Raw genomic sequence first — 144179 nt, forward strand, 5'->3', positions numbered from 1 at the left:
ATTTTTAAACGTAAGGGTTTTTACAATTTTGAGCATGTAAGTCACAATATCGAACACATGAATTCTGTGGAAAAATATAAAATACTGCAAAACGAAGGCATGGACAAAGAATTTGTCCAATGACATCAGTTTTATATATAGGATGTTCCAAACTTACCGCATCACCTGATAGTAACAGACTTGTGAAGTTATTTAAAAACAAAAATCTTAATATTTAAACGATTAGCTCAGTAATTATTAATCATAGATTTTAATTAAATCACGACTTCAATTGAGATAATGTAGAAATATTAGATATCAAAATGTTTTATAATAAAAAATTATTATCGGAAATGGTTTACATTAATAGACAAAGAATAGTCTTAATTTGCAGACAGATACTGATTCTTTAGACGCTACTTATAAAGACATGATAAACAATCTATCAAAAATTTGATAGATTTATTGTTATATTAAGGTTGGTCTTTTGTCCCGACGGTTGATCACTAAACATCACATTAGAAGTGATTGTAAACGTCAAGTATTGGCTACTGACAGCCTTGGATATTAAGGTATTAACAATTTTATTTGTTTGACATATTACCTATCAGACTCAATTTATAATTCCATTATATATATATTTAATACACATCACCCCTCCTGGCTTTTCACCCAGAGAGAGGCGTTTATTCGGTTTTTAATTTTCACCTTCATGGCTGTTAGTGTCTAATCAATATGATAATATAATTGGATTAATTTTAATTGCACTGTATCAAGTATGTTGCGTTTTTATTTTTAGTTATATATAATTTGCGCTGAAGCTGGTCAAAAAATTGACCGAAACATTTGCATCTGTAGTTAGATGGCTAGAATAGCAAATATTTAATAATAAAAATAAATAAACTTGTACGCTCAATAATAACTGACCTTGGGCCCTCATTGGCCAATTTGTAAATTGTTTGTATTTGACCATAGTGGACGGCCTTAATTTAGTTATTGTCTTAATATTTAAAGTTTGCGACTTTAGTAGTTGACGTTTCAAACTGACCAATTGGATCGTTAAACATATTAAAATTATTATTGAAATTGTTATAAATTCTCTCAACGTAGCATGTTTATAAAATGTTTTGATATATCGCGCGAGTTTTGAACAATTCAATTAGTTCAAACATTTCTCATTCAAAAATGACTGTAGTATCTGCTATTAATAAGTGCAACAAGTTAAGAACACCCTGTATATTTGCCCTTGTTAAGTTTATCCCATTTTTTCGAGGCATTGATTTAACAAATCTAATTTGATACATGTAACATAATGCAAATATATGTATATTTTATGTATTTTGCGTTTGTCGTTTTTTTTAAATTTTAATTTGAAAATGATTAAGCAAAATTTCATCTAAATTTAAAATGTTTCGCACCATAAACATTTTTACAGAAAACAAGACAATTTTTTTAATGTTAATGATACAAGGCGTTTAATATTAGATAATTTGATATTTATCAGGATAAAAATTTTAATTGTATTTATAATAAAACTCTACAAAATATCTATGTAAACCTTGTACAAATGTAAATTTAAAATAAGGAAATTTATGAGGAGAAACAGAATCTGGTTTTGAAATAAAATGTAGACGACTACGTTCGATAAAAGTTTTCATATTGTGTGCGTGTGCGTCACCGAGATGTTACGAAAATTCGGTTGATCGATTTACTCTCGATTTCTTACATGAGTTTTTTGATGACGGCATTTTGATTCTGGATTTCTTTTTGTCGCAAGTTTTTGCAAAACTATCTGATGATTAACCGAAATTAATTGTCGCTCGTTTTTTAAGTATCTGTATCTATGAAAATAATTATTATTGCGCATGCAATTACCAAATTATCATTCCGTTTTATGTCTGCATCTTTCGCCTATAATTGATTAGTTTTATACACGAGACATATTACATGCGATTATTTACTTTACTTCTGATTGTTTGTTTTTAATTTTTTTTTAGTTTTTGACATTGATGAACGTCTAGAAAAAGATGAAAACATTTGTTATTTGTACTTTTTTTATAATATTTGTACAATCTTTTATTGTTCTTTACTTTACTTCTAACTATCTATTATTTTTAAGTAAAGTATTTAATGTACATGTTGACGAATTATCAGATGTGGAAAATAAATCAGATAAATCAAAGAAATTTAATATCAATGATTTGTAATTACAAGTATTTTCAAATCAAAAAATCGTAAAATGAAAGATTGTTAACAAACATAATTATAAATAGCAAACTTGTATTGTAAATATATTTTTTGAGATTCGCAAATACCTAAACTTATAAATCATATTTTCACAGAAAGATAAGATCTATCATTGTATGATTCTATAGGTTTAACTTACCACACTGAGCGAATTCCACACTTTTTGTTCGCTGTAATCAGTGCGAAACAGTGACTGTTACTGCATAGTTCCACATGAGTTTTCAACTTTTTATGCGAAGTAAGATCACAATTATTAACATACTTAAAACATATAGGTGTTTTGCAGATAGAAAATTGCAAGAAAGTTTATAGTATCGTGGGGTAATAAAAAAAAATGTAAATTTAATATTAATAAATAATTTGAATACATTTAAAACACAGTTCTTGTACAAGGCTAACTAAACGCCGTCGCTTGTCACAATTATTTCTCTACCGTCCGCACATATCGTCCAACGTTTTCTGTCTGTTCAACCGGTATCTTTTTGTCTCGTGATTAATCTCTCTCTCTCGTCAACAATAATATAGGTAAAGAAAAGAAAGGAAAGAAAACAATAACATGCAAATTTGAAACATAACCGAAGCTAACATAACGTAGATTATTATTAAATTGTTATTAGTCTTTATTAATATTATTAGATCCCTACAGTATTGTATATATATATATATTGTATATATTGTTAATTTTTTTATAATTTAATAAAATTTTAATTTATTAATATATTATTTCCCTTTTAATTAATGAATTCAGCAATATAAAAGTTATATAATTTTTATTTTGGAAAAAGAAAATTTAATAGAAATCTTTAACAAAACCTCTTTAACAAAAAAAGTGTAGGAGAACGTAAGGTAGAACGGCCAACGTAAGCATTGAGCAAGTTTTCAACATATTAAAAAAAATAAATCAATATTTTTTTTACTAAAAATATTCTTTGGAATATCCACTATAAGTAAAAACAAGTTTATTATAAAATAATAGTTTAAATAGACGAGATTATTGATTTAGTAAAAGCCTAGATTTTCGTGATATGCTTTTCATGCGGGGTATAATGGACTACCTCTAAAACTTGTTTATTTCATTAGCATTTATGTCTAAAACTTTTTAAAAGTTGTATATTATGATATAATATATAGAACATAAGAATATAGATTTGTATCTTTAAATGATAACTATAAATTAATAAATAAAAACAATTCTCTTGTTATAATATATATTTTTCTCTTTAAAACATGGAAAAATATTGCGACTAATGATAACAGCACGCAGAAAGAGACACCTAATAACAATAATTGCAACATATTTTATGATATGGTAACATTTCTGTAAAAAGATATCGACTCTGCATCATTGTACCCCGCGGTGCCGTTCTACCCCATGTTCTCCTATATGTTTCAGTTTAGAAAAATGCACCATGAGCTAAAATTATAGTTTAAAAAAATCTTCATTATTTACCTGTAGTTCATAAAGATTTTACATAATATTTTCAAAAATGTAATAAATCATAATTAACATATTAACTTTTTAAACATTTTTTACGATATCGCCAAATTGATTCGCCCAGTATTTGTAGAAACTTATCAATAAGATTTTTTAAACATTTTTTGAGTTCTTACAGTTGTTAGTAGGTAATTTGCTACTTTACCATCATTGATAATTTGTCGACCATGGCAGTCTCTTTCCATTCATCGCGCGACATGTGTATTTTTCGCTAATTTTTCTCGCCATACGTTTGGGAACATTGATTTCGTTGTTTCTTAAAAAAAGACCATTGTTGTCGCAATCAAACCATTACAAATAAAGTCAAAATGAATATTTACGTGTATTAATACTTTTATTATGGTTAGCATGAAAATTACTTTCATTGAAATTTTTTCCTAAAAAGGTACAATTTTAGAATATATACAGGAATATATACAGGATGCTTAAAAAATACTTTATTAATTTCAACAAAAAGAAAACGCATTTATTCAGCGATATGCAAAAAGACAATTTGTTACCAATATTATACATTGCATGTAAGAACATTTTCACGAAGCAAGTAAATGACGAATTTTTTTTATCTGTTTTAAGCATATGATACAATTGAAGTATTTTATTAGCTCGAAACATAATTAAAAAGTCAAATATTGAATAAAAAGTTTTAATTTTTTTTTATTATCTCTTACATCAAATAATGTGTCAGTTAAGATAGATGTTGAGAATGAAATATTATGCAAAACATCCGGTTTGTAGTCATTTACATAGCGCGCATCAAACTTCATGAAAGATAATGATATTCAAATGACGTCGATATATTTGTTCTCAGTTCATAATCTTAATTTTATTTTTAGAAAGAAAAAACGTACAAATCCAAGTTATGAATATGTGAAAAACAAAGATATGCTAAATGAGTGATTGAAATTCGCAGTTGATTTTATTACGTACATCGTTTGATAATTACAGATATAAGGAAACACTGTCTCATTAATCGTCAATTATATTATCAAAGTTTTAATTAACAATTGTTATAGTTTGAAAAGTTATTAATAAAAAAAATATAATAAATAGTGTGTAATTCTGTGATACTGTATCTAAATTATACGTTTTTCAATATTTTATTGTAAAATCAATATTCGATTTTGTAAAATAAAATCCATATAAAATGGGTATTCATAGAAAACATGTGGACGTGGAAGAAAGAGCTCCTTATTAGGGTAAACTTGGGTAAGATGGCCATAGTTTTTTAAAATGCAAAAAACATACTTTTATTTTTGTTATTTTTTAATAGTGTTTGACATATTATCCTCACTGTAGCTTAAATTACCTAATAATATTGAAATTAAAAAGAAAATATTTAATAGAAATTTTATATTAGCAAAATGGCACAACATAAACATTGACCATCTTACCCAATATTCAAGAAAAAGATGACCATAGTGGCGGAAAGATGGCCATAATATTTATAAAAAGATAGTGAAAACGAAAATAAAAATTATAGGTCATATAACAATTTACACATCTTTTTAATATGTCTAACGTCGATTACGATAGCTTAACTGTCATTTATTCGACGTTATAAGTTTTTAGTGGACAAATGAAAAACTTTGCAGGTAATCAAAAATAAAAATATGATATAAGATTCACAATATCGTTATTTCGAACAATGTATGTACATAAACTACTGTAAATATCGATTATCTTTGATAATCACTAAAAGAGCGCACTATGTAGCGATTATTGAAAAAATTACAGCCATCTTTTCCGTACGGCCATCATACCCTAGTGTATGACACAATTGATTATTAATATCATACTTATAAACATTCTGAGTAATAATACTCCATGAAAATAAATAATTCGAAAATTATAATTGTGTTACATTTTTTTATATATACACTTAAAATCAATATAATAAATACTATTAATTTAATTACATGAAAATAAGATAATTAAAGAAATTTTAAGCTTAAGAGAAGAAAGAGAAACAAAGAGAAAAAAAGTTGTATCTTTTTTGAAAAAAATATTTCTAAAAAAGATAGGTTTATGCTAACAAAATTAATAGACATAAATACCATCTTAATTTTATTTTTATAGTTTATCATTAATTTTCGAAAATATCAGATACTGTTGAAAAAATATGCACTGGATTGAACAGCGGTGATATGTTTTTAAAAAAATCTCATAAATGTGAAACACACATTGTCCCAAGTAGAAGAATTCAAAAATGTTCAAGCCTCTCTTGCATTAATAAATGTAAAAAATGATCATAAACGATTAATTTTGCAATTCACAAATAAATACGGTGGTATATATTTTATTAACAAAATAACAAGACTGTATATCAATAGGATTGTTTATGTAGCAATTATTTGTTATTTTTTATTTGATAAGCATGATAATTTCTGCTAAAATAGACTACTCTACTATTTTTACTATTTTAGTTTATTTCAAGACATTACCATAAAAAAAATTTTAATACTTTTTAATTCTTAAACAATTTTAATTTAAATTAATAAATTAAACTAAAGAAAATTTACATTTTAATTTATACATTAATTTCTTTTTTTGATATTTTAATTGTTTTTATATTCCAAACATATTTATTTGATTTTTTTTAAACAATATAATAAGAAATTTATTAATTTTTTTTTATTTTGATAAAAATTTTTTATTTCTATTGTATAGCCCAAATCCTTAAAATAAGATTACGTTAATAATAATATATAGGTACTCACAATGAATCAAACACAATGCCAAATGACGGATTTCGGCACGCTGACAAATTCTATGATGATACGGATAATAGTGAGAATAAAAATACTTTTCCAAGCAAAGATGAAATACATAACTTTTTTTTTTGTTGATGTTTAACATTTTTTTTGAGCAATTGTAAGCGAAAATCTTTGCAAAACGCAATTTACATTTAGATATTAACAAATAAAAAGTTGGGATATAAATGTATATAAAAAAAAATACGATTTAAAAAAAAGTCCTTAAAACATTATATAACTCTGTAAATTTATTTAATTACATAATTAAATAAAATAATTTACGTTACGTTTACAATTGATAAAATAAACTATTACATATTTACATATAATATTGATATTTAATCTGATCATCAATTTTGATTTAGCAAAGCATTTGATTGAGAAATTAAACTTTTACTACTGTATGAAAGAGAAAGAAAAATTAATATAATACTGGTTTAAACATTTATAAAATCGAGAAAAAGAAAATTAAGAAAGTTTATAGTATTATATATTGTTAATTATTACATAATATAATAAAATTTTATTAATAATTTAAAATACATTTTAATAATACATTATTTTACTTTTAGTTATTAAATATAGATAAGTAAATAATAAAGAGGCAATAGGAGCGAGAAGATGTGAATATAAAATTATAAGTTTTTTATATGTAGATGATATGTCGCAATTGTATTGACATTAAGTACATTGGTAACATTCTATAAAATGACGGAAATTATAATAAAAATTTGAACGTTTCGATTCATGTTTTGAATCCTCTTCAGCATAATATATAAATTAAATAAATGAATTATAAATAAAAACGAAATTAATGATAAAACATCGCATAATAAAGATGTAAGGCATGTGTGAACATAACAACCGTGATCGTATTCGCATGATTAAAAGGATCACTGCCTCAGAACCGCTGTACATATTTATCGCATGTTAGTTTTATAAATTACATATATATAAAACGATCCAACTTGTTCGGCTCTTTTATTGTACGGCTTGCATAATAATCCCGCGAGGCAATTCTCCGAAGTTTCCAGACCGAGGGAGGTATGCAGTTAGATTGAGGGGTTAAGTCTGTATTAATAAAATGAGTATAATAAATACCTGTTTGTAATAAAGTAATTTACCGTTAGTTTGTGTATAATGGTGGTGACTCAAGAAAAGCTTACAGGATTAATTAATAACCATCTAATATTTGACTGGTACCATAAGAACACATTCTCGGGTAGATATCTCAATTTCTATTCCCAACATCCTAACAACCAAAAAAGAGGCACTGTAATAGGCTTAGTTGATAGAGTATTCTTATTATCACATCCCACGTTCCATGAAAAGAATATTCAATTTATAATAAAGATTTTACTGGACAACTTCTATCCAACCGATTTCATATTCAGAACAATTAACAACCGCATAAAATTTTTAATTAACAATAGACCATCCGACAGAAAATTACAAATACCCAATAATAACTCATATTTCACAATTCCATATTTGCATACAGTAACTGATAAAATAAAGAATGCTCTAAAAGATGTCGACATTAGATTAGCCTACTATAGTATAAACAAAAACAACAAATTTATTAAGACACACAAAGATCCTATCCCTAGTCCCATGAAAACCAAAGTGGTATACAAAATTAATTGTCTAAATTGCGACGCTTTTTATGTTGGTCAAACGGGCAGAAAGCTGAATACTAGGATAAAAGAACATAAGACCAACATAATGAAGCCCAATAACAACAAATCAGTGATCACTGACCACCGCCTAACATACAATCATGGCTTTGATTGGGACAATGCACAAATACTAGACAACGAGGCCTATTACACAAAAAGACTGATATCTGAAATGTTATACATTAAACGACAAATAAATAGCATAAATCTACAAACAGATATAGAATGTTTGCCAGCTATTTACGATGATATAATAAACAAACTGTCTAAGATCTAATGTCACCTATCTAACTCTTTCCATCTTAAATGTATTTTTCGCCCTTGAGCTCATTACCATCTGTACCATCGACATAACCACACGTTAAACATCAGTTATCGCGATATATATACCATAGATTCAACAACACACAAACGGAGTGCATATCTTGAAAGCTTTTCCTGAGTCACCACCATTATACACAAACTAACGGTAAATTACTTTATTACAAACAGGTATTTATTATACTCATTTTATTAATATAGACTTAACCCCTCAATCTAACTGCATACCTCCCTCGGTCTGGAAACCTCGGAGAATTGCCTCGCGGGATTATTATGCAAGCCGTACAATAAAAGAACCGAACAAATTGGATCGTTTTATATATATGTAATTTATAAAACTAACATGCGATAAATATGTACAGCGGTTCTGAGGCAGTGATCCTTTTAATCATGCGAATACGATCACGGTTGTTATGTTCACACATGCCTTATACCTTTATTATGCGATGTTTTATCATTAATTTCGTTTTTATTTATAATTCATTTATTTAACTTATATATTATGCTGAAGAGGATTCAAAACATGAATCGAAACGTTCAAATCTTTATTATAATTTCCGTCATTCTATAGAATGTTACCAATGTACTTAATGTCAATACAATTGCGACATATCATCTACATATAAAAAACTTATAATTTTATATTCACATCTCCTCGCTCCTATTGCCTCTTTATTATTTACTTACTTATTAATCGGAGCTCTTTATATAATTTTATTAAATATAGAATTATAAAAATTATAAAATAAAAAAAATTTTTTTGTTTTAAAAAATGAATCTAAACGCATATGTTTAGATTCTTCAGACAACAATATATATATATATATATATATATATATATATATATATATATATATAAGTAAGATATACTACTACAATATTTTACATTTATACAAAAAATATTTTATCGTGTGTGTGTGTGTGTGTGTGTGTGTGTGTGTGCACTTGGTGATTGATAATATAAAAATAACTACTGTGTTTATACATATATCACAGACGAATATATTAATGTAGATTTTGTATATATAATATAAATCATAATTTTATATGTCAAACTTAATTTACATTATAAATAATGTATACTATAAAAAACTTGTAAATTTACCTATGATTGAAGAATTTCGAAACTAAAATCAAATAGAAATGTAAAAAAATTTTATAGAATATTTTTATATAAAATCAACTAAAAGCTTCAAATCTCTTACTTAACAATTTTATTCTTCACATATTTATACTTTGTAATTTTATTTGCATCTATTACGAGTAAATTGAAATTAGAAGATAAGAGAATATCGATAATTTGAATTTATATCCTTGATGAGTGAATTTATATCCTTGAAAGGTTTCTTAAAAGCAATTCTTAATGTTGCTTCCTTGATGTATGATGTAAACTACAAACAGGTATTTTTGCATAATATTTCATTGTCGATTTCTATCCTAACAGATATATTATGAATTTAAATAAAGGAAAAAGTATATTTTTTTATTTATATTTGAGTTCAATTGTTTTTAATAATGAATAAATTCTAGATTTATCGTAGATAAATTCTGAAAATAAACTCTTTGACCGTATCATATCTTTAACATTTACGAAACACACATTCCACAACACACAATACACACGGGGTCGTTTGTGACTCCAATCGGTTTTTTTACTACAACTTTACTTAATTTTTTGACATTAATTATACATAAATTAAAAATTTAGACCTTAACTAGTGTGCTCATAAAAAGTTTATTGATGTAAAAGTTATAGTTTTCATGTAAGGAAGCCTAGAAGTAAGCATTCGGAATAACGAAAAAATGTTATTTATTACATTAATTTTATATTCTATATAGGGTATTGTAACAGGAAAAAAATCGAATATAATTCTAAGATGTTTTATACTACATGAAAAAAATTAGTATAACTTCGTTTATTGCAAAAAGTTGAATTAATCAAAACAATCAAAGTGACATATTTTTGTTACTTCTTTTCTTGCAAATTATTTATAAATAATTTTAAATATTTGAAATTTTTCTTTTTATAATAAAATGTATATATTTTTATAAAAAAACGATAAATGTTTGAAAAAACTTTAAAAACTCATAAATTTTATTAAAAAAGTTAGAATAATTTTAGAAGTCTTTAAAAATCTATAAATATTGACAAAAAAACTTAAAAAAAATCAATAAACTACTAATATTTCGAAACAATTAATACGCATAAAATATATACCGACCCAACAACATACGTTTAAACACGTTTTACACATTGTCAGTAGTTACTATGGGACAGATGCACTGCAGACTCTTGTAGGCACGTCACTTAAGTATATTTCTGCTAGATAGCGCGAAATCTAAATTCAATTTTTTTTTAAGTACAGCATAAAAAAGTAAAAAATAAAATCGGAATCTCTCCCTGTATACCATAAGTATTAATGCAGATCAAGTAATCATCATTATTTACCCGTTGTCTTGCGCCATAAAAATTTTATATAATATTTTTCAAAGTTTAATATAAATATTAATTGAAACATTAGCTTCTAAACAGTTTTTACGATATCGCTAAATTGATTCGTCTACTTTCTGTAGAAGTATATTAACAAAATTTCTTTAAACATCCTCTTACATGACTTATTAGTAGGTAAATTGCTTCTTTATTATAATCGACAAGGCATCAATCACGGCAGTCTTCTCCTATTTATAGCGCGAATATGTACGTTTAACGCCAGTTCTTCTCGTCGTACATTCGCGAGCATTGATTTCGTTGTTTCTCGGGAAAAGGACATCGTTGTCGTAATTAAAACATCACAGACAAACAACATACGTATTCTCGTGTTCGCAATTTATTATTGCAGCCGTTAGATATTAAATTAAAAATTACTGTCAAAAAATCAAATTAATATCACAAATTATTGACGATGTACGGTAAAAGTTTTGAATTTTGGTGTTGTGCACTTTTGTTCTTCGTTTCATCTACAAAACCTCTGCAGAATTTTACAATTGACATTAAGCAGGATAACAATTCGATGGTGAGATACGAACTTCACGTGAATTCCACTGAGAAAAATGGCAACGAGACAGTTTTCAATCGATATAATTTGCGTAAAAATTTCATCATGGATTACGAAGATGCTCAGGATGTGTTCCGTATTAATTCCAGAAGTAACAGTCGTAAAGATGTTGATTGGTTTCAGAATGAATTTCTCATGCATTATGTGAAATATCCTGAGAAACGTAATCGATTGCCGAGGGAGATTCGAGCAAACTTTACAAAGGTCGGCAACAAAAATCATATCAATAATGAAAATGACAATGAAGATTACATTGTTCCATACGAGACATGCGACAATAAAACTTGTATTCGCCTATGTTGTCCTCTCGGCGATCGGTATAACTTATCACTTCGCAATTGCACTGAAGAAAGACCTAAATATGTTTTTTTAGATGTATATAAATTCTGGAACGAAACAAATATGCAAACTGAATATAAGAAAATAGACGAAATGTTTCAATTGATTGTTCAGAATCCGTGCCCAAAACCTATGAAATTTGTACGCATCAATCTTAATGACGATAGTTGGGCATACTACAAATACGTTTTCTTCGAAAACGGCACTCTATATCTTTCTTACCTTGACCAATTCGTCGAATCAACATCCTATTGCCTAGCCTCTTTGAATCATGATGAGGTTATTGCAATTACTTGTACGGAGACTTTAACAAAAATTATAGAAGAAAGAAATAATTATATCAATACAGTTATTCGACCGCTGATGGATGATGTGTTAAACATCATCAGTTTTATTTGCATTCTAGTGAATTTGCTATGTATGCTGATGTTACTCTTGGTTTACATTATACTACCAGAGCTTCATAATATACATGGTTTCATGTTGCGTCAATACAGCAGTATAGTGTCTATCCTTTACTTGAATACCCTCTTACTAAAGATAATCAAACGGAGTAATCTGGTGTATTCTGTCTGTGTTGCAGCCGGTATAGTATAGCCTCAATGATGCAGTTAATGCAATATATACTATATACATTTGACTGATTTGTGTATACTTCTGTTATTCTTCATTAAATTTAATAAATTTTTAATTTCTTTCTAACAAACAATTGAAGTTTTTTTTTATACATGTAATTTGCCAATTATTATTCGTTTTAAAGTACCATCTCTAAATGTTGTTTATTTAAAATATTCTAAATAATTGCAGGTTTACTTAGCTATTTCAGCTCTGTAGCATGTTACTTCTGGTTATGTGTAATGAGTTTCGATATGTGGTGGACATTTAGGTAAGTAACCAAGTTTTTCATACATTATTTATAATATAAATTAAATTTCATAAAATTAGAATGTACATATACTACCCTCCATAAGTTTGGAAACATTCTATAACAATATTTAATATAAAGAAAATACATAATAGAAAACATTATTTTTGTTTGTAAATGTTTATTTACTGATTATATTAAAATTATCTTGAGTCGTGATTCATACGAAATCTGACGCGTTGGGGTCATTTTTAGTCATTGTGATTAATTTTATAAATTTTACAAAAACTTAAATTAAATTGCACTTAAAAATGACTTTTTATCACTCTGACGTGTAGTTATAATTCGTGCACTCATTACAGGCGCCACTACATCTAATAGGCTGTACTAGTTCTAATTATAACAGAGTACGTGCTATAACAGAGCAGCACGCGCAATTCAACTTCGAACTCTCTGGTATTACAAAATAATCACCGATATATTTTCGGCATGTATAAGTGTTCCAAATGTTCTGAATGGAAATATTTGTTGTCGTATAATATATTTATATCACAAACCTACATAGATCACTATCGTACAACTGCTTATCTGTTTCCTAATTTATGGAGGGCAGTGTATATAATACAATCGAGACAGAATGAAATCTTATTTGTGACATATAAACCCATTTGTTGAGATTAAATCTATGACAATATATTTATAAATATAAAAGATACTGTTATAATATTTTGCATTGCATTACGAGAAAATACTTCATCGTGTCACGTGTGTATATGTGTGCTGATTGATATTATAAAAACAATTACCCTGTTCTTTAATAAAATGATATTTTAAGTGGTAAATATGGATATTAAGGGACCCGCTTTCAATGACTGACTGTGATATATTTTGTTAAAAAAGTTTCTAGATTGTTTATTAAAAAAATTATTAAAAAAAATTTATCAAGTAGAATATGAATTTTAATACGTTTGTTTATTTACATTTAATAAACCAAATGCACTTATGGTGTAGGACTGTGATCCATCACCTGTATTCTCATCCTGAAAAAATTAAGCTAACTTAATCCATTCTGAGGAAGTTGAACTTTTAACTTTTTTCACCTCTAAAAAATAAATTGAATTTAATCAGTTGTCTTTGGGAGTGCAGAGTAAAAGGAGAAATCCCATCCACAGTCATACGTTCACTTAATAAACAATACAACTTAAATATACTTAACTGACGTAAACTTCATGCTTGAACAAACTCAGAAGATTGCATTAATTTTTTTAATTGTTAATATCTTTTTAACAAGCAACGAGCCACTAAACCATTATACGTTACTTAGAGTAGTGACATTGACAACGTACGTCAGGATCGTTGTCATTGGAAAAGGGTGCCCTATATTTATCTTTCATATACATATTTACAAAAGACAGATTTTTAAACTTCTTAATCAAAAACATATTTCTTTTAATGTGCATTTGCATCCAAACTTTTTATTTATTACCGGTTAAATGTAAAGTGTAAACTGCTCTTTGCAGAAATTTCAGCTCGTTAAAAAAGAAAGCGAACCAACAAGAAAACAACAGGAAAAAGCTTCTATATTCTATTTTTGTTTGGGGAGTTTCCTTCTTTTTCGTTATTATCTGTATCATCATGGATTTCGTTCCTAGCGTGCCGAAAAGCATGATCCGACCGAAATTTCAGGTCCACACATGTTGGTTTCAATGTAAGTGTATCTTAGCGTTAACATAATTCTATTGACAATATATTTAATTATGGATAATCCATTTGAAAATTTATTTTAAAAGTAAAGCATGTTTTATATACTTGCAATATATGATACCATTTGAAAAGCTTTATTTTATATTTCAGTTGGTGCGTCGGATCAGTTATACAATTTCACGCCCAAATTTAGTTCTACTGTTATTAGCATAATTTTATCCATTCATACAGCACTGAAGATTATGCGCTATGAGAAGGACACAGCTCATCGTCTTCAAGGTGCAGAGAGCCGATGTTATAATGAAAACAAGAAATGGTTCGTACGAAAACAACTCTATATTGATACACAGTTCCTATTTTAGTTAATAAAATATTTGTCATCGTATTCATTTGTGGACGGCATTGCAAAATTGATAGTTTTCAGTCATTTTTTACATTTTTCGACACAAGAATGAATTAAACATTTTTAGATTCTTCTGCTTGCGGCAATGTGCTTTATCATTTATAAGATTTTTTTTGTACAAATCTATTACCGCTATTTAATTGCGCGGGAATTTTCTCAGCAGTATCTGTTATTTTCGAAAATATATAATAAACAAAAAGAATAAATTTAAGATAAATATTTATATCTATTAATCCTCTGAGCATGAAAATTACTTTCATTGATATTTTTGTTCGAAAAAAATACAATTATTCCTCTTTCTATTTCTCTCTCTTCTTATAAGTTTAAAGTTTATTTTATTAACTCATTTTTATTTAATGAAATTAATAGTATTTATTATATTGTATATCATATTTAATATTTCGAATATAAGGCTCTTATTATTCACAAACAAGCAGTTATCAATTCGGTGAATAAGAGCCGTACGCAGATGTTAATGCGTAAATTTCTTAGAAATTAATATTTTACTTGGTGTATTTACCAAGAAATAGATTCTCATTTTTGAGATTTCTATACCCCCTCTTTACTCCCCTAAAGAGACGTAGGTGAGAAATATGTGCCCTGTGCACGTTTCAATTTTCGCGGAAGAAAAATAAATTCTCAGAAATTTACGCATTAACATCTGCGTACGGTTCTTATTCACCAGGTTGATAGTTGTTTGTATATTATATTGTCTCTATGTAATCTAAAAATGTAAAGTAATTACGAATTTTTGAATTATATCTTCATAAAGCATTATAATGTTCATAAGCTTGCTTTTAATAATTACTTATATTGTAATTTTAAAGTATAAAATAGAAATTTTTATATTTATTTGCAGGGCCAATCTGTATTTAAAATTGTTTATAATGTTATTTATTATAATAGCCATGGAGGCTATTATGGCGGCAGCTTTGGATTTTTGGGTGGTTAAGGATTACACTAATTTAACAATATTTTTCATTGTGTTAAGTATTTTTATACTGGAATTAATTAAAGGAGTTGGTATTTTCATATTATTTGTGTGTAAGAAAATAATTATACAAATGCTGTTAAAACATTTTCGTCAGAATCGCCGATATAGGTTCAAAATTTTTACACGTAAGGGTTTTTACAATTTTGAGCATGTACATCACAATATCCAACACATGAATTCTGTGGAAAAATATAAACTACTGCAAAACGAAAGCATAAACAAAGAATTTATCCAATGAGATCAATTTTATATATAGGATGTCCCAAACTTACCGCATCACTTGATAGTAACAGAATTGTGAAGTTATTTAAAGACAGAAATCTTAATATTTAAACGACTAGCTGAGTAATTACCAACCATATAGACTTCAATTGGAATAATGTAGAAATATTAAATATCGAAAAGTTTTATAATGAAAGATTATTATCGGAAATGATTTACATTAATAGACAAAAAATAGTCTTAATGTGCAGACAGATACTGATTGTTTAGACGCTACTTATAAGGACATGATAAACAATCTATCAAAAATTTGATGCGTTTATTGTTATATTAAGGTTAGTCTTGTCCCGACGGTTGATCACTAAACATCACATTAGAAGTAATTGTAATCGTCAAGTATTAGATACTGACAGCCTTGGATATTAAGGTATTACCAATTTTATTTGTTTGACATATTACCTACCAGACTCAATTTATAATTCCATCTTATATATATAATAATACACATCACCCCTCTTGGCTTTTCACCCAGAGAGAGGCGTTTATTCGGTTTTTAATTTTCACTTTTATGGCTGTTAGTGTCTAATCAATATGGTACTATAAATGGATTAATTTTAATTGTACTGTGTCAAGTATGTTGCGTTTTCCTTTTAGTTATATATAATTTGCGCTGAAACTAGTAAAAAAATTGACCGAAACATTCGCATCTGTAGTTAGATGGCTAGAATAGCAAATATTTAATAATAAAAATAAATAAATTTTTACGCTCACTAATGACTGACCTTGGACCCTCATTGGCCAATTTGTAAATTGTTTGTATATGACCATAGAGGACGGCCTTAATTTAGTTATTGTTTTAATATTTAAAGTTTGCGATTTTAGTAGTCGGCGTTTAAAACTGACCAATTGGATTGTTAAAATTATTAAAATTATTATTCAAATTGTTATAAATTCTCTCAACGTAACATGTTTATAAAATGTTTTGATATATCGCGCGAGTTTTGAACAATTCAATTAGTTCAAACGTTTCTCAATCACAAATGACTGTAATATCTACTATTAATAAGTGCAATAAATTAAGAAACCCTGTACTTCGGCATTTGATTACTTTTTTCGTGATATTTCGTATAATGCGCGGGAAATTCATTCTATATTGAGTAATCATTTTTGCGATTATTACTTTTGGAATTAATATGGAAGACATGTTGAGCATTATCGTTATGCAAAGTGAAATTTAAAAAAAAATTGTACCGATTGGAATCCATCTGACTGTCATTATTTTTTAGTAGAATTTGCGGGATGCTCGTATCTCGCTATCGAATTGTTATTTCGTTTGTTTTCAATTGTGAAATTTTGCAGACATTTTGAAGATGAAGCTAAGAATTAAGAGTACGTGACACCAAAGTGCAAAACTTTTATACCGCATCGTCGTTGCAGAATTAATTAGTCTCTTTTGTAGCAATTTCTTAATCTAGAATCTAATCTGTTGCAATTAATTTCGGAAATTAAAATACATATATTGCTTGTTTACGGTTTGTCGTGAAAATAAATTATTTTCCCGACAATAAATGAAATCACTGTTCGCGAATGTATGACGAAAGAAATTTGCAAGAAACACACGTATTTGTGCGATCAATAAAAAGAGACCACCCTGATTTATGAATCGCCGATAATAATAAAGAAGCAGTTGTATCTGCCAAGGATTCATATATACACGATGCTTAAAAAAATACTTTATTAATTTCAACAAAGAGGAAACGCATTTATTCAGCGATATGCAAAAAGACAATTTGTTACAAATATTATACATTGCATGTAAGAACATTTTCACGGAGCAAATAAATAACGAATTTTTTTTTATCTGTATTAAGCATATGATACAATTGAAGTATTTAGATCGAAACATAACTACAAAATCAAATATTGAATAAAAAGTTTTTATTTTTTTCTATTATCTCTTACATCAAATAATGTGTCAGTTAAGATAGATGTTGACAATGAAATATTATGCAAAACATCCGGTTTGTAGTCATTTACATAGCACGCATCAAACTTCATGAAAGATAATGATATTCAAATGACGTCGATATTTGTTCTCAGTTCATAATCTTAATTTTATTTTTAAAAAGAAAAAATGTACAAATCCAAGTTATGAATATGTGAAAAACAAAGATATGCTAAATGAGTGATGTGAAATTCGCAGTTGATTTTATTACGTAAATCGTTTAATAATTACACAGACATAAGGAAACGCTACCTCATTAATTGTCAATTATATTATCAAAGTTTTAATTAACAATCGTTATTTTTTGAAAAGTTATTAATAAAAAAGGAATAATAAATAGTGTGTAATTCTGTGATACTGTGTCTAAATTATACGTTTTTCAATATTTTATTGTAAAATCAATATTTGATTTTGTAAAATAAAATCCATGTAAAATGGGTATCCATAGAAGACATGTGGACGTGAGAAAAGAGCTCTTTATTATTTAAAATGTTTATAAATATGGTATTAATAATCAATTGTATAATATAATTGATCATTAATATTATATTTATGAACATTTTAAGTAATACTCCATGAAAATAAATAATTCGAAAAATTATAATTGTTTTATGTTTTTAGATATATATACTCATAGAAATAATATAATAAATACTATTAAATTAAATAAATAAAAATAAGATAATTATGGAAATTTTAAGCTTAAGAGAAGAAAGAGAAACAAAGAGAAAAAAAGTTGTACCTTTTTTCAAAAAATATTTTTAAAAAAGCAGTTTTTATACTAAGAGAATTAATAAACATAAATATCATCTTAATTTTATTTCTATAGTTTATCATATATTTTCGCAGATATCAGACACTGTTGAAAAAATGTGTGCGCGATTGAACAGCAATAATATGTTTTTACAAAAAATCTCATAAATGTGAAACACACATTGTCCCAAGTAGAAGAATCCAAAAATGTTCAAGCCTCTCTTGCATTAATAAATGTAAAAAATGATCAAAAACGATTAATTTTGCAATTCACAAATAAATACGGTGGTATATATTTTATTATCAAAATAACATAACTGTATATCAGTATAGGTTTGTTTAAGTAGCATTTGTTATTTTCTATTTGATAAGCATGATAATTTCTGCTAAAATAGACTACCCTACTATTTTTACTCTATTTCAGTTTATTTTAAGACATTACCATAAACACATTTTAATATTTTTTAATTCTTAAACAATTTTAATTTAAATTAAAAAATTAAACTAAAGAAAATTTACATTTTAATTTATATATTAATTTTATATTTTGATATTTTAATTGTTATTATAATCTAAACATATTTATTTGATTTTTTTTAAACAATATAATAAGAAATTTATTTATTTTTTATTATTTTGATAAAAATTTTTTATTTCTATTGTATAGCCCAAATCCTTAATAAGATTACGTTAATAATAATATATAGGTACTCACAATAAATCAAACATAATGCCAAATGACGGATTTCGGCAAGCTGACAAATTCTATGATGATACGGATAATAGTGGAAATAAAAAAACTTTCTCAAGCATAGATAAAATATATAAAATTCTTTTTTCGTTGATGTTTAACATTTTTTTGGATTAATTGTAAGCGAAAATCTTTGCAAAAAGCAATTTATATTTAAGTGGTAACAAATAAAAAAGGTTGGGATGTAAATTTATATTTAAAAAAATACGATTTTAAGAAGAATGCTTAAAACATTATACAACTCTATAAACTTGTAAATATATAATTATATAAAATTATTTACGTTATGTTTACAATCGACAAGATAAACTACTACATATTTACATATAAAATTGATATTTAATTTGATCATCAATTTTGATTTAGCAAAGCATTTGATTGAGAAATTAAACTTGTACTACTGTATGAAAAATGAAGAAAAATTAATATAATACTGATTTAAACTTTTATAAAATAAAAAAAAAATTACAAGAAAGTTTATAATATTATATATTGTTAATTATTATATAATATAATAAAAGTTTATTAATAATTTAAAATACATTTTAATAATACATTATTTCACTTTTAGTTATTATTGTAGTCCCAGAAAAGTGATGAGCGATTATTTAGAAAGAATCGATTTTTGAATCAATCTTGAATCGAAGTAACTAAGATCGATTTACTAAAAAAATCGGACCAAAAGAATCGATTTCCTAAAAATCGATCTAAAAAATCAAAATTACATAACAAGAACTAAAAAGTCATAATTTTGTAAGATGGATTATATTTGCATAACTATAGTAAATTATGGTTTACTTTAAAATAATTTGATTTATAAAATTATTTGACATTAGTTTCGGAGACACTCAAAAATATTTAAAAAAAGAATAACAATATTTGAAAACATTTTTTTTTTTTTTATATATTTATTCAATTTTTTATTCGTGCGCAGATTGAAAAGCGCCACTTTTGACACCACTAAACGTACGTATAACGAATATCAAATATCAACAGATCAAAATTCAATTTTCTACAAAAAGAATCGATTCGTATAAGAATCGAACAGAAAAAAATCAATTTTTTGAGGAGAAAGATCGATTTTCTGAAAATCGAATCGAGATCGCTCATCACTAATATATATATATATGTATATACATATATGATAATATATAAAGCGACTATAAATGATGCAGAAATGCATCGTGACCGAAGCGATAATCGCACGAGACCGGAAAGCGCTCCAGGAGACGTACCGGAAAGGTGTCACTGAATTGCAAAAAGTACAAGCGAGGAATTTTGACTTTGAACTTTCTCGCCTGCACTAGGACCCGAATCCGCGAATTCAGCAACATGACCATATTTGGTCATCTGAACGCATATGTTTATATATCTCAGACGAATATATTATTGTGGATTTTGTATATATAATATAAATCATAATTTTACATATTAAACTTAATTTACATTATAAATAATGTATTCTATGAAAGACTTATAAATTTACCTACGATTGAAAAATTTCGAAACAATCAAAATAAAATTTAAATGTAAAAATTTTATAGAATATCTTTATGTAAAATCAACTAAAACCTTCAAATCTCTTATTTAATCTTATTATTCTTCACAATCTTATTATTCTTTACAATCTTATTATTCTTTACAATCTTATTATTCTTCACATTTTTATACTTTGCAATTTTATTTGCATTTTTTATGAATAAATTGAAATAAAAGATAAGAGAATGTCGATAATTTAAATTTATATCCTCGATGAAAAGTTTTTAAAAGCAATTCTTAATGTGGCTTCCTTGATGTATGATGAAAACAACTACAAACAGGTATTTTTGCATAATATTTTATTGTCGATTCTCATCTTAACAGACGTATTATGAATTTAAAATAAAGGAAAAAGTATATTTTTAAATTTATATTTGATTTTAATGGTTTTTAATAATAAATAAATTCTAAATTTATTGTAGATAAATTCTAAAAATGAATTCTTCGACTATATCATATCTTTAACACTTGCGGTACACACATTCCACTACACACGATACACAGGGGGTCGTTTGTGACCCCGATTAATTTTTTTGCTATGACTTCACTTAGAATTAATTTTTTTGACATTAATCATCCATGAATTGAAAATTTAGACCTTAACAAGTGTGCTCATAAAAAGTTTATTGATGTAAAAGTTATAGTTTTGATGTAAGGAAGCCTAGAAGTAAGCATTCGGAATAACATCGAAAAAATGTCATTTTTTACATTAATTTTATATCCTATATAGGGTATTGTAACAGAAAAAATCGAATATAATTTTAAGGTAGAAGTCTCATACTACACGAAAGAATTATTATAACTTCGTGCCTAGCAAAAAGTTGAAATATTCAAAAGAATCAAAATGATATACTTTTGTTACCTTTTTTCATTGAATTACTTATAAATAATTTTAAGTAATTGAAATTTTTCTTTATATAATAAAATGTTTACATTTTTATAAAAAAACGATAAATGTTTGGATAAACTTTAAAAACTCATAAATTTTATAAAAAAAAGTATAAATAATTTTAGAAGCTTTAAAAAATCTGTAAAAAACAACTTAAAAAAAATCCATAAACTACTTATATTTCGAAATAGTTAATACACATGGGGTATATACCGACCCAATAACACACGTTTAAACGTTTCACTCATTGTCAGTAGTTAGAGGCAGACTAACTATGGGACAGATGCACTGCAGACTCTTATAGGCACGTCACTTAAGTATATTACTGCTAGATAGCGCGAAATCTAGACTCATTTTTTTATAAGTACAGCATGAAAAAATAAAAAATAAAATCGGCATCTATCCCTGTGTACCGTAAGTATTAATGCAGATAAAAAAACCATCATTACCCGTTGTCCTGCTCCATAAAAATTTTATAAAATATTTTCCAAAGTTTAATATAAATATTAATTGAAACATTAGCTTCTAAACAGTTTTTACGATATCGCTAAATTGATTCGTCTACTATCTGTAAAAGTATATTAATAAAATTTTTTTAAACATCCTACTACATGACTTATTAGTAGATAAATTGCATCTTTATTATAATCGTCAATGCATCAATCACGGCAGTCTTTTCCTATTTATAGCGCGAATATGTATGTTTTACGCCAGTTCTTCTCGTCGTACATTCGCGAGCATTGATTTCGTTGTCTCTCGGAAAAAGAGCATCGTTGTCGTAATTAAAACATCACAGACAAACAACATACGTACTCTCGTGTCCGCAATTTATTATTGCAGCCGTTAGATATTAAATTAAAAATTACTGTCAAAAAACCAAATTAATTTCACAAATTATTGACGATGTACGGTAAAAGTTTTGAATTTTGGTGTTGTGCACTTTTGTTCTTCGTTTCATCTACAAAACCTCTGCAGAATTTTACAACTGATAATAAGCAAGAAGACAATTCGATGGTGAGATACGAACTTCACGTAAATTCCACTGAAAGATATGGCAACGAGACGGTTTTCAATCGATATAATTTGCATAAAAATTTCATCATGGATTACGAAGATGCTCACAATGTGTTCCGTGTTAATTCCAGAAGTAACAGTCGCAAAGATGTTGATTGGATTCAGAATGAATTTCTCATGCATTATGTGAAATATCCTGAGAAATGTAATCGATTGCCGAGGGAGATTCGAGCAAACTTTACAAAGGTCAGCAACAAAAATCGTTTCAATAATGAAAATGACAATGAAGATTATATTGTTCCATACGAGACATGCGACAATAAAACTTGTATTCGCCTTTGTTGTCCTCTTGGTGATCGGTATAACTTATCACTTCGCAATTGCACTGAAGAAAGACCTAAATATGTTTTCTCAGATGTATATAAATTCTGGGACGAAACAAATATGCAAACTGAATATAAGAAAATAGACGAAATGTTTCAATTGATTGTTCAGAATCCGTGTCCAAATCCTATCGAATTTGTACTAATCAATCTTAATGACGATAGTTGGGCATACTACAAATACATTTTTTTCGAAAACGGCACTCTATATCTTCCTTATCTTGGCCAATTCGTGGAATCAACGTCCTATTGCCTAGCCTTTTTGAATCATGATCAGGTTATTGCAATTACATGTTCGGAGACTTTAACAAAAGTCATGGAAAAAAGAAATAATTATATCACTACAGTTGTTCGACCGATGAATGATGTATTAAACATCACCTATTTGATTTGCATTCTAGTGCTTTTTTTATGTATGCTGATTTTATTCTTGGTTTACACTATACTACCAGATCTTCATAATATACATGGTTTCATGTTGCGTCAATACAGCAGTATAGTGTCTGTTCTTTACTTGAATACCGTATTGCAAATGCTAATCAAAAAGCAAAATCTATCGTATTCCATCTGTATTGCAGCCGGTATAGTATAGCCTCAATAATGCAGTTAATGCAATATATACTTTTGACTGATTTGTGTATACTTCTGTTATTCTTCATAAATTTTAATAAATTCTTAATGAGAAATTGAAGTTTTTTTTTTAAAAAATCTAATTTGCCAATTATTATTCATTTTAAAGTACCCTCTCTAAATGTTATTCACTTCTAATATTCTGAATTGCAGGTTTAGTTAACTATTTCAGCTCTGAAATTCATAAGCATGTTTTTAATAATTACTTATATAGTAATTTTAAAGTATAAAATAGAAATTTTTATATTTATTTGCAGGGCCAATCTATATCTAAAATTGTTTTTAATGTTATTTATTATAATAGCCATGCAGGCTATTATGGTGACAGCTTTAAATTTTTGGGTGATTAAGGATTACACTAATTTAACACTAAGTTTTATTGTGTTAAGTATTTTTATACTGGAATTCATTAAAGGAATTAGTATTTTTATCTTATTTGTGTGTAAGAAAACAATTATACAAATGCTGTTAAAGCATTTTCGTCAGAATCGCCGACATAGGTTCAAAATTTTTACACGTAAGGGTTTTTACAATTTTGAGCATGTACGTCATAATATCGAACACATGAATTCTATGGAAAAATATAAACTACTGCAAAACAAAAGTATGAACAAAGAATTTATCCAATGAGATCAATTTTATATATAGGATGTCCCAAACTTACTGCATTACTTGATAGTAACAGATTTGTGAAGTTATTTAAAGACAGAAATCTTAATATTTAAACGATTGAGTAATTACCAACCATAGACTTGAGTTAAATCACGACTTTAATTGGAATAATGTAGAAAGATTAGATATCAAAAAGTTTTATAATAAAAGATTATTATTGGAAATGGTTTACATTAATAGACAAAAAATAGTTTTAATTTGCAGACAAATACTGATTGTTTACACACTACTTATAAGGACATGATAAACAACCTATCAAAATTTTAATGAGTTTATTTTCATATTAAGGTTGGTCTTTTGTCCCGACGGTTGATCATTAACATCACATTAGAAATAATTGTAATCGTCAAGTATTGGATACTGACAGCCTTGGATATTAAGGTATTAACAATTTTGTTTATTTGACATATTACCTACCAGACTCAATCTTTAATTCCATCTTATACAGATTTAATACACGTCACACCTCCTGGCTTTTCACCTAGAGAGAGACGTTTATTTGGTTTTTAATTTTCATCTTTATGACTGTTAGTGTCTAATCAATATGATAATATAATTGGATTAATTTTATTTGTACTGTGTCAAGTATGTTGCGTTTTTATTTTTAGTTATATATAATTTGCGCTGAATCTGGTCAAAAAATTGAACGAAACATTCGCATCTGTATTTAGATGGCTAGAATAGCATATATTTAATAAAAATAAATAAATTTGTACGCTCAATAATAACTGACATTGGGCCCTCATTGGACAATTTGTAAATTTTTTGTATTTGACCATAGAGGATGGCCTTAATTTAGTTATTGTCTTAATATTTAAAGTTTGCGACTTTAGTAGTTGACGTTTCAAACTGACCAATTGGATCGTTAAAATTATTAAAATTATTATTGAAATTGTTATAAATTCTCTCAACGTAGCATGTTTATAAAATGTTTTGATATATCGCGCGAGTTTTGAACAATTCAATTAGTTCAAACATTTCTCATTCAAAAATGACTGTAGTATCTGCTATTAATAAGTGCAACAAGTTAAGAACACCCTGTATATTTGCCCTTGTTAAGTTTATCTCATTTTTTCGAGGCATTGATTTAACAAATCTAATTTGATACATGTAACATAATGCAAATATATGTATATTTTATGTATTTTGCGTTTGTCGTTTTTTTTTAATTTTAATTTGAAAATGATTAAGCAAAATTTCATCTAAATTTAAAATGTTTCGCACCATAAACATTTTTACAGAAAACAAGACAATTTTTTTAATGTTAATGATACAAGGCGTTTAATATTAGATAAGTTGATATTTATCAGGATAAAAATTTTAATTGTATTTATAATAAAACTCTACAAAATATCTATGTAAACCTTGTACAAATGTAAACTTAAAATAAGGAAATTTATGAGGAGAAACAGAATCTGGTTTTGAAATAAAATGTAGACGACTACGTTCGATAAAAGTTTTCATATTGTGTGCGTGTGTGTCACCGAGATGTTACGAAAATTCGGTTGATCGATTTACTCTCGATTTCTTACATGAGTTTTTTGATGACGGCATTTTGATTCTGGATTTCTTTTTGTCGCAAGTTTTTGGAAAACTCTCTGATGATTAACCGAAATTAATCGTCGCTCGTTTTTTCTGTATCTACGGAAATAATTATTAATGCGCATGCAATTACCAAATTATCATCCCGTTTTATGTCTGAATCTTTCGCCTATAATTGATTAGTTTTTATACACGAGACATATTACATGCGATTATTTACTTCACTTCTGATTGTTTTTAATTTTTTTTTAGTTTTTGACATTGATGAACGTCCAGACAAAGATGAAGACATTCGTTATTTGCACTTTTTTTATAATATTTGTACAATCTTTTATTGCTCTTTACTTTGCTTTTAACTATCTATTATTTTTAAGTAAAGTATCTGATATACATGTTGACAAATTATCAGATGTGGAAAATAAATCAGATAAATCAAAGAAATTTAATATCAATGATTTGCAATTTTAAATATTTTCAAATCAAAAAATCGTAAAATGAAAGATTGTGAAATTAACAAACATAATTATAAATAGCAAACTTGTATTGTAAATATATTTTTTGAGATTCGCAAATACCTAAACTTACAATTCATATTTTTACAGAAAGATAAGATCTATCATTGTATGATTCTATAGGTTTAACTTACCACACTGAGCGAATTCCACACATTTTGTTCGCTGTAATCAGTGCGAAACAGTGACTGTTACTGCATAGTTCCACATGAGTTTTCAACTTTTTATGCGAAGTAAGATCACAATTATTAACGTACTTATAATATTTGAGTTTTTTCCAGATAGAAAATTGCAAGTAAGTTTATAGTATTGTGTATTGTTAACTCTTTTATAATTTAATAAAATTTTTTTTACAATTTCAAATTTTATTTTATTTACTTACGATTGAAAAATTTTGAAAAATAATTAAAAGCAAATGCAATTGTAGATAAATTTTATATATCAATTTAATTTTACACACACACATACATACATATATATATATATATATATGTATATATATATATATATATATATATATGTATATATATATATATATATATATATTTATACATATATTTATATATCATATATAAATATAATAATTTTATATAAAATTAAGTAAAAACTTTAAATCTCTCACTTAATACTTCAGTTCTTCATATATTTATACTTCACAATTTTATCTAAATTTTTCTACATGTAAATTTAAATTATTAATCAAGAATATCAACATTTGAATCTATATGCTTGATGAGGAATTTTCTAAAAATAATTTAATGCTGCTTTCTTGATATGTAAATAACTACACCAACCGGTTTTCTACATATTTCGACTTCTATCTTAACAGACATCTACATTATCAATAAAGTAAAATAAAGAAAAAGAATTTATTTTACACTTGTATTTGACTTTATTATTTTTTATAATAAATAAAATAAATTTTAGATCTATTTCAGATAAATTTTAGAAATAAATTCATCAATTTTATATCATATCTTTAATATAGTTAAAAAATCTTCTCATTATTTACCTGTGTTCCATAAAGATTTTACACAATATTTTCTAAAATGTAAAAAATCATAATTAACACATTAACTTTTTAAATATCTTTTACGATATCGCCAAATTGATTTGCCTACTATTTGTAGAAGCTTATTAATGAAATTTTATTAAGCATATCTTGTAAACATGATGATGAGTTCTTAATAGCTAGATTGCTACTTTATCATCATTGACAATTTGTCGACCACGGCAGTCTCTTGCTATTCATCGCGCGAACATGTGTATTTTTCGCCACTTCTTCTCGCCATGCGTTCGCGAACATTGATTTCGTTGTTTTTTAAAAAAAGAGCATTGTTGTGGCTATCAAATCATCACAGACAAATTACATGCATATTCTCATTTTTGCACTTTATTATTGCAGTTAAATATTATATTAAAAAATTGCTGTCAAAAGAATCAAATTAATTTTATAAATAATTGTCAATAATTGACAATATGATAAAAGTTTCGAATTTTTGTGTTGTGCACTTTTGTTCTTCGCTTCATGTACGAAACCTCTGCAGAATTTTACAATTGGCAACAAGCAGGACGACAATTCGATGATGAGATACGAACTTGACGTGAATTCCACTGAAAAGAATGACAAGAAGATGGTTTTCGATCGATACAATCGGAAAAATTTCACCGGGAATTATGAAAATGCTCAGGTGTGTTCCATATTAATTCCAGAAGTAACGGTCTCAAAGATGATAATTCGATTCAGAATGAATTCTCCGTGGAATATGTGAAATATCATGAGAAACGTAATCAAATGCTGAGGAAGCTTCGAGCGAACTTTACAAAGGTCGACAACAAAAATTTAGTTACTTCTGGTTAAGTGTAATGAGTTTCGATATGTTGCGGACATTTAGGTAAATATATCCATTATTATTTTCATATTATACATTATTTTTAAATTTAAATTCGATATAAGATTAAGATTTATATTATATAATCGAACTCAACAAAATAAGATATTCATCTGTGATATGTATAAACGTGTGCGTTAAATTACATTTATGACTATTTATTTATAAATGTAAAATATACTGTTATAATATTTTGAATTTATATAAATATTTTATCGTGTCGTGTGTGTGTGTGTGTGTGCGTTGCGTATTTGTTGTGTGTATGTGTGCTGATTGATATTATAAAATCAACTACTTGGTTTTTTATAAAATAATAATTTTAGTATAAATGTAACACATACCTATATTTGGCTATTACGGAATCTCTTTTAAATAACTTTGATTTTGACATATTTTGACACAAGGTCATAACCATGAGTGACTTTCAAAAAATTCTTGTTTAAAAATTATTAACAAATAAAGTTTACCAACTAAACCACGATTTTTTGATACCATACACATTCAATAAAATCAAATTTTAATACGATTATATATTTACATATGTGTAATAAATCTCAACCCGTTCTAAGAGTATTAAATTAAAAATTTTTTTCACTTTTAAAAAATAGGTTAGGATTGGTCAGTTTTTTATGAGATGAAAATGCAGGTTGGAGGGATGAAGCCCCACTCTGGGCTATACGTTCGTTTAAGTATTTAAATTACATGTATATATATATATATATATATATATATATAACTGATAGAAACTTCATGCTTTGACAATTTCAGATAATTACATTTAATAATTGTTTTTCCAATTGATAATATTTTTTTAATAAGCAACGAGCAACGGCTAAAATCTTTAGTACGCAGAATTTACTACCACAGAGTAACTTTAATAACATGTAAAAGTTAAGGATTAGAAAGAGATGCCCTAATATGCTTATTGACTTTTCATATACATAGTTACGTAAGACAGATTTTTAAGCATCTTAATAAAAAACATATTTACTTTAATGTACATTTGGATCCCTATTTTTTTTATTTGTTACTAAATAAATGTAAACTGCACTTTCCAGAGATTTTCACTTGTTACAAAAAAATGAAACGACAAAACAGGAGAAAGTATTTGTATTTTATCATTGTTTGAGGTCTCTCCATTTTTACTATCATCTGCATCATGGAAATTGCTCCTAGTGTGCCAAAAAACTTCCAACCGAGATTTGACGTCAATATATGTTGGTTTAGTTGTAAGTGTATATTGCTGTTAACATAATTCTATTAACAACATATTTAATTATAATTAGTCTATTTAAATTTATAATAAAAGCAAAAATATGTTTTGTGTACATTTCTAATACATGATATGATTGGAGAAGCTTTATCTTTTATTTCAGATGGCGGAGCAGTTGTATAATTACGGATCCAAAATGATTTGTATTATTATTAGCATTTACTTAACCTTCCATACAGTATTGAAGATCATGCGTTATGAAAAAGACACAGCTCGTCGTCTTAAAGATTCAGAAAGCCGATGTTATAATGAAAAAAAAATGGTTTGTATATAAACACTTCTATATTAATACATAGTTTGTACATAAACATCTCTATATTAATACATAGTCCCTATCATATTAACAAAATATATGCCGCAATATTCATTTGTAAACGATATTGAAAAATTAATCGTTTTTGATCAGCTTTGTCATTTATTGATGCAAGAGAGGCTTAAACATTTTCAGATTTTTCATAGAAACGTATCACTGTTCAATCGCGCGCACATGTTTTCAATAATAATATCTGTTGTTTTTGAAAATATTTGATAAACAATACGAATAAAGTCAAAATGAATATTTATGTGTATTAATACTCTTATTGAAAATTACTTTCATTGAAATTTTGTATAAAAATGTATAATTTTTTTTTCTTTCAAATTTTCTCTTTCTTTAAAATCATAGTTTACCTTATTAAGTCGTTCTCTCTTTTTTTAAAATTAAAGTTTACTTTATTAACTCGTTCTCATTAAACTAAATTAATATTCACTATATTGTCTTTATATCTTTTTTTTTAAAAGTACATGTTTTTGACTATCGAATGTTTTAAATTGTATTATTGTTTTTTCTCCACGACGCCGGGTGATTGTTGTCAAGCATTTGCGTTATGACTTCTTTCACACGTGTCATCTGCAACCGTCAAATTATCATGCAAATGTCGACAGTTTGTAATAATTAAATAAATTGAAAAGTTAAAAAAGCCAAGTTAAAAAAAGAGAAGAAAGAAAAAAAGAATAAATTAAAAATAGATATATGTATATACATACCTTACATAAATTATTAGAATATTTATAAGCAAAATATTAATAATCACCTATATCATAATTTTAAAAATACACTACGCACATAAATATAGAGAACACTTTTTATATATCAAAAATGGGCTATTTCTAAGCTGTTACAGCTTGGTGAAAAATCATCGAAAAAAAGTTTTAAGAAAAGCATTTTGAAGCTTAAAGTTTCAATTTTAACACGTTAGCGATAGTTTTTAAAAATTTTTGTATTTTCCTTATTCTATGCTTTAAAAAAGGACACATTGTTTTGTTTCTTAAAATTATGTATTTTTGAAAACTCTGCAGCTTGATAAGAAAAATTCTCTTGATGAATTCAAGTCAAGTTTCATAAAGTATAACGTTTTATCTACAAAATGCTTTTTTTATAACCTTCCTACGATTCTTTTTTTGGCTGAATTACGTGACTTTGAAACCATTCTTACGTTTTATTAAAAAAAGACGTTTCTAAACTTTCCGGCTGTCCCTCGCAACGAATTTATAATTAACGGCGTCGAAATGAACGTTGCGTTATGCCAGTATGTGGGCACATAACGGCGATTCTTGTAGGAAGTGTATATATTAGTAAGAAGACAAATTCGGCGTCGCGAGAAACAGTCGCAAAATTTAGATGAGCCGAGAGTATAGGGCTCTGGCAGTTTAAATTAATAAACCAAAAATGTTGCCAGCATAAACAGCAGAGATACTATACAGCAATTCAAGTATAAAGTTTCGAATTTATCTAATATGAGTTTTCATTATATGAAATTTTCCAGGTCTTTTACAGAGGAATCTTTTAAAGTCTCCGAGCAGATGAACGCATTAAATTCATGCTTACCATCCACGACGGCCAAACAACAATCTTTTACATCGACAAATTCGTCGAAAACAGAAAGGTACAGAGTGCCGTTTTCAAGAAAATCATATTCGAGGTATTTATAAAGCAAGAAATTTATCGTTTCGCTTGCACTGTTTTTGCACGAATCTTGAACAATCAGTTAAAACATTTTGTCCATCTTATTTTCATTTTGCATCGAATCGTTCAATATATTCAGCTCATTCAGCAATGCAATCGTGGTCAACCAAGCGATGATCGTGAAGACAACGAAGATTAATGCATGTAATATTTTCGAATGTCTTGTATGAAACGATGCGATTTTTATCGTCATTTTCATTATCGGTATTATCTTTGTTGATTTCTTTAAAATTCGCTCGAGACTTCCTCGGCATTCGATTACTTTTATCGTGATATTTTATATAATGCGCGGAAAATTCATTCTGCATTGAATAATTATTTTTGTAATTGTTATTTATGGAATTAATATGGAAGACATGCTGAGCATTATCGTTATGCAAAGTAAAATTTAAAAAAAAATTGTACCGATTGAAATCCATCTAACTGTCATTTTTTTTTTAGTGGAATTTGCTGGATACTCGCATCTCACTATCGAATTGTTATTCCGTTTGTTTTCAATTGTGAAATTCTGCAGACATTTTGAAGATAAAGCGAAGAATTAAGAGTACGTGACACCAAAGTGCAAAACTTTTATACTGCATCGTCGTTGCAGAATTAATTAGTCTCTTTTGCAGCAATTTCTTAATCTAGAATCTAATCTGTTGCAATTAATTTCGGAAATTAAAATACATATATTGCTTGTTTACGGTTTGTCGTGAAAATAAATTATTTTCCCGACAATAAATGAAATCACTGTTCGCGAATGTATGACGAAAGAAATTTGCGAAAAACACACGTATTTGCGCGATCAATAAAAAGAGACTGCCCTGATTTATGAATCGCCTATAATAATAAAGAAGCAGTTGTATCTGCCAAGGATTCATATATGCACGATGCTTAAAAAAATACTTTATTAATTTCAACAAAGAGGAAACGCATTTATTCAGTGATATGCAAAAAGACAATTTGTTACAAATATTATACATTGCATGTAAGAACATTTTCACGGAGCAAATAAATAACGAATTTTTTTTATCTGTATTAAGCATATGATACAATTGAAGTATTTAGATCGAAACATAATTAAAAAATCAAATATTGAATAAAAAGTTTTTATTTTTTTCTATTATCTCTTACATCAAATAATGTGTCAGTTAAGATAGATGTTGACAATGAAATATTATGCAAAACATCCGGTTTGTAGAGATTTACATAGCGCGCATCAAACTTTATAAAAGATAATGATATTCAAATGCCGTCGACATATTTGTTCTCAGTTCATAATCTTAATTTTATTCTTAGAAAGAAAAAACGTACAAATGCAAGTTATGAATATGTGAAAAACAAAGATATGCTAAATGAGTGATGTGAAATTCGCAGTTGATTTTATTACGTAAATCGTTTGGTAATTACACAGACATAAGGAAACACTGCCTCATTAATTTTCAGTAATGTTATCAAAGTCATCACTCTGAGTAATAAACAACGGGTTAATTAAAACGACCTGACTAGCCAAAATTATTCAATTTATTTACACGACGTTTCGACCATATGGTTGTGGTCCTTTTCAAGTGTAACTATAAAGAAAATATATAACGGATCAAAAAATTATTATATGGATACAATTTTTACCGGATTAAATACAAACAATACAATATAATGTCGTTAAAAAACTAGTCTACTCACACGTAAATTAAGAAAGAGAAGAAAGAATCCAATGAGACATGTTTAAAAGTAGAACTTAATGATGGAATAATTAAATATGTCACTTAGTTAAAAACAATGGTTATTAAATTTGAGATGAACACAAACAACGAGACACGTCATGTCAGCATGAGTTTTTAAACAAAACTGTCAATGTTTAAAAAGAAAAACAGTTCAAACGACCTTTATAATTTTGTCATAAATATTATTTAAATTTTCGGTATCTCTTGTAGGTTAATCGTGGAGTTAAATTTCTTAATGAAAAACATTTCAGCTATTTCTCTTTTCTTAATAAATTTTTCATCATGTAAAATAACCGGCTCGTCCCACTCAAAAGTATTTGTATGCTAAGAGAATTAATAGACATAAATATCATCTTAATTTTAGCTTTAAAGTTTATCATATATTTTCGAAAATATCAGACACTGTTGAGAAAATATGCGCGCGATTGAACAACGGTGATATGTTTTTCAAAAAATCTCATAAATGTGAAACACACATCGTCGCAAGTAGAGAAATCTAAAAAGGTTCAACGCTTTTTTGCGTTAATAAATGTCAAAAATGACCAAAAACGATTAATTTTGCAATTTACAAATGAATACAGTGGTATATATCTTGTTAACAAGATTGTATATCAATATAGGTTTGTTTATGTAAAAACTATTTCTTATTTTCTTTTTGATAAAAGCATGATAATTTTGTAGACTGTTTTACTATTTCTACTATTTCAGTTGATTTCCATATAATTAACCATATAAAATTTTTGATACTTTCGAATTCTTAAATAATTTTAATTTAAATTAAAAAATTAAACTAAAAAAAAATTTACTTATTTCGATATAATCTTGATATTTAATCTGATATCAATTTTGATTTATGCATTTGATTGAAAAATTAATAATCAACTTTTGTTAAAAACTTGTAACTTGTACTATTGTATGAAAGAAAGAGAAAAATTAATATAATATAATGGTTTAAACATTTATAAGATGAACAAAAAAAAACTACAAGAAAGTTTATAGTATTATACATTGTCAATTATTATATAATATAATAAAATTTTATTAATAATTAAATTTAAAATATATTTTAATAATATATTATTTCACTTTTAGTTATTGAATATAGAATTATAAAAATTATAAAATAAAAGAATGTTTTTTGTTTTGGAAAAAAAATTTAATAGAAGTATCTCTTTAACGAGAGAATATATACTTTTCAGTTTAGAAATGTAGCACATCATATTTATGAGCTAAAATTATTTTCTTTTTTTAAATTAACATAAATTGTTATTTATATATTATCGATCAGCAAGTGCACATACACACACACACACAATAAAATATTTTTTGTATAAATGCAAAATATTATAGTAGTATATCTTGTCTTTATAAATATATTGTTGTGTAATATGAATGCATATGTTTATATATCATAGACGAATATATTATTGTGGATTTTGTATATATAATATAAATCATAATTTTATTCAAATTTATTTTAATTAATTTACATTATAAATAATATGAAAGTTGTATAATATGAAAGACTTGTAAATTTACCTACGATTAAAGAATTTCGAAACAATTAAAATTAAATTTAAATGTAAAAAAATTTTATTATATACAATCAACTTGAAATTTCTTACTAAACAATTTTAATTTTTACATATTTGTATTATGCAAATTTATTTGCATCTCTTACGAGTAAACTGAATTAGAAGATAAGAGACTAATATTGATAATTTGAATTTATATTATTAATGAAAGATTTTCTAAAAACAATTTTTAATTTGGCTTCCTTGATATGTGATGTAAACAACTACAAACTAGTATTTTTTCATAATATTTTATTGTCGACTTTCATCTTAATAGACATATTATGAATACAAAATAAAGGAAAAAGCATATATTTCTAATTTGTATCTGATTTTAATTATTTTTAATAATAAGTAAATTCTAGATTTATTTTAAATAAATTCTAAAAATAAACTTTTCGATCGCATCATATCTTTAACACTTACGGTACACACCTTACATTCCACAATACTATATACAAGGAGTTGTTTGTGACCCCGATTGGTTTTTTTGCTATAACTTAGAAATAATTTTTTAGACATTAATCATATATGAATCGAATGTTTAGACTTTAAAAAGTATGCTCATAAAAAGTTCATAGGTGTGGGAGTTATAGTTTTTATATGAGGACGTCTGGAGGTAACCATTCGGAATAACGTCGAAAAAATGTCATTTTTTACATTAAAAATTTTATATCCTATACAGGGTATTGCAACAGGAAAAAATCAGAGATAATCTTAAAGTAAAAGTTTCATACTATATGAGAAATATTATTATAATTTCGTCCAATGCAAAAAATTAAATTATTCAGAAGAATCAAAGTGACATATTTTTGTTACTTTTTTGGTTGCGAATTACTTGGTTTTGCGTATGTTTTGAAGCAAATAAAAGAACAATAATTTCAGATAATTAAAATTTTCCTTCTTATTATAAAATGTATACGTTTTTATAAAAAACGATAAATTTTAGAAAAATATTTTATAAATTGTAAAAAAATTCTTAAACTTTTAGATAAAACTTTAAAAACTCTTAAATTTTATTTAAAAAATATATAAAAAACTCTATAATTATTTAAAAAAAATTTTTTTAATTCAATAAACTACTTATATTTCGAAACAGTTTAGTAAAAATCTTAATTGAAACATTAGCTTTCTAAACATTTTTACGATATCTCCAAATTGATTCGCCTACTCTCTGTAGAAGTTTATTAATACAATTCTATTAAGCATTTTATTACATGACTTAGTAGTAGGGAAATTGCTTCTTTATCATACTCGATATTGCATCAATCATGGCAGTCTTTTTCTATTTATAGCGCAAATATGTGTGTTAAACGCAGTTCTTCTAGTTGCACATTCGCGAGCACTGATTTCGTTGTCTCTCGGGAATAGAGCATTATTGTCGCAATCAAATAATCACAGACAAACGACATACGTATTTTCATTTTCGCAATTTATTATTGGAGCCGTTAGATTATTAAATTAGAAAATTACTGTCAAGAAACCGAATTAATTTCACAAATTATTGACGATGCACGGTAAAAGTTTTGAATTTTGGTGTTGTGCACTTTTGTTCTTCGCTTCATCTACAAAGCCTCTGCGGAATTTTACAATTGACAATAAGGAGGATAACAATTCAATGGTGAGATACGAACTTCCCGTGAATTCCACTGAGAGAAATGGCAACGAGACGGTTTTCAATGGATACAATTTGCGTAAAAATTTCACCTTGGATTACGAAGATGCTCAGGATGTATTCCGTATTGAAAATGACAATGAAGATTACATCGTTCCACACGAGACATGCGACAATAGAACTTGTATTCGCCTTTGTTGTCCTCTCGGCGATCGATATAACTCATCACTTCGCAATTGCACTGTTGAAAGACCTAAATATGTTTTCTCAGATGTATATAACTTCTGGGACGAAACAAACATGCAGACTGAGTATAAAAAAATAGACGAAATGTTTCAATTGATTGTTCAGAATCCGTGTCCAAAACTTATGAAATTTGTACGCATCAATCTTAATGACGATAGTTTGGCAGACTACAAATACGTTTTTTTCGAAAACGGCACTCTATATCTTCCTTATCTTGATCAATTCGTCGACTCAACATCCTATTGCTTAGCCTTTTTGAATCATGATGAGGTTATTGCATTTACTTGTTCGCAGCCTTTAACAAAAGTTGTCGATAAAAAAAAGAATTATTTTACTACATTCATTAAACCGGTAATAAATGCAACAAACATCATCTATATGATTTGCATTATAGTGTCTCTTCTATGTATGCTGATATTATTCCTGGTTTACACTATACTACCAGAGCTTCAAAATATACATGGTTTCATGTTGTGTAGATACAGCAGTATGGTGTTTATCCTTTACTTGAATACCATATTGCAAATGCTAATCAAAACGAAAAATCTAGCGTATCCCATCTGTATTGCAAGCGGTACAGTATAACCTCATATAATCATAAAATAATGCAGTTAATGGTGTATATACAGGGTGTCACATTTTAATTCCTCTAGTCGAATATCTCGAAAATCAAGCCTGGAAGAGAAAAATGTTTCAGGCAAAAGTTGTATGGTTTTGAGTGGGCCATAAGATGGTACCATTGGTTGGTACTGACCTTGAAGAGTCATTTGAAGGTCACGTGAGGTCACCTTAATTTTTTTAAATGGCACCCCCTATTTTTTGTTACATATTCTTGTAGCTGACTCCGAGAGCTTTCTAGAACACTATGATAAAATGTTTTTTCATTAAATACTTTCCGAGTTATAAGGCTTTAAAGTTGCAATATTTTAACATAAAATACAAGATATCTCGTAAAATATTCATTTCTCGATTATCTTACCCTAATACTTTTATGCACAGAATAATGAGACGAATCAATTGGTGTAAAGAAAACACATAGTTATCTTTAAGAAAAAATCTGAATTTGCAACTATAGTTACACATTTTTACTTTAATATAGTAATTATGTGTTTTAATTACGCCAATTGATTTGTCTCGTTATTCTGTGCATAAAAGTATTAGGGTAAGATAATCGAAAAATGAATATTTTACGAGATATCTGTATTTTATGTCAAAATATTGCAACTTTGAAGCCTTATAACTCGAAAAGTGTTTAATGAAAAAAACATTTTATATAGTGTTTTGGAAAGCTCTCAAGATAAGCTACAAGAATATGCAAAAATATATAGGGTGTTTTATTTAAGAAATTCAAAATGACCTTTACGTGACCTTCATGTGACTCTTCAAGGTCAAACTAATGGCACCATTTTATGTTTCTCTAGAAACCATACAATTTTTGTCTGAAACATTTTTTCGAATTTTCCATATTTTTCGAGATATTTCACTGGAGGAATTAAAATGGGACACCCTGTATGTCGTAAGCAAATGGTTATTTTAGGAAAATAGCTTTTGACTATGCAAATGCTATCTGGTTAGTGAAATGGCTTTTATTCGTTTATTTGTGTTCAAATGCTATTTTCCTAGGCAAACAGCATTTGTCTGGACACTATTTAGAAAAATAGAAATAAAAATTATTTTGTAAAGCAACAATAGTGAAAAGATTCGAGTTTTTCGAGGTTTAATAGAATTAATAAGATAATAAAACTAAATTGAAAACCAATCCAGAATTTGCAAGTTTATAGAAATATGCTATAAATATTATTGTCAATGTGAGCTTATGGGGACAAAATGATATATATGAGCTTAATCAATTTAGTGGTTAGTAAAGTATTTATTGTTGTAATTAGTTCTTAAACATAGATATTTTAAGAAATGTCAAAATTCTGTATTTTTCAAAGGCATTATTCTTTCTAATTAGTTAATTGATGAAATAAAAAATCTTAAATTAAAAAAGCGAGAAAATTTTTGCAATAAAACATGCTGTTTTCTCCAAAAAAATAGCATTTGAACACAAATAAACGAATGGAAGTCATTTAGCATTTACCTAGTCAAAAGCTATTTTCCTAAAATAACCGTTTGCCTACGACACATACATTTGACTTATTCGTGTATACTTCTATATTATTCTTCATAAATTTTAATAAATTTTTAATGAAAAATTAAAGTCTCCTTTTATACATGTAATTTGTCAATTATCATTCATTTTAAGGTACACTCTCTAAATATTGTTTATTTCAAATATTCTGAATAATTGCAGGTTTAATCAACTATTTCTGTTCCGTAGCATGTTACTTCTGGTTAAGTGTAATGAGTATCGATATGTGGTGGACCTTTAGGTAAATAATCAAGTTTTTCATACATTATTTATAATATAAAATAAATTTTATAAAATTAAAATGTACATATACAATACAATCAAGCGCGACAGAATAAAATTTCGTTTGTGACATATAAATGTATTCGTTGAGATTAAATCTATGACAATATATTTATAAATATAAAACATACTGTTATGATATATTGCATTGTATTACAAGAAAATACTTTATCGTGTCGCGTGTGTGTATGTGTGCTGATATTTATAATAACAATTATCCGGTTCTTTAATAAAATGATAATTTTAGTGTAAGTGGATAAATATGGATATTAAGGGACTCCCTTTTAATGACTAATTTTGACATATGTTGTTAAAGTTCTGATTCTAAGTAACGTTTAAAAGTTTCTAGATCGTTTATTAAAAAATTATTAACAAAAAGGTTTACCAAGTAGAAAATGATTTTTTCATACCATATACGTACAATAGAGAAACAAATTTTGATACGTTTGTTTATTTACATATAATAAATGATATACACTTGTGGGGGAGGGACTGCAATTCTTTCCCTGTACTTCTTCCTCGAAAAAGTCAAGCTAATCCAACCCATTCTGAGGAAGTTGAATTTTTAATATAGATGATTACATTTATTATTTTAATTGTTAATAATTTCTTAACAAACAACAAGCAACGGCAAAAACATTATAAGGGAACGTGGGGTAGAACGGCCAACGTAAGCATTGAGCAAGTTTTCAACATATTAAAAAAAAATAAATCAATCTCTTTTTTACTAAAAATATTCCTTGGAATATCCACTATAAGAGAAAACACAAGTTTATTATAAAATAACAGTTTAAATAGACGAGATTATTGATTTAGTAAAAGCCTAGATTTTCGTGATATGCTTTTCATGCGGGGTACAATGGACTACCTCCAAAACTTGTTTATTTCATTAACATTGATGTCTAAAATTTCTTAAAAGTTGTATATTATAATATGATACATAGAACATAAGAATATAGATTTGTATTTTTAAATGATAACTGTAAATTAATAAATAATAACAATTCTCTTGTTATAATAAATATTTTTCTCTTTAAAACATGGAAAAATATTGCGACCACTGATAACAGCACGCAGAAAGAGACACCTAATAGCAATAATTTCAACATATTTCATGACATGGTAGCATCTTTGTAAAAAGATATCGACTCTGCACCATTGTAACCCGCGGTGCCGTTCTACCACACGTTCCCCTACATAGTTACATATTACATAAGACAGATTTTTAAGCATCTTAATCAAAAACATATTCCTTTTATGTGCATTTGCACTCAAATTTTTTATTTATTACTGATTAAATGTAAAGTGTAAACTGCTCTTTGCAGAGATTTTAGCTCATTAAAAAAGAAAGCAAAACCAGAAGAAAATAACAGGAAAAAGTTTCTATATTCTATCATTGCTTGGGGAGGTTCCTTCATTCTCGTTATTATCTGTATCATCATGGAGACCGTCCCTAGCGTGCCAAGAAGCATGGTCCGACCGAGATTTCAGGTCTCTTCATGTTGGTTTCATTGTAAGTGTATATTAATGTTAACATAATTCTATTGACAATATATTTAATTATGATTAACCCATCCGAAAATTTATTTTTAAAGTAAAAGTATGTTTTGCAGTATGTGATATAATTTGAGAAGCTTTACTATTTATTTCAGTTGGTGCGGCGGATCAGTTGTACAATTACGTGCCCAAAATTATTTGTACTGTTATTAGCATTATTTTATCCATTCAAACAGCACTGAAGATCATGCGCTATGAGAAGGACACAACTCATCATCTTAAAGATGCAGAGAGTCGATGTTATAATGAAAACAAGAAATGGTTTGTACAAAAACAACTCTATATTAATACACAATCTCCATCCTAGTTAATAAAATATATGTCATCGTATTCATTTGTGGACGGCATTGCAAAATTGATAATTTTTGATCATTTTTGAAATCGAAATTCATCGATAGAAGAAAGGATTAAACTTTTTTTAGATTCTTTTACTTGCGGCAATGTGTTTTTTCATTTATTACATTATTTTGTACAAACATATGAGCATTGTTCAATAGCGCGCATATTTTCTCAGTAGTATCTGTTATTTTCTAAAATGTATGATAAACAAGAAGATTAAATTTAAGATTAATATTTATATCTATTACTCTTCTTAGAATGAAAATTACTTTCATTGATATTTATTTCCAAAAAAGATATAACTTTTCTTTTTTTTGTGTCTCTCTCTTCTTTTTTAAGTTCAATGGTTATTTTATTAACTCATTTTTATTTAACTAGATTAATAGTATTTATCGAATTGTTTCTGATTTTTTGAATTATTTATCTTCATAAACATCAGAATGTTCATAAGCATAATTTTGATAATCATCTATATCATAATTTTAAAATATATGTATAAAAGAAATTTTTATATTTATTTGCAGGGCCAATCTGTATCTAAAATTGTTTATAATGTTATTTATCATAATAGCCATGGAGTGTATTATGATGACAGTGTTGGAATTTTGGGTGGTTAAGGATTATACAAATTTAACAATAACTTACATAGTGTTTAGTATTTTTATATTGGAATTCATTAAAGGAATTGGTATTTTCATCTTATTTGTCTGTAAGAAAACAATTATACAGTTGCTGTTAAAGCATTTTCGTCAAAATTGCCGATATAGTTTCAAAATTTTTACACGTAAGGGTTTTTACAATTTTGAACATGTACATCAGCATGTCAAACACAATTATTTTATAGGAAAATATCAATAAAGCAAAAAAATGGATAAAAAATTTATTCAATGAGATCAGTTTTATATACAGGATGTTCAAACTTATCGCAACATCTGATAATAACAGATTTAGGAAATTATTTAGAAACATAAATCGTAATATTTAAAGTTCGCGACTGTAGTAGTCTTTGAATGACGTCTAAAACTGACTAATTGGATTATTAAAATTTTTTAAATTACGAATTTTTAACAATTCAATTAATAATTTTCAAACATTTTTCATTCAAAAATGATTGTAGAATATACTATTGATTGGTGATGCGATAGGAAGGAACACCCTATATTATTAGTATATTTGCCCTTGTTAAGTTTATCCCTTTTTTTCGAGACATTCAATTAACATATTTAATTTGATATATATAACATTATGCAAATATGTGTATATTTTATGTTGTGTCTGTCGTTTTTCTTAATTTTAATCGAAAAATGATTAAGCAAAATTTCATCTTAATTTGTAATGCTTTGCATCATAAACATTTTTACAGAAAACAAGACAATTTTTTTAATGTTAATGATACAATGCGTTTAATATTAGATAATTTGATATTTATCAGGATAAAAATTTTAATTGTATTTATAATAAAATTCTACAAAATATGTATGTGAACCTTGTACAAATATAAACTTAAAATAAGGGAATTTATGAGGAGAAACAGAATCTTTCGAAATAAAATGTAGACGACTACGTTCGATAAAAGTTTCACGAAATTTCAGCTGATCGATTTACTCTCGACTTTTAACATGAATCCTTTGATGACGGCATTTTGATTCTGAATTTTTTTTGTCGCAAATTTTTGAAAAACAATCTAATGATTAACCGAAATTAATCGTCGCTTGTTTTTGAAGTATCTGTATCTACGAAAATAATTATTAGTGCGCATGCAATTAACAAATTACCATCTCGTTTTATGTTTGAATGTTTTGCCTATAGTTAATTAGTTTTTATATACAAAACGTAATACATACGATTAATTATTTCACCTCTAACTGTTTATTTTTAATATTTTTCTTTAGGTTTTGACACTGATGAGCGTCCATACAAGGATAGAAAAGTTATTTGTGCTTTTTATAAATTTTGTACAATCTTTTATTGTTCTTTACTTCACTTTTTTTTATCTATTATTTTTAAATAAAGTATCTGATGTACATGTTGACGAATTATCAGATGTGGAAAATAAATCAGAGAAATTAAGGAAATTTAATATCAATGATTTGTAATTCTAAATATTTTTAAATAAAAAAATCGTAAAATAAAAAATTGTAAAATTGGCAAACATATTTATAAATAGCAAACGAGTATTGTAAATATATAGTTGAGATTCGTAAACATCTAAATTTGCAGATTATATTTTCAGAGAGAGATGAGATTTATCATTACATGATTGCACATGTGCTTAACTTTTTACACTTGTAAGTGAAGTCTACACATTTGTTCACTGTAATTAGTGCGAAACAGTGATTGTCGTTACATAGTTCCACATGAGTTTTCAATTTCTTACACAAGGCGAGATCAAAATTATTAACATATTTATAATATATCACATTATGAGTGTTTTCCAAATAAAAAATTGCAAGAAAACTTATGGTACTGTATATTGTTAATTTTTTTTATATTTTAAAAGAATTTTATTAGTTCAAAATTTTATTTTATTAATATATTACTTCTCTTTTAATTATTGAATACAATACAGAAGTTATAAAATTTCTATTTTGGAACAGAGCCATTTAATAGAAATCTTCAACAAAAACATCTTTAATATAAGGAATGTATATGTTTCAATTATAAATTATAAATTTAGTATTAATAATTTATTTCAATTATAAATTCAAAATATTATTGCTATTAGGTGTCTCTTTCTGCGTGCTGTTATCAGTGGTCGCAATATTTTTAAGTGAAAGTTGTTATAAATTATTTAATGCACTTGCTGTACTCTCCGCCACTGAGTTGTAATTCTTCCATATATTTACATAAGGTAAACAATGATAAAATTTTATTTTTTATTACCGTAAATACATTTATGTTTTAAAATAATCTTTTCTTATTAATTTCATACTATGTCTATGTAAATATTGATTAATTATAATTTTTATATGATCAAAAGTAAATAAATACGTTTTGAGGCTTAATGAAATATTAGCCCACGAAATGTTGTACTTTTTATTTTTATACTAGAGAAAGAAAGAGAGTATACATAGATGCTGTCTTTCAAAATTAATACCAAAAATTATTACATTAAGGGATATTTTTCCATGTTTTAAAGAGAAAAATATTTATTATAACAAGAGAATTGTTTTTATTTATTAATTTACAGTTATCATTTAAAAATACAAATCTATATTCTTATGTTCTATGTATCATATTATAATATACAACTTTTAAGAAATTTTAGACATCAATGTTAATGAAATAAACAAGTTTTGGAGGTAGTCCATTGTATCCCGCATGAAAAGCATATCACGAAAATCTAGGCTTTTACTAAATCAATAATCTCGTCTATTTAAACTGTTATTTTGTAATAAACTTGTGTTTTCTCTTATAGTGGGTATTCCAAAGAATATTTTTGGTAAAACAAAAATCGATTTATTTTTTTTAATATATTGAAAACTTGCTCAATGCTTACGTTGGCCGTTCTACCCCACGTTCCCCTATCATTATGAGTAATTTTGAGATTCACTAGAACAGTAATTGTAAATTTGCACCCATTTTTTACGTAATATGTTTTACAAACACACACCTGCGCACCACGCACGCACGCACACACACACACACATATATATAAGTATATAATATTTTTATATAAAATCAACTAAGAACTTTAAATCCCTTACTTCATGCTCCGGCTCCTCGTATATATAAACCTTACAATTTTATTTGCATCTTTACGTGTGAATTAAAATTATAAATCGAGAATATTATCATTGGAATCTATATCCTTGATGAGGAATTTTCTAAAAATAATTTATATGCGATTTTCTAGTTATGTAAATAACTACCAACCGGTTTACTGCATATTTCACTGTCGATTTCTACCTTAACAGACATCTATATTATCAATGTAAAATAAAGAAAAAAATTTTTTTTTACATTTGTATATGATTTCAATTATTTCTCGTAATAAATAAAATAAATTCTAAAACTATTTTAGATAAATATTAAAAATAAATTCTTTGATTGTATATCATATATTTAATATAATCTAATCTAAGTTAAAAAAATTTTCATTATTTACCTGTGCTCTATAAAAACTTTACATAACATTTTTTAAAATGTAATTAAACAAAATTGACACATTAACTTTTTAAACATCTTCTACAATATCGCCAAATTGATTCGCTACTATTTGTAAAAGCTTTATTAATAAAATTTTTTTAAACATCTTAAACATGAGTTCATAGTGGGTAGATTGCTTCTTTGTCATCATTGACATTTGGTCGGACCACGACATTTGGTTTGACCACGGCAGTCTTTTTCTACTCATCGCGCGAACGTGCGTAGTTTCTGCCATTTCTTCTCGCCATACGTTTGCGAACATTGATTTCGTTGTTTCTTGGGAAAAGTGCATCGTTGTGACAATCATCATAGTCAAACAACATGCGTATTTTTATTTTCGCAATTTATTATTACAACCATTAGACATTACATTAAAAAATTGCTGTTAAGAATCAAATTAATTTTATAAATAATTGACAATGTACGATAAAAGTTTCGAATTTTGGTGTTGTGCATTTCTGTTCTTCGCTTCATCTACAAAACCTCTGCAGAATTTTACAACTGACAACAAGCAAGACGACAATTCGATGGTGAGATACGAACTTGACGTGAATTCAACTGAAAAAAATGATAAGGAGACGGTTTTCGATCGACACAATTTGCGCGAAAATTTCACCATGGATTACGAAAATGTTCAGGATGTGTCCCGTATTAATTTCAGAAGTGACGGTCGCAACGATGATAATTTGATTCAGAATGAATTTCCCGTAGAATATGTGAAATATCATGAGAAACGTAATCAAATGCCGCGGCAGCTTCAAACAAATTTTACAAAGGTCGACAATAATAAAAATTACATAGTTCCATATGAGACGTGCAATAATATTACTTGCATTCGTCTTTGTTGCCCTCTCGGTGATCGCTATAAATTCTTTCAAAATTGCATTACTGGAGGATCTGAATATGTTTTTTCAGATTCATATAACTTCTGGAGCGATACAATGCAAACTGAATATAAGAAAATAGACGAAGTGTTTCAACTGATTGTTCAAGATCCGTGCCCAAACCATAAAGAAATTATACGTATCACACTTAATGACGATAATCTGAAGAATAACGAATACATATTTTTCGAAAACGGCACTCTATATCTTCCCTACTTTGAACAATTCGTCGAATCGACATCTTACTGTCTAGCATTTTTAAATCATGATAAGGTTGATGCGGTTATCTGCTTGAAGGCTTTAACAGAAGCTGTCAACGAAAAAAAGAATTATCTGATAAAGGTCATTGTACCGTTAATAAATGCAATAGAAATTTTGTACTGGAATTGCACTGTAGTGTCCATGCTGTGTATGCTGACAATATTTTTGACATATTACATACTGCCACTTCAGAATATACATAGTTTCATGCTGCGTAGCTATAGCAGTATGATATTTATCTATTATATTGGTAGCATAATGTCCTATTCAATTCAAGACAAAAGTCTGATGTATTCCACCTGTGTTGCAGCCGGTACAGTATAGCTGAATCATGTAATAATGTAATGTATACATTTGATTAATTTGTGTATACTCTCCTGTTATTCTGTATACCTTTTTATAAATTTTTTATGAAAAATTGAGATTTTTTTTTTTATACAGAAATGTAATTTGTTAATTATTATTTATGTCAAAGTACACTCTCTAAAATAATGTTTACTTCAAACCATTGTTGTTTATGGTTGCAGCTTTAATCAGCTATTTCAGCTCTGTAGCCAGTTACTTCTGGTTAAGTGTAATGAGTTTCGATATGTGGTGGACATTTAGGTAAATATATCCATTATTATTTTCGTATTATACATTATTTTTAAATTTAAATTTGATATAAGATTACAATTTATAATATACAATCAAACTCGACAGAATAAGATATTCATCTGTGATATGTATAAACGTATGTGTTAAGTATTCAGTTATATTTATGACCACTTATTTATAAAAATAAAATATTCTGTTATAATATTTTGAATTTACATAAAAAAATATTTTATCGTGTCATGTGTGCGTACGTATATATGTGTTTGTGTGTATGTGTGCTGATTGATATTGTACTACATAGCTTTTTATAAAACAATAACTTCAGTATATAAATATGACGCATAGCTAAATTTGGATATTAGGGAATCTCTTTCAAATAACTTTAATTTTGACATAATAATTTTGACTTTGATTTTGTTACAAGGTCATAACCTTTAGTGCTTTTCAAAAAATTTTTGTTTATTAAAAAATTATTAACAAATATAGTTTACCAACTAGGTCATGATTTTTTGACACCATACACATTCAATAAAAGCGAATTTTAATAGTTATATATTTATGTGTAATAAATCAAGCGTGTGGTGGAGGAGCTACGCACTTTCGCCTTTATTGCCATCCCGTAAAAATTAATTTAACTCAACCCATTCTGAGGAAGTTAAATTTTCAATTTTTTTCATTTCTAAAAAATGGGTTAGGTTTGATAAGTTTTTTATGAAATAGGGATGCAGGATGGAGAAATGAAGCCTCACTCTCGGCCATACGTTCCCCCTTAAGTATTTAAATTACATTTACTCATATAACTGATATAAACTTCATGCTTTGACAAATTCAGATAATCGTACTTAATAATTGTTTTTTAATTAATAATATTTTTTTAATAAGCAACGAGCAACGGCGAAAGTCTTTCGAACGTTATTCAGAGTCATGACCTTAACATCATGTGAACGTTAAAAAAAGAGTTGCCCTAATATGCTTATTAACCTTTTATACACAACACGTAAATACATAAGACAAATTTTTAAGAATCTTAATTAAAAACATATTTACTTTAATGTACATTTGCATCTCTATTTTTTTATTTGTAACTAACTAAAGGTAAAATGTATACTGCGCTTTGTAGAGATTTTCAATCGTTACAAAAAAATGTGAAACGACAAGACAGAAAAAAGTTATTATATTCTATTATTGCTTGGGGAGGTCCCTTCATTCTCACTATTATCTGCATCATCATGGAAATTGCTCCCAGCGTGCCAAAAAGCATTCAACCGAGATTTCATGTCATATGTTGGTTTTATTGTAAGTGTATATTAATGTTAACATAATTCTATTGACAATATATTTAATTATGATTAACATATTTGAAAATTTATTTTTAAAATAAAAATATGTTTTGTGTTTACTTGCAATATGTTATATAATTTGAGAAGCTTTACTATTTATTTCAGTTGGTGCGGCGGATCAGTTGTACAATTACATGCCCAAAATGATTTGTTCTGTTATTAGCATTATTTTATCCATTCATACAGCATTGAAGATCATGCGCTATGAGAAGGACACAGCTCGTCGTCTTAAAGATTCAGGAAGCCGATGTTATAACGAAAACAAAAAATGGTTCGTATGAAAACAACTCTACATTGATTCTTCTACTTGCGGCAATGTGCTTTCACATTTACTTAAGTTTTTCGTAGAAACATATCACTGTTCAATCGCGCACACAATTTTTTAATGGTATCTGTTACCTTTGAAATTATTTAATAAACAATAAGAGTAAAGTTAAAATAAATATTTATGTGCATTAATACTTTTATTGTTAGCATGAAAATACCTTTTATTGAAATTTTTTCCTAAAAAGGTCGCCTAAAATTGTTGCCTCTTTTCCGCGATACCGATTGGTTGTTGTGAAGTATTTGCGTCATGATTCGTGTCGTCTGCAACTAGCAAATTTTATAAATGTCGACAGTTTGTAATAATTAAATAAATAGAAAGTTTAAAAAAAATTAATTTAAATTGAACATGTTGATTCTTTCAAATGATTGTTAATTATGTGTTAAAAAGATTAGAAATACTATTTCATTTATAAAAGACGTACACAAAGTGTTACGTTATGAAATTGACATAAATGTAACGCATGAAAATATTATAAAAATAATAGCATATCAACTGTATGTTAATTTTACATTAAAGTTGTAATCAAAAAGTGGTAACACAACATAATTTTAACATATGGATGCACCATATTTTACTGTGTATGTATGTATATTTGCTTACATAAATCATTAGAATATCATATAAACATAATATTAATAATCACCTATATAATAATTTTAAAATATATAAAAAAAGTTCTTATATTTATTTACAGGGCCAAGCTGTATCTAAAACTGTTTATAATGTTGTTTGTCATAATAGCCATAGAGTGGAGTATAATGACAGCGTGGGAATTTTGGCTCTTTGAGGATCTTTCTTTAGCAATGGTTTGCACTGCATTTAGTATGTATTTATTGGAAACTATTAAAGATATCGGTGTTTTCATCATATTTGTGTGTAAGAAAAGAATTATGCAATCGCTGTTAAAATATTTCTGTCAAAATCGCCAAAATATTTTCAAAATTGTCACACGCAGCAGTTCTTACAATGTTGAAGAAGTACATCACCGTGTCAAACACAATAATTCTATGGAAAAATATCGACAAAGCAAAATGGCGGACAAAGAATTTATCTAATGTGATCAATTTTATATACAAGATGCCTCAAACTTACCGCATCATCTATAAATCAGATTTGTGAAAATATTTAGAAATAAAAATCTATATATTTTAATTTCATGACTAGTAGTCTCTGAATAACGTTTAAAGCTGACTATTCGGATTGTTGAAAACGTTGAACTTATTAAAATTACGTTATAAATTCTCAACACACCATGTATTTTATTTGTAAAAACCTTAATTATTTTGATAAAGCGCGTAAGTTTTCAACAATTCAATTAGTAATTTTTGAACGCTTCTCATTTAAAAATTACTATTGGATTTATTAGTAGTAGTGATGGGCGGCCTCGATTTGATTTTCAGAAAATTGATCATTTCTTTCAAAAATTGATTTTTTTTAATAGATTTTTTCTTATTTTGTATAAATCTATTTTTAATAAAAGATCGACTTTTCTTGATGTGGTTATTCATCAATGACTTTTTTATCCATTTTTTGAAAACTAAATCTGTCAATAAATATACGTAGAAAAAGATTTAGTACAAAATGGCAATAAAAAAAAGAATTAAAAAAATAGTAAAAAAACGAAAAATTAGTCGATAATTACATTTATACAAGTCACAATAACATATGACAACACATTTCCTAAACAAGAACTTACAGAATGGACTTGTAATCAGTTAACCATTTTGATTATTAATTACAAGCGGTAGCCAAAAGAACATCGAGAAAAGCAATTACTTTTTTTGTTTTCTTAAGGAAAAATTATTTTATGCCATAAACTTCGTTAAATACATAAGAGAAATTTATGTGCGACTTTTCTGCGTGAACAAAGAATGAAACATTGACAACACCTATTTTCTCTGTTAATGTCAACGTTTGGTTGGTAGCAAGCCAGAGTAAAAAGAGAATTGACTTTTTAAATTATTGCGATAAAAAAACTTTATGTTATCCTCATTTCTAAATCATCAAATTTTCATCATTATTCTTCTTAAACATACTTTATGTAGATATAATCATTTTTATATATGCGCCGTCAACTAATTTTAAATTTAGTAGATATATTTCTAAGATAAGAAGAAACTATTTGAATGCTTATTACGAGCAATTTTTCTTATTTTTAAGAAAATATTTCTTTTAGTCCGATTTTTTTAGTAAATCGATTCTAGATACTTCGATTTAAGATTGAATCAAAAATCGATTTTTTTCTAAAAAATCACTTTTATTAGCATAGATTGATAGTGCAATAGGTTTGAAACATCCTTTATATTTGCTCTTGATAAATTTATCCAATATTTTCCGAGGCAGTTAGCATATCTAATGCGATACACGTAACATATTACAAATGTATGTATGCATCTTTTATGTACTTTGCGTTCATCTTTTTTCTTAATCTACGAAAATAATTATACAAAATTTTATCTTAATTTGGAATGCGATGTCGGCTGCTTTGCACTATAAACATTTTTACAAAAAAAACATCATAATTTTTTTAACATAACTTTTTTACAATACGTTTAATAATAGAGACTTTGATATTGAGCAGAGTTGAAATTTCAATTTTATTCATAATAAAATATTATAAAATACCTCTGCAAACATTGTACAAATTCAAACTCAAAAAAGCAAATTTATGATGAAAACATGTACTGGTTTTGAAATATGTAAACGACTATCTTCGATCAGTCGAGTTTTCATATAGTGTGTCTGCGTCACCGAAATGTCACAAAAACTCGGCGCTGATCGATTTACTCTTGGTTCTTACATGAATCAATGAAGATATTGTAGTTTTAAATTTTTTGCCGAAAGTTCTTGAAAAAACTATGTTGTGATTAACCGAAATTAATTATTGTTTGTTTTTTTTAAATATCTATATGCCTACGAAAATAATTATGTTATTGCTTATGCTAATTTCTAACTCGTTTTGTATCTGAATTTTCCGTCTATAATTTATTAGTTTTTGTACACCGTGACATTTTACATGCGATTATTTATTTCACCACTGACTGCTTGTTTATTTATAATTTTAGTTTTTCACCCTGACGGGAGTTCAGACAAGGACAGAAACGTTTGTTATTTTTGCTTTTCTATAATTTTTGTACGATTTTATTGTTCTTTACTTTCAAGTGAAGTGTTTTATGTACAATGTAAAGCATTATCAAACGCAAAAAATAAATTAGATAAATCAAGTAATATCGGTGATTTGAAATTCCAAACATTTTCAAGTTAAAAAATTGTAAAAAGAAAATTTATAAAAATAGCGTACATATTTATTGTTTGTAAATATATTTGTTGAGAATTGTAAATTTCTAAACTCATAGATAATATTTTCAGAGAGAGATAAGATCTGCCATTGCATAATCTTTCTACCATAAACAAGGCCTTACATTTCGTTCACTGTACTCAGTACGAAACAATGACTATCATTGCATAGTTCCACATGACTTTCTACGCAAAATAAAATCAAAATTATTAACGTATATATAATATATTTCAGTATGTGAGAGTTTTTCAGATATAAAATTGTAAGAAAGTTTATAATATTTTTATTTTTAAATATTTTCTAATTAAATAAAATTTTATTAATTATTAGAAATATTATTTTAATAATATATTTCTCTTTTAGTTATTGAATACAACATTCAAATTTATATAATAGAAAACAATTTTAAATATAAATATATATATATATATATATCGAACAAATGTTTTATTGTAAATCTTTTTATAAAGTAAATCATAACTTTATATAAAATTTAATTTATTTTATAAATATAATATGAGAAAGACATAATTTAAATTTACCTACGATTGAAAAATTTATTTTCAAAAATAATTAAAATCAAATACAAATGTAAAAAAATTTTATATATTAATTTTGTATATATATATATAGAATATTTTTATATATATTCAACTAAAAACATAAAATCTCTTATTTATTTGTATTATTTACGAGTAAATTAAAATTAAAAGTCGAGAATATCGACATTGAATTTATATTCTTAAAGAAATATTTTCAAAGAAAAATTTTTAATGTAGTTTCTTTGATGTGTGATGTAAATAATTACAAACCGGTTTTTTTATATAATATTTTATTGTCGACTTCTATCTTAACAGACATATTATCAACATACAATAAAAAAAAAGTTAATTTTTATTTATATTTGTATGTGATTTTAATTGTTGTTGGTAATAAAAAATTCTAGATCTATTCTAGATAAATTCTAGAGAAATAAATTTTTAAATTGTATCATCGTATTTTTAATATACGTCAAAAAATCATTATTTACTTGTTGTTCTGTTCCTTTATATAATATTTTTAAAAATGTAATAAATCGTAATTAACACATTAACTTTCTAAACATCTTTCCGCTAAATTGTTTCATCTAATATTTGTAGAAGTTTATTAATAAAATTTTTTTAACATCCTATACATGATTTTTTAGTAAATAAATTATTTTTTTATTATCATCGACAATACATTAATCCCGACAATCATTTTCTATTTATCGCGTGACTATATATGCTTCACGTCAGTTCTTCTGGTCGTACATTCGCGAGCATTGATTTAGTTGTCTCTCGGGAAAAGTGCATCGTTGTTACACTCATATCATCATAGACAAACAACATCCGTATTCTTATTTTTGCAATTTATTATTGCAACCGTTAGACATTACATTAAAAAATTGCTGTTAAGAATCAAATTAATTTTATAAATAATTGACAATGTACGATAAAAATTTCAAATTTTGGTGTTGTGCACTTCTGTTCTTCGCTTTATGTACGAAATCTCTGCAGAATTTTACAATTGACAACAAGCAGGACGACAGTTTGATGGTGAGATACGAACTTGACGTGAATTCTACTGAAAAAAATGACAAGGAAACGGTTTTCGATCGACACAATTTGCGCAAAAATTTTTCCGTGGAATATGTGAAATATCATGAGAAACATAATCAAATGCCGAGGGGGCTTCAAGCAAATTTTACAAAAGTCGACAACAATAAAAATGATAATAAAAATTACATAGTTCCATATGGAAAGTGCAATAATATTACTTGCATTCGTCTTTGTTGCCCTCTCGGTGATCGCTATAAATTTTTTCGCAATTGCATTCCTGGAAGACCAGAATATGTTTTCTCAAAATCATATAACTTTTGGAGCGATGCGATGCAGATTGAATATAAGAAAATAGAAGAAGTATTTCAACTGATTGTTCAAGATCCATGCCCAAACCTTAATGAAATTATACGTATCACACTTGATAACGATATTTTGACGTATTTCGAATACATTTTCTTCGAAAACGGCACTTTATATCTTCCCTACTTTAAACAATTCGTCGAATCGACATCTTACTGTTTAGCCGTTTCAAATAATGATGTGGTTGAGGCGGTTATCTGTTCGAAAACTTTAACAGAAGCTTTCAAAGAAGAAAAAAGTTATCTGATAAAGATCATTATGCCGTTAATGGATGCAATAAAAATTTTGATCTGGAATTGCACTATAGTGTCCATGCTGTGTATGCTGACAATATTTTTGACATATTACATACTGCCACTACAGAATCTACATAGTTTCATGCTGCGTAGATACAGCAGTATGATATTTATCTATTATATTGGTAGCATAATGTCCTATTCAATCCAAGACAAAAATCTGATGTATTCCACCTGTGTTGCAGCCGGTACAGTATAGCTGAATCATGTAATAATGTAATGTATACATTTGATTAATTTGTGTATACTCTCCTGTTATTCTGTATACCTTTTTATAAATTTTTTATGAAAAATTGAGATTTTTTTTATATACAGAAATGTAATTTGTTAATTATTATTTATGTCAAAGTACACTCTCTAAAATAATGTTTACTTCAAACCATTGTTGTTTATGGTTGCAGCTTTAATCAGCTATTTCAGCTCTGTAGCCAGTTACTTTTGGTTAAGTGTAATGAGTTTCGATATGTGGTGGACATTTAGGTAAATATATCCATTATTATTTTCGTATTATACATTACTTTTAAATTTAAATTTGATATAAGATTACAATTTATAATATACAATCAAACTCGACAGAATAAGATATTCATCTTTGATATGTATAAACGTATGTGTTAAGTATTCAGTTATATTTATGACCACTTATTTATAAAAATAAAATATTCTGTTATAATATTTTGAATTTACATAAAAAAATATTTTATCGTGTCATGTGTGCGTACGTATATATGTGTTTGTGTGTATGTGTGCTGATTGATATTGTACTACATAGCTTTTTATAAAACAATAACTTCAGTATATAAATATGACGCATAGCTAAATTTGGATATTAGGGAATCTCTTTCAAATAACTTTGATTTTGACATAATAATTTTGACTTTGATTTTGTTACAAGGTCATAACCTTGAGTGCTTTTCGAAAAATTTTTGTTTATTAAAAAATTATTAATAAATATAATTTGCCAACTAGGTCATTATTTTTTGACACCATACACATTCAATAAAAGCAAATTTTAATAGTTATATATTTATGTGTAATAAATCAAGCGTGTGGCGGAGGGGCTACACGCCCTTTCTCCTTTATTCCCATTCCGTAAAAATTAATTTAATTGAACCCATTCTGAGAAAGTTAAATTTTCAATTTTTTTTATCTCTAAAAAATGGGTTAGGTTTAATCAGTTTTTTATGAAATAGGGATGCAGGGTGGAGGAATAAAGCCTCTCTTTCGGCCATACGTTCCCTTTTAGGTATTTAAATTACATTTACTCGTATAAACTGATATAAACTTCATGCTTTGACAAATTTAGATAATTGTACTTAATAATTATTTTTTAATTAATAATAGTTTTCTTAAAAGCAACGAGCAACTGCTAAAGTCTTTCGAACGTTATTCAGAGTCATGACCTTAACATCATGTAAACGTTAAAAAAAGAAATGCCCTAATATGCTTATTAACCTTTTATACACAACACATAATTACATAAAACAAATTTTTAAAAATCTTAATTAAAAACATATTTACTTTAATATACATTTGCATCTCTATTTTTTTATTTGTAACTAGCTAAATGTAAAGTGTAAACTGCGCTTTGTAGAGATTTTCAATCGTTACAAAAAAATATGAAACGACAAGACAAGAAAAAATTCCTATATTCTATCATTGCTTGGGGAGGTCCCTTCATTTTCACTACCATCTGCATCATCATGGAAATTGCTCCCAGCGTGCCAAAAAGCATCCAACCGAGATTTGACGTCAATATATGTTGGTTTCATTGTAAGTGTATATTAATGTTAATATATTTAATTACGATTAATTTATCTGAAAATTTATTTTTAAAATAAAAATATGTTTTGTGTTTACTTGCAATATGTGATATAATTTGAGAAGCTTTACTATTTATTTCAGTTGGTGTGGCGGATCAATTATATAATTATGGGCCCAAAATAATTTGTTCTATTATTAGCATTTCCTTATCCATTCGTACAGCAATAAATATCATGGACTATGAGAAGGAAACAACTCGTCGTCTTAAAGATTCAGAGAGCCGATGTTATAATGAAAACAAAAAATGGTTCGTATGAAAACATCTCTATGTTGATTTTCCAATTTGCGGCAATGTGCTTTCACATTTATCTAAATTTTTTGTAGTAACATATCGCTGTTTAATCGCGCGCACATTTTTTTAATGGTATCTGTTGGTTTTGAAATTATTTGATAAACAATCAAAATCAATATTTATATGTATTAATATTTTTAGTATTGTTAACATGAAAATTACTTTCATTGAAATTTTTTTCTAAAAAGGTTGACTAAAATTGTTTCTTCTTTTTTGCGATACTAATTGGTTATTGTCAAGCATTTGCGTTATGACTTGTTTTACTCGTGTCGTCTGCAACTGTCAAATTATACAAATGTCGACAGTTTGTAATGATTAAATAAGTAAAAAGGTTAATAATTATTATAATTATTTATGTGTAATAAATTGAAAATTTAACTTCCTCAGAATGGGTTAAGTTAAATTAATTTTTACGGGATGAGAATAGATAGGAAAAGACGTAGCCCCTCCTTCACACGTTTGATTTATTACACATAAATAATTATAATTATTACACATAAATAATTATAATTATTATTAAAAGTTTTAGAAAAAACCAAGTTAAAGAACGAGAAAAAAAGTAAAGAATAAATTAAAAAGAGATATATGTATATACGTATATCATACATGTATACACCGTAAAAAATAAAATGTTAATTTTAACATTTTTTGTACGTTCTAGAAAATCCACACTAAATTTTAAGTTAAAATAACTCATTTATTGTGCGTTACTTATTGACAAATTAGAAATGTTAAGTAATTTACGTAAAACTTTACATTTATTTCTGTTATTGTGATTTTAAGTGTAATGTAAAAATAACATACAAATTAATTAAAAACTACATAAAAAAGTAGTTACAAGAACTTGTAAGAAATGTTGATAAAACATTTAATAATTCATGATTACTCAAAGATTTATTTTACCTTTTCTTAAAATGTTAAATTGATTTTTAAACATATTGATTTCAAACGATTGTTAATGTTGTGTTAAAAAGACTCAAAATAATATTCCATTTATAAGAGATGTACACAAAGTGTTAAGTTATGAAATTGACATAAATGTAACGCATGAAAATGTTATAAAAATAATAGCATATTAACTGCATGTTAATTTTATATTGAAGTTGTAATCAAAACGTGGTAACGCAAGAAAATTTTAACATATGGCGCACAATTTTTTACTGTGTGTGTATGTAAATTTGCTTACATAAATCATTAGAATATCATATAAACGTAATATTAATAATCACCTATATCATAATTTTAAAATATATAAAAAAGGTTCTTATATTTATTTGCAGGGCCAAGCTGTATCTAAAACTGTTTATAATGTTGTTTGTCATAATAGCCATAGAGTGGAGTATATTTACAGTGTGGGAATTTTGGCTGTATAAGGATATTGATTTAGCAACGACTTGCATCGAATTTAGTCTGTTTATATTGGAAACCATTAAAGATATCGGTGTTTTCATTATATTTGTGTGTAGGAAAACAATTATGCAATCGCTGTTAAAACATTTCTGTCAAAATCGCCGAAATGTTTTCAAAAATGTCATACGCAGGAGATGTTACAATCTTGAAGATGTACATCATTGTGCCAAACACAATAATTTTATGGAAAAATATCGACAAAGCGAAATGACAGACAAAGAATTTAACTAATAAGATCAATTTTATATACAAGATGCCCCAAACTTACCGCATCATCTGATAAATCAGATTTGTGAAATTATTTAGAAATAAAAACCTATATGTTTAAATTTCTTGACTAGTAGTCTTTAAATAACGTTTAAAGCTGACCATTCGAATTGTTGAAAACATTGAATCTATTAAAATTATGTTATAAATTTTCAACATACCATGTATTTTATTTGTAAAATATTAATTATTTTGATAAAGCGCGTGAGTTTCCAACAATTGAATTAGTCATCTTTAAACGCTTCTCATTCAGAAATTACTGTACAATCTGTTATTAGTATAGAAGCTGCTGTAAGATTGGGACTTATTAAGTTTAGTCAATTTTTTTTAGGCATTCAATTCTTATATCTAATTCGATACATGTATCATAATGTAAATATATGTATATCTTACGTATTTTTTGTGTGTCTTTCTTTTTAATCTTAATCTGAAAACAATTAAACAAAATTTTATCCTAATTTGAAATGTGATGTCAGCTGTTCTATACCATAAACATTAAAAAAAACAACATAATTTTTCTGACGTTATTTAATGATGTAATATTAATATTAGAAATTTTAATATTGAGCAGACTCGAAATTTAAATTTCATTTATAATAAAATTCTACAAAATACCTCTGCGAACATTGTACAAATTCATAGTCAAAATAAACAAATTTATGACGAGAAACGTTTCGAAATATATACGCAACTATATATATCGATCAGTCGAGTTTTCATTGTGTGTCTGCGCGTCATCGAGATGTCACAAAAACTCAGCTGATTGATTTACTCTCGATTCTTACATAAATCTTTCGATGACCGTATTATAGTTATGAATTTTTTTACTAAAAAAGTTCTTAGAGAAACATTGGGATGGTTAACAAAAAATTAATTATTGCTTGCTTTTGAAGCGTTTATCCTACCAGAACGTGTAATTGTCTTGTTGGGTATGCAAATTGCTATCTCGTTTTATATCATCTATAATTTATTAGTATGTCATTTATAATTTAATAGTATTTATACACTAAAATATATTACATAGGATTATTTATTTCATCTCTGACTGTTTGCTTAAAATTTTAATTTTTCACACTAATGAGAGTCAGATAAGGACAGAAACGTTTGATATTTGCGTTTATCTGTAATTTTTGTACAATCTTTTATTGTTTTTAAATAATGATTAAATTTCTTGCGGATTAAATTTTTAAATCTTAATCATATTTGCGTTGGTACTTGAGCTCTTTTTTAGTTAATTATTTTTGGAAACATATTTTTATATTAATCTTAACATCAGAAAGTCATTATCCTGGGTAACCATTAATAACTTTTATCTATCGATTATTGTTTAATATAAATAAAGTATAAAATTATAAGCAAGAAAAGTTTCACAAATTATACGTAAATCGACTTTCATATATACTTATTGTTAGTAAAACTCCTACTTACACAAGGTTTTAATTTATTTACATATAACAAATGTTTTGACAGGGATGAAATATAACATGATCGGACATCACACATTGCACACATGACGTTATTGCGCACATACACATTGCACATATATATATATATATATGTGATGTCCGATAATGTTATATTTTATCCCTTATATACATATATATATATATATATATATATATATGTATATAAATAATATTTTTATATAAAATAATTAAAAACTTCAAATCTCTTACTTAACACTTTTGCTTTTCTCATCATTATATTTTGCAATTTTATTTGTATTTTTAGGAGAAAATTAAAATTATAAGTTCAGAATATTTGAATCTATATTTTTGACATTTAAATTTATCTTTAAAATATTTTCTAAGAATAAATTTCAATGTAGTTCTCTTTGTTACGTCCAGACTTGGGAAGGATGAGTTAAAAGAAATGGTGTAACAGTCAGCTCTCGAAATTCTACGGGTCAGGATGTAGGTTTCGAGTCAAACGATTTATCAGATCCAAAAACAAGTCAATGATAATGAATATCGCTATTACTTGTTATTTCGGACATTCGTCGAAAGGTCCTTTTTGGTAAAGGAAATTAATCCTTATTACGCGGGACCAAGTGCGATCCTTCGACCGATAGAGGGGTTAGAAGTCACTGAGAGAATTGAGTTTTAATATTATATAAATTTATTCATAGTTTGAAAATATATTACATCAAATCATTGGTTAGTTTGATTATATAAATATGTGTATGTATGTGTATGTAATTAAATTATAATTATTCTCTAATTTGTGTTCGCGTGAGTACGTGTGTTCTTCCAAAAAACGCCCCTTTATATGATTTTTGGAGCAAGATTATCCCTCATGTGATTCTAAGTCATATTATTTTCTATGCTCTCTGCTGATAGTTCTATCGGTTCCAATTGGAAACTCTTCTAACGTTGTCAGGAACCCGTTTCCTGTTTTTTGGTGTTTCCGGTGCATTTGGAAATAATATGAAAGAGGATGTGATTCATGATTTTGTGAGAGGACTTGGTATTAAGTGTGTTATGATAATTTCCCAATAGATAGGTGTCGTACTGCCCTTTTTCCGTTTTTTTATAATAACAAGTTGTTATCGCGCGTTTGATTGAGACAGTATGCCCTAGTGAATGTCGTAGTTTAGAAGGTTAGTGTTAAAATTCCGTGGAAGAAAGAAATGTGCAGTCGAGACGACGTAATAGTTTTATGTAAATAATTAAAAACCGGTTTTCTGCATAATACTTCATTGTCGACTTCTATCTTAACAGACTAACTACCAGTATAAAATAAAGGAAGAGGTAAATTTTTTATATTTGTATGTGACTTTAATTGTCTTTAATAATAAATAAATTCAAGACCTATTCTAGATAAATTATAAAAATTAATTTTTTGATTGTATCATTGTATCTTTAATAAAAATCGAGAAATCTTTATTATTTAATAAATTTGGCTTGCTTCTTATAGATTTTATACATAATATTTTCAACAATGTAATAAATCTTAATTGAAACATTAACTTTCTAAACATGTTTTACGATATTTTTGCTAAATTAATTCGCCTAATATTTGTAAAAATTTACTAATAGAATTTTTTAAAGCATCCAATATATGACTTCTTATAGGTAGATTGCTTCTTTATCATCATTGACAATTGGTCGACCACGGCAGTCTCTTTCTATTCATCGCGCGAACATGTGCATTTTTCGCCATACGTTTGTGAACATTGATTTCGTTGTTTCTTGGGAAAAGGGCATCGTCGCAATCAAATCATCATAGACAAACAACATCCGTATTCTTATTTTTGCAATTTATTATTGCAACCGTTAGACATTACATTAAAAAATTGCTGTTAAGAATCCAATTAATTTTATAAATAATTGACAATGTACGATAAAAGTTTCAAATTTTGGTGTTGTGCACTTCTGTTTTTCGCTTTATGTACGAAATCTCTGCAGAATTTTACAATTGACAACAAGCAGGACGACAGTACGATGGTGAGATACAAACTTGACGTGAATTCTACTGAAAAAAATGACAAGGAAACGGTTTTCGATCAACACAATTTGCGCAAAAATTTTTCCGTGGAATATGTGAAATATCATGAGAAACATAATCAAATGCCGAGGGGGCTTCAAGCAAATTTTACAAAAGTCGACAACAATAAAAATGATAATAAAAATTACATAGTTCCATATGGAAAGTGCAATAATATTACTTGCATTCGTCTTTGTTGCCCTCTCGGTGATCGCTATAAATTTTTTCGCAATTGCATTCCTGGAGGACCTGAATATGTTTTCTCAGATTCATATAATTTTTGGAGCGATACGATGCAGACTGAATATAAAAAAATAGACGAAGTGTTTCAACTGATTGTTCAAGATCCATGCCCAAACCGTAATGAAATATTAAGTCTCACACTTAATGAAGATGCTTTTACGTATTTCGAATACATTTTCTTCGAGAACGGCACTTTATATCTTCCTTACTTTGACCAATTCGTCGAATCGACATCTTATTGTCTAGCATTTTCAAATCATGATCAGGTTGATGCGGTTATCTGCTCGAAGACTTTAACAGAAGCTGTCAACGAAGAACAGAATTATCTGATAAAGGTCATTATGCCGTTAATGAATGCAACAGAAATTTTGTACTGGAATTGCACTGTAGTGTCTATGCTGTGTATGTTGATAATATTTTTGATATATTACATACTGCCACTTCAGAATATACATAGTTTCATGCTGCGTAGATACAGCAGTATAATATTTATCTACTAAATTGGTAGCATAATGTTCCATTCAATCGAGGACTTAAATCTGATGTATTCCATCTGTGTTGCAACCGGTACGGTATAGCTGAATCATTTAATAATGCAATGTATACATTTGATTAATTTGTGTATACTTTTCTGTTTTACTCTATACTTTTCTATAAATTTTTTAATGAAAAGTTAAGATTTTATTGATATACAGAAATGTAATTTGTCAATTATCATTTATGTTAAAGTATATTTTCTAAAATAATGTTTATTTCAAATCATTGTTGTTTATGGTTGCAGCTTTAATCAGCTATTTCAGCTCTTTAGCCAGTTACTTCTGGTTAAGTGTAATGAGTTTCGATATGTGGTGGACATTTAGGTAAATATATCCATTATTATTTTCATATTATACATTATTTTTTAATTAAATTAGATATAAGATTAAAATTCATAATATACAATCAAACTCGACAGATTAAGATATTCATTTGTGATATGTGTAAACGTATATCTTCAGATTGTATCTATGACTAATTATTTATAAACTTAAAGTAAACTATTATAATATTTTGAATATATATAAAAAATATTTAATTGTATAATATTTTAAATATATATAAAATATATTTTATCGTGTCGTGTGTATGTAAAAGTAAATATGTTTTTAATTAAGATTCTTAAAAATCTGTCTTATGTAATTATGTGTTGTGTATAAAAGGTTAATAAGCATATTAGGGCAACTCTTTTTTTAACGTTCACATGATGTTAAGGTCATGACTCTGAATAACGTTCGAAAGACTTTCGCCGTTGCTCGTTGCTTATTAAAAAAATATTATTAATTAAAAAACAATTATTAAGTACGATTATCTGAATTTGTCAAAGCATGAAGTTTATATCAGTTATATGAGTAAATGTAATTTAAATACTTAAGGGGGAACGTATGGCCGAGAGTGAGGCTTCATTTCTCCATCCTGCATCCCTATTTTATAAAAAACTTATCAAACCTAACCCATTTTTTAGAAATGAAAAAAATTGAAAATTTAACTTCCTCAGAATGGGTTAAGTTAAATTAATTTTTACGGGATAAGAATAGATAGGAAAAGACGTAGCCCCTCCTTCATACATTTGATTTATCACACATAAATAAATAACTGTATTAAAATTCGCTTTTATTGAATGTGTATGATGTAAAAGAAATTATGGTCTAATTGAGAAACTTTATTTTTTAATAAATAACAATTTTTTAATAAACAACAATTTTCTGAAAGTTACTCAAAGTTACGAAGTTGTGACAAAATATGTCAAAATCAAAATTTTTTGAAAGAGATTTTAATATATCCAAATTTAGCTTTGTGTCATATTTATATATTGAAATTATTGTTTTATAAAAAGCTATGCAGTATAGTAGTTTTTATAATATCAATCAGCACACATACACACAAACAAATACACATACACAACATACATACATACACACGACACGATAAAATATATTTTATATATATTTAAAATATTATACAATTAAATATTTTTTATATATATTCAAAATATTATAATAGTTTACTTTAAGTTTATAAATAATTAGTCATAGATACCATCTGAATGCATACGTAAATACTAAAGTAAACATATTTACTTTAATGTACATTTGCATCTCTATTTTTTTATTTGTAACTAGCTAAATGTAAAGTGTAAACTGCGCTTTGTAGAGATTTTCAATCGTTACAAAAAAATGTGAAACGACAAGACAGAAGAAAGTTATTATATTCTATTATTGCTTGGGGAGGTCCCTTCATTCTCACTATTATCTGCATCATCATGAAAATTGCTCCCAGCGTGCCTAAAAGCATTCAACCGAGATTTGATGTCATGTGTTGGTTTTATTGTAAGTTTATATTAATGTTAACATAATTTACTGACAATATATTTAATTATGATTAACATATTTGAAAATTTATTTTTAAAGTAAAAATATGTTTTGTTTATATTTGCAATATATTATATAATTGGAGAAGATTTATTTTTTATTTCAGATGGTGTGGCGGATCAATTGTACAATTATGGGCCAAAAATTATTTGTTCTATTATTAGCATTTCCTTATCTATTCATACAGCAATAAATATCATGGGCTATGAGAAGGAAACAACTCGTTGTCTTAAAAATTCAGAGAGCCGATGTTATAATGAAAACAAAAAATGGTTCGTACGAAAACAACTCTATATTGATTTCTCTACTTGCGGCAATAGGCTTTCACATTTATCCAAATTTTTCGTAGAAACAGATCACTGTTTAATCGCGCGCACATTTTTTTAATGGTATCTGTTGGTTTTGAAATTATTTGATAAACAATCAAAATCAATATTAGTAGATAATATAAGAGAGATCTAATCCAGGGATATGAGGGGGGTGAGGTAAGCGGGGGGGACGAGGCGAGGTACCTCGCCCCCCCCGCACTGACGGGGGGGGGGAGTCCCCCTCAATCGCGGGGGGAAGGGGCAAATGTCCCCCTAGACTGAGGGGGAAGGGGGAGGTACCAAATGCCCCACCCCCCAGATTAAGGGGGGAGGGTGGTACCAAACATCCCCTGATTGAGAGGGGGATGGGGGGGGGGGCGGGGGGGCATACATATGGTTCCGCACGTGGAGGGAGTGTCCTCTCCGAAAGACTGCGGAGGTCTGACGGTGAGAGAGAGGAATGTCAACTGTTATAGATAAAATAATCACCCCACTCTGTTTATTCATAATGTATATTTGCAATAATAGACGTTCGCAAGGCGGTAGAGGGAGACGGTGCGATAGCGTTCGCAAGGCGGTAGAGGGAGACGGTGCGATAGCGTTCGCAACGTGGTAGAGGGAGACGGTGCGATAGACGTCCGCAACGTGGTAGAGGGAGACGGTGCGATAGACGTTCGCAACGCGGTAGAGGGAGACGGTGTGATAGACGTCCGCAACGTGGTAGAGGGAGACGGTGCGATAGACGTTCGCAACGCGGTAGAGGGAGACGGTGCGATAGCGTTCGCAACGCGTTAGAGGGAGACGGTGCGATAGCGTTCGCAACGCGTTAGAGGGATACGGTGCGATAGCGTTCGCAACGCATTAGAGTTCTTCTTAGAGCGTATAGGAAAAAACTAACCACGCACCACGCGCATTTATCTCAAATATATACACGAGATCCCATATCTCATCTCTCTCTAAATAGAGTATCTCTTTTTAAATAGACTATGCATATGATCCTATGAGAGGTAAACGTCTTTGTTTGACTGAGACTAAGAGAGCGCGAGGAGGAGGAGGAGGAGGCGTAGAATAAAATAGTGTGAAGAGAAACATTAATGTTAATAATAATTTTTTATTTTTTATTTGTTACAAGTATCATAAAGTATATCATTTATAGCACACGCCAACAATTCGCAATCTACGAGTGATCCGCTATCGAACGCGTCACTCTCGCGAATTGCTTTCACAGCATCATTTACATCAGTAATATTGTTTCGTTGCAAGACGTTACAAAATTGTTTAAATTTTTCATTCACGAAATGTGTATTTTGACACAACCATGAATGCATATGATCGATGCAATCTTCAAAATCGAATAAATGTAATAATGTTTGAGGTTGCATATACAAAGACTTATTAGATAATGTTAATTTAATAATTCTCGATCCGTTTAATGCGATCATTTGGATAGATAGATCACAGATCCATAATGGTTGACTTTCAGACGATTGTACATGTCGTTCAATGTCTGCACGTTTCTGCATCAATGAGTGCCAGAGTACGATAGGCAATACTAATCGATTACCTCGGTTGTCACCAAGTATCAATTCGACATACGACATAGCTCCAACGCTTATTCCAATCTCCAAATATTTGTAAGATGTCGGGGTTAAGATATACCTTTTTCCAAGTATGCAAACCGCACGACGAGATGAAACGCTATATAAAATATTAAAATATATTAAAAAATAATATTTAGAAAATAATTTTTAGGAAATAATATTTAGAAAATAATTGAAACTTACATGTTCTTTGATTGAATTTCACCGTTCTCAATCGGAATGTAAAAATTCATCTTGCTGGTTTCTTTTGTGGAGCACATTTTTTTTTTAGCACAACCTTATGCACGGACAACTGATGCGATACTAAACTATTGAAAGTACTGCGATCAATTTGTAATATCGCAAAACGTCATGAGGAGGGGAGTATTTGTGACGTAATTTTGCAAGCGCCAATGTAAGGCTGCTAGAAATTATTAAAAATCGCGTCTCCACGTGCTTTCTCGAGCGCCGTGTGTGGCCGCCGTATGATTGAAATCTAATCAAATGTATACGACGATTGAAATATTCGGTTACAAATGTATACGCCAAAGCGTGAGATAAAATTTTTGGCTAAATGATAACATAAACAGACCGTCGACGGTACGGATGTTTGCGCTAAAGAATAACGCGCCGACAGTACGAATGTTTGCGCTAAAGAATAACGTGTCGCATAGTGGGTGGGCATTATCATGTATATTTAATTTGATTATAAATAATAAATATAATCCTATGCGTAGAGGATGTCATATTATATTCCATTACCACGAAATATGCGTGAGATAAAGAGACGTGATAATATAGAAATGACGGATGTTTATACGAAAGAATAATGTTTTCGCAACGTGAAAAGAATATAACGATTAGATATAAATCAGAACAGAGAGTCACATCTCGCCATTATTGTCGAAGCTTGCACGAGTGTACCTTATATGTAAAAAAATGGAGCAGGTTTTAACGCATCAATCCACCTTGATAAATTCGGTGGAGGAGTACTTTGCATGGGAGGTGCGATGCGATGATTATATCAAGTCGTTGGAAGAGCAGAGTCGAATTAAACGACCGCGAATATCGATCGGATATCGACAATTGTTGATCGCAAAGATCGCGCGACTCGAAGGACTGAAAAATGCTTTGCGCAAACGTTTCGTACACGCGGGTGCCGGACACAGCGCGCATCAAGCTGCACTATTTTGGCGAGAAATTGATACAGCGTTCGAGAACCGTATATCGACTGGTGCGATAATCAATAGCAATTATATCGAACCTCGCCAGTTTCTCGAAGACGCGAGTGATATCGTGCTTGAACATGTGCGAGACGCTATCGAAACACACTGCAGTGTGAAAGTGAATACTATGTTTAACGGTAAGTTTGTGACGGGTGAAAAGCACGACGATAAAAGTGTAAGTACAAAAAACTGTGAACTATTTCGTACATCTGATTTACGCGAATGGTACGAGCAACGTGTTATCGAGCCCACTTTAGCATCTCTCGAAGAATTTCAAGAACGTGATAGTGGGTGGGCATTATCGCGTATACTTAATTTGACTGTAAATATAAATAAATATAATCCTATGCGTGCGGGATGTCATATTATATTACCGCGAAAGATAATGATGAAGCGAGCGGTAGTTAACGTGCGATCCAAAGACAATGCATGTTTCGCATGGGCAGTGACTGCTGCTATGTATCCCGCTGAAAGAAGGGTTGAACGAGAATTATCGTACCCGCGTTACACGGATGTGCTAAATCTTCGAGACATTGAGTTTCCAGTGACTCTTAATCAAATTAAAAAGTTTGAAATTAACAACAATATTTCAATCAATGTGTACACCATCGAAAACGAAAATATTGTTCCTATTCGTATTTCGGAGCAAAAGAGGGACAAGCACGCCAATTTGCTCTACATTCAAGATGCGCAAGATATCGGACATTTCGCGTGGATCAAGAATTTATCGCGACTCGTGAGTTCGCAACTCAATAAACACAATGGACAAAAATATATCTGCGATCGGTATGTATATTTAATATTATTGATTTTTTTTCAAAATAAATATATAATTATTATTTCTATTTTTTTATAAATGTTAATATATATATATATATATATATAATTATTATTTCTTTTTTATAGATGTCTACATTATTTTTATTCGAATGAGAAACTACAGTCACATACTGTAGACTGCGGGAAGATGAATGACTGCGCTATTCGATTACCGAGCGATAAAGATAAGTGGCTCGCTTTTAACAACTATAACAGGAAGGAGCAGGTTCCTTTCGTCGTGTATGCCGACCTGGAATGTGTTTTGAGAAAGACGGACAAAGAAGAAGAAGCAGAAAAAAATGTATACCAGCATCATCAAGTGTTTAGTATCGCTTATTATGTACATTGCTCGTACGATAATTCGTTGTCCGCGTATCATTCTCGTCGCGAAGCCAATTGCGTCGCATGGTTTGCTGAAGAATTAAAAAATTTAGCAACGAGCGTGAAAACAATTTTATCTACAAATCTTCCCATGATAAATTTGACGCGTGAAGAATTGGAAAAGTTTAACAGCGCTACTCAATGTCACATATGTGAGAAACCATTAGTGGAAGACGATACGCGCGTACACGATCATTGCCACCTCACTGGGCGGTACAGAGGTCCCGCGCATTCAAATTGCAATCTAAATTATAAGGAATCCTTTTATATTCCAATTATTTTCCACAATTTATCCGGTTACGATTCACATTTTATAATCGAGGAAATAGCTACAGCGTTCGAAGGAAGAATCGATCTACTTCCGATAACTAAAGAAAAATACGTTTCATTTACGAAAGATGTTAAACTTACGGAAGACAATTCGCGAAATCACATTAAATTACGTTTCATCGATTCTTTTAAATTTCTCACAACAAGTCTCAACAAATTAGCATCTTTTCTCAGTAAAGATAAATTAAAAATTTTACAATCTGAATATCAAAATTTGCGGGTAGAAGACTTTGATCTGTTAACGCGAAAAGGTGTCTTTCCGTACGAATATATCGATTGTGTAGATAAATTGCACGATACATGTTTACCTCCGCGCGAATTATTTTACAGTTCCTTGACCGATGACACAGTATCCGAGAGCGATTACGCGCACGCCGAGACTGTTTGGAACCGATTCTCCATTAGAACGCTAGGCGAATATAGCGATCTATATTTAAAAATCGATGTCTTGTTATTAGGCGATGTTTTTGAAAATTTTCGTGACAATTGTATCAAGAGTTACGGGCTCGACCCTGCGCATTATTATACTCTGCCCGGATACACGTGGGATGCCATGTTGAAGCATACAAATATTAAGTTTGAATTGCTCACTGACATCGATATGGTAATGTTTATAGAACGAGGTATACGCGGTGGTTTGAGTCAATGTTCCAACAGATACGCGCATGCTAATAACAAGTACATGCAGTCATACGACCCATTGAAACCGTCATCGTATCTAATGTATTTCGATATAAATAATTTATACGGATGGGCAATGTGTCAACATTTGCCTTACGCTAGTTTTCAATGGGTCGACAATATATGCAATTTTGATCTATCATCGATCGCGGCCGATTCGCCTACAGGCTATATCCTCGAAGTCGATCTCGAGTACCCGCAACATCTTCACGACGCGCATACTGACTTACCGTTTTGTCCGACGCGTGACAAACCACCCGACAAGAGAGAGAACAAGTTGCTCGCGACCTTATACGATAAGAAACGATACGTAATACACTACCGCAATCTGCAGCAATGTACGCGACACGGTCTTCGCGTTACAAAAATTCATCGCATATTACAATTCGCGCAATCTCCATGGTTACGTACATATATTGAATTAAACACACAATTTAGAACAATGGCGAAAAATGATTTTGAAAAGAATTTATACAAATTAATGAATAATGCAGTTTTCGGCAAAACGATGGAAAATGTGCGCAATCGCGTAGATGTAAAACTTATAACAAAATGGGACGATAGGTACGGCGCAGAGGCAATGATCGCGAAACCAAATTTTCATAGCAGGAGCGTTTTTTCGGAAAATTTAATCGCTGTGGAATTGCGTAGACTCGAGGTGAATTTTTACAAACCAATCTATGTAGGTATGTGTATACTTGATGTATCCAAGATGTGTTTGTACGATTTTCATCACGATTACATGATTCCAACGTATAAAGAAAAATGTAAAGTCATGTACACCGACACGGATAGTCTCATATATCACATTGAGTGCGAAGACGTGTACGAGAATATGAAGCGCGACATCGGCAAGTTCGACACGAGCGACTATGCGATAGACAATGCGTACGGTATACCGCTCGTGAATAAAAAGGTACCGGGTCTGATGAAGGATGAAAACAACGGTATGATAATGACAGAATTTGTCGGGCTTAGAGCAAAAATGTATGCGCTAAAAATAGATGGTAAAAAGGATACGAAAAAGGTAAAAGGTGTCAAGAATAGCGTCGTCGCGAAAACGATAACATTTGACGATTACATGCAGTGTTTGAACGAAGGAATTGAAATGACGCGACAGCAATCGAGTATAAGATCAAAAATGCATAAAGTATATACCATGCGGCAGAAAAAAATTGCTCTAAGTCCACACGATGATAAACGGTATATAATACCTAAAAGTATCGATACGCTACCATGGGGGCATTACAGAATACCGTTGTAAAAAAGAAAAAAAGTGTATATATTTGAATATTATATATATTTATATATGTAAACTTTATATAATATTTGTTATATTTTTACAATACATTATTTTTATGTATCCAAGAATTCCGTGAACTATCGAATCCCAACCATTTCACAAAAACTTCATCCCCTCTCTTCTTCAATATCTTTTCCACAAGATATATATCGGGATTAGCAACGCGTTGCAGTTCGTATTCGTAAAATCCACCGGCAACGGGATTTCCGCGCGAATCTTTTAATATATATGTCACGGGATTAGTTTTCTGTATCTTAACAATTTCAAACACTTCGGTGGTCCAATTTGGTGTGTAGCCTTTTTCGAATAAAGTCTTGAATTTACTCACGCGCACCGAATCGCCTATTTTAAATTTCGCCGGCGCCGCAATCTTTACGTTGCTGTACACCGTATGTAAAAGTTTCTCCGCGACGGCTGGAGTAACATCGACAGGTCTCATACCGATAGTGCGATGTTTTTGCGTGTTGTACTCTTCAACGAGTCTCGATAGTTCGTCGATCCACTTGTAGTTTCCATTGAGCGTAAACATTTTCCACATTTTATTCTTCAAAGTACGATTGAAGCGTTCCACGATCGAGGCTTTCATGACGGAATATGTCGAATAATGATTAATATCGTGTTTCTTCATGAGGTTTTGTACATTTGCATTGTAAAATTCTTTTCCTTGATCGGTTTGAAAATTTTTCGGGCATCTCGCATCATCTCGAATTATCTCTGCAATCGCATCGGCCGTCTCGTTTCCACCTTTACTCTTGAGCGGTACGACCCACGCATACTTGCTCAACACATCGATAACAGTGAGTATGTAATTGTATCCCTTGTTGACTCGAGCATACGGACGCATCTCGACGATGTCGGCTTGCCACAGATCATCGTATCCCCGCACTATGACGTGTCTTCGGGGAAAATTTTTTCTCGCTGGCGCGTGCAGCTCGTTTACCAACTGCCGTCTCTCCAAACTATGTTGATTCTTTGCTTTGCCAGTTTTTCTCGATGGTTGTTTGTTGTTTGCTTTTTTATCACTCATTTTTCGTTTATCGTCCTTTAAGAGCCGTTCTTTAAGTTCCGTTTTTTCTATGTTTTTTTTATTTTTTCACGTTTTCTGATCCGTTCTTAATCCGTTCTTGCGTTGTTCACCGCCGTCCTTCACCCATTCGAAAATCGTTCTTGATCCGTTCGCAGCCTTTTTCACAGTCGTTTTTGACTCGTTCGTAGCCGCTTTTGACCCGTTCGTAGCCTCGTTCACAGACGTCTTTCGAACGATCGTAGGAGTTCTTGAGTTGTTTGTAACCTTGAGTGTAGCCGTGAAGAACGTGTTCGTAGCCTCGTTCACAGCCCTGTTTGAGATGTTGATAGCCTCGTTCGAGGCTGTTGTTGTTGTTGTTGTTGTTGTTGTTGTTGCTGCTGCTGCTGCTGCTGCTAGGTCGTTCACTACCACTGCCACTCATTGTAGTTAGATAGCAGTTCGGTAATTCTTCGTAGCGGTTCGATAATTGTTCGCAGCCGTTCGATAATCCTTCGTAGCTGTTCGATAGCCGTTTGATAGCCGCTCCTAACCCGTTCACTGATGCTCATTCGGGTTGATAGCCGTCTCTGAGTTAGCGTTAGCCGCGCGTTGAAGATTGTTTAGCGCAATCTGTAATGCTCGCACGTCCTTCTCAAGCGAAGTAAGCTTCTCGTCTGATTGTTTCTGTCGATTCATTAATCTTTTAACGCAAGACTGCACGTACAATTTGTTGACGGCATCGGTGTCAGCCTCAGGTTGCGCTACACGACGAATCTTACGCGACCTCGCATCGAAGTCTGTAACGACGCGACACAGAGCGTTTTCGTGCACATAACTTTTTACCAATCTATCCCAAGAGCCGTTTGTACCGGTTGCATCATTTCTTGAATCGAATAAGCCAAATTTGTTGATAGGCATTTTTTTCCGACGCTTCGTAAAGTGTCACGCGACGCTGATCGACTGATTAGTTTTGTCGATACATCATTCAATTTATAATAAGACCATCTTCGCGAAGTTCTTCGATAATCGACATGATTTCATTGTCGTGAGCATTGTTACCGGCTCGACGCGAAGCATCCAGTAATCGCAGACGATCTACCAACTCGTTTGGATCGTTCCAATGCACGTAGTCGATCTTATTGTCGTTTAGAGTCATAGCGCGCGGTAGTATACCCTTTCCAGCTTTTCTGCTAGACAATAACGGCGCAATTACATTTTTATACTTATATCCTTTAGTCCCTAATACTGGATTATGTGCTTTGTTCCCACGTTTATGCGCATTCGTCGCTAATAATATACTTTTATATTTAAGCAAATCATCTTCGGTGTATATTTCATCGTCGGGGATTTTTTTGAAAATTAATTCATAGAGACCAGGCGTTCCCGTATATTTTACTTCATTGATAATTATATTATCATTTTTGTCTACGTCAAAATGTTTATCACCGAGCATTATTCCATCGTTAGAAAACTTAATGCCGTACACATAATCCATAGCTTTATCTTTATCTCGATTCATAACAGTTAATATATATTTTTGTCCGAGTGGACCTAAATGCTCTCGAAATATGTTTACACCTGCGGACGTTTGCAATTCACGTTGTACCGTTGTAACCAACGAATCGGGTGTGGTTTCAAAAATTTCGTCGACGGGTGGTTGCTCGTACGATAATTGACGCGGTTGCGCAATTTCTATCTGAGTAGATGTGTCCGGTATCGTTCGTCTTTGATTAGGTGTAGAAGTTATCGGCAAATCATTTAATGAGACGTTTAATCGTTTTTGCTTTGAGCTCAAATCATTATATGAGATTCTTGGTCGTTTTTTAACTTTAATAATTTTCTTTTCCACATGGTCTTTTTCGAGTATATCGAACGGCTCGATTTTCGATACGTCAGATTCTACATCGATGGTATTTTGAACAAGCTGTTTTAGAGGCTCGCTAATCGGTTTAAACTGTTTCTCCAACGCTACATCTTCCTCAATTTTACCAGTTTTTAACGCGCGATATTTTTTGCGAATTGACTCGCTCGTCTGTACAATTTTTCGCGCAATCTTTTCACGATCACTCATGTTTTTTTTTATGTAGACGTTGCTCTGTCAATGTTTCGATAGCAACTGATCATTTTACGGTACCGCAAATTCATTAAAACCTCTTCTGTAACGTCCATTGTTCATTGAACTGTCTTTGTCAATTACTAGAAATCCATGCTTGTGCTGCCAACATTTTTGGCATAACGCGCTAAAATCATCGTACGACATGTCAGTATTTACATGATCGTTGTACACATGTCGCAAGTTTGTACCGTCTTGTTTAAATAAAATCAACAGATTAGCATTGTCGCGTATAAGATGCTTGGGTATCTTGGCATACGTTTGACAGAGATAGAAACAATCGACGCTTGAGTGTCGACCCATTGAGAAGTACTCTCTTATCGTATCTTGCTTGTCGCATGCCACGTCATCGAAGATAAAAACCGAATTCGGAAGCGCCTCTCTCGATGAAATGACATCGCTGTTATTAGAGAACGTAAAGTAACCAATTTCATCTATCGATGATAGTAAATTTTCCAAATATTGATATTTTGGTTGTTGAAGCGATTTTGAATATATGTATAAATTTTCAAAGCGTATGCCGTTTGGACTTTCTATCAAGCTTATCAACAAGTTAGTTTTACAAGTTAGTTTTACCGCAATTCGAAGGGCCGCAAATGAGACCGCGTATTGTATTCGGTAACATTTTTCCATGTTTGTGTATTTCTTTTTCAGGCATTAGTCTATTGTCAAAATTTGTTACTTTAATTATCGTTGGTTGTAGCACGAATCGCATGACTTGTCTAATCAGACTTAACGATACTTTATGAGGAGGAGGAGGGTGAGGAGAGCCTATTTATAGATGCGCATCAAATCGAAACCGCTCAGTATCAAACATGTTTCTTTCACTGTCGGATGACTGTGATATTCTCAACCTTACCTCAGAACAGTTGCAATATATACCGAAGATTATTTTATTGAAACAGTTTGGTCGTTACGTGGAACGTCTGTGGGACAAACTTCCGGAATATATAAAGGCTGATTCGGAGGTTCAGACCTATCGTCGCTGTTTCGAACATTACAATCGACCGTGGCAACGAACGCACATTGACGGTCCAGCGCCGATGATAAAAGATTGTTACGAATGTCAGCGAAAACCGTAAGAGGCTGTGGTCTGTTGAATCGCGCAATAAACGCACTCCCTATCGAATTACATATTCCTGGATATCAGTTTTGCGGACCGGGAACTCGTTTACAAGAACGATTGGTTAGAGGCGATCGAGGCATCAACCCATTGGACGTCGCGTGTCGCGAACACGATTTAGCTTACTCGCGAAGCAACAACCTCGACGAACGACACGTAGCGGATAGTATACTAGCTGCGAGGGCGCGAGAACGTATTACCGCGAAAGATTCGAATTTTGGCGAAAGAGCAGCCGCCACGGCCGTTTGGACGGTCATGAAAGCAAAGACGAAAATGGGTATGGGGATGAAAAAGTCGTCGACGAAGAAAAAGATTACGAAAAAACGAATACTTCCGGTAGCGAAACGCGGAGGCGTATTACCGATTCTACCAGTGTTGGGTGCTCTCGGATCTCTGATTGGTGGAGCGGCTGGTGTAGCGAAGATGGTAAACGACGGAAAATCTACGCAACGTCAGTTTCAAGAGATGCTACGTCACAATCGCGCCATGGAAGGTCGCGGATTGTATCTCGCGCCATACAAATACGGACGAGGAATCTCAATGAGAAAGAAGAAGAAAAAAAAAACGTCAAAGAGACACTAAAAATGCCAGAGGGTGCAACTACCAACGTACAACTGCTGCAACTAGCAAAACGTATGCGCATTCCGTATTTTAGAGGCGTTTTTATGCGTGACTCATTACCGATCGGTGGTGTATATCGAAACGAGAGCGGTATCATAAATTTGGATAACGCTAAAGGCTCGGGTACTCACTGGGTAGCGTATGCAAAGAGAGGGAATCGCGCTATATATTTTGACAGTTTTGGCAATCTTCGCCCGCCGAATGAATTGATACGATATTTAAATGTGTCAAAAATAGATTATAATCATACATCCTATCAAACTTATAATCAAAGCATCTGCGGACAATTGTGCTTGCAGTTTCTCCGAACGGTCGATGCATGTGAATTTAAATAAAAAATATATATTAAACATATATATCGCTATGTATCTTCTTTATAAAATCCTATCCTTCTTCCTGTATATTATATAATAATAATAATAATAATAATATGTTACATTGATATATTTTTTAATCGAAAATGTATAGTTTATTGGAAATGTGTCAAGAATACTTTTAATATCTTAATAAGTTACGTTTATATTTCTTTTACTGCAACCTTTTCCTTTGCTCTCTCTCTCTCTCTCCTTTCCTTACACATCATACTCTCCTTGTGCTACGTCTATAGCGCTGCCCTTTTCCCACCATTATGCTCTCCTTGTCCTACGTCTATAGCGCTTTCCTTCTTACACCACGTCGTACTCTCCTTGTCATACGCTCTATTGTGCTTGCAGTTTTTCCGAGCGGTCGATGCACGCGAATTTAAAGACATACATTCCGCTATTTAATTTAGTATTCGTTAAACAGTTTGGTCAACATGTCTATGACATTCACGCTGACTGGGAAGAGCAGCGTTCTCGCGGCAAATTACTCGCCCACCGTAGATTTAAGCGATGGTGAATACGAACTCGGTCTAGTGGATTTTGAGAGTTATCACACGATATCGAACGTGAATTCCTCGAATAATAAATTTTACTTTGGCAAAGACGATGCGGAAATTACGATTCCCGAGGGATCGTACGAGCTGCAAGCGATACATGAATTTTTGAAAAAAACAATTTCACGAAAACGTTCGCAACACGCAGTTCGTGATGGTGATAAAAAACAAACTGACGACGATGACTTCGAGGCTGGAGAATGGCCGATAGTGCTCCGCGCTAATTACAATACGATGCGGAGCGAGATCAAATGCGCCTACAGAATAAATTTTAGCAAGCCTAACAACATTGGATCGCTGCTAGGATTCTCGAACCGTATACTGCAGCCGCGAAAATGGTACGAGTCGGACGTGCCGATTAACATTATCAACGTGAACATTATCCGCGTCGAATGTAATGTCACCGCGGGTGCGTACAACAACGGTAAACTCGTTCATACGATACATGAATTTTCACCGAGGGTACCACCAGGATATAAGATATCGGAAACACCGGCGCACATCATTTACCTACCGATCATCGTACGGAGCATTACGGATTTAACGTTACGCGTTGTCGATCAGGAAGGACGATTACTCGATTTTCGAGGAGAAGAGATCACCATTAGAGTGCATGTACGACGGCGACAAAATTAGCGTGTGATGCTCGTGCTGAACGGATCGAAAGACGTGAGAGACAACACAATTTTTACGACGCCCGTGACGACAACAACAACAACAACATCGAGATTTGCTAATACGCAATCATCTTGCGCTAAGAAAAAGAAATTGAACGCATCAAACGTTGCGTTTTTACAATCTTTGGGATTCGCGGTGCGAAACATTTGAACGATGACTGATATTCTCAACATCGCGGACGAACCGATCTTTGACGATCGCATCGTCAAGATTGAGACTCACGCATACAACCCATTCGCCAACACAACGTTCGGACACAGTGACGAGATAAGAATACCCATACAACAACAGGATCTGTATACATTACCGTACGAGAGTTTCTTATACATCGAGGGAGAATTGAAGATAAACAATCCAACTGACGGATCTAATGTGGTACTGCAAAATAATTGCGTAGCATTCATGTTTGACGAGATTCGATACGAACTCAATGGCGTGGAGATTGATCGCAACAGAAACGTGGGAATAACGAGTATGCTCAAAAACTATGTAACAATATCATCCGATAAAAGCGTGATTATGAGAAATGCTGGCTGGAGTGATCCAACTACTGTAAATGGACATTTTAATTTTTGCGTACCGCTCTACATGTTATTGGGATTTTGCGAGGATTACAGACGCATAGTAATTAACGCTCGTCACGAGTTGATCTTAATACGATCGCGCAATGACAACAATTGTCTGGTTGGAGCTTCGGTGGTGGAGCCTGTGATCAACATATTCAAGATACAATGGCGAATGCCACATGTGCTGTTGAGTGAAATTAAGAAGTTGTCTATGCTGCGCGCTCTGGAAAGCGGACGCTACCTCAGCATGGGTTTTCGCTCGTGGGATCTGTACGAGTTTCCGCTGTTGCAGCGTACAACCAAGCATTCGTGGGCCATTAAGACCGCGACTCAGCTGGAGAAACCACGATACGTTATCTTTGCTCTGCAGACAGGTCGGAAGAATGTTATGCTCGAGGATATGAGTAAATTCGACGACTGCAAATTAACAAACGTGAAACTTTATCTGAACTCGGAATGTTATCCGTACGACGATATGAATCTGGATTTCGATAAAAACAGATGGTCGATTCTATACGACACGTACGCGCGTTTCTGCAAAAACTATTACGGATACGAGTACCTCGAACCGAGCCTCACCGTCTCACTGTTTCTACTTTACGGTCCGTTTGTAATCATCGATTGTTCTCGACAAAACGAATCGGTGAAAAATGCTACCGTAGACGTAAGAATAGAATTTGATTGTAAAGAAAATGTGCCGGCAAACACTACCGCTTATTGTCTCATTTTGCATGATCGCGTTGTCGAATACAATCCTCTAACGAACGTAGTACGTAAAATTACATGAATCAACACTAGCAGGAACGCTCGTCTTATCAGCCAGCCAACCAACCAACGTTCGATTCTTCTGTAAACGAAATTGGAGAATCGCATACCGGATCATATAACATAAAAACTTGCGATACTCGATGATTAATGTCAGTCGTTCGTCGTCGTAGTTCTCGCTAATATCTCTTCATTATGGTTGTGCCAACGTTTGTGGATCTTCAAGGATTTATTATCGATAAAAAATTTATCGTGAAAGAAATTGCGATTTTGACGAAAGGATCTGTACTCTCTCATTATATTTTTACGAGTCTTACACCATTCCGTTTGCTCACGAGGTCTGAGAGATCTCAGGTTGCATGGTTGGTTGGAAAACATCACAATCTGCAATGGGAAGATGGAAACGTTCCATACTACATGGCTAAACGTTTAATCACTGAGGCTGTGACGTTGAAAGATACATCTTCTCGAGTGTATGTCAAAGGACATGAAAAACGAGAATGGTTGGCGAATTTACTGGAAGACGATGCGAGAATCGGTCTTATTATCGAGACATTGGATAACGACTATGACGACGTTCCTGCTTTAGATAAATTAGATGCTACTCTGCGTTGCGATAGACATGTACGAAATTGCGCTTTACAAAATGTATTTAAAATATTCAATTGGTGGTCGAATCATCATCATCATGAAGGTTCAATCAACCCATATTTACATTAAAAAACTATAGTTCAAGTATTATTTTCTTTATTCTGTAATTAAATTTTTTTAATTTTAAATAAATTTGGAATTTTTATACATTTATATATTTCTTTTACTTGTCACCTTCTTTCCTTACCATCATGCTCTCTCCTTTCCTTACACATCATACTCTCCTTGTCCTACGTCTATAGCGCTGTCCTTTTCTCACCATGCGCGCTCTCCTTCCTCTCTATTCTTTCTCTCACCATGCACGCTATTCTTTTCTCTCGCACCCATATCTCCTTTTCCTACCATCGTGCTCTCCTTGTCATACACATACACCACATCGTACTATAGAACGCCTGATTATATTTATTATTTACATTTATAGTCAAATATACATGATAATGCCCACCCACTGTGCGGCACGTTATTCTTTAGCGCAAACATCCGTACCGTCAACGGTCTGTTTATGTTATCATTTAGCCAAAAATTTTATCTCACGCTTTGGCGTAATAACATTTAACATTATAAAAAAAAAAACTTAACATGCTAAAATTATCTTTTTTCTCGCGTACGCGTTAGACTCCGTCTTATCGCGCCTCCGCTATCCTCCTTCCTCTCTATTCTTTCTCTCGCTATCCTTCTTCATCTCTATTCTTTTCTCTCGCACTCATATCTCCTTTTCCTACCATCATGCTCTCCTTTTCTTACCATCATACCCTCCTTTTCCTATCATCATGCACTCCCTTGTCATACACATACAGCGCTTTCCTTCTCACACCACGTCATACTCTCCTTGTCCTACGCTATATAGAACGCCTATCGCACCGTATCCCTCTAACGCGTTGCGAACGTCTATCGCACCGTCTCCCTCTACCACGTTGCGGACGTCTATCGCACCGTCTCCCTCTACCGCGTTGCGGACGTCTATCGCACCGTCTCCCTCTACCACGTTGCGAACGCTATCGCACCGTCTCCCTCTACCACGTTGCGAACGCTATCGCACCGTCTCCCTCTACCGCCTTGCGAACGCTATCGCACCGTCTCCCTCTACCGCCTTGCGAACGTCTATTATTGCAAATATACATTATGAATAAACAGAGTGGGGTGATTATTTTATCTATAACAGTTGACATTCCTCTCTCTCACCGTCAGACCTCCGCAGTCTTTCGGAGAGGACACTCCCTCCACGTGCGGAACCATATGTATGCCCCCCCTCCCCCTCCCCCATCCCCCTCTCAATCAGGGGATGTTTGGTACCACCCTCCCCCCTTAATCTGGGGGGTGGGGCATTTGGTCCCTCCCCCTTCCCCCTCAGTCTAGGGGGACATTTGCCCCTTCCCCCCGCGATTGAGGGGGACTCCCCCCCCCCCCCCGTCAGTGCGGGGGGGGGCGAGGTACCTCGCCTCGTCCCCCCCGCTTACCTCACCCCCCTCATATCCCTGGATTAGATCTCTCTTATATTATCTACTAATATTTATATGTATTAATATTTTTATTGTTAATATAAAAATTACTTTCATTGAAATTTTTTCCTAAAAAGGTTGACTAAAATTGTTTCTTCTTTTTTGCGATACTGATTGGTTGTTGTCAAGCGTTTGCGTTATGACTTGTTTTACTCGTGTCGTCTGCAACTGTCAAATTATACAAATGTCGACAGTTTGTAATGATTAAATAAGTAGAAAGGTTAATAATTATTATAATTATTTATGTGTAATAAATTGAAAATTTAACTTCCTCAGAATGGGTTAAGTTAAATTAATTTTTACGGGATGAGAATAGATAGGAAAAGACGTAGCCCCTCCTTCAACGTTTGATTTATTACACATAAATATTTAATTATAATTATTATTAAAGGTTTTAGAAAAAACCAAGTTAAAGAACGAGAAAAAAAAGTAAAGAATAAATTAAAAAGAGATATATGTATATACGTATATCATACATGTATACACCGTAAAAAATAAAATGTTAATTTTAACATTTTTTGGACGTCCTAGAAAATTCACACTAAATTTTAAGTTAAAATAACTCATTTAATGTGTGTTACTTATTGACAAATTAGAAATGTTAAGTAATTTACGCAAAACTTTACATTTATTTGTGTTATTGTGGTTTTAAGTGTGATGTAAAAATAACATACAGATTAATTAAAAAGTTCATAAAAAAGTGGAAAACTTGTAAGAAATGTTGATAAAACATTTTATAGTTCGTGATTACTCAAAGATTTATTTTAACTTTTCTTAGAATGTTAAATTGATTTTTAAACATATTGATTTCAAACGATTGTTAATAATGTATTAAAAAGACTCAAAAGAATATTCCATTTATAAGAGACGTACACAAAGTGTTAATTTATGAAATTGACATTAATGTAACGCATGAAAATGTTATAAAAATAATAGCATATCAACTGCATGTTAATTTTATATTGAAGTTGTAATCAAAACGTGATAACGCAAGAAAATTTTAACATATGAACGCCCCATTTTTTACTGTGTATGTATATTTACTTACATAAATCATTAGAATATCATATAAACGTAATATTAATAATCACCTATATCATAATTTTAAAATATATAAAAGTTCTTATATTTATTTGCAGGGCCAAGCTGTATCTAAGACTGTTTATAATGTTGTTTGTCATAATAGCCATAGAATGGATTATATTTACAGCCTGGCAATTTTGGCTGCATAAGAATTTTAATTTACCAAGGGTTTTCACTGAATTTAGTATGTATATATTGGAAACCTGTAAAGATATCGGTGTTTTCATCATATTTGTGTGTAGGAAAACAATTATGCAATCGCTGTTAAAACATTTCTGTCAAAATCGCCGAAATGTTTTCAAAAATGTCATACGCAGGAGATGTTACAATCTTGAAGATGTACATCATTGTGCCAAACACAATAATTTTATGGAAAAATATCGACAAAGCGAAATGGCGGACAAAGAATTTAACTAATAAGATCAATTTTATATACAAGATGTTCCAAACTTACCGCATTATCTGATAAATCAGATTTGTGAAATTATTTAGAGACAAAAATCTATATATTTAAATTTCATGACTAGTAGTCTTTGAACAACGTTTAAAGCTGACCATTCGGAGAGTTGAAAACATTGAAATTATTAAAATTACATTATAAATTCTTAATATACCATGTATTTTATTTGTAAAATATTAATTATTTTGATAAAGCGCGTGAGTTTCCAACAATTCGATTAGTCATTTTTAAACGCTTCTCATTTAAAAATTACTGTAAAATTTGTTAGTAGTGATGGGCAGTCTCGACTTGACTTTCAGAAAATTGATCATTTTCTTCCAAAATTTCATTTATATCTACAAAGCGAAAGGATGGACAAAGACTTTAGCCATTGAGATAAATTTTATATAAAATGTTCTGAACCTATCGCATCACTTAATAATAAGATTTGTGAAGTTGTTTAAAAATAAAAATCTTAATATTTAAAGTTTGTGACTACAGTAGTCTTTGAATGACATTTAAAGCAGTACAATTGGATGGTTAAAAATTATTGAAAATATTAAACTACGCGCGCGTTATAAATTTTCAACATGTAATTAAATTTTAGCATGTATTTTATAAAATGTAATTTTGATCGAGTTTTCAACAATTCAATTAGTCATCTTTAAAACCTTCTTATTCAGAAATTACTGTAGAATCTGTTATTAGTGTAGATGCTGGTAAGTTTAAGACTTTTTAAGTTTAGTAAATTTTTTTTAGGCATTCAATTCTTATATCTAATTTGATACATGTATCATAATGTAAATATATATATACATATATATATATATATATATATATATATATCTTGCCTATCTTTCTTTTTAATCTTAATCTGGAAACAATTAAACAAAATTTTATTCTAATTTGAAATGTAATGTCAACTGTTTTATATCATAAATATGAAGAAAAATCAACATAATTTTTCTGATGTTATTTAATAATACAATATTAATATTAGAAACTTTGATATTGAGCAGAATTAAAATTTAAATTCTATTTATAATAAAAATTTACAAAATACCTCTGCAAACATTGTACAAATGCAAATTTAAAATAAGCAAGTTTATGACAAGAAATGTTTCGACATATACATATAGGCAACTACAGTCGATCAGTCGAGTTTTCATATTGTGTGTCTGCGCGTCACCGAGATGTCACAATAATTTAGCTGATTGATTTATGTACTTTCGATTCTTACATAATTCTTTCGATGACGGCATTTAAGTTCTGAATTCATTTACTAAAGAAATCTTGGAGAAACATTGGGGTGATTAACAGTAAAAATTAATTATCGCTTGATTTTAAAGCGTCTATCCTACCAGAATATGTAATTGTCTGTTGCATATGCAAATTGCAACCTTGTTTTATATCATCTATAATTCATTAGTATGTCATCTATAATTTATTAGTATTTATACACTAAAATATATTACATAGAATTATTTATTTCACGTCTAACTGTTTGCTTATAATTTTAATTTTTCACACTAATGAGAGTCAGACAAGGACAGTAACATTTGATATTTGCGTATATCTGTTATTTTTGTACAATCCTTTATTGTGTTTAGCTAATGATTAAATTTTTAAATCTACGTTAGTTCTTGAGCTCCTTTTCAGTTAATTAATTTCGGAACCGTATTTTTATATTAATCTTGACATATTATCAGAAAATCATTATCCTGAGTAACTGTTAATAACTTTTATCTATCGATTATTGTTTAATAAATTTATTAATAAATTTAATAAATTATTGTTTAAAAAATTTACCTATAATTAAAAAATTTATTTTAAAAAACAATTAAAATCTAATATAGATATAACAAATTTTTAATATTAATCTTATTTAATACATACATACACATACATATACATATATATATATAAAATTTTTATATAAAATTAACTAAAAACTTCAAATCTTTTACTTAACACTTTTGCTTTTGTTATCTTTATATTTTGCAACTTCATTTGTATTTTTATAAGTAAATTAAAATTATAAGTTCAGAATATTTGAAACTACAGTCTTGATATTTAAATCTATCCTTGAAATATTTTCTAAGAATAATTTTAAATGTAGTCCCCTTTATGTAAATATATAAAAACCGGTTTTGCATAATACTTCATTATCGATTTCTATCTTAACAGGCTAACTATCAGTATAAAATAAAGGAAAAAGTAAACTTTGTTTATGTATATTTGTATGTAATTTTAATTGTTTTTAATAATAAATAAATTGTAGACCTATTCTAGATAAATTTTAAAAATAAATTTTTTGATTGTATTATTGTATCTTTAATAAAAATCGAAAAATCTTTAATATTTAATAAATTTGTCTTGCTTGTTACAGATTTTACATAATATTTTCAAAAATGTAATAAATCTTAATTGAAACATTAACTTTTCAAACATCTTTTACGCTTTGGCTAAATTGTTTCGCCTAATATTTGTAGAAATTTACTAATAAAATTTTTTAAACATCCTATTTATGACTTCTTAGAAGGTAGATTGCTTCTTTATCATCATTGACCATTCGCCGACCACGGCAGTCTCTTCTTGTTCATCGCGCGAATATGTGTGTTCTTTGCCACTTCTACTGATCGTACATTTGCAAGCATTGATTTCTTCTTTTTTTCAGAAAAGAGCATGGTTGTCGCAATCAAATCATCTCAATCAGACAAACAACATGCATATTCTCATTTCCGCAATTCAGTATTGCACCCGTTAGACATTATATTAAAAAATTTCTGTCTAAATACCAAATTAATTTCGCAAATTATTGACAATGTACGATAAAAGTTTTGGACTTTGGTATTGTGCACTTTTGTTCTTTGCTTCATCTACAATATCTCTGCAGAATTTTACAATTGACAGCGAACAGCTAAACATTTTGATGGTGAAAAATGAGCTTTTGCTTTACGCAAATTCTACTGAAAAAAAAAGACAACGAGACGGTCTTCAATCAATACAATTTTCACAAAGATTTCACCATAGATTACAAAAATGTTCAGGATGTGTTCCGTATTAATTCCAGAAGTAACGGTCGCAAAGATAGTGATTGGATTCAGAATGAGTTTCCCGTGCATTATGTGAAATATCATGAGAACCGTAATCAAATGAAAAGGGAGCGACGAGAGAACTTTACAAAGATCGACAACAATAGTCACTCGAATAATGAAAATGACAATGAGACTGACATCGTTCCATACGAGACATGTGATAATATTGCTCGCATTCGCCTTTGTTGTTTTTTCGGTTATCGCTATGAAATCTTCCACAATTGTACATTAACTGGAGAATCTGAATATAATTTCACAGATGTATATAACTTCTGGAGCGAATCGATGCAGACTGAATGTAAGAAAGATGATGAAATTATTTTTCAAATGATTTTTAAAGATGCGTGCGCAGACCATACTGAAACCGGAATTGTATTTATTAGTCTTGTAGAGAATTATGAGTACAATATAAACAAATTTATTTTTTTCCCGAATGGCACTTTATATCTTTCGTACTTTAACGAATTCGTCGAATTAACATCCTATTGTCTGGCATTTTTTAAGAATCCTGATCGGGTTTATGCGATTGTCTGCTCGAAAATTATAACAGAAACCACTCTAAATGAAGTGGATTATTTGAAGAAAGTCATTAAACCGTTATTGGATTTAGCAGATGTTGTGTATTGGATTATGAATATAGTGTCCATGCTATGTATGCTGGCATATTTTTGGTATATTATATGCTGCCAATTCACAGTATACATAGTTTCATGCTGCGTAGATACAGCAGTATTATATTTATCTATGACATTGTTAACATAGCTTCGAAATTTTTCTATCTAATTAAGGAGAAAAATCTGGCGTACATCATCTGTGTTGCACATGGTACAGTATAACCTAACCATGTAATTGTAATATGTAATAATGCAGCCAATGCAGTGTATACCCAATAAACGCTAGATATTCCTGAAATATTTACAAAATGTTCCTATAATCCAAAATGAACATTCGAAGATTATTCCAAAAAATTCCGGAATAATTAAAGAATGTACAGAGAATATTCAAATGAGCACAAAATGTTTTGACTTCCTATCATTTTCTATACTGTTTTATTCTATTTTTTATTTTATTTTTATGTTCCATACATATATTAAATTTTCCACTGAATGTTCCTTATTAAACACACAGATAATGTTCATAGAATATTCTGAATATTTCACAATTATTTGAATGTTCTATGAACATTTGTTTACTATTCCAGGTTGTACAGAACTTTTGGAATACGAATATTTCAGAAATATTTACGTTTACTGGGTATATTTGACTGATTTGTGTACATTTCTGTTATTCTTCATAAATTTTTATAAATTGATTTTTACAATTAGTTATAAATGGAAGTTTATTCTTTTACACATAGATATGCCAATTATTTATTTTATTTATTTATTTATTATTATATTTATTTTAAAGAATACACTCTATAAGTGTTGTTCATTTCAAATATTCTCCATGATTGCAGGTTTAATCAATTATTTTTGCTCTTTAGCAAGTGCTTTCTGGTTAAGTGCAATGAGTTTTGATATGTGGAACACATTTAGGTAAATATATCAAGTATGTTTTCTATATATGTATATATCCTGCATTATTTATTACATACATTAAATTTGATATAAGATTAAAATTTATATTATAGAATCAAACTCGACAGAATAAAATATTCATCTGTGATATTTATATATACCGAGTGTTTCATTTTAATTGCCCTAGGCAAATATCTCGAAAAATATAAAAAATTCAAAAAAATGTTTCAGAAAAAAGTTGTATGGTTTCTAGGGAGACATAAGATAGTGCCATTAGTTTGACCTTGAAGAGTCACATGAAAGTCACGTGAAGGTCATTTTAAATTTCTTAAATGGAACACCCTATATATTTTTCAATATTCTTATAGCTTATGAGAGCTTTCCAAAACACTATAATAATATGTTTTTTCATTAAACATTTTTCGAGTTATAAGGCTTCAAATTTGCAATATTTTGATATAAAATACAAGATATATCGTAAAATATTCATTTTTCGATTATCTTATCCTAATACTTTTACGCACAAAATAATCAGATCAATCAATTGGTGTAAAGAAAACACATAGTTATCTTTAAGAAAAAATCTGAATTTGCAACTAGCAGTTATACATTTTTACTTTAAAATAATTATGTATTTTAATTACGCCAATTCACGTGTCTCATTATTCTGTGAACTTTATGTTCAGTTTGACCTGCTCTATCTGCCCTAAAGAGATGGGGCGGTAATTACGGGATACTCTGTATATTTATGTTTGTATACATATTTATAAACAATAATATGCGTTTAGATAATATCAATTCTTAGGACTATTTATTTATAAAGTTAAAATAATATTTTCATATTTTGAATTTATACAGAAAGATATTTTATCATGTGTGTGAGGAATTTTTGTATGTGTATATGTGCTGATTAATATTATATAAACAATTATAATTTTTTATAAAACAATAATTTTAATGTATAAATGTGATGGTGGTAAATATTAAGATATACTTATTTCTTCCCAAATAATTGATTTTGACATATTTTTAAACAAAGAGAGGTCATGTACTCTGCTTCATCGGCTTTGAATTTTTTTCCTGAAAATTCGGAGAAGTGCATCGAATGGCTTGCATGGAAACTTTATTGAGCGACAACTACTCATAAAAAAATTATATTAAAATTGATGAAGCAAAATACATGACCTCTCCTTGTGAGTAACTTTTAAAAGATTCTAGATTCTTTATTAAAAAATTATTAACAAATAAAGTTTATCAAATACAACCGAGTTTTTTAACACCAAATGCATTCAATAAAAGCGAATTTTAATACATTTGTTTATATACGTGTAATAAATCAAACGCCCTGATGGAGAAAGAGCTGTGCCCTTTCCCCTATATTTCCATTCCGAAAAAAATTAACTTAATCCAACCCATTCTGAGAAAGTTAAATTTTTAATTTTTTTCATCTTTAAGAAATGGATTGAGTTTAGGGTCAGTTTTTTAAAAAATAAGAGTGTAGGAAGAGAAAATAAACCCCATAAGCCCTTAAGCCATACGTTTGCTTAAATGCATAATATAACTTACATGTATATATTTGATGTAAACTTTATCCTTTGACAAATTCAGATAACTGCGTTTAATAATTCTTTTTTTAATTGTTAATTTTTTTTAATAAGAAACGAGCAACAGCTAAAACATTTTATACATTACTCAAAGTAAGAGAACATGTCAAAGTCAAGGTCAGTATAAAGAGGTGACCTAATATGCATATTAATCTTTCATAGTTACATACATAGTTACATAAGACAAGTTTTTAAGCATCTTAACAGGAAACATATTTATTTTAATATACATTTGTATCATAATTTTTTACTTGCTGACTACATGTAAAGTGTGAATTGCTCTTTTCAGAGATTTGCGTTCGTTAACATAAAAAGTGGAGAGGAAAAAACTCTTATATTCTATCCTTGCTTGGGGAGGTCCCTCTATTCTCATTATTTTCTGTATCATTATGGAGACCGTACCTGGCGTGCCAAAAAGCATCCAACCGAGATTTAACCCTGATCAGTGTTGGTTTCATAGTAAGTGTATATTACTGTTAACATAATTCTATTATCGTTTACAATAATTACTCAGTTGAAAATTTATATTAAAAGTAACAGAATGTTTTGTGTGTGCATATACTTGCAATATATGATATAATTCAAAAAGCTTTATTTTCTTATTTCAGAAGGTACGCCGGATCAGTTGTATCATTACGGTCCTAGAATAATTTGTACTATTATCAGCATTTCCTTATCCATTCATACAGCATTAAAGATCATGCGTTATGAGAAGGACACAACTCGTCGTCTCCGAGATTCAGAGAGCCGATGTTATAATAAAAATAAGAAATGGTTTGTATATAAATTTCTATATTAATACATAGTCTCTATTTTGTTAATAATATATATGCAGCAGTATTCACTTATGAACGGTATAGCAAAATTAATCTTTTTTTTTTATCATCTTCGACATTTGTTGATGCAAGAAAGAGTTGAACATTTTTAAATTCTTTTACTTGCGGCAATTTGCTTTCACGTTTGTGAGATTTTTTTATAGAAACATATCACCGCTCTTCAATCGCGAGAACATATTTTCCAATACTATCTGTCGTTTTTGAAAATATATGATACACAATAAGAGTAAAATCAAGATAATTATTTATACCTATTAATATCTTTATTGTTAGCAAATTACTTTTTTTGAAATTTTTGAAGTGAATAATTCTTTTTAAAGGTTATTAATAATCGTGGATATTTATCATATTAGAATATACAGGGTGTCGGGTAAATCGTAAAAATCTCTCGTGTACAGATAGAGCGGCTCAAAAATATACTAGAGATTATAGGCGTAAGTTTCGCGTGTCATTTACTTTATGTATACGTACATACACATACACACGCGCGCGCGCGACATCATTTATAGTATGTATACATTTACACATATATATGCATAGATGTCCGGTAATTTGTAAAAAATCTCTCGTGTACAAATAGAGCGGATCAAACTGATCAAAAAAGTCCTTCACCATTTTACGATTTTTGCAATAATTATTGTAAATTTAATTAAAAAATATCGACTAATTTGCGCTAATATATTAACGCTCTGCAAAAAGGACAACCCACTGTTACATGGTTATTATGCGACTAGCAACCGCGTGACAGCGTGGCTTTTCTCGCCACGTGCTAATACTCACACGAATTAGTTAATATTTCTTAATGAATTTCTCAATAATTATTCCGAAAATTGCAAAATGATACAGAACTTTTTTGCTTAGTTTGATCCGCTCTTTTGTATACGAGAGATTTTTTACAAATTACCGGACACCTTGTATATACATATGTAAATGTGTATACATACTATACACAATGTCGCGCGGGCGTGTGTTTATGTGCGCGTGCGCGCACGTGTACGTACATATACATAAAATAAATGGTGCGCTCTAATGTTCTATATAATATATAATGTTAAGTGCGTAACAAATAAATTGCTCGATCTGTAATGTTTCAGTATATCTAAAAATGTAAAATACTTACAATTTTTTCAAATTATTTATCCATATGAATATCGTTAGAATGTTCGTAAGCGTAATATTAATAGGTACTCACCTATATCATAATTTTAAAATATATAAAAGAAATTTTTATATTTATTTACAGGGTCAATCTGTATCTAAAATTGTTTATAATGCTGTTTGTCATAACAGCCATAGAGCGGATTCTAGTGACAACGTGGAAATTTTGGCTGTTTAGAAATTATACTTCAGGAATGATTTACATCGTCTTAACTATAGGTGCAATACAAACCATTAAAGATATCGGTATTTTCATTATATTTGTGTGTAAGAAAGCAATTATAGAATCGCTTTTAAAGCATTTCCGTCAGAATTGCCGATATGGTCTCACAATTTTTGCACGCAGCAGTTCTTACAATCTTGAAGCTGTACATCACGGTGTCAAACACAATAATTCTACGGAAAAATATCAACAAAGCGAAACGACGGAGAAAGAATTTATCTAACGAAATCAATTTTATATAAAATATCCCAAACCTATCGTATTACCTGATAATAACAGATTTGTGAAGTTGTTTAGAAAAAAAATCTTAATATTTAAATATATAGCAAAAACGATCAACACAAAACTTTCATACTACAGTCTCAACAAATTAAATATAACAGTCTTTGAATGACGTTTAAAGCAGCACAATTGGATTATTAAAATCATGAAAATTATTATTGAAATTATTAAAACTACGTTATACATTTTCAACATGTAATTAAATTTTAACATGTATTTTATAAAATGTAATTTTGATAGATTGCGATCGAATTTGGACAATTTGATTCGTCATCTTTAAACACCTCTCATACAAAAACTACTGTAGAATCTGTTATTATTATAGATGATGCGGTATGTTTGGGACACCTTTGTATATTTGCCCTTGTTAAGTTTATCCAATTTTTTCCGAAGCATTCTGTTAGCATATATAATTTAATGTAACATTGCGTGAACATATGTATATCTTACGCATTTTGCGCCTGTTTTTTTATTTAATCTTAGTCTGAAAACAAACAAAATTTTATCTTAATTAAAACGCGATATTGCCTGCTCTGCCCCATAAACATTTTTACTAGAAACAACATAATTTTTTTAACTTTAATGATACTATACGTTTAATGTTAGTGGCTTTGACATTGGTCAAAGTCGAAATTTTAATATTATTTAGAATAAAACTCTACAAAATATCTCTGCAAACATTGTACAAATTCAAAATAAGCAAATTTATGACGAGAAACGTTTCGACATATATACGCAACTATAGTCGATCAGTCGAGTTTTCATTGTGTGTCTGCGCGTCATCGAGATGTCACAAAAACTCAGCTGATTGATTTACTCTCGATTCTAACATAAATCTTTCGATGACATTTATAGTTTGAAATTTTTTTACTAAAAAGTTCTTCGAGAAACATTGGCGTCGTTAACAAAAATTAATTGTCGCTTGCCTGTGGAATGTCTATACTACCAGAATATGTAATTGTCTTGTTGCGTATGCAAATTGCTACTTTGTTTTACATCATCTATAATTTATTAGTATTTATACATTAAGATATATTACATGGGATTATTTATTTCACTTCTGACTGTTCGTTTATAATTTTAGTTTTTTACACTAATGAGAGTCAGATAAGGACAGAAGTGTTTGATATTTGCGTTTATCTGTAATTTTCGTACAAACTTTTATTGTCTTTAGATAATGATTAAATTTCTTGCGCATAAAATTTTTTAATCTTAATCATACTTACGTTGGTTCTTGAGCTCCTTTTCAGCTAATTTCAGCTTATTTTCGGAACCGTATTTTTATATTAATCTTGACATATTATCAAAAAATCATTATCCTGAGTAATCATTAATACCTTTTATCTATCGATTATTGTTTAATATAAATAAAGTATAAAGTTATAAACAAAAAGTGTTTCACAAATTATACTTAAATCGACTTCCATATATACTTATTGTTAGTGAAACTCCTACTTACATAAGATTTTAATTTATGTATATGTAGCAAATGTTTTGGCAGGGATGAAAGATAACATTATCGGACACATACACATTGCACACATGACGTTATTGCACACGTTCACATTTAACACATACACCAAATTATAATACGTATCTCGTTTTACATCCACAAATATCAAACACTTCTGTCCTTATCTGACTCTCATTAATGTAAAAAACTAAAATTATAAACGAGCAGTACCAAACGATATGATTATAGACTTTGCTTCTCCTAGAAAGTCGTAAACTTATATGAAACCTATGTAAACGTATAATTAGAAACCTCGTTATGTGTTCGAAACACGCAACAATATTAGATAAACTTTGCATCGTATAGAAAGTCGCAAATTTATAGATTTTTATACGTGGAATGTGTATGTATGCAATGTGTACGTGTGCAATCGAAATTGTCCGTAAATCGAAGCTGTCAAAATGTTGTGCGCAAACAATGTGGTTTGCAGTTGAAAATGTAGGTATTTATCGGAGCCATCTCGAAATTACACACACACACGCGCGCGCACGCACGTAAGCACGCACGTACACGCACACATACACATACACATACAATACGATAAAATATTTTTTCGTACAAATACAAAATATTATGACAGCATATTTTACTTTTATAAATATATTGTAGATATAATTTACGCATACGATTTATATTTCAAACATGCTTTATTATGACGCGTTTCATTATATAATATAAATTATAGTCTTATATAAAACTTAATTTATATTAAAAATATAATATGAAAGACATACTTCATAAATTTATCTACAATCAAAAAATTTATTTTAAAAAACAATTAAAATCTAATATAGATATAACAAATTTTTAATATTAATCTTATTTAATACATACATACTAATATATACATATATATATATATATATATAATTTTTATATAAAATTAACTAAAAACTTCTAATTTTTACTTAACACTTTTGCTTTTGTTATCTTTATATTTTGCAATTTTATTTGTATTTTTATAAGTAAATTAAAATTATAACTTCAGAATATTTGAAACTATAGCCTTGATATTTAAATCTATCCTTGAAATATTTTCTAAGAATAATTTTAAATGTAGATCCCTTTATGTAAATAATTGAAACCGGTTTTTGCATAATACTTCATTGTCGATTTCTATCTTAACAGGCTAACTATCAGTATCAAATAAAGGAAGAAGTAAATTTTGTTTATGTATATTTGTATGTGATTTTGATTGTTTTTAATAATAAATAAATTGTAGACCTATTCTATATAAATATTAAAAATAAATTTTTTGATCGTATCATTGTTCATTTAATAAAAATCGAAAAATCTTTATTATTTAAAAAATTTGTCTTGCTTTTTACAGATTTTACATAATATTTTCAAAAATGTAATAAATCTTAATTGAAACATTAACTTTCCAAACATCTTTTACGATCTTTTGGCTAAATTGTTTCGCCTAATATTTGTAGAAATTTACTAATAAAATTGTTTAAGCATCCTATTTATGACTTCTTAGTAGGTAGTTTGCTTCTTTATTATCATTGACATTTCGCCGACCACGGCAGTCTCTTCTTGTTCATCGCGCGAATATGTGTGTTCTTTGCCACTTCTACTGATCGTACATTTGCAAGCATTGATTTCTTCTTTTTTTCAGAAAAGAGCATGGTTGTCGCAATAAAATCATCTCAGACAAACAACATGCATATTCTCATTTCCGCAATTCAGTATTGCACCCGTTAGACATTATATTAAAAAATTTCTGTCTAAATACCAAATTAATTTCGCAAATTATTGACAATGTACGATAAAAGTTTTGGACTTTGGTGTTGTGCGCTTTTGTTCTTTGCTTCATCTACAATATCTCTGCAGAATTTTACAATTGACAGCGAACAGCTAAACATTTCGATGGTGAAAAATGAGCTTTTGCTTTACGCAAATTCTACTGAAAAAAAAGACAACGAGACGGTCTTCAATCAATACGATTTTCACAAAGATTTCATCATGGATTTCAAAAATGTTCAGGATGTGTTCCGTATTAATTCCAGAAGTAACGGTCGCAAAGATGGTGATTGGATTCAGAATGAATTTGTCGTGCATTATGTGAAATATCATAAGAAACATAATCAAATGAGAAGGGAGCTACGAGAGAACTTTACAAAGGTCGACAACAATAGTCATTCGAATAATGAAAATGACAATGAGACTGACATCGTTCCATACGAGACATGTGATAATATTGCTCGCATTCGCCTTTGTTGTTTTTACGGTTATCGCTATGAAATCTTCCACAATTGCACATTAACTGGAGAATCTGAATATAATTTCACAGATGTATATAACTTCTGGAGCGAATCGATGCAGACTGAATGTAAGAAAGATGATGAAATTACTTTTCAAATGATTATTAAAGATGCGTGCCCAGACAATAGTGAAACCGGAATTACATATATTAGTCTTGTAGAGAATTATGAGTACAATATAAACAAATTCATTTTCTTCCCGAATGGCACTTTATATCTTTCTTACTTTAACGAATTCGTCGAATTAGCATCTTATTGTCTGGCATTTTTTAAGAATCCTGATCGGGTTTATGCGATTGTCTGTTCGAAAACTATATCAGAAACCACTCAAGATGAAGTGGATTATTTGGAGAAAGTCATCAAACCGTTATTGCATGTAGCAGATGTTGTGTATTGGATTATGAATATAGTGTCCATGCTATGTATGCTGGCACTATATTTGGTATATTATATGCTGCCATTTCACAGTATACATAGTTTCATGCTGCGTAGATACAGCAGTATTATATTTATCTATGACATTGTTAACATAGCTTCGAAATTTTTCTATCTAATTAAGGAAAAAAATCTGGCGTACATCATCTGTGTCGCACATGGTACAGTATAACCTAATCATGTAATTGTAATATGTAATAATGCAGCCAATGCAGTGTATACCCAATAAACGCTAGATATTCCTGAAATATTCACAAAATGTTCCTAAAATCCAAAATGAGCATCCGAAGAGTATTCCAAAAAATTCCGGAATATTTAAAGAATGTACAAAGAATATTCAAATGAGCACAAAATGTTTTAATTTTTTATCAGTTTTTATACTGTTTTATTTTATTTTTTATTTCATTTTTATGTTCCATACATATATTAAATTTTACACTGAATGTTCCTTATTAAACATACAGAAAATGTTCATAGATTATTCTGAATATTTTCTAATTATTTGAACGATCTATGAATATTTCTTTACTATTCCAAGTTATACAGAACTCACAAATGGAATACGAATAGAATATTTCAAGAATATTTAGCGTTTACTGGGTACATTTGAATAATTTGTGTACATTTCTGTTATTCTTCATAAATTTTTATAAATTGATTCTTACTATTAGTAATAAATAAAAGTTTTATTCTTTTACACATAGATATGCCAATTATTTATTTTATTTATTTATTTATTAATATAATTCATTAAAGAATACACTCTATAAGTGTTGTTCATTTTAAATATTCTCCATGATTACAGGTTTAATCAACTATTTTTGCTCTTTAACAAGTGCCTTCTGGTTAAGTGCAATGAGTTTCGATATGTGGAAGACATTTAGGTAAATATATCAAGTATGTTTTCTATATATATATGTCCTGCATTATTTAATACATACATTAAATTTGATATAAGATTAAAATTTATATTATAGAATCAAACTCGACAGAATGAAATATTCATCTGTCATATATATATATATATATATATATATATATATATATATATATATATATATGTGTTTGTATACATATTTATAAACAATAATATGCGTTTAAATTATATTTATTCTTAAGACTTTTTATTTATAAAGTTAAATTAATATTCTAATATTTTGAATTTATACAGAAAGATATTTTATCATGTGTGTGAGGAATTTTTGTATATGTGCTGATTGATATTATATAAACAACTATATAATTTTTTATAAAACAATTTTTTTAGTGTATAAATGTAACGAGAGTAAATATTATGGGCGACAACTACTCATAAAAAAATTATATCAAAATCGATGAAGCAAATTTTAGATTCTTCATTAAAAAATTATTAACAAATAAAGTTTACCAAATACAATATGATTTTTTGACACCAAATGCATTCAATAAAAGCGAATTTTATTACATTTGTTTATATACGTGTAATAAATCAAACGCCCTGATGGAGGAAGAGTTGTGTCTTTTCCCCTATATTTCCATTCCGAAAAAATTAACTTAATCCAACCCATTCTGAGAAAGTTAAATTTTTAATTTTCTTCATCTTTAAAAAATGGATTGGGTCAGTTTTTTAAGAGATAAGAGTGCAGGAAGAGAAAAGAAACCCCATAAACCCCTAAGCCATACGTTTGCTTAAATGCATAATATAACTTACATGTATATATTTGATGTAAACTTTATCCTTTGACAAATTCAGATAATTGCATTTAATAATTCTCTTTTTAATTGTTAATTTTTTTTAATAAGAAACGAGCAACAGCTAAAACATTTTATATGTTACTCAAAGTAAGAGAACATGTCAAAGTCAAGGTCAGTATAGAGAGGTGACCTAATATGCATATTAATCTTTCATAGCTACATACATAGTTACATAAGACTGGTTTTTAAGCATCTTAACAGAAAACATATTTATTTTAATATACATTTGTATCATAAGTTTTTACTTGCTGACTACATATAAAGTGTGAATTGCTCTTTTCAGAGATTTTCGTTCGTTAACAAAAAAAGTGGACTCACAAGACAAGAAGAAACTCTTATATTCTATCTTTGCTTGGGGAGGTCCCTCTATTCTCATTATTTTCTGTATCATTATGGAGACCGTTCCTGGCGTGCCAAAAAGCATCCAACCGAGATTTAACCCTGATCAGTGTTGGTTTCGTTGTAAGTGTATATTACTGTTAACATAATTCTATTGTCGTTTAATTACAATGATTACTCATTTGAAAATTTATATTAAAAGTAACAGAATGTTTTGTGAGTGCATATACTTGCAATATATGATATAATTTAAAAAGTTTTATTTTCCTATTTCAGATGGTACGCCGGATCAGTTGTATCATTACGGTCCTAGAATAATTTGTACTATTATTAGCGTTTCTTTATCCATTCATACAGCATTAAGGATCATGCGTTATGAGAAGGACACAACTCGTCGTCTCCAAGATTCAGAGAGCCGATGTTATAATGAAAATAAGAAATGGTTTGTATATAAATATCTATATTAACACATAGCCTCTATTTTGTTAATAATATATATGCAGCAGTATTCACTTATGAATGATATTGCAAAATTAATCGTTTTTTTTTATCATTTTCGACATTTGATACAAGAGAGAGTTGAACATATTTAAAATGCTTCTACTTGCGGCAATCTGCTTTCATGTTTGTGAGATTTTTTATAGAAACATATCACCGCTATTCAATCGCGAGAACATATTTTCCAATACTATCTGTCGTTTTTGAAAATATATGATAAACAATAAGAGTAAAATCAAGATAATTATTTATATCTATTAATCTGTTTTTTGTTAGCAAATTACTTTTTTTGAAATTTTTAAAATGAGTAATTTTTTTTAAAGATTATTAATATCGTGGATATTTATCATATTAGAATATACAGGGTGTCGGGTAAATCGTAAAAAATCTCTCGTGTACAGATAGAGCGGATGAAAAATATACTAGACGTTAGGTGAAAAATATTACTAGGCGTAAGTTTCGCGTGTCATTTACTTTATGTATACGTACATACACATACACACGCGCGCGCGCGACATCATTTATAGTATGTATTTACACATGTAGATGCAGGGTGTCCGGTAATTTGCAAAATATCTCTCGCGTACAAATAGAGCGGAAAAAACTAATCAAAAAAGTTCTTCATCATTTTGCGATTTTTGCAATAATTATTGAAAATTTAATTAAAAAATATCGACCAATTTGCGCTAATATATTAGCACTCTGCAAAAAAAGACAGCCCACTGTTACATGGTTATTATGCACGACTAGCAACCGCGTGACATCGGGTGGCTTTTCTCGCCACGTGCTAATACTCACACGAATTAGTCAATATTTTATAATGAATTTCTCAATAATTATTTCAAAATTCACAAGACAATACAGAATTTTTTTGCAGTTTCATCCGCTCTTTTGTACACGAGAGATTTTTTACATATTACCGGACACCCTGTATATACATATGTAAATGTGTACATATACTATACAATGTCGTACGCGCGCGCGCGCGCGTGTGTGTGTGTGTGCGTGTACATACATATACATAAAATAATGGCGCGCTTGTAGCGTTTCTAATGTTCTATTTTTTCTATATAATATACAATGTTAATTGCGTAACAAATAAATTGCTCGATCTGTAATGTTTCAGTATATCTAGAAATGTAAAATAATTACAATTTTCCATATGAATATCATTAGAATGTTCGTAAGCATGATATTAATACTTACCTATATCATAATTTTAAAATATATAAAAGAAATTCTTATATTTATTTGCAGGGCCAATCTGTATTTAAAATTGTTTATAATGCTGTTTGTCATAATAACCATAGAGTGGATTCTATTGACATCGTGGGAATTTTGGCTGTTTAGATATTATACTTCAGGAATGATTTACATCGTCTTAACTATAGGTGTATTAGAAACCATTAAAGATATCGGTATTTTCATTATATTTGTGTGTAAGAAAGCAATTATAGAATCGCTTTTAAAGCATTTCCGTCAGAATTGCCGATATGGTCTCACAATTTTTGCACGCAGCAATTTTTACAATCTTGAAGCTGTACATCACGGTGTCAAACACAATAATTCTACGGAAAAATATCAACAAAACGAAACGACGGAGAAAGAATTTATCTAACGAAATCAATTTTATATAAAATATCCCAAACCTATCGTATTACCTGATAATAACAGATTTGTGAAGTTGTTTAGAAAAAAAATCTTAATATTTAAATATATAGCAAAAACGATCAACACAAAACTTTCATACTACAGTCTCAACAAATTAAATATATCAGTCTTTGAATGACGTTTAAAGCAGCACAATTGGGTTGTTAAAATCATGAAAATTATTATTGAAATTATTAAAACTACGTTATACATTTTCAACATGTAATTAAATTTTAACATGTATTTTATAAAATTTAATTTTGATAGATTGCGATCGAATTTGGACAATTTGATTCGTCATCTTTAAACACCTCTCATACAAAAACTACTGTAGAATCTGTTATTATTATAGATGATGCGGTATGTTTGGGACACCTTTGTATATTTGCCCTTGTTAAGTTTATCCAATTTTTTCCGAAGCATTCTGTTAGCATATATAATTTAATGTAACATTGCGTGAACATATGTATATCTTACGCATTTTGCGCCTGTTTTTTTATTTAATCTTAGTCTGAAAACAAACAAAATTTTATCTTAATTAAAACGCGATATTGCCTGCTCTGCCCCATAAACATTTTTACTAGAAACAACATAATTTTTTTAACTTTAATGATACTATACGTTTAATGTTAGTGGCTTTGACATTGGTCAAAGTCGAAATTTTAATATTATTTAGAATAAAACTCTACAAAATATCTCTGCAAACATTGTACAAATTCAAAATAAGCAAATTTATGACGAGAAACGTTTCGACATATATACGCAACTATAGTCGATCAGTCGAGTTTTCATTGTGTGTCTGCGCGTCATCGAGATGTCACAAAAACTCAGCTGATTGATTTACTCTCGATTCTAACATAAATCTTTCGATGACATTTATAGTTTGAAATTTTTTTACTAAAAAGTTCTTCGAGAAACATTGGCGTCGTTAACAAAAATTAATTGTCGCTTGCCTGTGGAATGTCTATACTACCAGAATATGTAATTGTCTTGTTGCGTATGCAAATTGCTACTTTGTTTTACATCATCTATAATTTATTAGTATTTATACATTAAGATATATTACATGGGATTATTTATTTCACTTCTGACTGTTCGTTTATAATTTTAGTTTTTTACACTAATGAGAGTCAGACAAGGACAAAAACGTTTGATATTTGCGTTTATCTGTAATTTTTGTACAAACTTTTATTGTTTTTAGATAATGATTAAATTTCTTGCGCATTAAATTTTTAAATCCTAATCATACTTACGTTGGTTCTTGATCTCTTTTTTAGTTAATTATTTTTGGAATCGTATTTTTATATTAATGTTGACAAATTATACGTAAATCGACTTCCGTGTATATTTATTGTTAGTGAAACTCCTACTTACATAAGATTTTAATTTATGTACATGTAGCAAATGTTTTGGCAGGGATAAAAGATAACATTATCGGACATCTACACATTGCACACATGACGTTTTTGCACACGTACACATTGAACACATACACCAAATTGTAATATATATTTCGTTTCACATCCAAACACCAGGCGATATGATTATAGACTTTGCTTCTCGTAGAAAGTCATAAAGCTATATGAAACCTATGTAAACATATAATTATAAACCTTGTTATGTGTTCGAAACACGCAACAATATTAGTTAAACTTTGTATTGCGTAGAAAGTCGCAAACTTATAGATTTTTATATGTGGAATGTGTAAGTATGCAATGTGCATGTGTGCAATCAAAGCTGTCAAATTGTTCTGCACAAGCGAAGCAGTTTACAGTTAAAAATGTAGGTATTTATTGAAGCTCTCTTGTAAATACACACACACACACGCATGTATAAACGCAGGAACACACACACACACACACAACACGATAAAATATTTTTTCGTACAAATGCAAGATATTATATAATACCATATATTTTATTTTTACAAATATATTCTAGATATAATTTGTATGCATGCGTTTGTATATTAAACATATATTTTAATGTGACGCGATTGATTATATAATATAAATTATACTTCTATATAACTTAATTTATATTAAAAATATGATATAAAAGACATACTTCATAAATTTACCTACGATCAAAAGATTTATTTTAAAAAACAATTAAAATCGAATACAATAAATGTAACAAATTATTATGTTAATTATATTTTGTACATGTATATATATATATATATAGAGGAGCAAAAGTGTTAAGTAAGAGATTTGAAGTTTCTAGTAAATTTTATATAAAAACATTATTTATATACATATATATATATATGTGTGTATATATATGTATATAAATAATGTTTTTATATAAAATTTACTAAAAACTTTACATCTCTTACTTAACACTTTTGTGTTAAAAACATTATTTATATATATATATATATATATATATATATATATATATATATGTATATAAATAATGTTTTATATAAAATTTACTAAAAACTTCAAATCTCTTACTTAACACTTTTGCTCTTCTCATCATTATAGTTTGCAATTTTATTTGTATTTTTATGAGTAAATTAAACTTATAAGTTCAGAATATTTGAATCTATATTCTTGGCATTCAAATCTATCCGTGAAATATTTTCTAAGAATAATTTTTAATGTAGTTCTCTTTATGTAATAATTAAAAACCGGTTTTTTGCATAATACTTCATTGTCCACTTCTATCTTGACAGGCTAACTACCGGTATAAAATAAAGGAAGAAATAAATTTTGTTTATATTTGTATGTGATTTTAATTGTTTTTAATAATAAATAAATTTTAGACCTATTCTAGATAAATTATAAAAATAAATTTTTTTATCGTGTTATTGTATCTTTAATAAAAATCGAAAAATCTTTATTATTTAATAAAGTTGTCTTGCTTCTTACAGATTTTACATAATATTTTAAAAAATGTAATAAATATGTGGTGGACATTTAGGTATAAATAACCAAGTTTCTCATACATTATTTATAATGTAAATTAAATTTCATAAAATTAAAATGTACATATATAATACAATCAAACGCGACAGAATAAACTTCATTTGTGACATATAAATATATTCGTTGAGATTAAATCTACGACTTGTTTATAAAAGTAAAACATTCTGTTATGATATCTTGCGTTTCAGGTCTCTTCATGTTGGTTTCATTGTAAATGTATATTAATGTTAACATCATTCTTTGACAATATATTTAATTATGATATATTTAATTATTTAATTATGATTATCCAAAAATTTATTTTTTAAGTAAAAGTATGTTTTGCAAAATGAGATATAATTTGAGAAGCTTTACTTTTTATTTAGCTCATCGTCTTAAAGATGCAGAGAGTCGATGTTATATTTCCTCACAATCAGTAGTATCTGTTATTTTCGAAAATATATGATAAACCTAAGAAAATAAATTTAAGATTAATATTTATATCTATCACTCCTCTTAGCATGAAAATTACTTTCATTAATATTTTTTCGTAAAAAAATACAACTTTTCTTTTTTTTGTGTCTCTCTCTTTTTTTTCAAGTTCAAAGCTTACTTTATTATCTCATTTTTAATTAACTAAATTAAAATTATTTATTGAATTGTTTTTATGGATATTTAAAAATGTAAAGTAATTACAATTTTTTGAATTATTTATTTTTATAAAGCATTAGAATATTCATAAGCAGGATTTTAATAATTACTTATCATAATTTTAAAATATATAAAAGAAATTTTTACATTTATTTGCAGGGCCAATCTGTATTTAAAATTGTTTATAATGTTATTTATTATAATAGCCAAAAGTATAATAGCAAAAAGTGTATTATGATGACAGCGTTGGAATTTTGGGTGGTTAAAGATTTCACTAATCTAACAATAACTTTCATTGAGTTTAGTATTTTAGAAAGTTGTTTAGAAACATAAATCTTAATATTTAAAGCGACTGTAGTAGCCTTTTGAATAACGTCGAGAGCTAACCAATTGAATTGTTAAAATTATTAAAATTATTAAAACTACGTTATAAATTTTCAACATAGCATGTAGTTTATAAAATGTAATTATGATAGATTGCGCGAATTTTCAACAATTCAATTAGTAATTTTCAAACACTTTTTACTCAAAAATGACTGTAGAATATGCTATTAATAGGTGATACAATAGAAAGGAACACCCTGTATATTTGCCTTTGTTAAGTTTATCCCATTTTTTTCGAGACATTCAATTAATATATCTAATTTGATATATATAACATTATGTAAATATATATATATTTTATGTATGTTGCGTCTGTCGTTTTTCTTAATTTTAATCTAAAAACTTTTATCTATTACTTTTAAGTAAAGTATTTAATGTACATGTTGACAAATTATCAGATGTGGAAATTAAATCAGATTAATCAAGGATAATTTAATATCAATATTTGCAATTCCAAATATTTTCAAATCAAAAAATCGTAAAATAAAAGATTGTAAAGTTAGCGAACATATTTCAACTTTTTACGCGAGGCGAGATCAAAATTATTAACATATTTATAATACATCACAATATGAGTGTTTTCCAGATGGAAAATTGCAAGAAAGTTTATAGTACTGTGTATTGTTAATTTTGTTATAATTTAATAAAATTTTATTAATAATTCAAAATTTTATTTTATTAATATATTAATTCTTCTTTAGATATTGAATACAGCAATATAGAAGTTATAAAATTTCTATTTTGGAAAAAGGAAATTAAATAGAAATCTTCGACAAAAATATCTTTAATAAAAGGAATGTATATGTTTTAGTTTGAAAAAATGCAGCATGTCAAATGACCATTATTGCACACAAGAAAAAAATGAAAATACAAACGATTGGACGCATGACATTATTGAACACATACACATTGCACACAAGATATTATTCCGAGCATGTATGTACACATACATTGCATACATATGCATTGCACGAATGACTTTTATTACACACATATATCTAATTACGAGATGTACGTTTATAAATCACTAGGCGATATGGGACAGACCTAACATGACGCGAAAAGGCTGACATTATGTAAAACCTATGTAAACGTATAATTATAAACCTTGTTATGAGTATGGTATGATATGAGAATCTTACTTCACGTGGAAAATCATAAACTTATAAACTTTTATGCGTGCAATGTGCATGTATGCAATGTGCATGTGTGCAGTAATGTCATGTATGCAACTGAAGCTGTTAGCAAAATCTTGTGCTTAAACCAATTGGCAATCGGGAATATAGACAATCGGATCTCTCTCGCACGTATACAAACGCGCGCACACACACACACACACACACCCACGCAAACGCACGCACGCACGCACACACATATGTATATATATATATAGGTATATAATATTTTTATATAAAATCAACTAAAAACTTCAAATTTTTTACTTGATGCTACGGTTCCTCGTACATGTATACCTTACAATTTTATTTGTATCTTTTTGCGTGTAAAAATTCGAGAATATCAACATTGAAATTTATATCTTTAATGAGGATTTTTCTAAAAATAATTTTAATGTAATTTTCTTGATATGTAAATAACTATAAACCGGTTTTCTGCATATTTCACTGTCGACTCCTATCTTAATAGACATCTACATTATCAATGTAGATGTCTGTTAAGATAGGAGTCGACAGTGAAATATGCAGAAAAATAAAGAAAAAAGAAATTTTTCTTACATTTGTATTCAATTTTAATTATTTTTCACATTAAATAAAATTAATTCTAGATTTATTCCAGTTAAATTTTAGGAATAAATTCTTCGTTTGTATATTATATATTTAATATAATCTATCTTTAGTTAAAAAAAAATCTTTATTATTTACCTGTGATCCATAAAAAATTTACATAATATTTTCAAAAATGTAATTAATCGTAATTAACACATTAACTTCTTAAACATCTTTTACGATGTCGCCAAATTGATACGCCTACTATTTGTAGAAGTTTATTAATAAAATTATTTTAAGCATCTTGTAAACATGAGTTCTTAGTAGGTAGATTGCTACTTTATCATCATTCACAATTTATCGACCACAGCAGTCTCTTTCCATTCATCGCGCAAACATGTGTTTTTTTCGCTATTTCTTTTCGCTATACGTTTGTGAACATTGATTTCGTTGTTTCTTGGGAAAAGAGCATCGTCGCAATCAAATCATCATAGACAAACAACATTCGTATTCTTATGTTTGCAATTTATTATTGCAACCGTTAGACATTATATTAAAAAATTGCTGTCAAAAGAATCAAATTAATTTTATAAATAATTGTCAATAATTGACAATATGATAAAAGTTTCGAATTTTGGTATTGTGCACTTTTGTTCTTCGCTTCATGTACAAAACCTCTGCAGAATTTTACATTTGGCAACAAGCAGGATGACAATTCGATGGTGAGATACGAACTTGACATGAATTCCACTGAAAAAAATGACAAGGAGACGGTTTTCGATCGACACAATTTGCGCGAAAATTTCACCATGGATTACGAAAATGTTTAGGATGTGTCCCGTATTAATTTCAAAAGTGACGATCGCAAAGATGATAATTTGATTCAGAATGAAGTTCCGGTGGAATATGTGAAACATCATAAGAAACGTAATCAAGTGCCGAGGGAGCTTCAAACAAATTTTACTAATGTCGACAACAATAAAAATGACAATAAAAATTACATAGTTCCATATGAGACGTGCAATAATATTAATTGCATTCGTCTTTGTTGCCCTCTCGGTGATCGTTATAAATTTCTTCGCAATTGCATTCCTGGAGGACCTGAATATGTTTTCTCAGAATCATATAAATTTTGGAGCGATACGATGCAGACTGAATATAAGAAAATAGACGAAGTGTTTCAATTGATTGTTCAAGATCCATGCCGAAACCATAAATTTGTACATTTCTCATTTTATTATGAAGATGCTCGGACGTATTTAGAATACATTTCTTCGAAAACAGCATTTTATATCTTCCCTACTTTGACCAATTTGTTGAATCGACATCTTACTGTCTAGCCTTTTCAAATCCTAATGAGGTTGGGGCGGTTATCTGCTCGAAGGCTTTAACAGAAGCTTACATAGAAAAATGGAATTATCAAGAAAAGTTCATTGTACCGGTAATAGAAATTTTGTATTGGAACTGCACTATAGTGTCCATGCTGTGTATGCTGACAATATTTTTGATATATTACATACTGCCACTTCAGAATATCCATAGTTTCATGCTGCGTAGATACAGTAGTATGACATTTATTAATTATGTTCTTGACATAACGACCTATTTAGCTAAAAGCAAGGACGAAAATCTGCGGTATTACATGTGTGTTGCAATCGGTACGGTATAGCTGAATCACGTAATAATGCAATGTATACATATGATTAATTTTTATATACTCTCCTGTTATTCTCTATATTTTTTTATAAAAAATTGAGATTTTATTGATATACAGAAATGTAATTTGTCAATTATCATATATGTTAAACTACACTCTCTAAAATAATGTTTATTTCAAATATTTATGGTTGCAGCTTTAATCAGCTATTTCAGCTCTTTAGCCAGTTACTTCTGGTTAAGTGTAATGAGTTTCGATATGTGGTGGGTATTTAGGTAAATATATCCATTATTATTTTGATATTATACATTATTTTTTAATTAGATTAGAAATAAGATTAAAATTCATAATATACAATCAAACTCGACTGAATAAGATATTCATCTGTGATATGTATAAACGTGTGTGTTCAGATTGTATTTATGACTAATTATTTATAAACTTAAAGTAAACTATTATAATATTTTGAATATATATAAAAAATATTTTATCGTGTCGTGTGTATGTATGTATGTTGTGTATGTGTATTTGTTTGTGTGTATGTGTGCTGATTGATATTATAAAAACTACTACATAGCTTTTTATAAAACAATAATTTCAATATATAAATATGACACATAGCTAAATTTAAATATGTGGAAACCTCTTTCAAATAACCTTGATTTTGACATTTTTTGTCACAAGGACATAACTTTAAGTAACTTTCAAAAAATTGTTGTTTATTAAAAAATTATTGAAAAATAAAGTTTCTCAACTAGACCATAGTGATTTTCACATCGTACACATTCAATAACAACGAATTTTAATACAATTTTTTATTTATGTCTAATAAATAAAACGTGTGAAGGAGGGGCTGCGTCTTTTTCTGTCTATTCTCATCCCGAAAAAATTAATTTAACTTAACCCATTCTGAGGAAGTTAAATTTTCAATTTTTTTCATCTCTAAAAGATGGGTTAGGTTTGATCGGTTTTTATAAAATAGGGATGTTGGGTGAAGGGATGAAGCCTCACTCTTGACCATACGTTCTCTTAAGTATTTAAATTACATTTACTTGTATAACTGATATAAACTTCATGCTTTGACAAATTCAAAAAATCGTACTTAATAATTGGTTTTTAATTAATAATATTTTTTTAATAAGCAACGAGTAACGGCGAAAGTCTTTCGAACGTTATTCAAAGTCATGACCTTAACATCATGTGAGCGTTAAAAAAAGAGATGCCCTAATATGAATATTAACCTTTTATACACAACACATAATTACATAAGACAGATTTTTAAGAATCTTAATTAAAAACATATTTACTTTAATGTACATTTGAATCTCTATTTTTTTATTTGTAACTAGCTAAATGTAAAGTGTAAACTGCGCTTTGTAGAGATTTTCAATCGTTATAAAAAAATGTGAAACGATAAGACAGAAGAAAGTTATTATATTCTATTATTGCTTGGGGAGGTCCCTTCATTCTCACTATTATCTGCATCATCATGGAAATTGCTCCCAGCGTGCCAAAAAGCATTTAACCGAGATTTTATGTCATATGTTGGTTTTATTGTAAGTGTATATTAACATAATTCTATTGACAATATATTTAATTATGATTAACATATCTGAAAATTTATTTTTAAAGTAAAAATATGTTTTGTGTATATTTGCAATGTATTATATAATTGGAGAAGCTTTATTTTTTATTTCAGATGGTGTGCCGGATCAATTGTATAATTATAGGCCCAAAATAATTTGTTCTATTATTAGCATTTCTTTATCCATTCGTACAGCAATAAATATCATGGGCTATGAGAAGGAAACAACTCGTCGTCTTAAAGATTCAGAGAGCCGATGTTATAATGAAAACAAAAAATGGTTCGTACGAAAACAACTCTATATTGATTTTTCTACTTGCATCAATGTGCTTTTACATTTATCTAGGTTTTTCGTAGAAACATATCACTATTTAATCGCTCGCACATTTTTTTAATGGTATCTGTTGTTTTTGAAATTATTTGATAAACAATCAAAATCAATATTTATATGTATTAATACTTTTATTGTTAGCATGAAAATTACTTTCATTGAAATTTTTTATATAATAATTATTATATTAAAACATATTGTATTATTATCAGATACATTATCACATATATCATTCACATATCATATCACATATTCAGATACATTTATCACATATATCATTTTTATTTTACTTATATATATATAATTAACTTTATCCATATAATAAAAAAATATATATTTTTATAACTTTATAATAAAGCTTTATAATTATCCATAGAATGAACATAATATAACTATATAAATTTTTAATAATATTATAAACTTTTTAAATTAATAATATAATTAATTGGCACATTAGGAGAATATAATATGCCTAGCCATAGATTTACTATCGTATCTACCTTTATTAAACGTATATTTTCTTTGATGTATGTGTAACCGTAAAACTATGAATCGTCTGATAATTTTGGAATATAAATTGTGATAATTTAAGATATGATTCGCAGGAACTTCGTTAAATTCAGCTGTAAGAAATGCTTTAATATTTGTATTTTCTATATTTAGAAAATATTTAGAGTAATATATAAACATTTGTTCTAATTTTATAAAAATCCTGAATGTAGGTCTGTTAACAAAATACAATGAATTTTTAGTATAACATTTCAGTTCTACTAATTTTGAAAAGGTAAAAGAAAATGCACTTTTAGATCCCACAGAAAATAAACACTCGGTACAAATTTTGCAGTTTTTACTAATTGATTTAATAATATATCCAGCAATATTATATAACGAATTTAACTTAAGATTTGACAGTTGTTTGAGTGAAAAAGAATGTAAAGGGATTGTTTCTGTATTTATTACATTATTATTAGTATTATTATTATTATTATCCAAAATAAGTTTGTCTTTTTGTTCTTTATCAGATAAGTAATTCAGTAATCCTGCTAAATAATTTCTATCATCGGAATTATAACTACTATTCTTAATATTTTTCAGATACATGGCTATAGAAATAATTTTTAAATCTTGTTTAAATTGTAATGGGTTTGCTATCACATGTTTCAGCCTTATTTGTGAAAAAAGATTTTCTATGCAATCTTGTGTAAATCTGGAAGTTAAAACAAATTGTACGTTTCTGTGTTTAAGAAGATAATCAGTTAATTGAATTATGGATGTAATGGCAATAACAATGCCTCTTTGAACAGGTTTAAAATCACCATTTATACCTATTTTTAATCGTGTAAAAATATCAATTACTTCATATAAAAACGCAATATTTTTATTATATACATGTTTTTTTTTACTGCCAAGCGCTAATTTACAACTTCTTGATGTAACTTGAGACTAAACCATTGATATATAAGTTCTGTAAAATCTATATATTTAAATTTCATGACTAGTAGTCTTTTGAATAATGTTTAAAGTTGACCATTCGGATTGTTGAAAACATTGAACTTATTAAAATTACGTTATAAATTTTCAATATATTAAAATTACGTTATAAATTTTCAATATATCATGTATTTTATTTATAAAAAACCAAGTTAAAAATGAGAAAAAAAGTAAAAAATTAATTAAAAAGAGATATATGTATATACATCATGTATGTATACACAGTAAAAAATAAAATGTTAATTTTAACATTTTTTGCACGTTCTAGAAAATCCACGCTAAATTTTAAATTAAAATAACTCATTTAATGTGTGTTACTTATTGACAAATTAGAAATATTAAGTAATTTACGCAAAACTTTACATTTATTTCTGTTATTGTGGTTTTAAGTGTGAGAGAGAGTGTGTGTGTGTGAGAGAAAGAGAAGATGCATTTGTTTTATGTATGTACGCGTGATTGGTGTGTACGTATGATTGATGCATGATTGGCAGCGAAATGCGCGACGCGCGTATGCATACATGAGAGCGCGACATAAGTCCGCGACAATTGAATAGCAAAAAAAAAATATTATGACACATCAGGAGAAGACATTAAGACATTAGTGTGTGTGCAGTTTTATCGCGAGGTTTCTTTTTGAGGTGATTTAATTTTCCGTTTGATTAGTGTCCCTTTTCTTTCGGGATAGTTTAACTATTTAATAGATAGCAAGAAAATATTATCCCACATAAGTGTGATGTAAAAATAACATACAGATTAATTAAAAACTTCATAAAAAAGTAGAAAACTTGTAAGAAATGTTGATAAAACATTTTATAGTTCGTGATTACTCAAAGATTTATTTTAACTTTTCTTAGAATGTTAAATTGATTTTTAAACATATTGATTTCAAACGATTGTTAATAATGTATTAAAAAGACTCAAAAGAATATTCCATTTATAAGAGACGTACACAAAGTGTTAATTTATGAAATTGACATAAATGTAACGCATGAAAATGTTATAAAAATAATAGCATATCAACTGCATGTTAATTTTATATTAAAGTTGTAATCAAAACGTGGTAACGCAAGAAAATTTTAACATATGAACGCCCCATTTTTTACTGTGTATGTATGTATATTTGCTTACATAAATCATTAGAATATCATATAAACGTAATATTAATAATCACCTATATCATAATTTTAAAATATATAAAAAAGGTTCTTATATTTATTTGCAGGGTCAAGCTGTATCTAAAACTGTTTATAATGTTGTTTGTCATAATAGCCATAGAGTGGAGTATAATTACAGTGTGGGAATTTTGGCTGTATAATGGTGTTGATTTATCAGCGACTTAGCGGGCTTATATTAGAAACCATTAAAGATATTGGTGTTTTCATCATATTTGTGTGTAAGAAAACAATTATGCAATCGCTGTTAAAGCATTTCTGTCAAAATTGCCGAAATATTTTCAAAAATGTCATACTCAGTAAACGTTACAATCTTGAAGACGTACATCATCATGTCAAAGACAATAAGTCTATGGAAATATATCGACAAAGCGAAACGACGGACAAAGAATTTATCTAATAAAATCAATTTTATATACAAGATGTCTCAAACTTACCGCATCATCCGATAAATCAGAATTGTGAAATTATTTAGAAATAAAAATCTATATATTTAAATTTCATGACTAGTAGTCTTTTGAATAATGTTTAAAGTTGACCATTCGGATTGTTGAAAACATTGAACTTATTAAAATTACGTTATAAATTCTCAATATACCATGTATTTTATTTATAAAATATTAATTATATTGATAAAGCGCGTGAATTTCCACAATTCGATTAGTCATTTTTAAACGCTTCTCATTTAAAAATTACTGTAGAATTTGTTAGTAGTAATGATGGGCGGTCTCGATTTGATTTTCAGAAAATTGATCATTTTCTTCCAAAATTTGATTTGTATCAACAAAGCGAAAGGATGGACAAAGAATTTAGCCATTGAGATAAATTTTATATAAAATGTTCTAAACCTATCGCATCACTTGATAATAAGATTTGTAAAGTTGTTTAGAAACAAAAATCTTAATATTTATTAAAGTTCGTGATTACAGTAGTCTTTGAATGACGTTTAAAGCAACACAATTGGATTGTTAAAATTATTGAAATTATTATTGAAAATATTAAACTACGCGCGCATTATAAATGTTCAACATGTAATTAAATTTTAGCATATATTTTATAAAATGTAATTTTGATAAATCGCGCGAATTTTCAACAATTCAATTAGTCATCTTTAAACGCTTCTCAATCAGAAATTACTGTAGAATCTGTTATTAGTATAGATACTGCGGAAAGTTTGGGACTTGTTAAATTTAGTCAATTTTTTTTGTAGGCATTCAATTATTATATCTAATTCGATACATGTATCATAATGTAAATATATGTATATCTTACGTATTTTTTGTGTCTTTCTTTTTAATCTTAATCTGAAAACAATTAAACAAAATTTTATCCTAATTTGAAATGTGATGTCAGCTGTTTTATACCATAAACATTAAAAAAAAACAACATAATTTTTCTGACGTTATTTAATAATACAATATTGATATCAGAAACTTTAATATTGAGCAGACTTAAAATTTCAATTCCATTCATAATAAAGTTCTACAAAATACCTCTGCAAACATTGTACAAATGCAAATTCAAAATAAGCAAGTTTATGATGAAAAAAAAATTAATTGTCGCTTGCTTTTGAAGCGTCTATCCTACCTAAATATGTAATTGTCTGTTGCATATGCAAATTGCTACTTCGTCTTATGTCATCTATAATTCATTAGTTTGTCATCTATAATTTATTAGTATTTATACCAAAATATATTGCACAAAATTATTTATTTCATCTTTGACTGTTTGTTTATAATTTTAGTTTTTTACACTAATAAGAGTCTGGCAGTGACGCTCACGCACTCAATAATTATTACTTTATTATCCATTATAGAAAAAAATGGTTCTGGACTTTTCGACTCAGGTTTCCATGAGAAATATCGCTGTATTAATAGGCGCCAATTAAGTGGCACTCTGTATATATATACGTATATAAATAATCTTTTTATATAAAATTAGATACAAAACTCAAATCTTTTACTTAACACTTTTACTCTTCTCATCCTTATATTTTACAACTTTATTTGTATTTTTAGAAGTAAATTAAAATTAAAAGTTCAAAATATTTGAATCTATATCCTTGACATTTAAATCTATCCTTGAAATATTTTCTAAGAATAATTTTAAATGTAGTCCCCTTTATGTAAATAATTAAAAACCGGTTTTGCATAATACTTCATTGTCGATTTCTATCTTAACAGGCTAACTATCAGTATAAAATAAAGGAAGAAGTAAATTTTGTTTATGTGTATTTGTATGTGATTTTAATTCTTTTCAATAATAAATAAATTCTAGACCTATTTTAGATAAATTTTAAAAATAAATTTTTTGATCGTATCATAGTATCTTTAATAAAAATCGGAAAATCTTTATTATTTAATAAAGCTGTCTTGTTTCTTACAGATTTTATATAATATTTTTAAAAATGTAATAAATTTTAATTAAAACATTAACTTTTTAAACATATTTACAATCTTTTTGCTATAAACTGATTCGCCTAATATTTGCAGAAGTTTACTAATAACATTTTTTAAGCATCCTATATATGACTTCTTAGTAGGTAGATTACTTCTTTATCATCATTGACAATTCGCCGACCACGGCAGTCTCTTCTTGTTCATCGCGCGAATATGTGTGTTCTTTGCCACTTCTACTGATCGTACATTTGCAAGCATTGATTTCTTCTTTTTTTCAGAAAAGAGCATGGTTGTCGCAATCAAATCATCTCAGACAAACAACATGCATATTCTCATTTCCGCAATTTAGTATTGCACCCGTTAGACATTATATTAAAAAATTTCTGTCTAAATACCAAATTAATTTCGCAAATTATTGACAATGTACGATAAAAGTTTTGGACTTTGGTGTTGTGCGCTTTTGTTCTTTGCTTCATCTACAATATCTCTGCAGAATTTTACAATTGACAGCGAACAGCTAAACATTTCGATGGTGAAAAATGAGCTTTTGCTTTACGCAAATTCTACTGAAAAAAAAGACAACGAGACGGTCTTCAATCAATACGATTTTCACAAAGATTTCACCATGGATTTTGAAAATGGTCAGGATGTGTTCCGTATTAATTCCAGAAGTAACGGTCGCAAAGATGGTGATTGGATTCAGAATGAATTTGTCGTGCATTATGTGAAATATCATAAGAACCGTAATCAAATGAAAAAGGAGCGACGAGAGAACTTTACAAAGGTCGACAACAATAGTCACTCGAATAATGAAAATGACAATGAGACTGACATCGTTCCATACGAGACATGTGATAATATTGCTCGCATTCGCCTTTGTTGTTCTTTTGGTTATCGCTATGAAATGTTCCACAATTGCACATTAACTGGAGAATCTGAATATAATTTCACAGATGTATATAACTTCTGGAGCGAATCGATGCAGACTGAATGTAAGAAAGATGATGAAATTATTTTTCAAATGATTTTTAAAGATGCGTGCGCAGACCATACTGAAACCGGAATTGTATTTATTAGTCTTGTAGAGAATTATGAGTACAATATAAACAAATTCATTTTTTTCCCGAATGGCACTTTATATCTTTCTTACTTTAACGAATTCGTCGAATTAACATCTTATTGTCTAGCATTTCTTAAGAATCCTGATCGAGTTTATGCGATTGTCTGCTCGAAAACTATATCAGAAACCACTCAAGATGAAGTGGATTATTTGGAGAAAGTCATTAAACCGTTATTGCTTGTATTAGATGTTTTGTATTGGATTGTGCATATAGTGTCCATGCTATGTATGCTGGCACTATTTTTGGTATATTATATGCTGCCATTTCACAATATACATAGTTTCATGCTGCGTAGATACAGCAGTATGTTATTTATCCATGACATTGTTAACATAGTTTCGAAATTTTTCTATCTAATTAAGGAGAAAAATCTGGCGTATATCATCTGTGTCGCACACGGTACAGTATAACCTAACCATGTAATTGTAATATGTAGTAATGCAGCCAATGCAGTGTATATTCAATAAACGCTAGATATTCCTGAAATATTTACAAAATGTTCCTAACATCCAAAATGAACATCCGAAAATTATTCCAAAACATTCCAGAATATTTAAAGAATCTACAGAGAATATTCAAATGAGCATAAAATATTTTGATTTTTTTATCATTTTCTATACTGTTTTATTCTATTTTTTTATTTCATTTTTATGTTCTATACATATATTAAATTTTACACTGAATATTCCTTATTAAACATACATATAATGTTCATAGAATATTCTGAATATTTCACAATTATTTGAATGTTTTATGAACATTTCTTTACTACTCCAGGTTGTACAGAACTTTTGGAATACGAATATTTCAGAAATATTTACGTTTACTGGGTATATTTGACTGATTTGTGTACATTTCTGTTATTCTTCATAAATTTTTATAAATTGATTTTTACAATTAGTTATAAATGGAAGTTTATTCTTTTACACATAAATATGCCAATTATTTATTTTATTTATTTATTTATTATTATATTTATATTAAAGAATACACTCTATAAGTGTTGTTCATTTCAAATATTCTCCATGATTGCAGGTTTAATCAATTATTTTTGCTCTTTAGCAAGTGCTTTCTGGTTAAGTGCAATGAGTTTTGATATGTGGAACACATTTAGGTAAATATATCAAGTATGTTTTCTATATATATGTATTCTGCATTATTTATTGCATACATTAAATTTAATATAGGAATTAATATTATATTATGGAATCGAACTCGACAGAATGAAATATTCATCTGTGATATATATGTATATATATTTATATATATATCTATATATGTATACAAATTTATAAACAATAATATGCGTTTAGATTAAATCTATTCTTAAGACTAATTATTTATAAAGTTAAAATAATATCAAACGTCCGTGATAGCGGCGCGACGTCAAGTTAAAAAAAAATGATTATTTTTATAAAAAAAATAATTCATAAAATAAAGAAACAACTTCATGGACATCGTTGCGCCGCTGCCGTATAGCTTATCCGGAATTTTTATGTAACGTAAGTTTTGATTAAGATTTTTTAGGAACTAAAGTCGTAGTCAAAAATCTAACATTTTTCTTATATAATGTCAACGCGAGCTTTCGATTGCGACCAATCTGAAAATGATTGGTGCAGTTAATCTTGAGAACTCGAAATCTCATACCCGAAAAGTACAATTTTTCACTTTTAAGATTCAGATCAGTCACACGTATGTAGATACATACGCACACATCCAGAGCGAGTTTGTCCAAAGGTGCATTTATAACAGTTATATATATGATCATTCGTTTGATTGATTGTGAGTGTGCAAATATATGTATTTTAAGAGCAAAATTATATATCATTATTGATAAAAGCATAATAAATATAAATTAACTATAAATATCTAAATAAATAAATAATAATATACATTTGCATCCTAATTTCTTATTTATTACTGGCTAAATGTAAAATGTGAATTGTTCTTTGCAGAGATTTTCGTTCGTTAACAAAAAACACGGACCAACAAAAGAGAAAGAAGCTCTTATATTCTGTCTTTGCTTGGGGAGGTCCTTTCATTCTCGTTATTATCTGTATCATCATGGAGACCGTTCCTGGCGTGCCAAAAAGCATCCAACCGAGATTTAACCCTGATCAGTGTTGGTTTCGTCGTAAGTGTATATTACTGTTAACATAATTCTATTATCGTTTAATTACAATGATAACTGATTTGAAAATTTATATTAAAAGTAACAGAATGTTTTGTGAGTGCATATACTTGCAATATATGATATAATTTAAAAAGCTTTATTTTCCTATTTCAGAAGGTACGCCGGATCAGTTGTATCATTACGGTCCTAGAATAATTTGTACTATTATCAGCATTTCCTTATCCATTCATACAGCATTAAAGATCATGCGTTATGAGAAGAACACAACTCATCGTCTCCGAGATTCAGAGAGCCGATGTTATAATGAAAATAAGAAATGGTTTGCATATAAATATCTATATTAATATATATAGTCTCTATTTTGTTAATAATATATATGCAGTAGTATTCACTTTTGAATGGTATAGCAAAATTAATCGTTTTTTTTATCACCTACGACATTTGTTGATGCAAGAGAGAGTTGAACATTTTTAGATTCTTCTACTTGCGGCAATTTGCTTTCACGTTTGTGAGATTTTTTATAAAAACTATCACCGCTATTCAATCGCGAGAACATATTTTCCAATACTATCTGTTGTTTTTGAAAATATATGATAAACAATAAGAGTAAAATCAAGATAATTATTTATATCTATTAATCTTTTTATTGTTAGCAAATTACTTTCTTTGAAATTTTTAAAGTGAATTATTCTTTTTAAAGGTTATTAATATCGTGGATATTTATCATACTAGAGTATACAGGGTGTCGGGTAAATCGTAAAAAATCTCTCGTGTACAGAAGGAGCGGATCAAAGATATACTAGACCTTACTTTATGTATATGTACGATTCCGAAATTCGCAAAATGATACAGAATTTTTTTGATCCGCTCTATTGTACACAAGAGATTTTTTACAAATTACCGGACACCTTGTATATACATATGTAAATGTGTATACATACTATACACAATGTCGCGCGGGCGTACGTGTGTGTGTATGTGTGTGTGTGTGTGAGTGTGTGCGTAGGTGTGTGTGTACGTATCATAAAGTAAATGGCACGCGGAACTCGCGTCTATAATATCTAATATATCTAAAAATATAAAATAATCAGGATTTTTCAAATTTTTAATTTTAATGAATTATTTGAATATTTATAAGCTTGATTTTAATAATCAAAGATATCATAATTTTAAAATATTTAAAAAATTGTTCTATTTATTTGCAGGGCCAATCTGTATCTAAAATTGTTTATAATGCTGTTTGTCATAATAGCCATAGAGTGGGTTTTAATGACAACGTGGGCATTTTGGCTGTTTAATAATTATACTTTAGCAACGTTTTACATCGTCTTTACTATAGCTGCATTAGAAATCATTAAAGATATCGGTGCTTTTATTATATTTGTGTGTAAGAAAACAATTATACAATCGCTATTAAAGCATATCGGTCAGAATCGCCGATATGGTCTCACAATTTTTAAACGCAGAAGTTCTTATAGTTTTGAAAATGTACATCACCGTGTCAAACACAATAATTTTACGGAAAAATATCAACAAAGCGAAACGACGGAGGAAGAATTTATCTAACGAGATCAATTTTATATAAAATATCCTAAACCTATCGTATCACCTGATAATAACAGATTTGTGAAGTTGTTTAGAAACAAAATTCTTAATATGTAAATACATAGCAAAAATACGATCAACATAAAATAAATAAATATATTAAAGGACACAAGGACTCCATTCCGAAATATAAAAAAATCAAATGTTGTTTACAAAATTATTTGTAAACATTGTAATTCATACATAGGACAAACTAGCAGGAAGCTCAGTAGCAGAATTACAGAACATAGGTTCTCTTTTCATCAGTCAAATATTCACCATCGTAATTGTCATACTATACATCTAGTTTTCTCCATTTTGACTTTGAATATATAGCCTTGGGGATTCTTTTCCGCGACATCTATTTTGTTATTTTATAATTTATATCTCAGTAAAAATGAGTTCAAACTTAATTGTATTGTGTGAGTGTGACTTATTATAATTTTCTGATGGATGTCTATCATCAGCTTTTTCACGGATAATCGGAAATCAGTATTCGTTAACCCCAGCTATTATCATTTTACCGACGTCTGGATTTGCCAAAAACAGTGAATTCAATGAAATAAATTTTTATTTGTTTTTTTCATCTTATTGTCCCGTTTAAGTCTAAATAATTCTTATAAATTTCCATGGAATCTTTTATCTATAAAAATCACTAAGCTATTACATACATCCATTTTTGTAATTAATTATCGCATCTCTCCATCTCTCTTACTTTTTTATTTTTTTGTACCCTTCTACTCTATAGAATAACCCATGTATTAAAGTTTATCGGCACTCATATGCCAGATTACTAAATACATTTGAGGATAATTTCTTTCCTTTCTAATTAACCCCTGTATTTATGTTTACCGGCTTTCACACGTTAAGTTACTAAATACATTTGAGACTAGCTCTTTTTAAATTCTTCTTTTTAACCCGTGTATTTAAGTTATTATACACAAAAAGATAAATTCACAATTTCAATTTACCTCTCCTTTCTTTTCTTCCAAATAAAATAACGATTTATTAAATTCTCAATAATCTCTTCTCTTTTTATTATTCATTGTAGAACACCGAAATAAGTAATAAAGAATTGTTCAAAAAGTATATAATTATTAATAAACAAATAAACTTTTGTGAATTAAGCTTGGTGAATATTATTTTTTTTATATATATTTAATTTTTATTTGTATGCATGTTTTATCTCATAAATTTTAAATTCTTAATTTTACTTTAATTCACATGCGTGCGACAAATACACTTCTGACTATCATCAATATACCCTTTTACATTTAGTCACTTATACATTTTGATATTACTTTAATCTTTTTTTACTGTATTAATTATACATTGTAAAGACCAGTCAAAACCTAAAATTTAACGTTAAAATTCCTCCCGCATTCTTCTGACTGATGACCGTCGAATTTGTGTAATACCCGCGATAATAATTACAAATACAACCACCTACACATTACATTAGTAGCATTTACAAATATATGTATTCGTATTTTCTTTTTATGTTACCGCGGATAATAATGTTAAATTCTGTATCTTTATTCTATATTTTCTCAAATTTTTTTATAATAAATTATAATGTTTCATTTTAATAATTAATTTATTTAATTAACCTCACTCTTGCTTCTAATCCGAAATCGCACAAGGTCCCGTCCTGTGTAACAGAGATTAAATTCTCTTACCGAAAAGGGACCATCGAACGAACGGCCTACTAGCCTAGTAAAAGAAACCTTCGAGGTCTTTGACAGATTAAAACCTCTGTATAGTTTGTTCGAGTCGAAAGCGTTTAAAATACGAAGCGCTTTTCGACAAGTCGCGTCCTTTCACTGACTCATCCTTTTTCGAATCTGGGTGGAACAATATATTACATGGGATTATTTATTTCATCTCTGATTGTTTGTTTATAATTTCAATTTTTCACACTGATGAGATTCAGACAAGGAGAGAAACGTTTGATATTTGCGTTTATCTATAATTTTTGAAGAATCTTTTATTGTTTTTAGATAATGATTAAATTTTTTGCGCATTTGATTTTTAAATATTAATCATATTTACGTTGTTCCTTGAGCGGCTTTTCAGTTAATTATTTTTGTATTAATTTTGACATATACTGTCAAAAAGTCATTATTTTTAAAAATTATCAATAACTTTCATCTATTGACCATTGTTTAATATAAATATAAGTATAAGTAAAAAATGTTTCATAAATTATACGTAATTCAACTTCCACGTATGTATACTTGGTAAAACTCCTACTTACATAAGATTTTTATTTATTTACATGTAGTAAATGCTTTCGCAGCAATGCAAGATAAACATTATTGGACACCTACACATTGCACGTTATGACGTTATTGCACACATACATCAAATTATAATAAGTACCTCGTTGTCTCATGTGTGTAATCGAAACTGTCAGTAAATCAAAGCTGTCGATATGTTGTGCGCAAACGAAGTGGTTTGCAGTTGAAAATGTAGGTATTTATTGGAGCCCTCTTGAAAGTACAAACACACACATACACGATAAAATATTTTTTCGTACAAATTCAAAATATTATGGTAGGATATTTTACTTTTATAAATATATTGTAGATATAATTTGTACGCATATATTTATATACCGAACATATAGTTTATTGTGACGCGTCTGATTATATAATCTAAATCATGATTTTATATGAAACTGAATTTATATTATTAATATAATATGAAAAACATACTTCATAAATTTACCTATAATCAAAAAATTTATTATAAAAAACAATTGAAATCAAATATAATTGTAAAAAAATGTTATATATTAATTTTATTTCATATATATATATATATATATATATATATATATATATATATATATATATATACATATATATATTTGTATATAAATAATATTTTTTAATAAAATCAACTAAAACCTTCAAACCTCTTACTTAATACTTTTGCTTTTCACATTTTTATATTTTGGAACTTCATTTGTTATCTTTTACGAATACACTAAAATTATAAGTCGAGAATATTTGAATCTATCCCTTAACATCTAAATCTATGTCCTTGAAATATTTTCTAAGAATATTATTTAATGTAGTTTCCTTGATGTAAATAATTACAAACCGGTTGTTTACATAATATTTCATTGTCGACTTCTATTTTAGCAGACATATTATCAGTATAAAATAAAAGAAAAAGTAAATTATTCTTATATTTGTAATTGATTTTAATTGTTTTTAATATTCTAGAAATGAATTTTTCGACTGTATCTTTAATCATTGTATCTCTATTAAAGGTAATTAAACCTTATTTAATGAAGTTCACTTCTCACAGATTTTACATAATATTTTTAAAAATGTAATAAATATTAATTAAAACATTAACTTTCTAAACATCTCTAACGATCTTTTTGCTATAAATTGATTCGCTTAATATTTGTAGAAATTTAATAAACTAATAAAATTTTTTAAACATCTTATATATGACTTCTTAGTAGATAGATTGCTTCTTTATCATTATTGACAATTTGTCGACCACGGCAGTCTCTTCTTGTTCATCGCGCGAATATGTGTCTTCTTTGCCACTTCTACTCGTCGTACATTTGCAAGCATTGATTTCTTCCTTTCTTCAGAAAAGAGCATAGTTATCGCAATCAAATCATCTCAAACAAACAACATGCATATTCTCATTTCCGCAATTCAGTATTGCAGCCGTTAGACATTATATTAAAAAATTTCTGTCAAAATACCAAATTAATTTCGCAAATTATTGACGATGTACGATAAAAGTTTTGGACTTTGGTGTTGTACACTTTTGTTCTTCGCTTTATCTACAATATCTCTGCAGAATTTTACAATTGACAGCGAACAGAAAAACATTTCGATGGTGAAAAACGAGCTTTTGCTTTACGCAAATTCTACTGAAAAAAAAAGACAACGAGACGGTCTTCAATCAATACGATTTTCACAAAGATTTCACCATGGATTTCGAAAATGTTCAGGATGTGTTCCGTATTCATTCCAAAAGCAACGGTCGCAAAGATGATGATTCGATTCAGAATGAATTTCCCGTGCATTATGTGAAATATGATGAGAAACGTAATCAAATGCGAAGGGAGCTACGAGAGAACTTTACAAAGGTCGACAACAATAGTCACTCGAATAATGAAAATGACAATGAGACTGACATCGTTCCATACGAGACATGTGATAATATTGCTCGCATTCGCCTTTGTTGTTTTTTTGGTTATCGCTATGAAATGTTCCACAATTGCACATTAACTGGAGAATCTGAATATAATTTCACAGATGTATATAACTTCTGGAGCGAATCGATGCAGACTGAATGTAAGAAAGATGATGAAATTATTTTTCAAATGATTTTTAAAGATGCGTGCGCAGACCATACTGAAACCGGAATTGTACTTGTTAGTCTTGTAGTGAATGCTGAGTACAATTTAAACAAATTCATTTTCTTCCCAAATGGCACTTTATATCTTTCCTACTTTAACGAATTCGTCGACTTAGGATCTTATTAAGACTATTTATTTAAAAAGTTAAACTACACTATTCTAATATTTTGAATTTAGACAAATATTTAATGTTTTGTGTGAGTGAGTTTGTGTATGTGTATGTGTGTGCTGATTGATATATAAAAACAACTATATGTTTCTTTATAAAACGATAATTTCTGTGCAGAAATGTGACGTGGGTAAATATGAATATTGAAATATATTTCTTTACAAATGATTGACTTTAAATTATTTTGTGACCCAACAAAGAGAGGACATGTACTCTACTTCACCGATACTGATAAAAATTTATTTATGAGTAGTTGTAGTCCAATAAAGTTTCCATAAAAAGCCATTTGATGCACTTTTTCGAATTTGCAGAAAAAATTTATAAAGTAAAAAAAATAAATGATAAAAATTTAACGTAAAACGTACGCGAAAAATTCATAAAGAATAAAATATATTTAAAAAAATAATTTTCGTTTATGAATTTTTTCCCTGCTAATTTCGAGGAGTGCATCGAATTATTTTGCAAAGAAACTTCATTGGACAACTATTCATAAAAAAATTTACAAAAAATTGCGAAACTTATGCAAATATTAAAATGTGAAATTATTTTTAATAAATAATGTTTTTTTTTAATATTTATATATAATTGTTATTTATTAATTAAATTATAAAATTATCTCTTTTGCTTTCCTCTATGAGCACTTAAAATACGCCTACATTTTGCATTAAATTTTTATTCTTTATTTTTATTTCTTTGTGAATTTTTTCTTTGCAATTTCGGAGAAGTGCATCGAATGGCTTTGAAAAGAAATTTCATTGGATGACAACGACTTATAAAATATTTATTATTAAGATTAGTGAAGCAGAGTAGGTGACCTTTCTTTATGAATAACTATTAAAAGATTCTAAATTTTTTATTAAAAATTATTAACAAGACAAGACAGATTTTTAAGCAACTTAACAAGAAACATACTTATTTAATATACATTTGCATCCTAATTTCTTATTTATTATTGGCTAAATGTAAAGTGTGAATTGCTCTTTGCAGAGATTTTCGTTCGTTAACAAAAAAAATAGACCAACAAGAAACAAGGAAGCTTTTATATTCTCTTTTTGCTTGGGAAACTTCGTTCATTTTCGTTATTTTCTCTATCATCATGGAGACCGTTCCTGGCGTGCCAAAAAGCATCCAACTGAGATTTAACCCTGATTATTGTTGGTTTTGTAGTAAGTGTATGTTACTATTAACATGATTCCATTGACAATACATTTAATTATAATTAATTTATCTGAAAATTTACATTAAAAATAAAAATATGTTTTGTGTATATTTACAATATAAGAACAATTTGAGAAGCTTTATTTTTTATTTCAGATGGTGCGGCGGATCAGTTATATAATTATAGGCCTAAAACGATTTCTATTTTAATTAGCATTTGCTTATCTATTCATACAGCATTAAAGATTATGAACTATGAAAAGGACTCAGCTCGTCGTCTGAAAGATTCAGAGAGCCGATGTTATAGTTATAATAAAACATAGTACGTACATAAACATCTCTATATTAATATATCTTTCTCTCTTGTTAATAAGATTGCAAATTTATTTGTTTTTTGTCATCTTTGACATTTGTTGGTGCAAGAGAGAGTTGAACATTTTTAGATTCTTCTATTTGGCAATGAGCTTATACATTTATGAAATTTTTTTGTAGAAACATATCACCACTATCTAATCGCGCGTATATTTTCTCAGTATTATCTGTTATTTTCGAAAATAAATGATAAACAAGAAGAATAAATTCAAGATTAATATTTATATCTATTAATGCTTTTATTATTAGCGTGGAAGTTACTTTTCTTGAAACTTTTATACTGATTAATTTTTTTAGAGATTATTTATATTACGAATATTTATCAGATTATAATATACTTAGTATATACAGATGTATGACTTACTTTTAAAGAGATGTATAAAATGTATAAAATATTTTTTTAAAGTTTTCTAAAGTTAATCATAAATCGTATATATGTGGGATAATATTTTCTTGCTATCTATTAAATAGTTAAACTATCCCGAAAGAAAAGGGACACTAATCAAACGGAAAATTAAATCACCTCAAAAAGAAACCTCGCGATAAAACTGCACACACACTAATGTCTTAATGTCTTCTCCTGATGTGTCATAATATTTTTTTTTTTGCTATTCAATTGTCGCGGACTTATGTCGCGCTCTCATGTATGCATACGCGCGTCGCGCATTTCGCTGCCAATCATGCATCAATCATACGTACACACCACGCGTACATAAAACAAATGCATCTTCTCTTTCTCTCACACACACACTCTCTCTCTTACACTCGGTCATTCTGACCGGACACTCGCCCCGAATGTCCGCTGCCTTTATCTTCTTCTTCACTCTGGTATAGGTCTTCGCCGTCATCGCTTGTCCAAGGCTTCATGGAATCAGCGGCAGATGAGGTCTGCTTGGGTCCTTCGCCTTCTCCTATCCGGCGCACCACGTAGCGATCATTGCGCAGGACTTTGATAATCTCATATGGTCCATAAAATTTATGAGTGAACTTAGAACCAGGTCCTAGTTGCGTACGACGAATGGCAACGATATCGTTTTCACGATATTGGAAGGCTTTCTTTCTGCCTTTATTGAAATTACGCTTGTTTTCTAATTGGGTTCGTTGGATGTTCTCTTTTGCTTGACGACGCAGTTCTTCTCGCTCATTGTCAAACGTGGTGATTAGCTCGTCGTTCAAGAGCTCTTTGATTTGTGGGTCATCTGATAATCGTGCGTCTACTCCAAATATCAACCGAAAAGGTGTTGCTCTGGTGCTTCGATGCGGTGAAGTGTTGAGACATCTTTGTGCAACGTCCAAATGTCGGTACCATTCGTTCGGGTTGGGCGCTGAAAGCTTTGTCAATAGCGGTATTAGAGTACAATTTACCCTTTCTACCTGACCATTGGCTCTGGGTATCCCCGTAGTCGTTAAAGTGTGTTCGATGCCCTCCTCGTGGCAGTAAGTCTCGAACTCCTTGGAAGTAAACGCCGTACCTCTGTCGGAGATGATTCTTCGAGGATTGGTAAAGATATAGGACTGCTTTCGTAGCCGGTCAATAACTTCCGCTGACGTCGTCGATTTTGTTCCATACAGCCAAACAAATTTGCTGAAAGCATCTATTAAAACAAGAATGTGCGCGTAAGACTTTTTGGTAGATGGCAACGGACCCAGGTGATCAATGTGGAAAGTATCAAAGGGTACGCTGCCTTTCTCGAGATGATTAAGAAAACCTTCTTGTTTTCCTTGTCGTCGCTCGGCCAGGATACACGGAATGCAGTTCTGAATCACTTTTTCCACTTTTGATCTTAAACCAGGTATCCAGTAGTCGTTTTGGATGAGTGTCTCCGTTTTGTTCGTTGCGAAATGGCTCGTTCATGCATCTTTCGTATTAGCTGCAATTGCATTGACCTAGGAATCACAACACGTACCTCGTCGCCGACATCTTTATATAGTAAACCGCTTTGCATAGTGTAACCCTTGAGTCGTCCTTCTCTCGCTTTCTCGATCTTTTCTTTTAGGTCGTCGTCGTCTTTTTGTGCATTCCTGAGCCGCGCCGTTAGACTTTCTGAACTCTCGTTGATCGTCAAACAGACAGGAAGCGGATTTCGACTTAAAGCATCGACGTGTCTCATGCTTCGTCCTGATCGGTGCTCTATGGAATATTGGAATTCCTCTAATAACAGCGCCCACCGCGCTACTCGAACGCAAAGGTCCTTTTTGCCCATCGTCATAGTAAAAGCCTTACAGTCAGTCACGATCTTGAAACGTATACCCAATAGGTATACTCGAAATCGCCGAAGAGCTCTGATGATAGCCAATACCTCGAGCTCGTAGCTTGAATATTTCTCCTCCGCCGGTGTGGTTTTACCACTCGCGAAATATACCGGATGTAGAAATCCATCGTCTTCGTCGCGTTGCAAAAGAATGGCTCCGTAGCCGTACTTTGATGCGTCAGTGTAGAGTTCCGTCTCAGCTTCCATTCGGTATAGATTAAGCACAGGTCGGCAACTAAGATGTGTCTTCAGAGACTCAAACGCCTCTCTTTCATCAGTACCAAAACTGAATTTGGCGTCGGCTCGTAAAAGGTTTGAAAGAGGTCGTGCGATTCTCGAATAGTTGGCAATAAATTTTCTGAAATAGCCCGTTAATCCCAGGAAAGCTTGCACTTGTCGAATGTTCATTGGTTCAGCAAAACGTTTGACTGCCTCAATTTTTCGTTCTGACGGCTAAACAGTACCATTTTCAATGATGTAACCCAGGAACTCAACGCGTCTCTTCAGAAAACAGCACTTCTTCCAGTTGATGTTCAGACCAGCCTTGCTTGCTATCTCAAATATTATGCTTAGCCTTTTCAATCCATCTTCATGGTTGTTAGAGAGGACAATGAGATCATCCATATAGGTTAAAACTATTCCGTCTCGAATGGCGTTTCGAAAAATTGCGTTTACGTACCGTTGGAAAACTGACGGTGAGTTGCACAGACCAAAAGGAACGCGCAAAAATTCGAACTGTCCGTCGGAGATAATAAATGCTGTATACTTTATACTTGCGGGTTCAACTGGTACGTGGAAGAAACCATTTTTTAGATCAAGGGTACTGAAGACCTTCGCGCCCTGCAGCCGGTCCAGCTGGTCTTCAATTAGTGGCAACGGGTACCGATCTCGGACAATCTTCTTGTTGAGGAGTCGGTAATCCACACATAATCGATGCGTTCCATCCTTCTTTTTAACGAGCACTACAGAGCTGGCGTATTCAGATGTTGAGGGTCGGACGATGCCTTGATTTTGCCACTCCGCGATCTGAGTGTTCACAATGTCTCTCTCGGCAGGCGCAAGACGCCTTGCTTTTTGATACACCGCTGTATCGTCTTTTAATACGAGTCTCATGGTTATGGTCGTCTCTGTCGTCTTATTAGGTTTGTAATTTTCGATCCACGCCGCAATTCGCTCCTTCGTATCTTTGTCTTCGATGTGAGAAAGATCAACCTTTTCGACATCATTTTCATCAAACACATTAATCTGTAGAATCTCGGGTAAGTCCTCGTCGTCGGAGTCAATGTAAATCATACCCTTCCTTGCGTGAAAGTTCCTCGACCCTAGAAAATCGGCTCCAATTAATAATCTTTGGCGAGATACAGCATTTGCAACAACACGTATAAGAATTGAGAAATAATGTCCGTCTATTGTAATCTTCGTCTGAAATTCTCCCATGGCTGTGTGGGCGGGTGAGCCCATTCCTGTGAATCGTACTTCGGTCGGCTGAAGGGGAGGGGAACCTATTTTTGTGTATTCATCTTTGCGCATTAGGGTCAGATCGCTTCCGGTGTCAATAAGCGCTTCGATGTTCTTGTCCAAAATCGTCACTGTTTTCGAATACTTCTTGTGCAGGATGTACGCTGCTGCGCAGACTTCCTTTATTGTCTCGTTTTTCTTTGGGCATTTCGGCGCGATGTGTCCATATTCGCCACAATTGAAACATTTCGGGCCCAATCCCTTCGAGGGACATTCCCCGCTCACGTGACCTGACAATCCGCAGTTGAAGCAGCTTTTACGATTTGTCTTCTTTCCATCGTTGACAGACTCATCTTTTTCGGCCTCCGCGCGCTTTCCACCACGCATAGACTTCGTTGACATGACATTTCGTTTTTCTTGCTGTGTTGAACTCGCCGTCGGTTGCTCCCGTAATGTTATCTTGTCGAACGCATCAATTAGTGATTCTTTAGTCGTGAAGCACTGTATACGCGCCTGATTGCATAACGCTCGGTCGGGAATTCCCTCGATTAGATAATCTAACATATCGTCTTTGTCAATCGGTACGCGATTACCCATTATAACTTTATCGTGCGCATACTCTCGAAATGTTTCGCCCCTCTTCCATACTCGGGTCTCGAATCTTTTTCGTAAATCAATCTTGTTCTGTTTTGGGCGGTACATTCCTCTTAACTCGTCCATGAGTTCATCGAAAGTCATCGATAAGTGTTCTGCTCTTGAATGCAGTCACTCAAATGTTTTTTTCTTGAGCTTCATTCCGATCAACGTCTTCGCGGCATCGTCTGCTAGTTCGTATGTGGTCTTCATAAAACTCACTTGTTTTTGCCACACGTCGAAATTGTCGGGCGTACCGTCGAATTCGCTTACCAATTCGGCGATTGTTTTTATGTTCATACCTGATAATGGACGCGACATCATCGCCGCCTCGCCTCTTTGCTCTTCGCGTGTTTCCCGCACTCGCGACCCCCTCTCTGTCATCACTGCACATTCATTTTGTCGCAGTATCGCGATCTCGCGTCGAGCGATTTCGAGTTCGCGTTGCATCAACTCTCTTTCGCGTCTACCGAACTCGACTTCACGTTCCCGTCTAAGAAGTTCGAGCTCTCTTTCGCGGTTGGCTAGCTCTTTCTCACGCGCACTGGGTTGAACGTCTTGCTCACATCTAACGTCTTCGGCATCTCTCACGCTGTCGTAAAACTCTCCTCCACCGCTGCCGGCTTCTCGCTGTTCATTTTCGTCGTGGCTCTCTATCCACCTGCCTGTCGGATCGTTTACCATCAATCGATTAATAAGATCGGCCTTCGTGCCGCCGATGGCTAATCCATGTGCTTTGGCTTTACTTCGTAGCTCGCTCAATGTAAAATCGGTCACCTCCGGCATGTTGAAATTTTGATCGTCTCGACTCTCTATAATTCGTCGTTATTTTCACGTCGATGGTTAACGTACTTCTCGTTTTATATATTGCACAATGCCCCGTCTAAGCGTTGTCCAACACCGTCGTTTTTGTCGAAAAGCACAATGTCTTCGTCGTCTTTCGTCACAATGCACGAGGCCCGTTTGACTCGCGATCCCGGACGAGCCCCCAAATGTGGGATAATATTTTCTTGCTATCTATTGAATAGTTAAACTATCCCGAAAGAAAAGGGACACTAATCAAACGGAAAATTAAATCACCTCAAAAAGAAACCTCGCGATAAAACTGCACACACACTAATGTCTTAATGTCTTCTCCTGATGTGTCATAATATTTTTTTTTTTTGCTATTCAATTGTCGCGGACTTATGTCGCGCTCTCATGTATGCATACGCGCGTCGCGCATTTCGCTGCCAATCATGCATCAATCATACGTACACACCAATCACGCGTACATAAAACAAATGCATCTTCTCTTTCTCTCACACACACACACTCTCTCTCACATATATATATTTTAAAAAAAGAAATATGTGTCATTTATTAGTAATCTTTAAAAAACATGACTTATTTTAAATAAAGCAATAACAAAATATATATTATAATATAAATTATTCTATAATGTTGTAAAAATTTTTTCGTCAGAATCAGATTTTAAAGCATTTATAATTCAAAGTCAAAATTATTTATGATTAGGATTATTAATTAGTTACGTTGGAGAAAATACTTGAAACTAATGAAAAAATGAAAAAGACTGATATGTTATATTACACATATATCACTTTATAATCTATACTTAATAATAAAAAGAATTAATTTTATATTTATATATATATTTATTTTATTATTAAGTATAGATTATAAAGTAATATACGCGCTCGTAGCGCTCCTAATGTTCTATTTTTTCTATATAATATACAATGTTAATTGCGTAACAAGTAAATTGCTCGATCTGTAATGTTTTAGTATATCTAAAAATGTAAAATAATTACATTTTTTCAAATTTTTTATCCATATAAATATCATTAGAATGTTCGTAAGCATGATATTAACACTCACCTATATCATAATTTTTAAATATAGAAAAGAAATTCTTATATTTATTTGCAGGGCCAATCTGTATCTAAAGTTGTTTATAATGCTGTTTGTCATATTAGCCTTGTCATAGAGTGGATTCTAATGACAATGTGAAAATTTTTGCTGTTTGATGACATTTCTTCAAAAATGGTTTACATTGTTTCAATAACTATAAGTGTATTAGAATTCATTAAAGATATCGGTACTATCATTATATTTGTGTGTAAGAAAACAATTATACAATCGCTATTAAAGCATTTCCGTCAGAATCGCTGATATGGTTTCACAATTTTTACACGCAGCAATTCTTATTATTTTGAAAATGTACATCACCGTGTCAAACACAATAATTCTACGGAAAAATATCAACAAAACGAAACGACGGAGAAAGAATTTATCCAATAAGATCGATTTTATGTATAGGCTGTTCCAAATTGTATCACCTGATAATAACAGATTTGTGAAGTTATTTATAATAAAAACAAAAATTTTAATATTTAAACTTCGATTATAGTAGTCTTTGAATTACGTTTAAAGCTGATCAATGATTGCTGAAAACATTAAAATTATTATTAAAATTATAAAAATATTACGTTATAAATTCTAAATGTAGCATGTATTTTATTTATAAACTGTTAATAATTTTGATAGAGCACGTGAGTTTTTATATAAAAAAGAATTGACTAAGTATAATTTTTTTTTTAATTATTTTTCATTATTTATACTTTGAGAGCAATAACATTTTTAACTATCTTCGACGTCTGTGTAGTCAAAGGTGTTGACGTATTTTTTATAAAGTTAGAAACTTTTTCGAAAAGTTTATCAAAATAATTGTCAATGTTCTTTTGTATTTCTTGTGATGTTTGTTTATCAATGTCTTCTTCCCTTACTATGTCTAATGAATCCAAACTCTGTTCATTTAAAGATGTTGGGCTTACATTTTCTTGTGTACAAAAATATGATTTTAAAAGATTTTTTCATAAGAAGTATATGTATTAAAATTTGTTTAAAAGAAAACAAATTTAGCCAAATTAAAGAAATGTTTGTAATGACTTCCACCGACTCTAATGCATTTCCGTGCACGACGAATAGCTGATTGCTTCACCCGCCATAATATTCCACGATCAAATCTTATTTGTTTACAGTGATAAATAATTTTTTTCAAGTAGTCGTTCTCTCTTTAGTACAACACAATGTTAATTTGTACTATTTTAAAAATTATTATGAATAAAGGTTTACTTTCTATCAATCAAATACATTTTTCTTGAAAACAGTTAATTTTAACGAAATAAAACAAGGATATTTCTTTAAAAAAAAGATGTTCCTACAGAAAAATCTAAAAACATATTTTAAGAATAAAAAACCCTACCGGCTTTAAAGTTTTGTAAGTTAAAAAACTTACAGGTGATCCGATTCTGGTTCTATTCAAGATAATATAAAAAAAAATCTATTGTACTATTTTAAACATCTTAACTTAATAATATAAAAAAGATTTTATTGATCTACAAAGTAATATAAAAGTTATTTTAAAAAAATGATTTTAAAATTTAAACTTTAGAGACAAATATCTCAGTAGAAATACATTTATAGAAACTTATGGGATTATTTTTACCAGCTCTACATGTCTACGAGAAATTGATCATCTTTACGAGAACACTCTGTATATACAGAGTGCTTAATTTTAATCGCGTCAGGCAAATATCTTGAAAATTATGGAAAATATGAAAAATGTTTTAGACAAAAGTTGTATGGTTTCGGTGGAAACATGAGGTGGTGCCACTGACTTGAACAATTGTTTGAAGATTTTATGAAAATCATCTTGAGTTTTCGAAACAAAACATTCTATATATTATTGCATATTCTTGTAGCTCATCTCGAGAGCTTTCCAAAACACTATGATAAAGTATTTTTTTATTAAGCACTTTACGAGTTATAAGGATTGAAAATCACAGTATTTGCCGGCATTAGCATTAAATCCAAGGTGTGTACCGGCCGATGAAGGTAAAACACGAGGCTGATCCGGCCGATGAAGGTAAGACCCAAGGTTGAGCCGATAACTCAAAAAGTACTTATGAAAAAATACTTTATCATAATGTTATGTAAAGCTCTTGAGATGAGCTACAAGAATATGCAATAATATATATGGTGTTCCAATTAAAAAATTCAAGATGACCTGCATGTAACCTTCAAAGAATTACTCAAGGTCAAATCACTGGCACCATCAAAACCATTCAACGTTAGTCTAAAACATTTTTTCATATTTTCTGTATTTTTCAAGATATTTGCCAAAGATGATTAAAATTAAACCCTGTATATATATATATATATATATATATATATATATATATAAACAAAATGGATAGTTTGACAGCCGCAGACAACAGGAACGAAGCAGTACACGAATTTAATAATAAACAACCAACCAGCATCACGGAAAAGAGACAACAATGTCAATAGCATACCTATTTCAGAAAAGGGATTTTAGATATTGCTTCGGCAGTTATAGCAGCATTGTGTGGGAAAAGTCTTGCCAGCATTTTGTTTGGTACGTAATGAGTGCCTTCAAATTTACAGAAATAGCGACCTATTTCGCTATTTTCGATCCATTTCGGTGTTATTAAAGTTATAGCGTCTAAAATAAAAAGCATGAATAGAATAAATTATTCATAATCAACAATAAGAAAAAAAATCAATAAATAAAATAATATAATAAAGAAATAATAAAATAAGTAAAATAAATAAATTAAAAATAATAAGATATAAACCAAAATAAAATATTTCCTATTGTGTAAAAAAAGAGGAACTCGTACGTTAAACAAATATAATTTAAAATGAAGATGTCTAACGATATTTATACCTTCTTGCACGTAACACATTTCATTATTTTCGGTAAGAATTAAGTAATGTGTCTGTTGTTCTACACTACAAGTATTGTAGATCTTCAATGGCATTACATAATAGTCTGATATATTTTCCCCATTTCTTCTAGAGAACGTAATATTATTTCTGTCCTTATAGTAATGCCATCCGATTATCACGCCAATCGAACAATCTGTAGATTGATGCTTATGTGTTACAATTGTTCCAACCGCAAATTTTACTGCTCGTGGTCTTAATTCATGAACTTGAGATTCCTTCTTTTGCAAAGTCTGAAAAAATTACATTTTTGTTAAATATTTTTACCAAGTATAATAATTTTTAAATAGCTTTTTGCACTAAATTCTGGATATTTATAATTTATGTATACATAATTGTATATATTATCAGAGAAACACGAGATAGATTTCTCTCTATTATTAATATGCATCATGTTCTGATAACATACCACGTACGAATTCTTATTATACTTCCATATTTCAGATTTCAAGTGAGAGTCTTCAGTAAGATATAGCATCATCTAAAAAATATAGAAAAAAAAAGATTAAATATATAAACAAGATTAGAAACGCGAAAATAAAAAATAATTTTTTTGCTTATAAAGCTTATTTTATTGATTTATATCTTTGCCAAGATTATGAATTTATTAATTATGTTAATAGGACACAAACATAGTTGGAGGTTAATCTCTTCTGCTGATGGTATACCTATATAGTACTGTTTGCGGTAAAATCACGTAGTAAAAACCTTTGCTTCATAAAACCACTTGGGAATTCATTAGATCTTACAGTAAAATATGTTACCATTTCTAGAGTATTCCTATGACTGTAAACAATAAATTGTAATATATGATAACATATCTATATGATAAAAGTAAAAATATCGAAAGGTTAAATAATTTTTAATCTTTTATTAGACTTACTCTCTTGGAAACCAAATTAAATAGAGACGCCGGTCACTAGCGGGATGTTCTAATATTATCTAGAAGTCTACACCAAGTCTATTAGCCACGCAGTAACATATTATTAATAAAATTAGTTCTTCGTCACATTTACTGGTGCGACGAGAAATAATAATATTAGTGAGCCCACTACCGATTTCAACGTTCGACGCGCTCGTCGAATGCTAACATGCGTCATTTTAAATATGCCGCTAAACGAGCACTATAATCCACCGACGAAACCCGCACGCGCAAGATCGAGAGCCAATCGGGGACTCCCGCGACGGCCATCTCCCACCTGAGGTGAGGAGACTCGATATCTCTCTGCCGCTTCGATCCAAGATCGACAGAGTGTCGATCAGAGAGAGTTTTTTTTGTCGGTGAAATATCGATACGACTAAATTCAGTTCTTTACAAATCTCTTTATATATCAAGAGGCCGAGTCCTCTCTTGTATCAAGGCCGAGTCCTCTCTTACACCAAGTGTTAACTAAAGATTCTATTAACCGAAAATAGTATGTGAAAATTTACAACCCTCACGTACAAAACTCCATGGTGCCTCCTGTGAGGTGTTCGCAAGAAAAAGGTGAACCCCATAACCGACAACGAGAGATAAACAAGTCAGAGTGCATAAGATACGCGTCAGACCGCCTCCAACGGAATCATGGATTGAATTACGCAGAACGATACGAAGAACAAACTATGCTGGAACAGACGCATAAACGGTAAGTACATTGCAAACAAATAACGAATAACCGATCAAACAACTTCCTCTACACACATCTCCAGCCTTTCCCATATATTCCAAAAAAACATTATGGCCAATCGAATCAAATTACTCGTTCAGAAACGAACTTCGTTAAAATCGCAAATGACCAGTCTCACTAATTGGATTGAACGTAAACAATACGACAAAGCCGCTTTAAGAATACGCATGAATCGAGAACTCTATCATAAATATGAAGAGTTTAACGACGAACTCTTATTACTTGAAACAAGCGATCAACATAAAGAGGAATTCGCGAACGTACAAGATAGATTTTACACACTTGTCGGCAAGGTTGAAAGAATTCTCAATATCTCCGCGCGTTCCGCCCAAACCCCCGCGTCTTCCGCCGACACTGACGATACGAGTAACATGATACAGCCGCACGATTCGGGAACGGCGGTATACACAAAGCGACGAGTAAAGTTACCAGAAGCGTCGTTGCCTAAATTCGATGGTCGTTATGAGAATTGGCTCTCGTTTAAAAATTCTTTTATCGCCATGATTGATTCCCAGACAGACTTAGAGGATGTACAAAAATTGCAATACTTAAAATCCGCGTTAACGGACGAAGCAGCTAATAAATTAAAGATTTTATCGATTGAAGGCTCAAATTACGCAAAGGCGTGGGAGCTATTAAAACGTTCTTATGAAGTGAAACAAATTTTGATTTCGCGACATCTATCATTACTTTTAAACTTACCCCTCGTAGAGAAAGAAACCACGGTCTTTCAAAACTTGCTGATGACGCGCAGCAACACGTTACATCCTTAGCCGCATTGGGAGTCACGGTAGAATCCGAAATACTCATGAACATATTAAAAGGCAAATTACCGAAATCCACGGCTGAAAGGTGGGAAGAAATACTAGGCCGGGATAAATTTCCAAAGACGAATTATACGAATTCATATACAAGACAGCAGTTCGAGTATCCAAACGCGTTCGCGAGATGTCAAAACGAGAAGACGATAAACATACATTCAGTAAAAAAGCACGGATATGCAATAAGGCGTTCGTAGTCGGCACAATAACCAATTGCACGGCATGTAAAAATAAACAACATCCGTTATTCAAATGTACCGCGTTTAAACAATTAACCGTTCCTAAAAGGATCGAGTTCGTGCGAAACGCGAAGCTTTGTTACAATTGCTTGCGCTCACATATCGGCAAGACGTGCAATTATAGCAGTTGCGCCATCTGTCAAAAGCGTCATAACACCCTTTTACACATGGAAACGAACAAATCTACATCGACGACAAACAATGCAAAAGAATGTAAGGAAACGAAACACGAATGACATTATAAAAAGAGCGGCGAATCGGCAATCTTAACCACAAATATCGCGGATTTGACGCCTCAATTGATGACAACAGCAACCGTATTCGTGCAAGATCATGATCGTAATTTGATTAAATGCCGCACATTATTAGATACATGTGCCACTGCCAATTTCATCTCCGAGAAATTCGCGAAATCTTTAAGACTCCCCATAACTCCCTACACATCAACGGTCAGTGCCATCAATTCCACGAACACGGCATCACGAGGTATTACCTCAATCGTAATCCAATCATTGCATAACGAATATCGAAAAAGATTAATATGTCTATCTATCCCGACAATAGCAAATTTAGTTCCGGCCGAAATATTTCCACGTCATCTCATAAAAATGCTGTCAAATATTAAATTAGCTGACCCTGAATTTCATATACCGCGAACGGTTGATTTATTACTAGGATCTGCAACAACCATTTCACTATTTTCGATCGGGCAGATCGATTTATCTCTAGAAAATCGCGAATTATATTTGCAAAAGACTCGTCTCGGTTGGATAGTAGCGGGCGGAATAACTTTCCAAAATCACGTGAAAAACGTCACGTGTCAATTAACCAGCCTTGAACGACTAATTACTAAATTTTGGACAATCGAGGATCTCCCATCAGAGTTCCCGAAATCCCCCGAGGATATCGAATGCGAAAAACATTTCTTAGAAAACGTTACACGCGATAAGGACGGTCGTTACACGGTACGATTACCATTTCGCAAAAGTGAGAGACGTCTCGGCGAATCGCGAATGTCTGCTCTTAAACGCTTAAACTCTCTTGAGCGAAAATTTAATTCAAACAATAGTCTGAGAAACGCCTACTCGCAAGTGATACAAGAAGATTTGAACCAGATGTTCATAATCAAAGATCCGATTGATAACGGTTTTTATCTACCACATCACGCTGTGATCAAGTCCACGAGCGATACTACGAAAACTCGGGTAGTATTCGACGCGTCTGCAAAATCAAGTACAGGCACATCCTTAAATATGCTAATGACAGGACCGACGATACAAAATACATTGTTCACACACTTAATACGATTCCGTACCTATAAATATGTTATTACTGCCGATATAGAAAAAATGTACCAGATATGGCTACACGAAAACGATAGGATATATCAACGATTATTGTGGCGTCACGGTCATCAAATAACTTTACAACTTAATACCCTCACGTTTGGTGTATCATCATCCCCCTATCTCGCGATAAGAACAATTCACAAATTAGCCGACGACGAAGGCGCAGAATTTCCTGTAGCCGCCCAAGTACTCAAAAACCATCTATATGTCGACGATTTATTAACCGGGGCTAATACTATCGATGAAGCTTGCGCAGTACGAGATGATGTAACAGCGTTATTATCTCGAGGCGGGTTCCATATACGACAATGGGCATCCAACAACGCTTGTGTTATCAACGATGTAGAACCCGACACGATAAATTCGAATCTGATATTAGATAAGGAGAGTTGTTTAAAAACGCTAGGCATATCATGGCACGCATCTAACGACGTACTACGTTACTCGGCGCGCTCGATCAATCACGCAGAAAGAATTACGAAAAGAATTATCTTCTCAGAGATTGCCCAAATTTACGATCCGTTAGGTATATTAGGGCCTGTTATATTATACGCCAAAAGGTTGATGCAGAATTTATGGCGGAATAAACTAAATTGGGATGAATCAATTCCAGCTGACATTCACACCGCGTGGATCAACTTTGCGACGCAGTTAGAATTAATCCATGATATATCAATTGAGCGTCTAGTATTGACGCCAGATTACGCGAATGTTCAAATTCACGGTTTTTGTGACGCGAGTCAAGAAGGTTATGGCGCATGCATATATTTGTGCTCTGAAACCCAAAATCGCGAGGTACACTGTCAGTTGCTTTGCGCCAAGTCACGAGTAGCCCCATTAAAATCGACCACCATACCTCGTCTAGAGTTGTGTGGCGCACTTTTGTTGGCTAAATTACACGATGCAACGTGCAATGGGAATCGTTCCCGATAAAATAATGTTATGGAGCGATTCTACTATCGCACTGCATTGGATTAGAACACCGCCGCATCGCCTAAAAACATTTGTAGCGCATCGCGTCGCGCAAATCCAGAAACTCACTCATCCGCAAATTTGGCGACACATTAAGTCAGAAGACAACCCAGCCGATGCTTTATCTCAGTCAATTATCGAATGCTCTTGTCAAGAATCAGACATAATTTTCCGGTCCGTCGTGGCTATCACATATTGAAGACAAATGGTACAACGGAAGGGCAACATTAGAAGAGATACTGGAATTGAAAAAAAAAATTTGTTTAACAACGGTTTCACATGATTTCGAAATACTCAAAAAATATTCATCATATATGAGATTATTGAGAGTCCTTACCTTGTGTTTACGTTTCAGTAGATAGAATAAGAGAGTTCTAATCCAGGGATCTGAGGGGGGTGAGGTAAGCGGGGGTGGGACGAGGCGAGGTACCTCGCCCACCGTACTGACCGGGGGGGCAAATCCCCCCCCAGATTTAGGGGGAAGGGGGAAGTACCAAATGTCCCCCAGATTGAGGGGGAAGGGTGGTACCAAAAACCCCCCTGATTGAGAGGGAGGAGGGGAGAGGCATACATATGGTTCCGCACGTGGAGGGAGTGTCCTCTCCGACTGACTGCGAAGGTCTGATGGTGAGAGAGAGGAATGTCAAGTGTTATAGATAAAATAATCACCCCACTCTGTTTATCCATAATGTATATTTGCAATACATAATTACGTTCGCAACGCGGTAGAGGGAGAAGGTGCTATAGGCGTTCGCAACGCGTTAGAGGGAGACGGTGATATAGGCGTTCGCAACGCGTTAGAGGGAGACGGTGCTATAGGCTTTCTATATAGCGTAGGACAAGGAGATGGTAGGAAAAGGAGATATGGGTGTGAGAGAAAAGAATAGAGAGGAAGGATAGCGAAAAGGAGAGCGTGTTATGGGGTGCGAGAGAAAGAATAGAGAGGAAGGAGGATAGTGGAGGCGCGATAAGACGGACGCTAAGGCGTACGCGAGAAAAAAGATAATTTTTGTATGTTAACTTTTTTTATAATATTAAATGTTATCTTATTATCTAATTATATCTAATACAGAGGAAGAAGGATGGGATAGATGAGGAAAGTGGAAATAAGTATTATATATATATATATATATATATATATATATATATATATATATATAAGTTTAACATAAATTTTTATTTAAAAAGTGTGTATGTGTATAGATATAAAGTGTGTGTGTGTGTGTGCGTGTGTATGTTTTAAAATTAAAAATTTAAAAAGATATAAAAATTTGCCAAATTGGCCGGTCATTACCGCTGGCAGATGCAATTCCGTAATAAACGATTTGTACGCGCCGGCATCTAGGCTTAAATTACGCAGCGAGGTCGATAGACAAAAGATCCTTTAAGTCTTTATCAGTTTTTTCAACACATGTGTGTGTGTATTAAATGAACTATGTACAAGTCGCTTTCTTTTTTCTTCTAAAAAGTCTTTCCTTCTTATTCTTTTTATCAGTAGCAGCCTCACTTTTTGAAGATGCCTTATTTCCGGAACTTTAAATCGCATATGTTCTACATCGATATTTTCATCGATCACATCACATAAAAAACCTATATTGTCACGGATCTTGAAAAACAGTTTTAGCGATCTTGTATAAGTCTTTGGTAAAGCAGTTTCACGATTTTGTAAAAATTGCACTATAGAATTCATGGCACTACCGAAGGCGTTGTAGTTTATGCGATACTAAACTATTCAAAAGTTATAGCACCGTGTGTGCGGCTGTCGTATGATGAAATCGATTCAAATATTCGGTTACAAATGTATACGACAAAGCGAGAGATAATATTTTGGCTAAATGATAACATAAACAGAACGCCGACAGTACGGATGTTTGCACTAAAGAATAACGTTTTGCATAGCGGGTAGGCATTATCATGTATATTTAATTTGATTATAAATGTAATCAGGCGTTCTATAGTATGATGTGGTGTATGTGTAGGACAGAGTGTATGATATTGATGATAAAAAAAAGAGAGCATGTTGGTAGGAAAAGGAGATATGGGTGCGAGAGAAAGAATAGAGAGGAAGGAGGATAGCGGGAAGGAGAGCGCGCATGGTGAGAGAAAGAATAGGGAGCGCGCATGGTGAAAAAAGGACAGCGCTATAGGTGTAGAACAAGGAGAGTATGATGTGTAAGGAAAGGAGAGAGCATGATGGTAAGGAAAGAAGGCAACAGTAAAAAAAAATAAATGTATCAAAATTTCAAATTTATTTAAAATTAAAAAATTTAATTACAGAATATAGAAAATAATACTTGAAGTATAGTTTTAATGTAAATATGGGTTAATTGAACCTTCATGATGATGATTCAACCACCAATTGAATATTTTAAATACATTTTGTAAAGCGCAATTTCGTACATGTCTATCGCAACGCAGAGTAGCATCTAATTTATCTAAAGCAGGAACGTCATCATAATCGTTATCCAATATCTCGATAATAAGACCGATTCTCGCATCGTCTTCCAGTAAATTTGCCAACCATTCTCGTTTTTCATGTCCCTTAACATACACTCGAGAAGCTGCATCTTTCAACGTCACAGCCTCAGTGATTAAACGTTTGGCCATGTAGTATGGAATGTTTCCATCTTCCCATTGCAGATTGTGATGTTTTCCAATCAACCATGCAACTTGAGATCTCTCAGACCTCGTGAGCAAACGGAATGGTGTAAGACTCGTAAAAATATAATGAGACAGTACAGATCCTTGAGTCAGAATCGCAATTTCTTTCACGATAAATTTTTTTATCGATAATAAATCCTTGAAGATCCACAAACGTTGGCACAACCATAATGAAAAGATATTGGTGAGAACTACAACCAACGACTGATGTTAATCATCGAGTATCGCAAGTTTTATGTTTTAACATTGGAGGGGATAATTAGTGATCTATCGTGGAAAATTCTATAAATCTAATAATTCGTTACTCACTCAACTTTCTAATAAAGTACAATTATTATTATTATTATTACTATTATTATTATTACTTATTTTTTCTATCCTCAATTTTACTCCTGAGGGCCGTCCTTCGTTGTCAAGTGGATCTGAGAGAGTATAAGATACTTGAATGATATAATGAATACAGCGAAATTAGTAATGAAGTCAGTGTTAATTAAATTACGGCGAGAATAAGACTGATTTCTTTTGCTGCTGCGATAGTTTTGATAGTCCTTTCTTTACCTAATGAGGTGGGGGATTTTGACCTATGGAATGCTGTTGCTGTCTCTCTCACTCGTGTAGTACCGATTGTTCCGGTGATCCGGTATGCGATTCTCCAATTTCGTTTACAGAAGATTCGACCATTGGTTGATAAGACTAGCGTTCCTGCTCGGTTTAAGAACGCCTTATAACTTCATATAATATTCGGCGTACAATTTTGGTTGTAGGATAGATTTTTCTTGTATCGCAAGTTTTAACATTGGAGGGGATAATTGCTGATTCATGTATGTTTACGTACTACGTTCGTTAGAGGATTGTCACATTAAAGAATAGGCGAAGAAAGAAATAATAAAAATCAGTAATGAAAAAGACAACTGCCTCTCCACACAGCATTCATACAGATTATTATAATAAAACGATTATTGAATCACGACACAATCAAATAAACATTAAACAGACATGTATCGAACATTGATCAACATCAATTGAAACATCGATCCAACCATGTTCGAACCACAATCATACGTCAAATAAACATCAAACAAACATCTATCGAACCGCGATGAACATCGATCCAACCATGTTTGAATCACTATCGTACATCAAACGAACGTCGATCAACATAAAATGTATCATGATCAATTATAATAAACAAAAATCAACTATTTGTACTGTTTAAAAGACGTTAATTATTTTAATATCGTGAATTGAAATATAATACCAGATGCAACTGCATCACGTACTGAAATATAATACGATATAATACTACAGAGATGGACAAGAAAAAACTCTCATGTCATTAAATTATTAAAGCTGGTATGACCTTTTATTAAATTCGGTATGACCTTTTATAGATAATGTAAAATATTTGACAGGTGCATCGCATTATTAAAGCAAATAATGAGACTTTATTGTCAAATCTTTTACATTTTCTATAAAAGGTCATACCGAATTTAATAAAAGGTCATACCGGGTTTAATAATTGTTTAATTAAGGGCAAATATGTAAATAGTAGAATCAAAGACAGTTACGGAAAAATGAAAAGCCATTGCAACAGTTGATTAAAAGATTATAATGAAATTGAAAATTGTATTTTCTTATTTGTAGAACATGATAATAATAATAATAATAATAAGATATATTCATGTACAAATTTACACAAGAATGGTCCAATACTTGATAATGTTGATGTTGAATCGTAGTATCTCAGAATATCAAAAAATTTACTATTAAATGTAAAAATTCTTCTAATAATTGTTGTTTATTATGAAACGGTAAATATATTCTGATTATAAATGTTACAAAAAAATAAAGAAATTTGTGTTATTGGTACAAAATTGAAATATGTAAAAGATTTATATAAATCACCATGTCATGAAATATAATTTTGTGCGTAACATAATATACATATTTTTATAATAAAATATGTATACATAATTTCTACATGATCTTCGTTCATTTTGCGCAACACAGAAATGGATGACGAAAAATATATCATTGCGGAATTTAATGATGGTCTGCAGGTAATACCTGCTACATGGTAAACCGCAGATACGTTTACATGTATTTAGCCTAGTCACTTTACAACAAACAATGCTTCGTATTAATAAAGCTATAACTGCAAGAGAGATATTATGAGAAAAGTCAGATTGGAAGGAGTTACCAGTAAAAATTTTTGGCATTGCAAGTAAGTGAATAATATCAAACATAAATTTGTATGTATTATTAGTTACATGTAATATTGCATATATTATTAATAATTTTTATAACTTCTTTTACACTTTTATTTAAAATTATTCAGATACTTACAAAGAAGGTATACAAAAATTAATTTTGGTAGAAGATACATCAAATAATGATACAAGTCTATCTTCAAATGAATTACAAGAACGAGAAA

The 144179-nt window shown here is 29.9% G+C and overlaps 13 protein-coding genes and 2 long non-coding RNA genes across 21 annotated transcripts in view; 13 read left to right on the forward strand and 2 right to left on the reverse strand.

The window, feature by feature from the left end:
• Positions 1-1317, forward strand: part of LOC140671012 (probable G-protein coupled receptor Mth-like 3) — a 5758-nt gene extending 4441 nt beyond the window's left edge. For both annotated transcript variants that reach the window (XM_072901990.1, XM_072901991.1), the window contains one exon: positions 1-1317. This exon is cut by the window's left edge and continues 247 nt beyond it. In XM_072901990.1, the coding sequence (XP_072758091.1) occupies positions 1-123 (123 nt within the window). In that variant the 3' untranslated portion in view covers positions 124-1317.
• Positions 1318-11168: 9851 nt separating this feature from the next.
• Positions 11169-17148, forward strand: LOC140671164 (probable G-protein coupled receptor Mth-like 3). The gene is made up of 5 exons (XM_072902312.1): positions 11169-12455; positions 12677-12755; positions 14255-14442; positions 14589-14754; positions 15701-17148. The coding sequence occupies exons 1-5, from the start codon at positions 11378-11380 to the stop codon at positions 16071-16073; spliced, it is 1884 nt and encodes a 627-aa protein (XP_072758413.1). The 5' UTR covers positions 11169-11377; the 3' UTR covers positions 16074-17148.
• A 19168-nt stretch (positions 17149-36316) lies between these two features.
• On the forward strand, positions 36317-43277 carry LOC140671040 (probable G-protein coupled receptor Mth-like 3). Of its 2 annotated transcripts, none has more exons than XM_072902057.1 (5): positions 36317-37632; positions 39382-39433; positions 40800-40987; positions 41127-41292; positions 41895-43277. In XM_072902057.1, the coding sequence occupies exons 1-5, from the start codon at positions 36708-36710 to the stop codon at positions 42226-42228; spliced, it is 1665 nt and encodes a 554-aa protein (XP_072758158.1). In that variant the 5' UTR covers positions 36317-36707; the 3' UTR covers positions 42229-43277. The 2 variants fall into 2 exon arrangements, with proteins under 2 accessions (XP_072758158.1, XP_072758157.1); XM_072902056.1 differs by having other exon boundaries at positions 36318-37632; positions 39355-39433.
• A 2306-nt stretch (positions 43278-45583) lies between these two features.
• LOC140671191 (probable G-protein coupled receptor Mth-like 3) lies at positions 45584-52409 on the forward strand. Of its 5 annotated transcripts, none has more exons than XM_072902368.1 (6): positions 45967-46049; positions 46435-46977; positions 47192-47270; positions 48382-48557; positions 48707-48872; positions 49624-52409. In XM_072902368.1, exons 2-6 carry the CDS (start codon positions 46461-46463, stop codon positions 49982-49984), a joined length of 1299 nt encoding a protein of 432 aa, XP_072758469.1. In that variant the 5' UTR covers positions 45967-46049; positions 46435-46460; the 3' UTR covers positions 49985-52409. The 5 variants fall into 5 exon arrangements, with proteins under 5 accessions (XP_072758465.1, XP_072758467.1, XP_072758466.1 ...); XM_072902369.1 differs by lacking the exon at positions 45967-46049 and adding an exon at positions 46272-46295; XM_072902364.1 differs by having other exon boundaries at positions 45584-46977.
• A 926-nt stretch (positions 52410-53335) lies between these two features.
• On the forward strand, positions 53336-58587 carry LOC140671192 (probable G-protein coupled receptor Mth-like 3). The gene is made up of 5 exons (XM_072902370.1): positions 53336-54654; positions 54868-54946; positions 56061-56239; positions 56372-56537; positions 57863-58587. Exons 1-5 carry the CDS (start codon positions 53694-53696, stop codon positions 58221-58223), a joined length of 1746 nt encoding a protein of 581 aa, XP_072758471.1. The 5' UTR covers positions 53336-53693; the 3' UTR covers positions 58224-58587.
• Positions 58588-61429: 2842 nt separating this feature from the next.
• On the forward strand, positions 61430-86216 carry LOC140671487 (probable G-protein coupled receptor Mth-like 3). The gene is made up of 6 exons (XM_072902820.1): positions 61430-62555; positions 62770-62848; positions 64179-64354; positions 64503-64668; positions 82102-82229; positions 85561-86216. The coding sequence occupies exons 1-6, from the start codon at positions 62501-62503 to the stop codon at positions 85614-85616; spliced, it is 660 nt and encodes a 219-aa protein (XP_072758921.1). The 5' UTR covers positions 61430-62500; the 3' UTR covers positions 85617-86216.
• On the forward strand, positions 66691-68392 carry LOC140671485 (uncharacterized). Its single transcript, XM_072902818.1, has one exon. The coding sequence runs from the start codon at positions 67224-67226 to the stop codon at positions 68364-68366; it is 1143 nt and encodes a 380-aa protein (XP_072758919.1). The 5' UTR covers positions 66691-67223; the 3' UTR covers positions 68367-68392.
• On the forward strand, positions 69853-71129 carry LOC140671486 (uncharacterized). The gene has a single exon (XM_072902819.1). It carries the CDS (start codon positions 70164-70166, stop codon positions 70983-70985), a length of 822 nt encoding a protein of 273 aa, XP_072758920.1. The 5' UTR covers positions 69853-70163; the 3' UTR covers positions 70986-71129.
• Positions 72769-74290, reverse strand: LOC140671301 (uncharacterized). The gene is made up of 2 exons (XM_072902558.1): positions 74228-74290; positions 72769-74125 (listed from the first exon to the last, which is right to left on the reverse strand). The coding sequence occupies exons 1-2, from the start codon at positions 74288-74290 to the stop codon at positions 73016-73018; spliced, it is 1173 nt and encodes a 390-aa protein (XP_072758659.1). The 3' UTR covers positions 72769-73015.
• Positions 86217-86251: 35 nt separating the features above from the next.
• On the forward strand, positions 86252-92450 carry LOC140671488 (uncharacterized). Its single transcript, XM_072902821.1, has 5 exons — positions 86252-86407; positions 87042-87120; positions 88761-89165; positions 89315-89480; positions 90786-92450. Exons 3-5 carry the CDS (start codon positions 89096-89098, stop codon positions 91144-91146), a joined length of 597 nt encoding a protein of 198 aa, XP_072758922.1. The 5' UTR covers positions 86252-86407; positions 87042-87120; positions 88761-89095; the 3' UTR covers positions 91147-92450.
• A 1823-nt stretch (positions 92451-94273) lies between these two features.
• On the forward strand, positions 94274-101697 carry LOC140671482 (uncharacterized). Its single transcript, XM_072902813.1, has 5 exons — positions 94274-95581; positions 96226-96304; positions 97438-97616; positions 97770-97935; positions 99249-101697. Exons 1-5 carry the CDS (start codon positions 94483-94485, stop codon positions 99607-99609), a joined length of 1884 nt encoding a protein of 627 aa, XP_072758914.1. The 5' UTR covers positions 94274-94482; the 3' UTR covers positions 99610-101697.
• Positions 101698-108358: 6661 nt separating this feature from the next.
• On the forward strand, positions 108359-112682 carry LOC140671183 (uncharacterized). Its single transcript, XR_012047687.1, has 3 exons — positions 108359-108525; positions 108669-108834; positions 111599-112682. It is a non-coding gene; the product is annotated as an uncharacterized lncRNA (long non-coding RNA).
• A 1465-nt stretch (positions 112683-114147) lies between these two features.
• Positions 114148-119838, forward strand: LOC140671084 (uncharacterized). The gene is made up of 5 exons (XM_072902141.1): positions 114148-115467; positions 116104-116182; positions 117024-117202; positions 117356-117521; positions 118408-119838. The coding sequence occupies exons 1-5, from the start codon at positions 114369-114371 to the stop codon at positions 118766-118768; spliced, it is 1884 nt and encodes a 627-aa protein (XP_072758242.1). The 5' UTR covers positions 114148-114368; the 3' UTR covers positions 118769-119838.
• Positions 119839-133674: 13836 nt separating this feature from the next.
• Positions 133675-134499, reverse strand: LOC140670987 (uncharacterized). The gene is made up of 3 exons (XR_012047653.1): positions 134446-134499; positions 133978-134269; positions 133675-133752 (listed from the first exon to the last, which is right to left on the reverse strand). It is a non-coding gene; the product is annotated as an uncharacterized lncRNA (long non-coding RNA).
• A 989-nt stretch (positions 134500-135488) lies between these two features.
• Positions 135489-139045, forward strand: LOC140670850 (uncharacterized). Its single transcript, XM_072901634.1, has 4 exons — positions 135489-135661; positions 135816-136356; positions 136619-136976; positions 137076-139045. Exons 1-4 carry the CDS (start codon positions 135489-135491, stop codon positions 139043-139045), a joined length of 3042 nt encoding a protein of 1013 aa, XP_072757735.1.
• Positions 139046-144179: the final 5134 nt, after the last annotated feature.

The sequence above is a fragment of the Anoplolepis gracilipes genome, chromosome 11, assembly GCF_047496725.1.
Source record: "Anoplolepis gracilipes chromosome 11, ASM4749672v1, whole genome shotgun sequence".
NCBI classification, from domain to species: domain Eukaryota; kingdom Metazoa; phylum Arthropoda; class Insecta; order Hymenoptera; family Formicidae; genus Anoplolepis; species Anoplolepis gracilipes.

What these genes read in the sequence shown, in the direction of transcription:
- LOC140671164 (XM_072902312.1), top strand. Translation starts at nt 11,378, where the DNA reads ATGTACGGTAAAAGTTTTGAATTTTGGTGTTGTGCACTTTTGTTCTTC. An exon ending in GATATGTGGTGGACATTTAG is followed by an intron (nt 12,756 to 14,254) that starts GTAAGTAACCAA and finishes TGCTCTTTGCAG; the next exon opens with AAATTTCAGCTCGTTAAAAA. An exon ending in CCACACATGTTGGTTTCAAT is followed by an intron (nt 14,443 to 14,588) that starts GTAAGTGTATCT and finishes TTTATATTTCAG; the next exon opens with TTGGTGCGTCGGATCAGTTA.
- LOC140671040 (XM_072902056.1), top strand. Translation starts at nt 36,708, where the DNA reads ATGCACGGTAAAAGTTTTGAATTTTGGTGTTGTGCACTTTTGTTCTTC. An exon ending in GATATGTGGTGGACCTTTAG is followed by an intron (nt 39,434 to 40,799) that starts GTAAATAATCAA and finishes TGCTCTTTGCAG; the next exon opens with AGATTTTAGCTCATTAAAAA. An exon ending in CTCTTCATGTTGGTTTCATT is followed by an intron (nt 40,988 to 41,126) that starts GTAAGTGTATAT and finishes TATTTATTTCAG; the next exon opens with TTGGTGCGGCGGATCAGTTG.
- LOC140671191 (XM_072902364.1), top strand. Translation starts at nt 45,939, where the DNA reads ATGTACGATAAAAGTTTCGAATTTTGGTGTTGTGCATTTCTGTTCTTC. An exon ending in TTCCACCTGTGTTGCAGCCG is followed by an intron (nt 46,978 to 47,191) that starts GTACAGTATAGC and finishes TTATGGTTGCAG; the next exon opens with CTTTAATCAGCTATTTCAGC. An exon ending in TGTCATATGTTGGTTTTATT is followed by an intron (nt 48,558 to 48,706) that starts GTAAGTGTATAT and finishes TATTTATTTCAG; the next exon opens with TTGGTGCGGCGGATCAGTTG.
- LOC140671192 (XM_072902370.1), top strand. Translation starts at nt 53,694, where the DNA reads ATGTACGATAAAAATTTCAAATTTTGGTGTTGTGCACTTCTGTTCTTC. An exon ending in CAATATATGTTGGTTTCATT is followed by an intron (nt 56,240 to 56,371) that starts GTAAGTGTATAT and finishes TATTTATTTCAG; the next exon opens with TTGGTGTGGCGGATCAATTA. An exon ending in TATAATGAAAACAAAAAATG is followed by an intron (nt 56,538 to 57,862) that starts GTTCGTATGAAA and finishes ATTTATTTGCAG; the next exon opens with GGCCAAGCTGTATCTAAAAC.
- LOC140671487 (XM_072902820.1), top strand. Translation starts at nt 62,501, where the DNA reads ATGTTCCATTCAATCGAGGACTTAAATCTGATGTATTCCATCTGTGTT. An exon ending in TATAATGAAAACAAAAAATG is followed by an intron (nt 64,669 to 82,101) that starts GTTCGTACGAAA and finishes ATTTATTTGCAG; the next exon opens with GGCCAAGCTGTATCTAAGAC. An exon ending in AAGGGTTTTCACTGAATTTA is followed by an intron (nt 82,230 to 85,560) that starts GTATGTATATAT and finishes TAATTCCAGAAG; the next exon opens with TAACGGTCGCAAAGATAGTG.
- LOC140671485 (XM_072902818.1), top strand. Translation starts at nt 67,224, where the DNA reads ATGGAGCAGGTTTTAACGCATCAATCCACCTTGATAAATTCGGTGGAG.
- LOC140671486 (XM_072902819.1), top strand. Translation starts at nt 70,164, where the DNA reads ATGGCGAAAAATGATTTTGAAAAGAATTTATACAAATTAATGAATAAT.
- LOC140671301 (XM_072902558.1), bottom strand. Translation starts at nt 74,290, where the DNA reads ATGTCGTACGATGATTTTAGCGCGTTATGCCAAAAATGTTGGCAGCAC. An exon ending in AGCACAAGCATGGATTTCTA is followed by an intron (nt 74,126 to 74,227) that starts GTAATTGACAAA and finishes AAACATTGACAG; the next exon opens with AGCAACGTCTACATAAAAAA.
- LOC140671488 (XM_072902821.1), top strand. Translation starts at nt 89,096, where the DNA reads ATGGAGACCGTACCTGGCGTGCCAAAAAGCATCCAACCGAGATTTAAC. An exon ending in TGATCAGTGTTGGTTTCATA is followed by an intron (nt 89,166 to 89,314) that starts GTAAGTGTATAT and finishes TTCTTATTTCAG; the next exon opens with AAGGTACGCCGGATCAGTTG. An exon ending in TATAATAAAAATAAGAAATG is followed by an intron (nt 89,481 to 90,785) that starts GTTTGTATATAA and finishes ATTTATTTACAG; the next exon opens with GGTCAATCTGTATCTAAAAT.
- LOC140671482 (XM_072902813.1), top strand. Translation starts at nt 94,483, where the DNA reads ATGTACGATAAAAGTTTTGGACTTTGGTGTTGTGCGCTTTTGTTCTTT. An exon ending in GATATGTGGAAGACATTTAG is followed by an intron (nt 96,305 to 97,437) that starts GTAAATATATCA and finishes TGCTCTTTTCAG; the next exon opens with AGATTTTCGTTCGTTAACAA. An exon ending in TATAATGAAAATAAGAAATG is followed by an intron (nt 97,936 to 99,248) that starts GTTTGTATATAA and finishes ATTTATTTGCAG; the next exon opens with GGCCAATCTGTATTTAAAAT.
- LOC140671084 (XM_072902141.1), top strand. Translation starts at nt 114,369, where the DNA reads ATGTACGATAAAAGTTTTGGACTTTGGTGTTGTGCGCTTTTGTTCTTT. An exon ending in TGATCAGTGTTGGTTTCGTC is followed by an intron (nt 117,203 to 117,355) that starts GTAAGTGTATAT and finishes TTCCTATTTCAG; the next exon opens with AAGGTACGCCGGATCAGTTG. An exon ending in TATAATGAAAATAAGAAATG is followed by an intron (nt 117,522 to 118,407) that starts GTTTGCATATAA and finishes ATTTATTTGCAG; the next exon opens with GGCCAATCTGTATCTAAAAT.
- LOC140670850 (XM_072901634.1), top strand. Translation starts at nt 135,489, where the DNA reads ATGGTGCCTCCTGTGAGGTGTTCGCAAGAAAAAGGTGAACCCCATAAC. An exon ending in TATTAAAACGTTCTTATGAA is followed by an intron (nt 136,357 to 136,618) that starts GTGAAACAAATT and finishes TTCATATACAAG; the next exon opens with ACAGCAGTTCGAGTATCCAA. An exon ending in GACAAACAATGCAAAAGAAT is followed by an intron (nt 136,977 to 137,075) that starts GTAAGGAAACGA and finishes TGATGACAACAG; the next exon opens with CAACCGTATTCGTGCAAGAT.